This window comes from Bubalus kerabau, chromosome 5, assembly GCF_029407905.1.
Source record: "Bubalus kerabau isolate K-KA32 ecotype Philippines breed swamp buffalo chromosome 5, PCC_UOA_SB_1v2, whole genome shotgun sequence".
In the NCBI taxonomy this organism is placed as follows: Eukaryota; Metazoa; Chordata; class Mammalia; order Artiodactyla; family Bovidae; genus Bubalus; species Bubalus kerabau.
This window is the reverse complement of record NC_073628.1, coordinates 114,119,335-114,233,965: the sequence shown is the minus strand read 5'-3', so window position 1 is coordinate 114,233,965 and position 114,631 is coordinate 114,119,335. Positions and strand designations below refer to the sequence as shown.

Below are 114,631 nucleotides of genomic sequence, written 5' to 3'. Positions count from 1 at the left end.
CAGGAGAGGTTGCAATGAGTTTTTAAAGCCCCTCCAGTTGTTTTTTAATTCTAGAATTTCAAGAGAGAAAGGATTCTTGGAGATCCAATATCCTTGTCCAGTGCCCTTTCCACTTGCACTGGTGAATCCCCAGTGGTATGTCTCCAGCCGCTGTTGTAACAAGTTGCCACACACTTAATGGCTTAAACCAACATGAATTTATTATCTTGCAGTTCTGGAGCTTGCAAGTCTGAAAAGAGTCTTAGGGACTAAACTTAAGGCGTTAGCAGGGTTGGTTCCTTCTGGAGGATCCGGGGGAGACTCTTCCTTTTGCCTCTCTCAGCTCTGGTGGCTGCCCACATTTCTTGACTTGTGGCCACATCACAACAATGTCCACTTCCATCATCACATGGCCTTCTCCTCTTCTCTAGCGGTAATCTCTCTCTTCCTCCCTCTTATGATGGGCCTTTTGATTACACTGGACCCACTTGGATAATCCAGGATAATCTCTCCAGCTCAAGATCTAGGCCAAGGGAACAGCGAGTGTCAAGGTCTTGAGGTACAGCATGCTTGATGTGTAATAACAGCCATGAGGCCAGCATGCTGTGGGTGATGGAAGGGGAGGGAGTGGAAGAAGAGCTCCCTGAAGCGGAGAGGCAGATCTCATAGGATGTAGGGTCAAGGTAAGGACTTTGGTCTTTAAGTGAGAGGGAGACTGCGGTTGGGTTTTGAGCAGAGCAGTGACTGACATGATCTTTACATTTTTCAGGGATCACTCTGGCTTCTGGGAGAGACAGGAGGCTCTTGGAATAATCTAGGCAATAGGTCATGGTGGTTGGATCAGGTGGTGGGAAGTGCTGAAATTTTGGATATATTCTCAAGGTTGAGCTGTTAGAATTTTCTGGGGGATTGGCTGTGGGACTTGAGTGAAATACAGAAGTAAAAGTTGACTCATAGGTTTTTGGTTTTAGCAGCGGAAAAATGGGGAAAACTGCAGGAAGAGAGAGATGTCGGGAGAAGATGGAGAGCGTGGTTTGGACATGTTAGGATCTGAGAATTACAAGTGGAGATGTGCCAAGCCATGCAGCTGGATTTGCTAGTCTAGAGTTCAGGGGAGAGGCAGGAGAAGTCTTCAGGAAATAAATATCAAAACCTACAATGTCTGCTTACTTGTTAAAGGACAAAGGCCAAGCCCTTTAATATGACATTTAAGGTTTTTTATGGGTTGATTTCAGCCTCATCTCTCACTGAGCTCCTATACCCAATGCTTCAGTGATTGATATTTTTCAAAACTCCTTGCCCTTTCCAGCTTCATAGTCTCTGGCTCGTGTTGTTCCTTTGACCTGGAAAAAGCACCCCTCCCTTGCTATCAGAATCCTGTTCATCCTTCAAGTCCTGTGAGTCTCTTCTGCTCGCTTTAGTTGAAATCCATCATGCCCTCCTCTGTGCTCCCAGGTAGACAGATGGTGCATTCTCCCTGATATCTGACTACTTTTGTTTGTCTGTATCTCTACTAGATTGTGAGTTCCTTGAGGGTAGGGAAGGACCATGGTTCATTGGTCCTTATATCTCTAACATGTCTCCAAGATGGAAACAGGCAGGGGTGAGATTCTGAAAATCGGAACCCTCAGTCCGTCAGTTTACCGTTGCTGGTTTTGGGGTAGACATGCCCGGAGGACATGGCCAGACAAGAGTAGACTGTTGATGACCACACGGTGTTTGTTGAAACCCCCCTGGAACCCATAGACCAGGGAGCTGGCTTCACCCCGTGTGAGTCACACTTTCTTCTTGGTCTCCTGAAGAGCGCAAGGACGAGACTAAAAACTGGCTTCATTGGTCCTTTTCTTATACCCAAGCCTCGACCCCTGTGTGAAAGCAGGAGGGCATGGACAACTGAGTCTAACAGGGAGATGGTCCAGGGGATACAGCCTAGAGCAGAGCTGGCCTAAGTTAACCCTTGAGGCACTGGGAGATGGCACGGGGCGTAGGAAGCCAAAGGCTTAGCTTTTCTAACTAACCAAATACAGGAACACAATCTGGAAATTAAATGAGGGGCTAGATAGGAGAGCAGAGAGCAGGGCAGGGATGTTAACAGCCTTTGACTTTTTAAAAACAATTAATATTTTATCTATGGCTATGCTGGGTCTTTGTTGCTATGTTGGCTTTTCTCTAGGTGTGATGCACGGGCTTCTCATTGTGGTGGCTTCTCTTGTGCAACATGGGCTCTAGGGTGCTTGGGCTTCACTAGTTGTGGCTCCTGGGCTCTAGAGCACAGGTTCTGTAGTTGTGGTACACAGGCCTAGTTGTTCCTCACTGTGTGGGATCTTCTCGGATCAGGAATCAAGCCTGTGTCTCCTGAGTTGGTAGGTGGATTCTTTACCGCTGAGCCTCCAGGGAAGCCCTGACTTGTTGATTGCACGGACTGTCCCACCCTGCGTCACGGCCCGGCAGTGCTCACTGTGGCGGATTCTCTTGTTGTGCAACATGGGCTCTAGGGTGCGTGGGCTTCACTGGTTGTCGCTCCCACTCTAGTGCACCTCCTCCTTGGCAGTGAGCTGCAAGGGGAGGAAAGACTGAGGCCCACCTCCAGATGGAGCCCGTCCCCACATCTGGCCCTAATTTTCACCAAGAAGGTGTTGAATAAGGTTTCACTGAACTTGCTGAATTGGATAAATCCTCAGGAATGCACAGGTATCCCTAATGGAAAGCCTTAAGGGTTACTTTGTGTCAGTGATAGCAAGTGACATAAACATCTAAGATTTTCCTGGAATCCTAGTGTAAGACACAGTATAGTGTAGTGGGTGAGAGTGAGGGCTCTGGAACTGTGAGATCGTGGACAAGTTAATCTTCCAGGGCCTCAATTTCCTCATCCATAAGGTGGGAGTAATGATATTTCTCACCTCATAGATTTTTTTTTTTTGCATTGGTTAAACAAGTTAATACTTAGAGCTGGGCGCATAGTGAATGTTGGGTATGTTTTAGCTATTTTATGTGTCAGTTAATTATAAAATGTCAGAGTTGTAGGTTAGAGGATATGTCTAGGTCTGTGTTTTAAGAAGGTTTAAAATTTCTGAGGAAGATTTAGATTTTTATCACATTGTCAGTCTACCTGAATAGTCAGTTCATATCCTGGCGGCAAAAATGACTCTTCTTGTCCAGAGGGACCATCTTATGGGAGCTGGTTATGGGACTGTTATTTAGGCAGCTGCTTTTTGGCATGATCCCAAGTGAAATGTTTGAGCTGGCTCTTCCCTCAGGCTCAGAAGTCACCTGGCTAATGTGAACTTCAATGGTCCTGGGATGCTCAGCTGGAATCTCTGGCTTGTGTTACCCCAAGCAGGTGTTCTGAGACCAAAGGGACAGTAATTGGCAACAATGGTTGTTGGAAGGTTACCAAGGACTGGCTGGGAATATTCTCAGCAGTGCGCGCGTGCGTGTGTGTGTGAATATTCTCGTGTGTGTGTGTGTGTGTGTGTGTGTGTGTGTGTGTGTGTGTGTTCTCTCCAGATAGGTAAGAAGGGTCTTGCTGCATGCATGCTCAGTTGCGTCTGACTCTTTGCGACCTTACAGATTGTAGCCAGTCAGGGTCCTCTATCCATGGAGTTTCCCAGGCAAGAACATTGGAAGGGGTTGCCATTTCCTATTCCAGGGGATCTTCCTGACTCAGGGCTTGGACCTGTGTCTCTTGCATCTCCTACATGGAAAAGTCCAAAAAGGGTCTCACTAGGAATCTTTGAAGCCATATTTTCTTCTGAGCTTTCCTGGCTTTTATTGTTCAGAATTTCACTTCTGTCTTGGTAGTCTGAGGATCTTTTCAATACAGCCTTCTGATCTTTTTCTCCGTCCTATTAATATTGTCCGAATACAATAGTTAGAACTGTGTAAAACTGTGACCTGAGAATCCTAAGAGGCCTTTCTGATGGTGTCATTTTAATGCTGTTACTTTACCTTTTAAAACTGCATTTCACCCCCTTCCTATGAGGATCATCCTTGAGCAGTGAAAACTCTTCATGGTAAGAGGTACCTGGCAATGGCAGAGGGAGCTCTTAGGTAAACAAAGACTTTTGTTTTGCTGTCTGGTTAATTAAACCTCCCCTTTCCTCATATTCCTGTGTCAATAACGCTGGTCACTTTCTGAATTCCAAGAGAAGGATTTACTTTTGAAATAAGAAAAAAAAATCAATGCTTTAAGTCTTTTTTTGGAACCCTATTTATTTAGTTGGATCACTTATAATCTTTTATTTCCTGTGATAGATTTTACACACGAATATTCATTCAACAAATATTAACTAAGAGTCTGTTGGGGGCAAGACCCAGTTCTAGCATTGAAGGGGAATATAAATGTGATACATTTCTATCTCTCTATGCTGCTAAGTCACTTCAGTCGTGTCCAACCCTGTGTGACCCCATAGACGGCAGCCCACCAGGCTCCCCCATCCCTGGGATTCTCCAGGCAAGAACACTGGAGTGGGTTGCCATTTCCTTCTCCAATGCAGGAAAGTGAAAAGTGAAAGTGAAGTCGCTCAGTCGTGTCCGACTCCTAGCGACCCCATGGACTGCAGCCCACCAAGCTCCTCCGTCCATGGGATTTTCCAGGCAAGAGTACTGGAGTGGGGTGCCATTGCCTTCTCCGATCTCTCTATACATATGACATAGATTATTTTCTAATGACAGGACATGACAAATGCCAAAGTGGGGGACTGTGTGAAGAAAAAGTTGAGAAATAGTGGTATAGGACCTCTTTGTTACAGGGAGGGAATAATTCTGATGTCACGGAGATGTGTGAAGATTCATCCTTCTCTTGAGGATATGTACATTCAAAGGGAGTGTTCCACACTTAAGCTCTCCCCAGGGCATTGTTGCTCATGGCCCAAGACCCCTTTGGGATGGACTTCACGGCTGCCTGTGGGGTCCTCTGCTCGCTTCTGAGAGGAGGCAGTTCAGTGTGAGGCAGACCCTGGCTCTGCTCTCTGCTTCTCCAGCTTCTGTGTGCCTTTGGGCGAGTTACTCAACTGCTCTGAACCTCAGTTTGATTGTCTGCCAAACAGAGAGAGTAGCACCTACTTCATGATGTAAAAGTTGAAATGAGTTAATATATGTACCATACATGGTAACTAGAAAGTGGGCAGTTCATGTAAATTACCTCTATTCTTATAGCAAGATTTACATTTCCTTTTCCTTCTCTTTTTAATTTCCTTTTTCTCTTGTAGTAGGGGTGAATGCCCAAATCACTTCAACTATTCTCTCTGGGTTCCAGGCACATCTGAGATTAATATCAGCTAGAACTTGAGCATCATTGCCAAAACATGAGCTCCTTAAGCTGACATGTGGACCACATGAAGGGGCTTTTTTCTCGGTGCTAGGTGATGCTAATTGCCAGCTGATCTGAAGCCAGAGTTGCTTTCCTTTGTTTAATAATTTATATCTTCTCTGAGACACCGAGCTAAAGTTTAAAACTACAGAAAGTAATGATTTATCTAAATGCCAACAAAGCTAAATGCAGTAAAATCACCCAGACTCCCTTTGTGGGTTGCTACTCATGCACCACCCCGAACACCAGGTGGCATTTGAGGGAGTATTCGTGTGGACAGCAAGAGAGTTAAGCTCCTGGGGTGTTAGGTCTCAGCGCAGCCTCGCTCTGTAGGTGTCACCAGCTCAGGCTGGCTAAGACGCCAGTAGGACTCATGGGAATGGGTGTGTTACAGTCCCGAGGCCCACCACATAGGGCTGCACTTTATTTCCATTTATTCTTTCATCAAGCATTCATTGAGTACCTACTATGTGGCAGGTCATCTGCTGGGCATCGTGCAGAGTTACAGAGCTGGAGATTGCCTCTCTCAAGCCGCTCACTCACCGTCTGGTGCAGAAAATGTCCATCAGTGGTCAGTTATCCTGTTCTTCACCCTCCCCACCCATGCTTCCCAAGTAGCAACAGAGCAACAACCTCCTCCAGTATTTTTCCTTCTTTGTGGCATTTTGGGAGGTTGGGACTTGGGGAGGGTGGGGGAATAAGACTGGAATAACAGGAATAACCATTTAAAGCAATTGCAGTGTGCCCAGTATAGTACTTGTTGTTGCTCAGTTGCTCAGTCATATCCAACTCTTTGTGACCCCACAGACTGCAGCACGCCAGGCTTCCCTGTCTTTCACCACTCCCAGAGCTTGCTCAAACTCATGTCAATTGAGTCAGTGATGCCATCCAACCATCTTATCCTCTGTCATCCCCTTCTCCTCCTGCCTTCAGTCTTTCCCAGCATCAGGGTCTTTTCCAATGAGTTGGCTCTTCACGTCAGATGGCAAAAGTATTGGAGCTTTAGCTTCAGCACCAGTGCTTCCAATGAATATTTAGGATTGATTTCCTTTAGGATTGACTGGTTTGATCTCCTTGCTGTCCAAAGGACTCTCAAGAGTCTTATCCAGCACCACGGTTTGAAAGCATCAATTCGTTGGCACGCAGCCTTCTTTATGGTCCAACTCTCACATCTGTACATGACTACTGGAAAAACCATAGCTTTGAACATAGGGACCTTTGTGGGCAAAGTTATGTCTCTACTTTTTAATATGCTGTCTAGGTTCATCATAGCTTTTCTTCCAAGGAGTAAGTAAGTGTCTTTTAGGCATTTTATATCTAATATCTCATTTAACAGATCTATCCAGAAGGAAATGAGATTTATGAACTATAGATGGGAACAGATCTGGAATTGTCACAAGTGTTCCTTCCTGATCACACTGAGAGATCCAGTTTCACTTCACAATCACACAGTTAACAAAGAGCTATCACTGATTGTGGTTTGACTTTGTGGAAAACTCGGTACCCTAAGCTGACTTTGATGGCTCAGGTATCTAAAGAAACCCTCTCCATTATAAGAAGGCTATGAAATCTGTCACTAAGGTGTGGCCAGAAGATATAAACATATCTTTGCACCTTTGTTTTCCTCTAACTAGAAATCTCTTCCCCTACATGCACATGGTTGGCTCCCCCACCTCCTTGGCCCCCTTCTCCAGCAGATCTCCCTTAGCACTGTTGTTACACAGAATGCCCCTGCTCCCTGGCATTCCTTTTTTAAAATGTAATTTTATTATTATTTTTTGGCCATGCTGAGTCTTCGTTGTGGCGCGCATACTTTCTCTAGTTGCAGTGCAGAGGCACTTCTAATTGTGGGCGTGGACTCAGTTGCCCTGTGGCATGTGAGATCTTAGTTTCCTGACCATGGATAGAAAACGTCATCGGAAGGCAGATTCTTAACCACTGGACCACCAGGGAAATTCCCTGCTCCCCGGCATCTTTTCTTTTTAAAAAGTTTAATTGGAGGATAATTGCTTTACCATGTTGTGTTGGTTTCTGCCATACAACAGCACAAATCAGTCATAATTATATATATGCCCCCTCTGTCTTGAGCCTTCCTCCAAACCCTGGTACCACCTCTCTAGGTCATCACAGACACCATACTGGGCTCCCTGTGTTGTAGAGCAGTTTCCCACTTCTTGCTGTTCAACTTTTCTCCATAGCACAGATAGTCATCAAACAGAACACATTTTACTTCTTTTTTCATTTGTCTTCTCTTTCCCCTTATGAAAGGCAAGTTCCACGAGGCCTGACAGTCTCTCCATTTCTGTTTCCCTGCTACAGTCTCAGCACCCAGAATAGCACCTGGCCCAGAGCAAGTGATCAACAAATATTTGTTGAATGAATCAGTGACCTGCTGCTGTTAATATTAGGAAGAAATGACTTCATGTAGCCTAAGTGTAGAGTGAGGCCCTTCCTACAACGACAGGATCAGGAAATGTACCATTCATTCATTGATTCATTCCTTCAGTGGGTATTTACTATGCAATTAAGTTGTGCCTGGCACAGTGCTGGGCTTTGGGGTAACAAATGTAATGAGACATGGTTTCTGCTTCCAGAGAACTCAGTCTATTGAGGGAAATGGACCCATAAATAATATTAATGGTGATAATGATGATGGCTTGCATTTAATGGAGTGTGCTACAGGCCAGATGCTGTTCTCTGTATGACTCTTATGCCCAATTTGCAGATGAGGAAACAGACACAGAGTCCACACATTCTGAAATGTGGATGGCATGTGTGACAACAGCTTGCATTACAACTGGGCACTTCCTTAGAGTGGAGAGGGGTAGGTGGGCAGCTCTGAGAGGCTTATGGGTAAGAATCGCTCTCTTGCCCCCATTGCCTGATTCCTAGAGTTGCTGGACATGTCTCCTTCCCTCACTTCAAACCTCGCTGCTCTGGACCTAGTCTCCCCTGAGCTCTCAGCAAATGCTCTCCTTCTGACCCTCATGACCCCCTGTTCTTTTGCTTCTCAGTCTGTAGGCCTCTCCAGTGCTCTACAGCAGGCAGGATGGCTCAGCCCAGACCTCCCAATTCCTCACTCTGTACTCTCAAATCTGCCCTCAGACACCCGACATCAGGTCCTGTGTCCTCTCGGTGGGGGGGAGACACTGAGACCATTTCCCAGATTCTGCTCGCTCTGTTGGGGGAGGGGGCTCCACGAAGGCCCACCTTCGCCAAAAGGGTCTTTTGGGAGTCTCCGAAAGGAGAGTGCAACACCGTCACCCCTCTCACCTTGTCTGCTCTCCGCTCAGTCCCTTCTGAGCCTTGGGTGACCACCCTTTGCGCATCAAAATTCTAGGAGGTCACTTATCTTTCTCGCCTAATGATGTGTTACAGAAAACAAGCTTCCATTACTTGCAAAAGTGTGACGGGAACATGAATATTAATAACTCCCATGGGTTTCCTGCAAACATCCATCACTGCGGCTTAGAAAGCTTGTTCAGAGTTGCTTGGCATGGGGGTAACTGCTCAGCAGAACAATAATAAAGCATTCATGAACCCAGCTCAGGTGGAGCGCTTCCTGGGGCTTTGAGCTGCCGTGTTCCTGCAGGGCTGAGGTGGGGAAAGAGCTCCCTTGCACCTGGGTTTCGGCAGGAAGATGCTTTGCGTTGGTTAGGGACAGGACTTGGCAGCTGCATGGGGACCCAGTGGCACTGCATCGGGGCTTTCTTTTGATCGAAAGGAAAGTTCTCTTTGGTGACAGCATCTTGGAGAGCGGGTGCATTAGATTTAAGCTAAGTCAGGTGGGAGTGATGGTAGAATCCAGAGCTGGTCCAGCACAGATTATTAGAACTTCCAGGCTCAGTGTCATCTCTCTGAATACATGGAGGCCACAAAAGGCAGGAGAAAAATTAGCAGCAGGGCCAACAGTAGAGAATCTGGAGAGGATCATTCCTTTGGAGAACCCTTGAGCAAGGGCCATCCAGATAACGTTACCCTTGTCCTACCTTCAGGGTTTCCTAATAAAGTCTGCTGATGTAGTTTTCTCTACAAAAGTTGTTTTCTCCAGGGAGTCTTCAGGTATATACTATTTTCTGCTCCCTGGGTCTCTGGATGCCTATTAGGATCTCAGGGTTGACTCAGACTGTGGTAGAGCTCCTAGGTTTCCTATCTCAGGCAGCGCTGTTCTAGTAACGAGTGCTCCCAAGATCTGAAGGGAAGTCCTGGCAGAGCTGGAGAATGGTTTGATTAAAGGGAGATGGGGTTGAGAAACATCACAGCTCTGCTTCTTGGGTTCTGTTGCCCCAGGAACCCCATGTGATCTTTAGGGTTTGAGCTCCTGGTTTGATGGCTGTTCAAGAACACTATCACCTGGGTCCCCTAGTTGAAAATTACTGTTGAAATTTATTTTAATGTATACTGTGTGTGCTGCATTTAAACATTTGTTACTGTTGTTCAGTTGATAAGTCATATCTGACTCTCATGTGATCTCATGGACTACAGCACCCCAGGCTTCCCTGTCCTTCACTATCTCTCAGAGTTTGCCCAAATTCATGTCCACTGAGTCTGTGATGCTATCTAACCATCTCATCCTCTACCACCCCCTTCTCCTTTTGCCTTCAATCTTTCCCAGCATCAGGGTCTTTTCCAATGAGTTGGCTCTTCGTATTAAGTGGCCAAAGTATTGGAGCTTCAGTTTCAGCATCAATCCTTCCAGTGAATACTCAAGGTTGATTTCCTATAATAAACATTTTTTTTTTAATTTGATCCAGCAATCCCACTGCTGGGCATACACACTGAGGAAACCAGAAGGGAAAGAGACACGTGTACCCCAATGTTCATCGCAGCACTGTTTATAATAGCCAGGACATGGAAGCAACCTAGATGTCCATCAGCAGATGAATGGATAAGAAAGCTGTGGTACATATACACAATGGAGTATTACTCAGCCATTAAAAAGAATACATTTGCATCAGTTCTAATGAGGTGGATGAAACTGGAGCCTATTATACAGAGTGAAGTAAGCCAGAAAGAAAAACACCAATACAGTATACTAACGCATATATATGGAATTTAGAAAGATGGTAACAATAACCCTGTGTACGAGACAGCAGAAGAGACACTGATGTATAGAACAGTCTTATGGACTCAGAGAGAGAGGGAGAGGGTGGGAAGATTTGGGAGAATGGCATTGAAACATGTAAAATACCATGTATGATTTCCTTTAGGATTGACTGGTTTGATTTCCTTGCATCCAAGGGACTGTCAAGAGTCTTCTCCAGTACCACAATTTAAAAGCATCAATTCAAAATCTTTCATATTTCTAGCTCACAAAAATAAAACAAAAAATCATTTGGATTTTCTAGGGAAAAATATCTTCTTAGGTAATTTCAATGTGATTACGGTAGCATCTCTTTTGGTGAACTTTAGGTCAATAATGAAATCTACAGTGTTAATGAAAATGCTCATTTTCTTGGGTAGCAGCATGCAAAATCTTTCTGCTGCACAATTAACAGTGGTAGAGAAATTTCTGCCATTTCTTCTAGCTGTCAGATTTTCTTGTAGGTGGAATTCCATTGTCTCGCATCAGAACAGGCCATGGCTTTCTTCCTAATGTGCTTTACTGTAGGAGGTCATTGCCCCACAGAGTTCTGGCATTGGGTGTGTTGAATCATAGTGGCCTCTGCCTGGAGATGTTTATCTGGGAAAAAGCTTGGTATCATGGAAGGAATAAAAAGTTGAGGTCAGAATATCTTCAAAGTGAATGTTCACTCTAAAATTTGCTAGCTATGTGATTCTGCCCTTTCTGAGCTTCAGTTTTCCCATCTGTAAAATGAAAATAAAAATAACAACTGCTCTTTCTACTTTATAAAATTATCCTGAGGATAATATGAAACCCTTTTATGGGTAATAGTTTTGAAGACTGTGTTGCTAAAGGGTTGTTGTTTTTGTTGAATATCGTATAGAAATAGAGTTAAACCTTTTCTAAGAATGCTCCCCAAACACTCTTTGAACTATTGTAAAGTGGTTGCCAGGCATGTGCAATAAAAGTGTACAACATAGGAAGGCTTCTTTTCCAGTCAGAAAGGGAAAAAAATTTGACTTGGTGATTATAGCATGTAATGTTGACTATTTAAGCAACCTCTATTCAACCTCTATTCTTGCATCAGTCCTTTCTTCTTTGTAAAAGAACCCTGATTTTGTTATATGTCTGCCCTTATCATGATTGCATGTTTCAAGGGAGGTTGGCTTTAGCCCAGAAGCAAGATTGGTCTAAGTCAATGGTTCCTAAATCTTGATAGGCATCAGAATCATGCAGAGGGCTTGTTAAAATACCAGTTGCTGAGCACCAGCCCTGATTTAGTAGGTCTGGGTGGTGTCAGAGAATTTGCATCAAGTGATGCCGATACTATTGGTCTGAAGACCAGGCTTTGACAGCCACTGTCTGAGCCAATCCTGGTGATCCCCTCCTCCTTACCAGTTGTTGTTGCTCGGTCACTAAGTCACATCTGACTCTTTGCAACCCCATGGACTTCAGTATGCCAGGCTTCCCTGTTCCTCACCATCTCTCGGAGTTTGCTCAAACTCATGTCCATTGAGTCAGTGATGCCATTCAACCATCTCATCCTCTCTCGTCCCTTCTCCTCCTTGATGTTTAGTGGTTAGGTATAGATACATGGGACAACTCTTCCCAATGAGATGTGATAAGTTTGCAGGGGGCTTATGGGAAAGGGGTTCTCACTTTTCAAACGAGACACAGAGAAGAGATGGCTCCTTTTCCACCTCTGAAAAAAGTCTTTGAATGGAGCACCTGGGACTGCTGCAGATATTCTGGGACTATTAAGGGAGCAACACTTAAAAAGGACAAAGTGAACGCTCTTAGAATGACCAATCTTTTTTGGAACCAGGGGCTGGTTTTGTAGAAGACAATTTTTCCACAGACTGCAGTGGGGGGTAGGGATAGTTTTGGTTTTGCCTGGCCCTCCACCTCCTACTGTGTGGCCCCGTTCCTAAGAGGCCACGGACCAGTGCCATCAGGGACCCTTGATGCAAAGCACCTGGGTCCTTACTGATGTCTTTAGGTTACCCAATTAAATATGGAGTTGCCTACCTTATTTGTTAAGTCATTTTTAGTTGGAGTTCTCTGTTACTTTCAGTCAAAGACAATTGATAAAACAACAATAATGTTAAAATTTCTTTTCTGTCATGAGGACAGTGGGGTAGGTTATGGGACAGGATCCCTGAGCCTTACTGCAGGCAATGTGAGATGCCTGGCATTAGAGAATGCACTCAACCATGAACCATGTGCCTTCATTAAGGTCTAACTATTAGAAGGAGGTTCCAGAAGAACCAGTTTAGGAAGAGCTGGTGGTTCTGAGCAAGTCAGGGTATGAGTAAAGAGTTCCCAACCAACCTGGGAGATGTGAGCATATGAGAACAGGCTGGGCGCACGAGGTGGAGGGAAGGTAAGCTCGATGCCTTAAGGATAGCAAACTTATGAGGATTTTGTGGGCTGGTAGGTGGGAAGGTGAACCCAGGGTTGGAAAGAACAGCTCAGGAAAGGCAGACTAAGAGGATCAGAATTGGAAGGTAGAAAATAAGCAAATGTCAGAGGGACTTGGGAGCTTATATGCTGATTGAGATATTATGTTCCTATGATACATTATTTTTTACTATTTTGACACTGGTAAAGCTATTCTTGGGCTTCCCAGGTTGCGCTAGTGGTAAAGAACCCGCCTGCCAATGCCGGAGATGTAAGAGTTGCAGCTTTGATCCCTGGGTCTGAAAGATCCCCTGGAGAAGGGCATGGCAACCCACTCCAGTATTCATGCCAGGAGAATCCCATGGACAGAGGAGTCTAGCAGGCTACAGTCCATAGGGTTGCAAAGAGTCGGACACAAATAAAGTGACTTAGCATGCACACATGCAAAGCTATTTTCAGTTAAAAAGCAACATGGGTTCCTGAGGTGGACTTTATCCAATGCTTAGTATGCCATCAGGTCCAGCCTGTGATTTCACGATAATTACTAGAACTCTCTTTCCCTCAAACTCTAGGATTGTTGCAACTGGGTTCTTCTAGCACTGGTGGGCCTGATCTGTGACCTTTCGGGGTTTGTCCCATTTCCTTCCTATTACCTACCCGGATGCCTTCAGGGGGCTGCTGCCTAGCAACCCTACCTGCAAACGTTACAGGCTGCGGTTCTGCTCCTGCTCGTCTGTTCTGTGCCAGGCCCAAGGGTCCTTGCCCTCAGCACTGGGGATGCAACAAAGAAAAGAACGAGCCTTGATCTCAGGATGCTCAGTCTAGGGCAGCACCGTCCAGCATAAATAAAATAAAAGCCACAAGTGTAGTTTTAAGTTCTCTAGGGACCACATTAAAAAAGTGAAATGAAATAGTGATATTAATTTTAATAGTCTATTTTATTTATCCCAATGGTTCTCAACCAGGGGAGATTTTGCACCCTAGGGGCATTTGGCAGCGTTTAGCAACGTCATTAGGCAAGTTTTAGCTGTCACAACTTGGAGTGTGCTGGTGGCATTTAATGGGAAGAAGCTAGAGATGCAGCTGAACATCCTACGATACACAGGGACAGCCTCCCATAGCAAAAAGCCATGTAGCCCCAAATGTCTACGCTACCGAGGATGAAAAATCCAGATTTAACTCAATACATCTAGAACATTTCATTTCAACATGTAATCAAATGTAGAAAACTCATTAATTTGATATTTTACATTTTTAAAAATTCTAAGTTTTAAAGTCTGGTGTGTATTTTACACTTACATCTCAATTCAGGACAGCCATGTTCCAACTGCTCGATTGCCACGTGTGACTAGTAGCTACCGGACAGGCATAGGAGGTGTGTAGTCAGAGTCCAGGAAGCTCTGAATGACCTCAGTTTCCTGGGCATAGCATACCTTTGTGAGACGGACTTGATAAGGAATTGGGATAAAAGGATTGCATGGAGTCTCTCCGATCATTAAACTAGGTAAGAATGCAAACACATTCAAAACAATACCTATCCAGCCTCTTGCATTATTTCCCTGCAAAAATGTCATCAGGAGGTTGTAATTTCTTATTCCCTTAAGCAAAGGTCAGCATACGCTGTTGGGAAGATTACGAAGGTGGTAGCTTCAATGCAGCTCTGAGGATTTAGATATTGATCACTGAGGCTTTCATGCAGTCAAACAACCAACCAAGCAACATGTTTTGCCTCTTCCTATAGTTTTTCCTTTTTGAAAAATGAGAAATGAAAGGGTTTGGGGTTAAAAAGAAGGTGTCGTGTAGTGATCAGAGCTTTAGAACCATCCAAACCGACCTTAGTATAACATGCTGTACTTGGTAATCCCCAATTTGAAGGCTTCGCAGTATCTCATTAGTCTGGAGTTGCAGTACAGATAACTCTGTATTGAGTGAGTAATTAAATGTGACACAGAAGCAGGGGAATGGATTAGTGACACATTCAGGGGTTCCTCTGAGGGGGCCTTTCCTGCCTCTGCCTGTGAGGGAAAGTGTAGAGAGGATTAGCAGAACTCCTGCAAGGAGGATCCTGGTGCAAAGGCAGAGTGAGATTTCTCGTGTTATCTGCAGGCCAGGGCAACATGCCAGTCAGTGTGGGGATGGGACCTTTTGGAAGCAAGGCCTCGTCTATGAAGCGACGGGGTCAATTCTGTGGTGCTGCTGGTCTTTTCTGGGCTAATTCTGGGAATTCATCCTCAGCTTTTCTGAGCAAGCTGTTCATTCTGTCTTTAGTAGGACGAGGGCTTGCTGTGTTTACTTGAAGTCAGAGTGAAGAATGCTTCCCATTCTTCTAGGACCCTCCAAATCAGAGCAAACCTAACACAGGCAGGCTTTGTCTAAAATGAATAAAGACAAAAAGAGCACTTTCTCATTTTTTACAGTGTCAACATGATGCTTAATTTCATAGAACTGAAGGTTTGGAGAGAGACTCAGGTAGTTTACTTTTCGGCTTCCAGAAAAGCTGTCATTCAACTTTCTTACACACCTGAAAATCCACCCTAAGTTTTTGAAGTCCACCAGGAAATGAGGTTTAAAAAATCTTTTTGGAAACATTCAGGTTCTCTTCAGCCCTCAATGAACATATATAGGGCACTGGCTCTGAGCAAGAGATTATTTAGGAACCAAGAAATTAAAGGAAAGAGAAGACAGCTTCTCTTTTGAAGGAGCTCATTAGAGAGACCTGAAAAAGCAGGGACAACAAGTGTCAAAGAAATGGCACAGCCGTGAAGGCCTGCAGGGGTTGAGGAGAGGACACTGAGGTGGGCTGAGCGAGGTGAAAGGCCAACCCCATTGGTCTTCTGGGGTTGGACGCAAGAGAAGGGCCTGGTGTGAGGAAATGCCATCTCATGCTGTCCCATCCACTGTCCCCCCTTTAAAGTCCAGTCCCTGCAATGTGACGTCAGCAATGCAAGGCAGCACAGGTGCAAGACGAGTCAGGCTCAGTTCCAACTTCTAGGAACTCACAATGGACTAATGCAGATTTTCAGATCTTCCATAGACACATGACTCTTGCTCACTCATTTAACAAATCTTTGCTGGTCTCCTGTTCTGTGCCTGGTCCTGTTCTTGATGCTGAGGATACCGTGAGATACAAGGATACAGAGGATACAAGACAGATATAAGTCCTGCTTTATAAAGTTCATGGTGTAGAGGGGTGGGAAACAACAAACACATAATTACAAGTGTGATAAGAATTATAAAAAGGGGGTAATACGTGCTATGGGAGTATACATGAGGTATTCATCTGATCTAGGAGAGAAGGCTTCCCTTGGGAAATGTTGTTTAAGTTGTAACAGGAAAGAACAAATCTGACTCCATGTTGGATGTTTCTTTTACTTTAACCTTTGTGTTCTATTGCTGGGCTTTCCGGGTGGCACTTTTGTTAAAGAACACACCTGCCAATGCAAGAGACATAAGAGATGAGGGTTCAATTCCTGGGTCGGGAAGATCACCTGGAGGAGGGCATGGCAACCCACTCCAGTATTCTTGCCTGGAGAATTCCATGGACAGAGGAGCCTGGTGGGCTTCAGTCCATAGGGTTGCAAAGAATCAGACATGACTGAAGTGACTTAGCACACACATACACCTTCTGTTGCTATAAGTTAAGAATGTTGCCTATAGCTTAAAATATACAGGGTAGCCCATTCTCAAGGCTCTGATCTTTAAACGGATAACACTTCCATTCTTACAGAGGTAAAAAGTTGCAGAATGGAGAATGACATTTATCTTGTAGGAAGTTAACAGGGACATCATGAAATGACCTACATGGACAGCTGCAAGAACAAAGGATTCTGACACTAAGAAGTTTACAACAACCAACCACATCCCCTCCCCTTTTAGTATGAAAGAAGCCTGCATTCTAACTTGGGGAAGATGGTTCTTTGGGACGCTAGTCCGCTATCTTTCTGTTTGCTGACTTTCCAAATAAAGTCAGTATTCCTTGCCACAACAGCTTGTCTTTTGATTTATTGACGTGTTGTGGAGTGAGTGGTTTGAGCGTGGACTCTGTAACAAAGCCAACATATAAGTGAAGAACTGAGTAAACAGGTGAAGGAGAGAGGAACAAGTGGAGAAGAATGTGCCTGTCATAAGGAAAAGACTCCCAAATATCCAAAATGGAGAGAGTGTGGTGCTTTTTGAAGAACAGAAAAGCATCCCAGATGGTGGCAGCAAGGATGGAGATGAAGCCCAAGAGTTAGGACCGGCCCATCCTGGGCTGGAACATGACCACATGTGCTCTGGGCACAATGGCCAAAACAAATCAAAGCTAAAACAAACATTCTGTCTTGTCTCCCAAAGACGTGTGCAGGGGAGACTGTGAAGTTACACAATTTCAGAAGACTGGTGAAGACCCTGGGCATCTTGTCTAGGAGGGTCTCTGCCCAGACCCCTGCACTTGCCACCTCCCCTCCTGCCCCACCAGCCTCTGGACTCAGGACTTACGGATGCCCTCCACCTCCAAGCTCCACTCCACTGGTCCCCGGGTTTCTTGTGACTCTGGAGGAATTGCTTTGAGGCTGAGTTCTCAAGTATCTGGCACCCGGTCCACTCAATGAGTGTGTATTTCTGCTGTGTCAGGAGAGGTACCTGGTATTTGATTCTTTATTCTGCTGAGCTAAGCCCCAAACCCTGAGGAGGCTCCAAGCAGCAGTCTCTACATGCCACTGAGTTAGTTCATCATTGTGCGCCTGCCTCAGTTTCCCTGCTTAATACTTCCAGGTACCTGCTGAGGCTGGAGGTTTGCCCACAAACTCTAGTCCCCAGTGTTTACTGAGTATCTGAGACAGTGATGGAGTGCTGGGGATGGTGTGAAAACAAAACAAAACAACACACCAGAAGAACTGGCCCATGATCACATACATTCAAGTGTTGGTAATAATTTAATGTGTTGAATTATCATTAGTATTTTGAAAATGTGAAAATCATCTTTTTTATTACTTCAAAGGAGAAGTGATTCTTATTATAAATGTGACACTTAAGTAATTTCATCGTTTTTAAAAAATTTTGATCTTGTAGGTGCCAACAATTGCTTCTTTCTCTCTTCAGTTGACAGATAGCAGTTTCAATATTCATTACACTTTTATGTTACAAAATCTGCATGAGGTAAAAACTGGCACTGGTTCCAGGGATGGAACTGAGTCCAAAGTTGTTAATCCAGCACTGAAAGCATCTCGCCGTTCAGCTCCAGCCTCCTGCCACCACTCCTATCCATGTTCTCCACCCTTAGGCTCTCTCCTCTATGTTTGTGCTCAAACTGTCCCCTTGGCCTGGAATGTTCTTCCCCTTCATCTTCACATGCCATCATCCTTATCCATGAAGACCTCTTCTCTTCCATTTCCATTAGCTTGCCTGTTTTCTCCCCCAGCTCTGAATTCTTCCTCTACCCCTGGTTCCTCATTTTCCATTTTCTTTATAGTCTTTCTCTTGGACCCCTGCTCAGACTTGTGTTCATATGAATCAGCTGTGTATAGCTAACACCAATTTTTGAGGTCTAGCCTAGAAAGCTAATGACAAAGTATCTTCCTGATTGTATAATACAATTAAAATAGTTTCTTTTTAAATTGAGGAGATATGGAAAGTATGAAGATCACAGGGCTTCCCAGGTGGCGCTAGTGGTAAAGAACCTGCCTGACAATGCAGGAGATGTAAGAGATGAGGGTTTGATCCCTTGGTCAGGAAGAACCCTTGTAGAAGGGTATGGCAACCTATTCCAGTGTTCTTGCCTGGAGAACCCTGTGGACAGAGGAGCCTGGAGGGCTATAGTCCACAGGGTCACAGATAGTCAGACACAACGGAAGCAACTTTGCATGCACACATGAATGAAGATCACAAGAGCTTCCATCAACAATGGAGGGGTAGTCAAGAGTGCAGGTAAATTACTTAGCCTCTCTGAGCCTTAGTTTTCTCCTCTGTGAAATGGAAATGATAAACCCTGTCTCATTGGCTTGCTGTATCAGTTGACTATTATGTGTAAAATGCTCAGGAGAGCTTCTGGCAAGCAATAAGTACTCTGTACTTCCAATCCCAAAGAAAGGCAATGCCAAAGAATGTTCAAACTAGCGCACAATTGCACTCATCTCACATGCTAGTAAAGTAATGCTCAAAATTCTCCAGGCCAGGCTTCAGCAATACGTGAACCATGAACTTCCTGATGTTCAAGCTGGTTTTAGAAAAGGCAGAGGAACCAGAGATGAAATTGCCAACATCCGCTGGATCGTCGAAAAGGCAAGAGAGTTCCAGAAAAACATCCATTTCTGCTTTATTGACTATGCCAAAGCCTTTGACTTTGTGGATCACAATAAACTGGAAAATTCTGAAAGAAATGGGAATACCAGACCACCTGACCTGCCTCTTGAGAAACCTGTATGCAGGTCAGGAAGCAACAGTTAGAACTGGACATGGAACAACAGACTGGTTCCAAATAGGAAAAGGAGTACGTCCAGGCTGTATATTGTCACCCTGCTTATTTAACTTCTATGCAGAGTACATCATGAGAAATGCTGGACTGGAAGAAGTACAAGCTGGAATCAAGATTGCCGGGAGAAATATCAATAACCTCAGATAGATGACACCACCCTTATGGCAGCAAGTGAAGAGGAACTAAAAAGCCTCTTGATGAACGTGAAAGAGGAGAGTGAAAAAGTTGGCTTAAAGCTCAAAATTCAGAAAACAAAGATCATGGCATCTGGTCCCATCACTTCATGGGAAATAGATGGGGAAACACTGGAAACAGTGTCAGACTTTATTTTTGGGCTCCAAAATCACTGCAGATGGTGATTGCAGCCATGAAATTAAAAGATGCTTACTCCTCAGAAGGAAAGTTATGACCAACCTAGATAGCATATTTTTTTAAATTTTATTTTATTTTTAAACTTTACATAATTGTATTAGTTTTGCCAAATATCAAAATGAATCCGCCACAGGTATACATGTGTTCCCCATCCTGAACCCTCCTCCCTCCTCCCTCCCCATTCCATCCCTCTGGGTCGTCCCAGTGCACCAGCCCCAAGCATCCAGTATTGTGCATCGAACCTGGATTGGCAACTCGTTCCATACATGATATTTTACATGTTTGAATGACCAACCTAGATAGCATATTAAAAAGCAGAGATATCACTTTGCCAACAAATGTCCATCTAGTCAAGGCTATGGTTTTTCTAGTGGTCATGTATGGATGTGAGAGTTGGACTGTGAAGAAAGCTGAGCGCTGTAGATGCTTTTGAACTGTGGTGCTGAAGAAGACTCTTGAGAGTCCCTTGGACTGCAAGGAGATCCAACCAGTCCATCCTAAAGGAGATCAGTCCTGGGTGTTCATTGGAAGGACTGATGCTGAAGCTGAAACTGCAGTACTTTGGCCACCTCATGCGAAGAGTTGACTCATTGGAAAAGACTCTGATGCTGGGAGGGATTGGGGGCAGAAGGAGAAGGGGACGACAGAGGATGAGATGGCTGGATGGCATCACTGACTCGATGGACGTGAGTCTGGGTGAACTCCGGGAGTTGGTGATGAACAGGGAGGCCTGGCGTGCTGCAATTCATGTGGCTGCAAAGAGTCGGACATGACTGAGTGAACTGAACTGAATTTGGTAACTATTGTTATTAGAATAACCATGGTAACGTTTTCAGACTCTTATTTATACTGTTATTTCTATTAAAAGTACTTAGCAAATTCTAACCAACAGTCTTGCAGGCAAAATTCAGATCTATTCCGTTTTCAAGCTGTGGGCTGCTTCTCTCAGGGCAGAGAAGTGACCTGCTTTCCATCCCAGAAGCATCCACAGATGTCACCAGGAAGTGGAACAAACGTACTTGACTCTCTTGTCTGGGCCTTCAGATCGTGTGTAGCAGCTGAACAGTCACTTCGGGGTGAAACCAACAGAAGGTGAGGGTTCAGTCACTTGGCTCAGTAACAGGTGCTGTTTATAGCACTCAGGCTCCTTCCTGGAATGGTTTCATGTTTGTGACATGCACCATGTGTTAAGAGTGCACGCATTCCACGTTTGGTCATAACACGCCGACCAATGGTTGGCATAGCCTTTGGTTTAGACAACCAGATGGAACCCCCTGGGTTGAGGGTGAACTCCTCCTTATCTCACCCAACCTTCCTCCTTGTACCACGAAGGCTGTCAGGATGACTGCTCACATCCTGTTAGGGAGAATTACCATAATCACTAACGGGTAGTTAGGGACAATGTTCCAGTTTAAAGACTTTCATGGGCCGTGAAAACTAGCACGTAAATAATAATTTATCAGCCAGTCACATAGAGGATGCCACATGGAATGACATTTCCAGCACTTCAAAATGCACAGAAGCCATATATCATAATGGGACATAAAAGTTACGTGCGAACAGGCTGTAAAACAACAACTGTTTACCTCAGTGAAGGTTTTATTTACATGCCCTCCAGCATGTAAATAAAAGACACTTAAATGTGCTTCATATGGGGCTGAGGATCACAGCTTCCAGCAGAGCCTGGGTTAAGTGGGGATGCTTTGGGTACACACACACATTGCAGCGTGATTTCAGAGGCTCTGGTAAAGGTCTCTCTAGCTCCCTCCAAAACTCACTTTGCCTGCTTGATGCTTAAAAAAAATCTCTTGGAATCAAAGCTTTATAATTACAGAAAATTTAATTTGACAAGTTCAACATTGGATTCAATGTGAAATAACATGGAATACACAAATAGCCAACATTTGTAGCACTCTGTTCTTTATTGAGCACTTCCACATGCAGAACCTTCTTTATGCTCCAACACTCCAGTAGGTTGAATCATTGCCCCCAGTTATGAGCCGGGACCTGTAACTTAGAGAAGTTCAATGATTTGTCCAAGGACACATGCGAGTCCCGTCAGGGCTGGGACTTGAATCTGGTGTTTCTGAAGTTGTTTCCTTAGTGCACTTTCCACAAGAGCAGGCTCTTATATGAAATACCCTACAGAGGAAGTCCTTGACTTAAATTTATATCACCCTGAGAGCCAGTTTTTAAAGGTAGGGATGCAGATGAGAGAGTTGGGTCAGCGGTCTTCCTAGGCCCTGCTCAGCTGGGGCAGGCCTGGAGGTCCCCTCCTCTGTGATGCCCTCTGCCCGCTTGCCCTGCCCCAGCTGATGGGTGAGTGTACACACACTTCCTTTAAGCTCCACCGAGTTGATCCCATTCCACACTTGCATTCCCTGCTGGGATTGGAGCTCTGTTCTGATTCCTAGTCTCCTTGGCCAAAGTCCTAGAAACTTGCTACCTCCTTGCTGGTTCTCTGTCTCTCTGCTCCCACCCTCAGCTGAGGTTTTGTTCCTCTGCACAGACTTGTCAGGACTGGCTGCTGATTGTAGTTTTCTCTGACTATTGTAGGAACTGCCAGTTGTTCATTATTCCTTCGTTCATTGAACACATTTTTATAGAGCACCCAGGACAGACAAGATACAGTTCAGAGTCAATTCTTCTCAGTTCTCAAGGTAACCCCAATGAAGCAGGAGCTTGCCACATACCTTTCGAGACTGTGTGTGTGTATTAAGTTGCCTCAGTCATGTCTGACTCCCTGCGACCCCATGGACTATAGCCCGCCAGGCTCCTCTGTCCACGGGATTCTCCAGGCAAGAATACTAGAGTGGGTTGCCAGGCCCTCCTCCAGATCTTTAGAGATTATGTAAGTGTTATTGTTGACTAGCTCACCAGATGCCTTAAAGCTGGGTCTTTTTCCTCTAAGTCTCTGATCATCTCCTGTCAGCCAGAAGAACTGATGGCTTAGTGGGGGCACTGAAGGGGCAGGAGGTGAGTCTGGATCATGGTTGGGGTCATAACATGGGAAATGGGTTCCAGGAGACCTTTAAGACACCATGGAAATTAAAAAAAAATTTTTATCAGAGTACAGTTGCTTTAACCCACTCCGGTATTCTTGCCTGGGAAATCCCATGGACAGAGGAGCCTGGCAGGCTACAGTCCATGGCGTTGAAAAGAGTCAGACACGACTGAGTGACTGAGCACAGCACACACACATAGCTGCTTGAAAATGTTAGCTTTTGCTGTGCAATGAAGTGAATCAGCTGTATGTATACATATACCTCTCCCTCTTGGGCCTCCCTCCCCTTTTCCCTCCCACCTCCCACCCCTGTAGATCACCACAGAGCAGTGAGCTGGGCTTCCTGTTCTATATAGCAAGACAGCATAGGAATTTCACAGTATCAACAAGGTCTGGCTGGGCCTGGCTCCAGGTGAGTCTGTGAGTGCTCTGCTGAGTGACAGTCGATGAGCCACAGAGGAAGTGGGATAATTTATAGAAAAGGGTGACAAGGAACGACCTTCAGCATCTTTGTTTAATAACATTACCTTCACAAGCTGCAATCCTTTAGTTTCACAGATACCAGTGGCAAGACTTGAATGAATTTTATCTGAATTTCTGCTTTATTTATTTCCCCGCTAGCTTCATTTCTAAAATCACCTTTGCTGAATGACAACTCAATCAATTCAATAATATGCAATTTTACACAGTAGGAACCTATTCCCATACCCCCCTTCATATTTAAAATTGTCGGCTGCTTCCTTGAATAGCCTATGTGTGTTTCAAAGCCAAGTTATTTTCATCTCCAGACCCCCGAGGGGGAATGACACTGTGAGATGGACAGAGTCCTGACTTGAGGTTGAAGATGCTCCCCTCTTCCCTTTCTTTTTTCACATGCATCTCTCGTTCATCACAGCCTGAGCTGCCAGCTCACGTTCAATTTCCCATCAGTTCAGTTGTGTTAAGGAATCATTGGCTTGATGGGCTTCATGCCCATCACTTGATGAGATGCTTGGCTTTTTCTTACTTTGTTTCCCATGCTTTTTGGAATCTTGCCAGAGTAAATGAAGGTAAAATGAACGTGTATATTTTGGCTTTGTTTTCCAGGGCCGGGTAAAGTGATGGACAGGATTATATTACTAGAGGAATTAAGGAGGAGATGGGCTGCACACATTGGTTGATCCACAGAGTCTGTGAGTAATGAACTGGAAAAAAAAAAGCTGCTGATTGAAAATTTGAATCATTAAAAGCTTTGAAATCAACAGCTTCTCTTAGAATTTCAATCTTCTGTGATTTGCTTAGAGTCAGTGCGGCAATGGTCTGAGCCATAGGCCACGTTGTCTATCACAGTGAGCAGGGTTTGCTCAGGGCCTCTGTTGTTTCAGAGATTAAACACTTAAAAAAGCTACAGTAACTCTTCTAGGGCACTGGCGTGGTCATCATGGTATAGTACTCCCTGGACTTTCATTGATTTAGAATTCACATTTTCCATTATTTGTAAATGACCCTCCAGGTTCAAAATATAATTTGTATTCTTATTGAAGCATGAATCAGAATTGAGCTTGCTGGCTGGGGTGCTGGGGTGCAGTGGTGGATTGCATGGCTGGCCTAATGCTTTGCCCTCGCCGCTCAAGGAAAAAACGTTTTTCACTTTTTGTATATACATATCATGGGGGAAATGATGTGATATAGTGGTTCTTTGTGAATTGAGGGGATTCATAGGGATATTGGAAAGAATTACTCATGAGTGTCAGGCTGTACTGTCGGTATGTCTTATTGTAATGAGATCAAGTACAGCAATGCTTTTCTCATCTGTGAATGACTTATCTGGACATTAAGAAATAACTTATTTTGTAATCAGCCTGTAAAGAAACGGGCTGCTGAGAAGACAATATAGATGTTCCCACATTCATCCACACTAAAACGCATGCTCTTAGCTCAAAGATGATTTCCTCAAGCCCTCATTCAGGACTGCCCTCTGCCCTTTTTGATTTAGATTTGTCTTCAGGTGCAAAGAGTTGAACCTAAGATGCTCATGGCATCTGTGTCTTCTTTGTGGCTCACATGGGCTCGTTTATTGCAGTATTTTCCATCTACATACCTATGCATGTTATCTCCTTCATATCTAGTAAACATGCAACATTCATACTCATATGTTTAGAGTATGTTATGAAATGTATGACATTTAGATTTATATAACAGTATTTCAGTGTATTTTTTTTTCTTTTTACTCTTTTATTTACAGCATAATTTTTCAGAATTTATCCATGTTGGTGAATGTGCTTGTGGTTAATTCTCCAGCTGCATTGTGTTCCAGAGTATGTGTCCACTCTGTTCTGCTCACAGGACCAGATATAGATGCCATGGTTGGCTCAATGCTTTGCTGCCACAGTGCTGTGAAGACCATCCTTTTCTATGCCTGTGTATGGTCCTGGGTAAGTGTTCCTGGGTGGTAGCACCAGAATCAGATTATAGGTTATAATAGAGGGGTAACTGAACACTTCATCTCACATGGTGTTCTCCAGATGACTGTTCTACTTTTTTGTTCTATAGGAGTGAACTAGACTTCCTGTATCTCCACATTCTCATCCATATAAATGAGCATATTTCTGGGTATTATTAATACAGAGCATCTCATCATATATTTATTAGTCATTTGGATTTGTCCTTCTGGGAATTGTGTAATCATATCCTCGTCCATTTTACTATTGGGATTCCTGTCTTTCTCATCAATTTGTTGGAATTCCATGTGTGTTTTAGACATTAATTTTTATCAGTTTTAGCTGACGCAATTTTCTTCTGGTATCTTTTGTTGAAGGAAATTACTTTTTATATGACAAGTGTTTTATTTTGGAAGAATTTGAGATTTACAGGAAAGTTGTAAAGATACTGCAGAGTGTTCCCGTATTACCTTCTCCCTAATGTTAGCGTGTTATTTATTTATTTTAAAACTATTTATTTATTTATTTGGCTGCCCCAGGTTTTAGCTGCAGCATTCAAGATCTTATTTGCAGCATACAGGTTCTTTCCGTTGTGGCAGCAGGTCGTATGTAGTTCTCTGACCTGGGATTGAACCCAGGCTCCCTGCATTGGGAGCATGGAGTCTTAGCCACTGGACCACCAGGGGAGTCCCCCGAATGTTAACATAATTTTTGGCATGTTTGTCAAAACCAAGAAATAACACTGGCTTAAGAAGACTAACTAAATCACAGATTTTTTCAGATTCACCATCCTTTTCTTTGATGTCCTTTTGCTGTTCCAGGATCTAATCCAGGATACTGTGTTGCTTTTAGTTGCCATGTCCTGAGGCTCTTTTGATCTGTGCTGGGTTCTCAGTCTTTCCTGGCTTTTCATGACGTTCGATGTTTTGAAGAGTACTGGTCAAGAATTTTGTAGACAGTCTCTCAATTTGGGTTTGACTGCCGTTTTTTTATGATTAGCTTGGGCTTACACATTTTTTTGGAAGAAGACCACAGAAGTAAAGTACATTTCTTATCACATCACATCGAGGGGTACATAATATCAACATGACTTATTACTGGTGACGTAATCTTAAACACTTGGTTAAGGGGATATCAGCCACTTGTCTCTACTGTCAAGTCGAATTTGTTTCCTTTCCATACTCTGTTCTTGGACATGAGTCAGTAGGTTCAGCCCACACTCAAGGGGAGGGGAGTCAAACTTCACCTTCTGGACAAGAAAGTAACTACATATGTTATTTACAATTCTATAAGAAAGAAGAAATCCTTAATTGTAATATAATCAAAAATTGCCAATTTTTCACCATATGGCTTGTGCTTTTGAGATCTTGTTTCCTATCTGAAATACCACAAAGATATTCTTCTATACTTTCTTTACATGCACACACCAATATAATGCTCATTTTTAATATTTAGGTTTTTAATCCATCCAGATTTTACCTTTATGTAAGGTGTGAAATAGGGTCTAAGTTAAAATTTTCTCCTTAGGTTTTTTTTTTTTTAACTCTTTTTCTTAAACTGATTCTTCCCCCACTGATTTATCATGTCAGTTGTCCATATATCCCAATTTCTAACTTGGAACTCTTTGGGCTCTGTTTTGTCCCACTGGTCTATTAGTCTGTTATTGTGCCAGTACATAATAGAGTTATGCTATGGCCTCATAGTATGCCTTCATATCTGGTAGGGCATATGCCTTTGTATCTGGCATTGTGAATTGAATGGTGGCCTCCAAAAAGATATGTCCACATCCAAATCCCTAGAACCTGTGAATGTCACTTTATTTGGGGGGGGAAGTTGTTACATATGTAATTAAATTAAGGTACTTGAGATGAAATGAGCCTGATGACCTGGATAGCTCCTAAACCCATTAGCATGAGACAGAAGAAGGAAAATACAAACACAGAAAGACACAGAAAAGAAGGCTGAGGTGAAGACAAAGACAGAGATTGGAGAGAGACAGCCGCAGCTCAAGGACTGGGAAGCACTGCCTCATCCTGCAGAAGCTAGCAGAGGCCCCGTACTGATTCTACCTTAGAGCTCCCAGAGTAAGTGTGGCTCTGCCAACACCTTTATTTTGGACTTGTGGCCTCCAAAACTGTGAGAGAATGTATTTCTGTTGTTTTAAGCCACCCAGTTTGTGGTACTTTGTTACAGACTCCTCTGTCCATGGGATTTCCCAGGCAGGAATACTGGAGGGGGTTGCCATTCCCTTCTCCCAGACTGAAGCCCTATGCTATGCTATGCTAAGTCACTTCAGTCGTGTCTGACTCTGTGCGACCCCATAGACGGCAGCCCACCAGCCTCCTCCGTCCCTGGGATTCTCCAGGCAAGAACACTGGAGTGGGTTGCCATTCCCTTCCCCCAGACTGAAGCCCTGCTGCTGCTGCTGCTAAGTCGCTTCAGTCGTGTCCGACTCTGCGCAACCCCACAGACGGCAGCCCACCAGGCTCCCCCGTCCCTGGGATTCTCCAGGCAAGAACACTGGAGTGGGTTGCCATTTCCTTCTCCAGTGCATGCAAGTGAAAAGTGAAAGTAAAGTCACTTAGTCATGTCCGACTCTGTGCGACCCCATAGACGGCAGCCCACCAGCCTCCCCCGTCCCTGGGATTCTCCAGGCAAGAACACTGGAGTGGGTTGCCATTCCCTTCTCCCAGACTGAAGCCCTAGGAAACTATAAAATACAGTGATTAACTGCTTCAGTCCCTTGTTTTTCAAAATTCTCTTTTATTCATGGATACTTATTTTTTCATTCTCATTTTGAACAGTTTAATGAGATGTTTAAAATAATCCTACTGAAATTTGGTTCATAATTCCATTAAACTTATAAATTAATTTGGGGGAGATTTTCCATCTTTACGTGATTAAATAATCTTATCTTTTAGTTGTGGCAGCAACTATCTAAATCTATTAGCATTGGGTTTTTTTTTTCCCATTAATATGAACTTATATGACCTAAGGGTTTTAAGATTTTCTCTATGAAATTCTCATATATTCTTTGTTATTTCCAAACAACAACAGTTGTGCTTTTCCCTGGCAATCTTCCTGTCTCATTGCACTGGCCAAACATTGAGGGCTATGTAAAGAAGCTGTGGTAATAGTAAGCATTTTTATCTTATTCTGGTGTGAAAAGGAATGCATTGAAAACATATTGATTACATGTGAGGTTTCCTGTGGGTGTTTTGGTAGACTGACTTTCTTCTTTAGCAACTTAAGGAATTTTTTTCTATTCCTGATCCAAGGGGTTGGGAAAATAGCCCCCACATCTTGATAGGAGCAGATGCAAAGTTATACTACAAAGGTCCTGGACAAAGTGATGAGTGGACAATTGTGACCATTTTTGTGCTTTCACTTCCACAGGGTAAGTTACTAGCTGTATCTTGCATAGAGAATTTCTGGATGAAAGCCAGGTGGGGAGTTAGGGACTTCTTAGTTATGAGAGAAGAATCCATGACTTAGAGGTTGGTGTTGATGAAATGAAGCTTTTAATTTAAAAAAATTGAAACAGGGACAAAAAAGGGGCGGAATACTGAAAAAAACCACCAGTAATGTTTGGTGAAATTTTTCTTTTTTCTTCTTTGGCCATGTGGAATGGGAGATCTTAGTTCCCCAACCAGGGATCAAACCCATGCCCCTGCAGTGGAAGTGTAGCGTCTCAACCACTGGACTGCCAGGGAAGTCCCCAAGATTTTTTTTAAAAAGTGAATTCCCAATAGGTACAACCATCAACTTGATCACAAATTCATCAGCAAATATTTGTTGTCATTATGATAGACCAAGCACTGTCATAGTGACTGGAGGAGAACAAAAAATAAGACAGTTTGCCCTCAAAACACTTTCAGTTTATTAGGATTAGAAAGATACCACAGGCCCTCAAAGAGGGCCAATAATACAAGATAAAATGTAAGAGACTTGAAAAGACAGGCTCAAAGAGATGGCAATAATGCATTCATCTCTTTCAAGAGATTAAAAATTTGAATATATCTTCAATAATACAATAAAAACCAGTGGAGGAGATTCACTTTTCATAACTAGGCCACAAAAGTATTTGAATTCCAAAAGCAAGAGATGTTTATATTAAAATTTCTTCACAAATGACACCCTACTAAGTACATTTCCTAGAGATTTGAAAGAATTAGTGTAACTTTGAAAATAGCTTCCCACAGTCTGACTCTGTGAATTAAATGTAGGAGACATGAACAGGTTTCCATATCTGTATTCGAGTCTCTCCACTTACAAACCACTAATAACAAAACTAACTTGAAGCATGTGTTGACACGAGAATTGGCTAGTAGAAACCACTGTGGAAATCTTAAGTTGCTGTGGAACTAGGTTAATAATGGGCGTTGGCTTGCCTCCAGTTGCTTCTGAAAGGGAAAAGGAGTTCGATGGCAGTTGAATGACCATTTAACCTGCTATTCAGGCAGCTTGGCTGGCAGGATGCCTGGTGATAAACAGAAGAAGAAAATTTACAGAAGACAAAAGTAGGAGCTGAAAAGAGATCAGATACCCTGCTTCTCATCCTGGGCACTGCAGGCTTTCTGAACAGGACAAGTCTTTGTTGTACAGAACTGATGTGTTGAGGGAGTTTGGCATCTCCTCTGGTTGAACATAAGTGAGGGTTCCCCAGTGGCTCAGTGGTAAAGAATCCACCTGCCATTTCAGGAGACATGAGAGACATGGATTCGATCCCTGGGTCAGGAAGATCTCCTGGAAAATGAAACAGCAACTCACTCTAGTATTTTTGCTGGGAAATCCCATGGACAGAGGAGCCTGGTGAGCTACTGTCTATGGGGTTGCAAAAAGTTGTACATGCCTGAGCGACTGAGCACACACACACTCTGAACATCACTGAGACAGAGAGCTAGGAGCCCTTAGGAAACAATGTTGCCAGGGGGTTTAGAGGGAGCAGAGTCTGAAGATGCCAGTTAATGGAGAAACTGAAAGATTTAAAGAGTGGCAGCCATACTGTAGTATTTGAGGGGATTTCAGTCAAGTTAATCCATTTTGCGCAGGGCTTCCACACTATTCTCTTTTTCTTTTGGCCATACCTTATGGCTTGTAGGATTTTAGCACCCCAACCAAAGATTAAACCTGGGGTCACGGCAGTGAAAGACCTAATCAACCACCAGGCCACCAGGGAACTCTCCAGACTATTTTCAAAAATTTGCTTTCATCACATCATGACTCTGTTCTAAAGCCTGAGATGACTCACTATGGCTTACAAATGTAGAACATATTCCCAGGCTTAACATTTGCCTTCTCTCCAAAACTCATCTTCAACACCCATCTTCCATTATCTTAAGTGGACTTTCCCTGTTCTAGTTAACAGAGCCCGACAACAGAATTTTGAAAGGTACAGAATGATCAAGATGGAAAATAAATTAATGTTGGTCTCGTGTTTCCAGTGGGGTTCAATACCAAAGCTTGTCTCTGTTGCTCTGAAGTTGCTATTTGTTAACAATAGCATTCTCCTGTTGCAGGAGTTACCTTTCCCTTTTCAGTTTCCTGATTTAAAATCAGCTCTCCAGTGTTGTTCTGATCACAGTCTTTCTATCTTGACCACAGACATTTGTCCTATACCTAAGTCTTTGCTTCTGTGTATTTCTCCACCCCTTTCATCTGTTCTTCTTTATATGAACTGTCATTTCCAGGAGACTGAACTTCAGTAGTAGATACTTCAATTAGATTCAAGGTCTATTGCTACCCACTTCCCCCCAACAACCAATTATCCATTTGAGGCTTCATGGTCAGAAATTATTTTCTTTGTGACCTAGTTGGTATGATAAAATTTTTATTTAGCATTGTCTTAAAATTATCTGTAATGTTGCACAGAAAACCTGTTGTATAAATCCAAATACTCTTAGGATTTCTAGTGCATAAATCAAACTTGATGTTTCATTTATGATAGAAATTTGGGACCCATTCATCTCTGTGTCCTCTCCCTTTTCTTCCTAAGCAGTCCCATAGTTTGGTGACCTAGCCTCCTAAATAATTCTGAAATTAAACAGAAACTCTCAATTCTACTGACAGGTCTTTAGTTCAAATTCTTACCATCTCTCACTTGGATTATTATAAATAATCACGAAATGTTCTCTGCTTCTAGATACTTCTCCCCTGTCCCACCTACCCTCTCACTTCTGCCTAAATTTGACTTTTACCATGTTACTGCTCTGCTAGAACTTTTCAATGTTTCCCCTTTTATTCCAGGATAATATTCAAAAGACTTCAGTCCTTTCATGGTCTAGTACCTGCCCATCTTCCATCTCCTCTCCTACCCCTCCTCCTCAGCCTGTGTGTGTGTGCTCAGGCACGTCCTACTCTTTGTGACCCCACCGACTATAGCCTGCCAGGTTTCTCTGTCCGTGAAGTTCTCTAGGCAAGAATACTGGAGTGGTTGCCACTTGCTGCTCCAGGGAATCTTCATGACCCAGGGATTGAACCCAGATCTCCTGCGTCTCCTGCATCAGTAGGTGGGTTCTTTACCACCATGCCACCTGGGAAGCCCTCTGTACCCTCCAGTAGTGCCAAATGACCATAGTTACAAAAATTGCACTGTATTTTTTATGCTGATATGCTTTTTTGGGGTATTTTATCAAATCAGTTATTTGGCATGAATCCCCAAAGAGATTCTCCCTGTCTTGGTAAGGTAAGAGAGAAGTAGATTATCATATCCATGTATCTTTTCTTTTGGTGGAGGTAGGAAGGACTGTCATTTTTTATTATTCTCTTTATTATTTCTAACTTTTAATATTAGTTTTATGTGAGTTCTCATACTATTTAAAGAAGTGAAATTACCCCTCTCTTTTCCAGTCTCTCCCTAGAAATTTATAGTTGCTTGTTTTTCTACTAGGTATTATTTCAATTATAGGAATTATACACTAATAACCTTCCTTAGCTTTGGCACTTTTTCTAGCCTGACATTTTCAAAAAGTAATTTTATTGGAGTATAGTTGCTAGTTGCTTTACAGTGTTGTGTTAGTTTTTGCTGTACAGCAAAGAGAGTCGGCTGTAAGTATACATATATTCCCTCTTTTTTGGATTTCCTTCCCATTTAGATCATCACAGTTCCCTGAGCTATGCAGTGAAGTGAAGTGAAATTTGCTGTCGTGTCTGACTTTTTGTGACCCCACTATACAGTCCATGGAACTCTCCAGGCCAGAATACTGGAGTGTGTAGCCTTTCCCTTCTCCAGGGGATCTTCCTGGATTGAACCCAGGTCTCCTGCATTGCAGGCAGATTCTTTACCAGCTGAGCCACAAACGAAACCCAAGAATACTGGAGTAGGTAGCCTATCCCTTCTCCAGGGGATCTTCCCGACCTAGGAATCGAACTGGGGTCTCCTGCATTGCAGGTGGATTCTTTACCAACTGAGCTATGAAGGAAGCCCTGAGCTATGCAGTAGGTTCTCATTAGTTATCTATTTTATAGATAGTATCAGTAATGTATATATGTCAAATCCCAGTCTCCCAATTCATCCTTCACCCTTTCCCCCTCTTGGATCCATACATTTGTTCTCTATGTCTGTGTCTCTATTTCTGTTTTGAAAATAAGATCATCTATACCATTTTTCTCAGAGAAGGCAATGGCACCCCACTCCAGTACTCTTGCCTGGAAAATCCCATGGATGGAGGATCCTGGTGGGCTGCAGTCCATGGGGTTGCTAAGAGTCGGACACAACTGAGCGACTTCACTTTCAATTTTCACTTCCATGCATTGGAGAAGGAAATGGCAACCCACTCCAGTGTTCTTGCCTGGAGAATCCCGGGGATGGGGGAGCCTGGTGGGCTGCTGTCTATGGGGTCGCATAGAGTCGGACATGACTGAGGTAACTTAGCAGCAGCAGCAGCATACCATTTTTCTAGATTCTATATATATGCATTAATATATGATATTTGTTTTTCTCTTTCTGACTTACTTCACTCTGTCTGATGTGGAGTAAGTATGATGAGACCATCTGTATGATTGTCCACGTCTCTGCAACTGACCCAACTTTTTTTTATGCCACTATGCTTTAAAAATGCTATTCTTTTGTTAATGACTACTCACTCGTCAAGATGCCTCTCTGGAGTCACCTTCTCCTGGCAGCATTTCCTGATCTACAGGCTGGGTTGGATGCCTCTTCTGTGTTCTCTACGAGCTCCTCGTGCATTTCTCTGCCTTAGCATATATCACATCGCATTGAAGTGATCTGTCCAGCTGCCTGTCTTCCTGTCTTGACTGTAACCTAAAACCTAGAGTCTGTCTCTGAGTCATCCTTATATCTGCAGCCCCAGTACAATTCGTGGCATAAAACTGACGCTCAGTAAATGTTTTCTGAAAGGTTGAATTCGAATTTGTAAACTTTCTGAGTAAGGCTGAAGAAAAGTGTAAAGTTGAGAAGTACCTGGTAAGTTGAGGTGATACTGACAAGCCAGACATTTCAGGCCAAAAGACATCACTTTTTATGATCTCTCAACAAAGGGTTGGGTCAGATGATTCATCTGACCTCTGACCTTCCCCCTGCTGACCTGAGAGAAGCGAAGGCAGTCTGCTGAGTGAAGCAGATGCAGGATACTCTGAGTGCTGACTTAGTTTCATCAGGAGATGGTGGAGAACAGTGCTTGTTATTGAAGGCTCCAGGGAATCAGTCTTCTCTTGCCTCAGGGTTGGTACTGCTGAAGGCAGTGTGTGTTTGTATGCGTGTGCACCACATGTGGGCACATGGTGGTCATGACAACAAGCAGGATGTTTTGAAGAAGCGCCAGGGTAAACAGGGAGCCATCTTAATCAGCCTGATTGTGAGGCACCTGAGACCTTGATGATGAAAGGCTTTATTAATTCGAACAGCTAATATTTTATCGATTATCTACTGTGTGCCAGGCAATATTCTAAATGTTTTGTGTTCGTTAACTCATTTAATCTTCACAACAACCCCAGGAAGCAGGTCTTCATTTTAGAGACTAGGAAACCAAGGCTCACAGAATTGAAGTGATACACTCAAGATTAGTCAGTTAAGAGATGTTAGGGCCAGGGACAACCCCGGGAGCAGGGCTCAGGAGCCCAGCTCTGGGCTGACTGCCTCGACTCTCTCATCCTGCTGTCGTGTCACGAGCCACAGCCGGTGCTGCCCACTTTTTGGGAGCCCAGGTCTGCAGCTGGTCACTAGGGATGACAAGGGGGCATTGATCTTTGAAGGGATGTGGGGAGTCCCACCTGGTGGGCTTTTGGGCACATGGGCAGCTGAGTTGTAGTCTGAGGGAAAGTCTCAATGGGAGCATATGTAGAGCTGTGATCTGTGGGGGGAAGAGCTGTAACCACTGGCCAGACAACAGGCTCCCACTGCACGCTCTAGTCCTGGTTAGAAGCTGGACTGGAGGCTGGTAGAGTGAACCCACCCTATGAGCACCCTTGCAGTGGAACCTGCTGGGGCTGAAGGTGGCAGTGGAGTAATTCAGCAAAGATCAAGAGGCTAAGTGCCAAGATCTGGGCTGGGAATCTACATACATTGACTCTAATACTCACACTGACCCTGCAAGGTGGATATTCACCCTGTTTACCAATAAGGAAACAGTCTCAGGGAGGTTAAGTAAAGAGCCCAACTTGCAGCATTAGTCTGAGCTGAGGTTTGAATCTGTTTCTGCTTGACTCCAAAGCCCATCTTTTTGACCCATGAGTCCTGCCTGTCCTGTATAGTGCCTGCTTTTTTTTCTTTTACTCTTTTCTTTTCCTCATTCTCTCTTCCTTTCTTCCCCTTCCTCCATCCCTTCATTCCTGAACTTCCTTCTGGATCATTAAAGGAGACCTGTGGCCTGTCTACAGGGTGGGGATATTTCCCCTGGATCTGAGGCAGCACGAGAATTGGGAGAATGGTGACCCACCCCATAAAAATTCACTGCTACATTCGATTTTAATCCCTAGGTGTCTGCAGTCAGATTTCACCTCAGATTCTGTCTTTGTCATTTTTCAACCTTTTCACATGCCTGGCAAGTTGGTGTATGAACAAAAGCTGAGTATGCAGCTCAGGGAGGGCCCAGCATTCCCTGTGGGGCTGGAAAGAGGATTCATGGTGCAGCTGTGGGATACACAGCCAGCTGGGGGCTGTGAGGCTCAATTGTGGAGACCCCCTGTGAGTCAGCAAGAGCATGGAATCCTGAAGGCCAAAGGCACTCGTAGCATATTGCTGAGTTGGACAGTGATGAAATCAATATTTTATGTTCTGGAGTCATGTGCTTGTTGAATGGGGTGGAGGAGAGACTGAGAGATAGAAAGTCCTGCAGGAATGGAGACCGTGTGATATGGGGATGAAATTAGATGATGGAGTGGGGATGGGAAGTCAGGGGCAGATGGAAAAGGCATCAAGATACTACAAAGGAGTAACAGAACGTGCTTGATTGTGGGCAGTGATAGTGCCATGGGATGAGAAGAGTAAAGCATCATAATAGAACTGGGGAAATTAGAAATGGGAGCTCATTTGGGGAGAAAAGGGTTAATTTTAAACAGTTTTTAGCATTTTTTGATTTTTAGGGAGGTATTTTGAAAAGGATTTGGTTGGAAATGCCTCCATTCTTGCAGAGACCATCCTTGTCTTTCAGAAATGTCTTTCAGTAATTTGAGAAATGTGAATCTCTTACCCATCTCTTCAGGACTCCTGAAGACAGAGATAAGCCTTCTGTTTCCAGTGATCATGGGCCGGATGAAGCCAGCTTCAGGATAATAAACCAGGTAATTATATCCATCCTTGCTATGACAATAAGGGTGTCGAGGCAGGCAAAGATTCATCAGAGGCAGCTTTGTTGGCAAGCCCCAGGGAGACTTGAGATAAAGGAACTGATTGTCAGAATCCATCGCTGCAGTGTGACACCAGGGGGTTGTAATGATGGCCGAGGGCCACATTGTGCCTCCAGAGTAAAGAACTGTAGAGATGAAAAGGAGAAAGACACCTACATCCTTGCATGGTACCTTACCAAGTCTGCGTGGATGATCTGGATCAGTAAGTAGAAATGTAGTGCAATAAATATTGAAAGAAACTTCTGTAAACATTCTAGAGGACAATGAAATTAGAAATAATAAGCAGATGGGCTTTTATTCAAGGCAAATCGTGCCAGATGGACTCAGTACCTCCTTCTTTTTTTTTTTTGGATAAAAGTACAAAGTTGGTGGATGAAGGGAAAATGGTACATTTGATGTCTTATGTTTGAAGATAGTTTAAAACATTTGAATCTTCCAAGAAGTCTGATTTGCAGAATTGGCTCAGAATACCTGGAATAGAAGCACATACCTGACAAAAAAAAGCTAGATAAATGCTGCTAATTGGGCAATAGAAAATGCTGGAACTCTGGACTGGTGGGAAAGCCTCAGGAGTGGTCTTTCAAGGGACCATTGAACTTTGGAGCCTGAAGGGACCTTAAAGATTGTCAGTTCCAACCCTCTAAGTATAAGGAAACTCAATCAAAAGGAGACTATGGCTTCACACAACCAAGGCTAGAACAAGGGTGACTTGACAATTAGTTCTGCAGAGTGCCAAGTCTGCTCTCTACCTAGCATCTCTCTTATCTAGGAAAGGAAATCAATATGTTCAAGTACATCCTGAAAGGATTCTAAATACAAAGATGAGATTATTGGACCCCAAGCAAACAAATGTGTATGTGTGTGTTCAGTCACTCAGACATGTCTGACTCTTTGTGATCCCATGGACTGTAGCCCACCAGGCTCCTCTGTCCATGAGATTCTCTAGGCGAGGATACGGAAGTGGGTTGCCATTTCCTCCTCCAGGGGATCTTGCCAAGCCAGGGATCGAACCTGTATCTTCTGTGTCTCCTGCATTGGTAGGTGGATTCTTTACCACTAGTACCACTTGGGTAGCAAAGCCTGAGATACAAATCTGTTTTGTCAAAAGTTTTACTTTCGTTTTAGTTTCAAAGGATTTGTTAAGAAAAGAAACCACTTGTTACACACACAATGAACAATTTCAACATTTAAGAGAGGATTATTTGACTTGATTTCAATATACAGTCTTTAAAAGAAAACAGAAACAGTAGAGAGAGATATTCAGAGAAGGCAATGGCACCCCACTCCAGTACTCTTGCCTGGAAAATCCCATGGACAGAGGAGCCTGGTAGGCTGCAGTTCATGGGGTCACTAAGAGTGGGACACGACTGAGTAACTTCGCTTTCACTTTTCACTTTCATGCATTGGAGAAGGCAATGGCAACCCACTCCAGTGTTCTTGCCTGGAGAATTCCAGGGGCGGGGGAGCCTGGTGGGCTTCTGTCTATGGGGTCACACAGAGTCAGACACGACTGAGGTGACTTAGCAGCAGCAGCTGTAGAGAGAGATATTACATCACCAAATTGGGTTGAAACCTACATCTAGACTTGAACAACACTGGGAAGTCCTGAGAAACAGCAATCTGGAGCCCCAAATGGAAGAGGTCCTGGTTGGTACATCCAGCTTACAGGTGAGACTTCACATTGCAGTTTTGGGGCTCCCGCTTATAACCTTAGGCTGTGAATGTCATCATCCATTTGTATGAAAAAAACGCAGCTCTGGTTTTTCTTTAGCCTTTACAGTGCTGTTTCACCTTGTGAATCATAAGATTTTCCAGACCCTGAAAGACTGACCAGGTCCTTGGGGCTCCAGAAATTCCAGGACCCTCTCCGTTTCTTATCTAAAGTGCTGCTTGGCTTGCTGGTAACAATTGGCGTGCTTGCAGGCTGGCACACAGTCCAGCTAAGGTCAGAAGTTAGTCAAAGGCCTGCTCTCCTACTTCTGAAGCCTCAACAAGACTACCTCCATTAAATTTCCCTAACAGGATCACGTCCCCTGAAGAGGGTGGGGGCCTCCAACAAAGTGGAGATGGTAGTTGAGAAACAACTGGGAGGCTTCACTCCAGGCCACACTCCTGAGATCCCGGCATGGCATTCAAGCCACTTTCAGTGGCACCAAGTCATCATTGCTGTGAAGCAACTATTGCCCAAGTGAGGGAATGACAGAAGTTGAGGAGGTTTGGTGACTTGTCCAACTAAGGTCCAACAGCAAGCTTGGAGCAGAGCTAGGATGAAAGTTCCCGTCTTCTGATTATGGTCAGGTTTTCTCTCACCCACGTTTTGCCTTTAGTAAAATTCTGATAGAAGCCTGGTCCTGCCTGACCCTGTTATTCCTCCAGAAAACTCCCTTCTTCCTCTCTTGGGTCCTTTCTCAACTTGTCTTTCTGCCCTTATACAGTTCCTGGATGCCTAGCGTAGCCTTCCTGACTTCACTGAATTCGCCCCATTCTTCATCAGATTGTATTAGTCTCCTTTCCCATTGCTGCCATGTTCTGAGCTCAGCCTCTGTCACCCTAAAAACGAATTTCCCCCATTGCCTTTACAGGTGATGGTTTCATCTCCCAAGTGTGCTTCCTCGTTTAAAAAACAAAACACACAAGGACATCTAGTGTATTGTTACCTACAGGGAAGGAGCCTGTCTGAGCACCATCGAGTCAATGCCTAAGAAATAGACCCTGCATTTATGAAGAGGACTGTGGGCTGGGAACTTTCCTAGGACCCCTCTCAATAGTTCTTCCTTTCTTATGTAGAGTAACTTATTTCCCCCAAACCCATATCCGAGCACCCTGTCTCTACAAAACAGGGGACCTTGCGATTATAAGGATTAGTCTTTTGGTGGGTGGCAGGTTGAATGGGGAGGGGATGTTAATAAGTAATTTTGCTCCCTTCACACATAATTTTTATTCAGTCAGAGTGTGGAAGAGTTTTTGCAACAGGTAGTGTTTTGTTTGAAAGAAGAGTCATTGTGATTAAAGAAAAAATGTAAGCTTATCTCTATTTCCTCTACTGCTGAAAAATAGCTCCTTGACCTTCACTGGTCCAGACTTTCTGCTCTGGGCAACCCATGGGGCAACACTGTTAAATACAATTCTTGAAATTTTTTTCTAAACCTCTTTCTTTTTTTTTTTTTTTTGATAAAAATATCCTCAATGCATCTGTACTAGGAAGCACTCTACTTACCGTATGCTATGTATTGACTATTTGTTTCTGTTCAATATTCATAGGTTGAAATCCTTACCCTCAAAGTGATGGTATTCAGAGATGGGGCCCTAGTAGGTGATGGGATCTTGAAGGTAGAACCCTCTTCAATGGGATTGCTGCTCTTCTATGGAAGATCCCAGAGTGATTTCCCATCCCTCTGCCATGTGGAGACATAGCCAGAAGGCAATGTCTGTGAACAAGAAACTGGGTTCTTACCAGATACTATTGGCACCTTGGTCTTGAACTTCCTGGCCTTCAGAACTGTGAGAAATAAATTTCTGTTGTTTACAATCCACCCAATCTGTGGTACATTGTTATGGCAGCCTTAACAGACTAAAACCCCATCCGATGACTACAGTATTTTTATTTTATATTTTTTCTTTTACTTACCTTCCATGCAGGGTGCAAAGCCATAAAGAAATGTGCCTTTTCCTCTTCCTCATGGAATGTGAGCTATTGGAAAGAGTGGTGTCTGAGCATCACCAGACTTGTGTTTTTCTCCTGAGTCTTTCACATGGGAGCCTTGGGCATGTGTCTTAACCTCTCTGTGCTGCAGCTGCTCCTGGGTCTGTTGAATTCAGTGCACTATGACCTCCCTGAAGGCAGGAAATATAGCCTATGTTTCCTTATAATGCCTGACACAACAGGAACAAATTTAGTAAACATTTGGGAATCTTACCTCTCAAAGTTGCTGAAACACATCATCACACACATCCATCACTAACAAATAGCCCTCAATACAATGCCAAATACATGCCTTTCATTACTTAATCTAATCACCATGATTCTGCAACACAGTTATTATCACTGTTTTGCAGAGAAGAAAACTGGGATAGAAAGAGATTAAGTGATTTACTTCTTTGCTTAGTTGGTAGCAAAGTCGGAATTTAAACTCAGGTCCACCTGCCTTTGTTCTACTAATCTATAGTCAGGACCTATGCTCCTCATGTAATAACAATACAGTTGCAAAGGACTTTTGACTTTTTAAATGTAACAATCAAGAAGCTTCTTTGCTCTAAGACACAGTAAGAAAAAGCCACAGATTCTGAAAAGGAAGACTGGAGGAGGCGGGAGGCGGGTATATCCCGTCCTTGAATGGTTTTCTCCAGGACAGTCCTTCTGAGGCCCCACCCTCCCCCAGTACTTGACCTGATTGACCCTGGCTGGTGGGCAGTTTCAGGGTTTGCCTCACTTCTGGGTTCAGATGCTCTATTTCTTTCACTCAGCTAGAGACTTTGGTGAAGTTATGGAGCCCTTCTATGTGCCACACGTTGTATGGGCCCTGAGTATACCCTGTGAACACGATGGGGCTTTTCTGTTTCTTTTAGGGACTTACATGCAAGGCAGGCAGCTGGAGAAGTAAACAGGCAGTTTCTTTGAACAGGTGATTATAGAGAGCTGCACAAGTTCATGGGGTCACATAACTCAGCCTCGGGAGCTGGGGAACGCACGCGACAGGAAGTGGCTTCTGTGTGAGGACCACGGGAGGAATGGCAGGCTAGCCTGGGGTAGGACAGAGGGAATAACCTAAACAAATCCCTGGAGGATAGAGAGAGCATTTTACATTTAGAGACTAAAATTTGCATTGTTTTCTTTTGATCCAGAGCCACAGTATTTCAGGAAGAATGCTCCCCCACCCCACACCACGCTCTGGTTTCATTCAGTAACGTCACTGTGCTTGTTTTCCGGCTCTAAGGTCAGACAAACCATCTCCTTCCCCAGTTCCTTCTGGTGGTGTTTACTGGGGTCCAGGCCTCTTAGGACTCCTGGAAGAGGTCATTTTAGTAACTGAAGGGCTCAATGACACACCTGCTTCATATAAAATTCAGCCTCAAAACAAGTAATATTACATCTGAGAGCTGTTAGCGTATTTATCGGGCATATATTTTTCACTCAGTGACAAGTGGGTGCTTAGAAGCAGGTTATGATACTCAGTTTTTACACTGAGTATAAACTGGTTTTTTTTTTTTTGGTGTATAAAATGCATGTAGAACATCCTAAGTGGCTTTTACTCAGTTATCATGTTTCTTCTTAACCTTCCCATGGCTAATAATAAGCAAATCCTATTTTTTCTCTTAAATCTTTCTTTGCAATCCCTCGTTGAAAGTTTGTCTTTTTTCTTTTTTTCTTTTGGTACCTCTTTGATAGGTTTGATTAATGTCTTTAGAAAAAGAAAAGATTAGTTTTTCTTACCCTATAATTAGCATTACTGCAGAGGGAGCCAGAAGCTGGGGCTGGTGAAAGAAAGCCTGGGACCGTGGCTTCATCTCCCGTGAGTGTGACCCCCACCTCCACGGGGAGCCGCAACAATGGGGCAGCCTCACTTGTGTTCAGTCTTCAAGTCTCTCCTCTTACTATTTTTGCAGTTAAAGATAGAAATCCCTCTATTTTCTCATTTGCTAGGAGAGGTCTCTCAAAGCATCCTGCCTATTGTCCCCAAAGCAAATCTACTCACAATGTGAAATATTGCATGTACAACTTTTTCTGGTTTTCTTTTTTTTCTCCCCCCAGGTTTTGCAAAGTAACACTGAAACCAACTTCTGCAGTGGAGTGAATCTGCCCAGGGGATATTTTTTACCCTGAATAACAATAACTCCCCTAAGAGTGGAAGTTGCTTTTTTGCAGAGCTGTATTATTGTTATTTGGGACTGATTGACTGTCAGTCTTTTCTGCCAGAAACAGAAATGCTAATCAAGGCTTCAGCACAATGGGACTGGGGCTCACACGTCTCTACATCTCTCAGATCCACGTGGACAACGGTTTTGCTAAATCTCATTTTTGTAGGTCTTTCTGGAGATGCGGCCTGTAAGAAACTAGCAATCTAGAGAATGTTCTAACTGAGCTCATTGTAGTACATTTTTCACCAAATTACATTAGCATACAAAACTTGGATTATTGATTTCTTCTTTACTTGTGGTTTCTGGGCAGAAGTCCAGTTTATAGAAGCAAAGAGAATATGCACACACGAGTTGAGATTCATCTATTTGTTTATTTGTTCTTTATTTTAGAAACCTGGGGCATGATTCAGAGAGGTGGTGTGACTTTGTACTCTTGATTTTCTCTACCTAGCACCTCCATTAGGCTGCACTCAATCCTTCCATGGCACAGGCTTTATATTTTGAATTCAAACTGGAGAGGGAGGAGTAGGCAGGGAACCATTTGCCAGGGACAACAGAATACCTGCCTTTTGCTAAATACCTACTGGATGTCAGGCAGTGATGACCCTGTACTTACAAGATCTCTTCTGGGGTATATCCTTATTTTACAGATAAGGAAATTCAAGCTTACTGAGGTTAAGCGACGTATTTCAGGTCACCTAGAAGCAAGTGCAAGATTAGTGGCTGTTCACTTTAGAAAACAGTCTGCAGTTCCTCAAAAGGGTAAACATAAGAGTTACTGTGTGTGTGCTCAGTCATGCCCAACTCTTTGCAACCCCTTGGACTGTAGCCTGCAAGGCTCCTCTGTCCATGGAATTTTCCAGGCAAGAATACTGGAGCAGGTTGCCATTTTCCTACTCCAAGGACAGAGTTAACATATGACCCAGCAATTTCATTTTTAAGTGTGTCCCTAAGAGAAGTAACAACATTCAGTTCAGTTCAGTTCAGTCACTCAGTCGTGTCTGACTCTTTGCGACCCCATGAATCTCAGCACGCCAGGCCTCCATGTCCATCACCAACTCCCGGAGTTCACCCAAACTCATGTGCATCGAGTCGGTGATGCCATCCAGCCATCTCATCCTCTGTCGTCCCCTTCTCCTTCTGCCCCCAATCCCTCCCAGCATCAGAGACTTTTCTAATGAGTCAACTCTTCGCATGAGGTGGCCAAAGTACTGGAGTTTCAGCTTTAGCATCATTCCTTCTAAAGAAATCCCAGGGCTGATCTCCTTCAGAATGGACTGGTTGGATCTCCTTGCAGTCCAAGGGATTCTCAAGAGTCTTCTCCAACACCACAGTTCAAAAGCATCAATTCTTCAGCGCTCAGCCTTCTTCACAGTCCAACTCTCACATCCATATATGACCACAGGAAAAACCATAGCTTTAACTAGACAGACCTTTGTTGGCAAAGTAATGTCTCTGCTTTTCAATATGCTATCTAGGTTGGTCATAACCTTCCTTCCAAGGAGTAAGCGTCTTTTAATTTCATGTCTGCAGTCACCATCTGCAGTGATTTTAGAGCCCAGAAAAATAAAGTCTGACACTGTTTCCACTGATTCCCCATCTATTTCCCATGAAGTGATGGGACTGGATGGCATGATCTTCGTTTTCTGAATGTTGAGCTTTAAGCCAACTTTTTCACTCTCCACTTTCACTTTTATCAAGAGGCTTTTTAGTTCCTCTTGACTTTCTGCCATAAGGATGGTGTTCACACAAAAACTTATACACCAATGATCATAGAAGCATTATTCATAACAGCCAAAAAGTAGAAACAACCCAAATATTCTTCAACTAGTGAATGAATAAATAAAATGTGGTCCATTTGTATAATGAAATATTATTTGACCATAAGAAGAAATGAAGTTTTGCTATAGGCTGAGCCTGGATGAATCTTAAAAACCTTTCGTTAAGTAAAAGAAGTCAGTCATGAAGGCATATACATTGCATGACTCTGTTTATACAACATGTCCCGAATGTAGAGAAAATAGATTAGTGATTGCCAGTGGCTGTAGGGAGAGAGCTTGGGGGCAATGGAGAGTGACTTATAATGGTTCCAGAGTTTCAGTTTTGGGTGATGAAAAAAAAATCCCCCGGAATTGATTCTGTTTGCCTCTCAATTGCTTCTAAATTCTAAATTGACTTTAAAATTGATTGTGATGATAGTTGTACAGCTGTGTGAATATACTAAAACCCACTGAATTGTACACTTTAAATGGGTGAATGGATGTGAATAATATCTAAATAAAGTTATAAAAAAATCAGTGGCTACTGCCCACGATGCTTATAGAGAGAGATGATACTACTCAGATTGGGGAGTAATGCGAGATGTTTCTACTGACAGAGACCAAGGTACCAAACAGCAAGCAGCAGCATCTAGCTTTTAAAATATTTACTAAGTACCTGACACTGTGCTCAGCACCTTATATATGATATCTAATTTCATCATCGAGCTAACCCCATGAGCTTTGTGTTACTTTTACTCTCATTTTCTAGGCGGAAATTGAGATTTAGACTCAGTAATTTTCTCAAGGTTGCCTATCTATTAAGTACTATAGCTGCCTCTTCTAAATAAAGACCTTGGAAACAACTGTGTTGATTTGTCCAACTTCCGCATGGTATAGTAATGGCTAAGAGAGGAGAATCTGCAGCTAGATGACCTGGGTGTGACCCAGCCTCTGCCTCCTAGGTCCTGTGTACCTGTGAGCAAGCTGCTTAAAGTCTGAATTCCACTTTTTCCTCTATATAATGGGATAGTAAAAGTATTAATCACATAAACATAAATAAAGGGTGCTGCAGTCGTGTCCGACTCTGTGCGACCCCATAGGCGGCAGCCCACCAGGCTCCCCCGTCCCTGGGATTCTCCAGGCAAGAACACTGGAGTGGGTTGCCATTTCCTTCTCCAATGCATGAAAGTGAAAAGGGAAAGTGAAGTCGCTCAGTCGTGTCTGATTCTCAGTGACCCCATGGACTGCAGCCCACCAGGCTCCTCCGTCCATGGGATTTTCCAGGCAAGAGTACCGGAGTGGGGTGCCATTGAAGGTTGGAGATTAAATGAGATAGTATATGGGAAGCATCTAGGACAGTGCCTGGCACATAGTAAGTGCTCAGTACATGTGAGCTATTATTATATACAGCCACTGGGGGATGGGAAGACAGGGATGCACAAGTCGAAGCTTTTGGCTCAGCTACAGTCTAGTGGGGAAGGTGAGTATAGACAGAATTGAAATCGGGGATGACGGTGGAGAGCAGAAGCGCAGAGGCCGAGTAGTCACGAGGATGTGATGCACGAGGGCCACTCTCGCTTGTGGTCCTAGATCTTTGGTCTTCTAGGCTCTGGTATGAGAGTCTTAACTGCAGCCGGATTTTCCTCCCTTGCCCTCAAGGTTTCAGGCATACGTAAGAATCTGGGGAGTTTCATGGTTTTGCTTTTCCTGACAGCTTGGTAAAAACATAACACTAGAAAGGATAGAGCAGAGAGAGTAGAAAAGGTCTTTTATTTGGGCTTCTTGAATATTTACCATTAGAATCTTAGGCTATTATAACAGAAATTTGATCAGGAGATGAAGAGTCTTGAAAGAAGAATCCGTGAGGTTTGTTCATTCTCGATGTGGGTGTTTCCTCCTATTCCAATTACATGAACCTGAGGGATATGTTGGAGGTTTGCTAGTCATTAAGAAGCATGAACTGAGATTTATAAGTAAATAAGCCTATATATATGTTATATCTAAAAGTTGAAAGAGAGAGGGAGAATGAATTCAAAACAGGAGATTAGGTTTCCAAGTATGAAGGGCAGAAGGGAGAACCAAGTATATGGAGAAACTGTTTGATGCATGTGCTTCTGTTTTAGTTCCCTGCAAGGCATAGTACCTCTTGCCTGGAAAATACCATGGACAGAGGAGCCTGGTAGGCTGCAGTCCACGGGGTCGCTAAGAGTCAGGCATGACTGAGCGACTTCACTTTTACTTTTCACTTTCATGCATTGGAGAAGGAAATGGCAACCCATTCCAGTGTTCTTGCCTGGAGAATCCCAGGGATGGCAGAGCCTGGTGGGCTGCCGTCTATGGGGTCGCACAGAGTTGGACACAACTGAAGTGACTTAGCAGCAAGGCATAGTAGGCCTTCAACAAATATTTGTCCAATCTGAACAAATAGATGGTTTATATTCTAGTTCATACATTAGGGATGACCTCTATGACCTTCAGATTCCAGATTTATGTTTACGCTCTGAGAAGTTATTCAGAAAATCAAGCGATAAGTGAAACCACCTCTCTCGGGCATTCTCTCGGCTCCATTGTCCATCCTTGGAGGGCCTGAAGGCCAATCTGGTAACCCATCCTGGCTGCTCCTTAGAATCACCTGGGGAGCTTTTGAAACATGTGGCTGCTGGGTTGGGCCTCAACCCAGAACAATCAAATCAGACTCCCTGGGGGAGGAGCCTGGACGTTGGCAATTATCTTTTCAAATCCTCCCCAGGTGATTTTCATAGAATTCAGGGGTGAGAAGCGTGGGGCTAAGGCGTCTGTAGATGGGAAATGCAGGGGCTACCTGCCAGAAACCTTGGTGTGTGGTTGACCAGAGGCATAAAACCACAAGTCTATCCTGAAGGAGTGTGGAAGTGTCCATCACCCTTCAGGTTACCAGGGTTATTTTCCAGAGATCTCTCTAAGCTTGGAGTGAAGACATCCCCACCTGGGGCAGAGAGGAAGCTGGAAGCTTGGCTGCAGAGAGGAGGGAAGCTGTGGTAATGAAAAGGCACTGAACTCCCAGGGGCTTCAGTGCTGTAATTTTGAGATTTCCTATAACCTGAGACTAGGTACCAAGGGGAGGGTGTGTGGGAGGGGATGGGCCACCCCAGAGGTGGTCTCCTTGGAGGTGCTGAGCTGGGTCAGCGGAAGGCTCCACACCTCCTGCGAGGGCGGCAGCATTCTCTGGAGACCCGGCTCCACGGCACTCTGGGACTCTCACTGTCGCTCTCTAACAAGCCCATTAAGATGATCAAAGAGTCACTGGAGAGTTCTGGGGGCCTCTGGAGAGTTTGGAGAGTGTGTCTGCGACCACGGGAGCATATACATCTTGCCCTGAACTGAACGGCCGAAGGACGATCCGCTTGTACTTTCAGTAGGACCAGACTCTCAGCCATATAGCTCTGAGTGCTCCCTGCTTAGCAGAAGCATCCTAGAAAAGATAACTGGCTTCTAGAGGCAGCGTGGCTCCTTCAGGGTCTAAGCTTTCCTTCAGCAAAGGATGTTGTTAGGTCCCCTGTGGAGTTTGGGGTATCAGGGAAAATGTAGGTTCCAGGAAGGAAAATTTTTATTGTTCTTGAATCAGGAGAATTAGATTATCAATGTCAACCCTTCTCCAAAATGCATTTGCACTCACATTGCTCTCTGCTGCCTTCTCTAGAATCTCTCTGCAACCCACTTTCACCACACCATATCCCCTTCCTCTCTCCCTTCCTCCTCCCTCCCAAAGATTCCATCTCAACTGTTCCCGCTTGATAGAATTTCCCACAAAGGTGCATTTATTACTGACCAGCTTCTTTATCTTGGATAGTATATCACAAGTAGTCAAGACTATTGCTCTTGAAGGTAGTTTCACAGATTTAAGATGAAGAAACAGTATCCATATAGTTCCAAAGTCAAGGAAGTGTGATAGCCAGACAGTAAAAAGAAAAAAAAATAAGACTGTTGGAGAGTGGAATTTTACTCACTAGAGCCAGCTTGGACTTTAGATATGAAACATTTGATTTATAGTTTCTATTTCACGCTGATAGAAAACTCTGCTTACCCTTATTGGAAGGTCAAATGTGTTGGGTTCTCTAGATAAGGTAGTTGTTAAAATCTATTTCACATTCAAGGAAAGGGGTGCTTGTTATTCACCACATTCCTATTTTAATTATGATTTTCCTGGCACCATTTTTAACAAGAGGAACCAAAGGCCTGCAAGGAGTGATTTCTCCTATCAGTTCGTAAGCCTGCCTTTCCCCCTCCAAGGAACTGCTCCAGCTCCACAGATGAAACGTGATGGAGGATTGAGTGATTACCTGGCGGATCTGAACAGTGTGGAGTCAGCAGTCAATTAGAATAGTTCAATTATGAAAATCCTTTTCTCTCCCATCTTCTTTGCTCTAGAGAATGATCATCTTAACTCCTGTTGCTCCACCCACCCTGACTTGCAGCTCCTTCTCATCCTCCTCTCTACTTGGGTCTTGGCCCCCCACCAGCCTAGCCCTTATCTTCCCTGCCTCCTGGGAGAGGGAGTCCTCATCTTTGTCCTTTCCCAGGTGAGTGGACTCAGAATTGAGCCGCCCTTGAATTCTCATGGCATTTCCCAGGTGTGAGCCCACATCTCTGAGACTGTACGTCAGGCTTCTAGAACTGCCCTTGTCTGAGACTCTGTCTGCACACCCTGTGGGCTCCATGGGCTTTTGCATGGATGCTGGTGCTGCGTGTTCTTGCCGGCTTCCCTCATGAGGGACAGAGGCCTGTTCCTAGCCCGGAGTGAGGAGGGGGCCTGCTCCCAGGCACAGACCTCAGGTCCAGGCACACAGCCCCACAGGCTTTTTGGAAACAGCTGTGTCCCCTGACAACTGGCGCCTCCAGGGACTTCCTCTTCACCATAGTGTCAAGCACTTGCTTGTGTCTTGGCTAGAGGCAGCCAATCCCATATTTGATTGATCCCCGACTGTCGGCCACATCTTCACCACAGCAGCTATCTGGTTATAGGCCTTAAACTGGTCTCTGGCATTTCTTGCTGGCAATATGAGCACCATGTGTGTGTGTGTGTGAGTGTGTGTGTTAGTTGCTCAGTCATTTCCAACTCTTTATGACCCCATGGACTATAGCCTGCCAGGCTCCTCTGTCCATGGGATTTTTCAGGCAAGAATACTAGAGTGGGTAGACATTTCCTCCTCCAGAAAATCCTTCAAAATCAGGGATCCAACCCACGTCTCCTGCATTGCAGGTGGATTCCTTACCATCTGGGCCACCAAGGAAGCCCGTGAACCACCATACTAGATATTTATTCCTTTATTCCCTCACTTAATACATGTTTATTGAGCATCTAGTATGCACCAGGCCCTCTGCTGGATGCTGGGCACTAAGAGTTAAACACTACACACATCTTACCCTTAAGGAATATGTGTTAGTTTGCCAGGGCGGCAGAGTACCACAAACTGGGTGGCTTAACAATACAAACTTGCCCTCCATGGTTCTGGAGGCTGAAACTCTGAGGTCAAGGTGCTGGCAGGGTGGATTCCTTCTGAGGCTGTGAGCAAGCGTCTGTTCTAGGCCCCTTTCCTAGACTCATTGATATCATCTTCTCCCAGTATCTTCACATTGTCTTCCCTCTATGCATGGTTGTGACTGTGTCCAAATTTGCCCTTTGTATAAGGACATCAGTCATGTTGGATTTGGGACCCACTCTGCTCTGGTATGACCTCCTATTAACTAATTACATCTGCAGTGACTCTATTTCCAAATAAAGTCAAATTCTGAGATGTGAGTGGGCGTGGTTGGGACTTCAACATACTGCTTCTGAGGGGCTCAATTTCACCCATAGAGGTAAGCAGGTCATTTTATGGGGGCAGTAATGGTAATAAGAAGTGTGTGTGTGTGTGTGTGTGTGTGTGTGTGTGTGTGTATGTATATATATCAGTTCAGTTCAGTCGCTCAGTTGTATCTGACTCTTTGCAACCCCATAGACTGCAGCATGCCAGGCCTCCCTGTCCATCACCAACTCGCGGAGTTTACTCAAACTCATGGCCATTGAGTCAGTGATGCCATGCAACCATCTCATCCTTGGAGTCCCTTTCTTCTGCCTTCAATCTTTCGCAGCGTCAGGGTCTTTTCAAATGAGTCAGTTCTTTGTATCAGGTGGCCAAAGTATTGGAGTTTCAGCTTCAACATCAGTCCTTCCAGTGAATAATCAAGATCAATTTCCTTTAGGATGGACTGGTTGGATCTCCTTGCAGTCCAAGGGACTCTCTAGAGTCTTCTCCAACACCACAGTTCAAAAGTATCAATACTTTGGTGCTCAGCTTTCTTTACAGTCCAATTCTCACATCCATACATGACTACAGGGAAAACCACAGCCTTGACTAGACGGACCTTTGTTGGTAAAGTAATGTCTCTGCTTTTTAATATGCTCTCTAGGGTGGTCATAACTTTTCTTCCAAGGAGTAAGCATCTTTTAATTTCATGGCTGCAATCACCATCTCCAGTGATTTTGGAGCCCCCCAAAATAAAGTCTGCCACTGTTGCCACTGTTTCCCCATCTATTTGCCATGAAGGGATGGGACTGGATGCCATGATCTTAGTTTTCTGATTGTTGAGCTTTAAGCCAACTTTTTCACTCTCCTCTTTCACTTTCATCAGGAGGCTCTTTAGTTCTTCACTTTCTGCCATAAGTGTGGTGTTCTCTGCATATCTGAGGTTATTGATATTTCTCCCAGCAATCTTGATTCCACCTTGTAATTCATCCAGTCCAGCATTTCTTATGATGTACTCTGCTTATAAGTTAAATAAGCAGAGTGACCATATACAGCCTTGACGTACTCCTTTTCCTATTTGGAACCAGTCCAGTGTTCCATGTCCAGTTCTAACTGTTGCTTCCTGACCTGCATACAGATTTCTCAAAAGGCAGGTCAGGTGGTCTGGTATTCCCATCTCTTTCAGAATTATTCACACTTTGTTGTGATCCACAGAGTCAAAGGCTTTGGCATAGTCAATAAAGCAGAAATAATGTTTTTTTGGAACTCTCTTACTTTTTCAATGATCCAGCAGATGTTGACAATTTGATCTCTGGTTCCTCTGCCTTTTCTAAAACCAGCTTGAACATCTGGAAGTTCACAGTTCATGTATTGTTGAAGCCTGGCTTGGAGAATTTTGAGCATTATTTTACTAGCGTGTGAGATGAGTGCAATTGTGTGGTAGTTTGAGCATTCTTTGGCATTGCCTTTCTTTGGGATTGGAAGGAAAACTGACCTTTTCCAGTCCTGTGGCCACTGCTGAGTTTTCCAAATTTGCTGGCATATTGAGTGCAGCACTTTCACAGCATCATCTTTCAGGATTTGAAAGAGCTCAACTGGAATTCCATCACCTCCACTAGCTTTGTTCATAGTGATGCTTCCTAAGGCCCACTTGACTTCACATTCCAGGATGTCTGGCTCTAGGTGAGTGATCACACCATTGTGATTATCTGGGTCATGAAGATCTTTTTTGTACAGTTCTTCAGTGTATTGTTGCCCCTTCTTCTTAATATCTTCTGCTTCTGTTAGGTCCATACCATTTCTGTCCTTTATTGAGCCCATCTTTGCATGAAATGTTTCCTTGGTATCTCTAAGTTTCTTGAAGAGATCACTCATCTTTCCCATTCTATTGTTTTCCTCTATTTCTTTGCACTGATCACTGAGGAAGGGTTTCTTATTTCTCTTTGCTCTTCTTTGGAACTCTGCATTCAAATGGGTATATCTTTCCTTTTCTTATTTGCCTTTTGCTTCTCTTCTTTTCAGACCTATTTGTAAGGCCTCCCCAGACAGCCATTTTGCTTTTTTGCATTTCTTTTCCATGGGAATGGTCTTGATCCCTGCCTCCTGTACAGTGTCACGAACCTCCATCCATAGTTCATCAGGCACTCTATCAGATCTAGTCCCTTAAATCTATTTCTCATTTCCACTATTTAATTGTAAGGGATTTGATTTAGGTCATACCTGAATGGTCTAGTGGTTTTCCCTACTTCCTCCAATTTCAGTCTGAATTTGGCAATAAGGAGTTCATGGTCTGAGCCACAATCAGCTCCCAGTCTTGTTTTTGCTGACTGTATAGAGCTTCTCCACCTTTGGCTGCAAATAATATAATCAGTCTGATTTCAGTGTTGACCATCTGGTGATGTCCATGTGTAGAGTCTTCTCTTGTGTGGTTGAAGAGGATGTTTGCTATGACCAGTGGAAACATATATATATATATATATATGTTTACAGTGGACCTAGTGAGTGGAGATTAGTTCTCTTCACTTTTCAGAGTAGACACACCCTAATATTTATCATGTGATAACTATGTACCAGGCGTGATTTGTGTCTCCTGAGAATATCCTGCGTGTTGAACACTATCCAGTGATTTATGTGCATTGACATAACCCTGCGAAGAAACTGAGGCCCAGAGAGGTTATGTAAACAGACCAGCTTCATACAGTAAGGGATGAGAAGCAGATCACGTATATTTTATCAGGAGTGAATCACTTAGACTTTTTATCCCCCACCTCCCTGTAGCACCAGGCTCTAATATTACGGATCTCACTATTGTTTTAGATCTTGCCCCTCACAGGGTGAGGCTCACAGAGATTACCCTGTAAGGCAGCTCTCTGAGTCAGGCCTGCAGAAGCCCTATTGCTCCAGGCTTTTCATCCCTGTGAGCAGAACCTCGCCCCTTTGGGTCTTTAAAATAAGCACCCCCCCATCCATCTCGGGTTCTATTGGTTACCTGTGCTATATCTTTCAAATATAGTTCTACTCATTTGCTAACTTGCTTAGTGTTTCTCTTCCTGATAGAGTATACGCCCCATGAGGGTAAAGAACCAGTGTTACTGGTACCTAGCACCCTGCCTGGACCACAGAGGCTTTACAGAAAGACCTATGGGTAAATGGAATCCGCTACAGATAAAGCAGATTTCTTTGGAGCCTTCTCCAAAATGAGATTTTGGTAACGCGCAGGGCATGAAATGACTCTAGGAACTCTGGGAACTCATAATAGATAATTGAGTAAAAATTAGACACTTAGAGCATCCTCGCTGGTCCCTGGCACAGCTGCAGAGGACACAGAAGATGTGACTCTTTGCACCAAAGTCTCATTACAGTGATTACTGATAATTATCATCCTAAGTGGAGCAGAGAACCTTTCTACAGCTCTTGCAGTGTAGCTACAGGTTTCAATTTCACTTAAAGTATTGATTTCCCTCCCAGAACCCCATCCACATTTTTTCTTCTAACAGTGGTCCTCTCCTGCTGCTTTGTAGGAACAGGCTGTATGTTCCAGGCACACTTGACTGGACTGAATTCATGTGGAGGGGAGTAATTTATGGACTAGGCATCCCTGAGGTGGTGGAGTCAGGGCAGGTTGCTGATGTTGGAAGGCCTGTGTTCTTACCCCGGGATACATATAATTCATACTTTATTATGAGATTGGGTGTCCTCATTTGGGTAAAAAGGGTAAAATAATTTCTGTCCTGCCCGCTTCACAGACTGTTAGAGTTCAATTAAGATAATGCACAGAAAGCATTATGACCCAGCATGTGTGTGTGTGTGTGTGTATGCACACACACGCTAAATTGCTTCAGTTGTGTCTGACTCTTTGTGACCCTATGGACCTCAGTCCTCCAGGCTTCTCTGTCCATGGGATTCTCCAGGCAAGAGTACTGGTGTGGGTTGCCATGCCCTCTTCCAGGGGATCTTCTGACCCAGGGATCAAACCTGCATCTCTTATGTCTCCTGCATTGGCAGGTGGGTTCTTTTCTACTATCACCACCTGGGAAGCCCTCATGACCCAGCATAGTGATTAGTGAAGTCGCTCAGTCATGTCTGACTCTTTGCGACCCCATGGACTGTAGCCTACCAAGCTCCTCTGTCCATGGGATTTTCCAGGCAATAGTACTGGAGTGGATTGCCATTTCCTTCTCCAGGGGATCTTCCCGACCCAAGAATTGAACCCGGGTCTCCCACATTGTAGACAGACGCTTTACCGTCTGAGCCACCAGGGAAGTCCTGACCCAGCATATACACATGTAAAGTGTAATTACCTGGCAGCAGCATGGCAGAGTGGAAAGAACAGGAGCATTGGTATCTGACACATGGGCTCAAATTTCACTGCTTATTAGCTGTGACTTAAGTTATTGAAAAATCTGTGTTTCCATTTTGTCATCTGTGGAATGGGAAGAATAATATCAACTTTACATGCATATGAGGGCTAAAGGGAATGATAGTTGAGTGGCTCTTGGCATTTAGTAGGTGCAGTAGTAATAGTCTTCCTATTTGTTTTACTTTCTTACTTAGATAATGCCCTTCTATCAGTATTATATTGCTGTCATAACAAATTGCCACAGAGTTAGTGGCTTAAAACAATACAAATTTGTTATCTCATTGATCTTTAGGTCAGAAGTCTAGTGGACTTGGCTGGTTTCTCAGACTGTCTGACTGAAATGAAGGTGTATTGGCAGGCTCTGGGAGATGATCTGCTTCTAGGCTCATTCAAACTGTTGGCAGGATTGAAGTACCTCTGGTTGTAGGACTGATGTCACCATTTCCTTTTTGGCTGGTGGCTGGGGAGTTGTTCTCAACTTCCAGAGGTTGCCCACATTGCTAGGCTTATGGCTCCCTTCCTCCATCTTCAAGCCAGCCATGGCTGCTGGACTCCTTATATCAGATCTTCTGACCTTCTCTTCTGCCTCTCTTCCCTTTTTAAGAGCCTAAGTGATTATGTTGGGCCCACCAGAAGATCCAGAGCCCTATTTTGGGATCAGTAAACGTAAATAGGTCCATTTTGCCATGTGACCATTTTGTGACAGTTTAACACACAAAAGTTCCAGGGATAAGAACATGGACATCTTTGGTGACCTTTATTCTTCTTACTACAACCCTATGTTGATATCCTATTGCTTCATATGTATTAACACTATCTCCTCAATAAGATCTAATATTCAAGGTACTCGTTCAATGCCTGGCATAGAGTAAGCGCTTGACAAATATTAGCTTCAATTTTTGCTATTGATAAGCAGTTGGCAACAAGTCTTTTAATTTTCCCACCAGTCCTAGTGTATCCACGTGGCTGAGGGAATATCACCTTTACTCTCTATTTTCATTATCTCCAGAAAGTGTTTTTGGTCACAGCCCTTGCCCACTAGGCTGGGTTCAGTGCCAATCCTTTGTGTTAATGAATCATAGGACTTAACTTTGTTTAATTTCCCTTGCATCTCTCCATATAACTCTTCCGTCAGACTCTCAGCTTTTTGAGAACAGAAACTACTGCTTTTACTTGTATCATTTAGTAGAGTTTCTGGTATACAATAGATGCTCAATAAATGCTTATTGAATACATGAATGATGAGAATCTATTACACACTTAAAAATAATTGATCAAATGATTACTGGTTGGAATGCATCACTTGTACAACAAAAATATTGAAACACTCAAGGGGAAACGTATGTACCTGGATGCCGTACTTTCTAAGAGACTTGTCTTTACACAGAGGTTTATTGAAAGATAAATATAGGTTGTGTTTGTGATTCTCTAGGCAGATCTTGTGGAGGAAGGCAGTACTGAAATTGCTGCAGACTTGTGGTAAAAATGGCTTGGCATTCACTGAATGATTTTGCCACTTTTTTTCTCTGAATGCATCAGAGAACAAACAAATACAGAATTGAAATCAAGCCATATCAGCTTGGCTTACTTCTCATTTGCTTACTTACTGGGACTTATTATATCTAACAGCAAAATTGGACCCTAGTGTTATTTCTCTTGGAAATTCTAAGTAGCTCTTCCTTCTGCTTTTTCCCTCCCACATGTCGAATGCTCATTTTCTATCCATTTTGTCAAGTCTCTTAACAATACTGCAAAGAGACAGTGGTCAATAATGATCAAATAAGAGCAATGTTCATAGCATACTATATTTACTGTTGATGTCTGTATGCTTGTTTTCAGTATTTAAATATTTTATCTATTTCAGTTTGTTACATTGATTCCAGATCAGCCAGGAGGCTGGCTCCTCTTGCCTGGGCCTGAATCCGTTCACAGCTATTTTGAGCTTGGCTGGTCCTTTTGCAATAATTGCTCCCACTCAGGGACTTGGGTCTTTTGATATTTATTTTTAGGTTCAATATAGTCACCATTATTTTAAAGGAACAGTTTTATTATCTGAAACAAACAACCACAAATAAAAAATTGGAGCCAAATCACAGGTCTCAGGACTCAGATGAGGAGTAAAGAAAAATTGTGTGGAGCTATAAATGCTTTCTTCACAGTTTTCCTTCTATTGGGCTGAGGCACATTTTCTGCCATCACAGACCAGTGTTTGGACATCAGGTTATGTCTTGATATAGTAAATGTGCTGCCCTCTAGTGGACGGCTGAGAACCCTAGTTTCCTTTGGATTCAGTGCTCCATTTTGGAATCTCAGTTCAGCTCGGGTGTGTGGCTTACTTATGTCACTGAACCATTTTAGGGAAGGTGGTTCTCAAAGGGCACCACTTCTGGTTGATCACTCTTGCACAATTACTTTCAATTCAGCAGATGTTTCTTGAACATTCCCTGTGCACCAGACATCAGTCAAGGTACCTGATAAATACACAGACATCTAATACATGGTTCCTGATTTCAGAAGCTTATGACTTTGTAAAGAAGACAAACTTATACAAGAATAAGTAGAATCGGAAGCTGACTCTGTGAAGTTCTACAAATCCAAGGAATTTTTAAGTGCTATGTATGTAGTGGCACGGCCAAAGAGGCTTAGGACTTAGTACTGGACCAGTGGTTGGCTCAGTGCCTGACTCAATGGTGAGTGTTTCATAGTGTGATATGTATGATTGTGAGAAGGTTCTGTAATTAGAACATGGTCAGTGGTGTCAGGAAGGGCTGCAGCCAGAAACTTACTGGCATCTCCCTCTCCTGTCATACTCTGACCATTTCTAGGACCATGCTGGATGACATCAGCTGCAGCATAGTAGGTGGCAGCATGGTCAGGAGCAACACACTGGCAAACCATCCAGCAAGACAGTGTCCATTAACAGACGTGACAGGCTGATGTGCCACACATAGCAGTGCTATGCGAGCCTATATGTGTGTATGTGATGGCCCAGCCTGCTGATATGAAAAGTGGGCACTAGGGACCCATCCATCGGAGAAGGCGATGGCACCCCACTCCAGTACTCTTGCCTGGAAAATCCCATGGACGGAGGAGCCTGGTAGGCTGCAGTCCATGGGGTTGCGAAGAATCGGACACGACTGAGCGACTTCACTTTCATTTTTCACTTTCATGCATTGGAGAAGGAAATGGCAACCCACTCCAGTGTTCTTGCCTGGAGAATCCCAGTGATGGGGGCGGGGGGGCCTGGTGGGCTGCCATCTATGGGGTCACACAGAGTTGGACACGACTGAAGCAACTCAGCAGCAGCAGCAGCAGCAGCAGCAGCAGGGACCCATTGATACCAGCAACTTAGGGAGGAAAAGGAGGAGGTGGGAGATGTGGGTAGAGTGGTCATGGAGGAGCAGTCATTAGGGTTTGGGCTGTCGCAGGGACTCTGACTTCCATTCTAAGTAAGGGGGAAGCAATGGCAGGGTTTTGAGGAAGGGGTGCTATAACCTGTTAAAGTTAGCGAAGCAGTCAGCCTGAGTGTTGGGTTGAGAATACACATCATCAGGGAAAGACAGAAGCAAGGACACCAGTTAGGAGGCCCTTTGAGTAATTTAGGTGAGAGATGATGGTGGCCTGGATCAGGGTGGTGGATTGGGGTTATGATAAATGGTCAAATTCTGGATACAGTTTGAATGAAGAGCTGATAGAATTTGCTAATGGACTAAATATGGGGTATGGGAGAAGTAGAAGAATCATGAAGGGTACTAAGATTTTTGGCCTGAGTAACTTGAAGAGTGAAGTTGCCATGAGCTGAGCTGGGGAGGCCTGAGGGAGGAGGTTGAGGGAAGATGAAAGTTCAGATGTCTCTTCGATGTCTCTGTGGAAATTGTGAGCACTCAGTCTGGTGTTCAGAGGAGAGGTGTGGGCTGGAGATGCAAATGGAGAAGTTGTCAGCACAGTACATAGTGTTTAAAGCTAGAAAGACTGTGTGAGGTCACCCAGGGTATGACCATTGGTCAAGAAAAGAGAGCCAAGTACCTGAGTCATGAGATTCATTTAGAGTCACACTTGAGTTCTCAACTCTGACAATCCCAGAAGGAAAGGGAAAGGTCGACCTTGTCTTTTCCCAATTTATTTGACCATGGAGCCTGCTTTCCCTCTGTGTGACTGTGGGATTGCTGTTTCATTGAACACATTTTTGAAAAGGCCACATTAGGCTTCTTAGGGCCATAAGGGGAGGAACTTTCTATGATCTACTAAGGAGTTTGGACTTTATCTTGTAGATGGTGGGAGGTCACTGAGGGATTTTAAGAGAGGAAGTAACAGGGTGGTATAGTTTTGTGGCAGTGTGGAAGGTAGTTTGGGGAGGGGAGTCTGAAGGAAGAAGACAAGTGAAGAGGTGATTGCAGTAGCCTAGGTGAAAGATGATGAAGCCCTGAAAAGAGCCTTTGGGAATGGAGAGAAAGATTCAGATGAAATGAATATTTAGGAAGTTTAAAATCTATAAAATTTGAAGAGCAATTAGGAATAGTATGTGATGAAAAAGATTCTATGATAACCCTGAGGGTTCTGGCTTACATAGGATTTTCTATAATTACCTATATCCCTTGGAGAGGTCTATCAATGCAAGCTATAAACCAGCATTTCATGTAACTAACTTTTATTTTTAACAAGGTTCCACTTATATTTTATTTTACAAGGAAAAAAATGGGAATCAATTGACTGCTCAAACAATGCTGCCTTCTTTTTTTTCATTCATAAAGTCATACTGGTTTTACTAATCCAAAAATGCTTAAAAATGATACTTAATAGAGTGAATGTAATTGATCCATTTGAATGTGCTGGGAATTATGGTATTTTCTTTAACATTAAAAGTTATATTTTTGGAATTGGTATGTTTTAATCTTTTGTATACATACTACAGATTTAAGAAGAAAGCAGATTATACTGACTAGAAAAACGTTCCTAGGGCTTTGGTTAAGAACCTTGGATGTATGCCTGGGCCCTGTTTTCCAACACTGATAAAAAGTGGGAGACATTCCAGTATTGCTTATTTTGATTGTTCTATGTTCAGAATGCTGGCTGAGAAATGCTGGCATTCCTCTGCCTACTTCATGGACCCTGGAAAGAAAGGATGCTTCTTTATGGTAGTGGTGGCATGTCCACAGCCTTTTAAATAATCTCTTGCCTGCAATGGTGGCATCTCCTGAATAGCTTAGGCTCCAAAAACTGGATTGAGGAGGACCAAGTCGTTTAGGGTTGTGCAAATGATGAATAATGTCATATCTTGACTACTAATGAAGCGCAGAAGAAAGACCTTCAGATCAACACCTAAGTAATTCTTCAGAAAAAAATGAACATTTTTGGGGGGGATAGTAAATATTTGTTCTGTTTAAAAATATTTTTGGTTTTCTTCTCTCTAGGCACATGTTGGATTGAATCTCCTGATGTGCATTATAAAAGACTGGTCATGTGACTGACTTCAGCCAATGAAATGTAAGTGGAAATGATGCGCATCACCTCTGGATGAGAGTCAGTAAGAGCCAGTGTGTAATTTGCTTTATTTCCTTTCTGTCGTCATGGTGCCCAGTGATGCTTCAGATGACGGAGGCTCTATTGGGTTTTGTTCTTGAGGAAGGCAATGTGGGGATGAATGCCTACATGATTTGTAAGCTTAATTGTTTTAAGTGATTGAGATTTGGGGCCTGTTTGTTATAAAGCTCGTTCTGACTAATACACTTGTAATCCTTCATTTACATATTTAAAAATACTGCTTATATTTTCTGATTACCATATGTTCATTGTAGAGAATTTTGGAAATACAGAACAACACAAAAAAGAAATATTCACTGAAATCACCTACATAGAAATAGTTCCTGTTAATATTTTGAGGTATTTTATTTTTTTTCTCTCATATATTCACGTTAAAAAAATTGAGATCACATTATATACACAATACTGCTTTTTTACTTCATATTATAGCAATAGTCTTTAAAATATAGAAATAATCCTGTATAGTATTAATTGGTGAAGGAGTGTTGTAATCTATTTTTTATATTTATATCATATAACTTAGAACAAAGTTGTATTTTATTTTTGTACTTTTTCTTGCTGTAAATAACATTCTGGTGAAATACTTATATCCATCTTTTCTTGGATTGCTGCTTATTTCCTTAGATTAGATCCTAGAAGGGGAATTATTGGGCCCAGGAGTATGCATATTATTTATAATTTGCTACATATTGCAAAATCTCCCAGGAGAAAGGTTGTACCAATTAACACTCCAGCAGTGAGAGATGGGCCATCTTGCCACCCCTGTTGAGTATTCAAATTCCTTTTAATCTCTGTTAATTTGATAGGTGAAAATGCTATCTTGTTTTATATTTGCATTTCTCTGATTGCAAGTGATGTAGAACATTTATTTCATATGTTTATGAGTCATTTGCATTTTTTCTTTTGGGAATTGTCTAAATGGATTCTCAAGTCCCCCTAATGCGCAAACTGTTAAACAGAAAGCAACACAGGAAACCGGAAGTGCAGTTCTGCTGCCACAGAGCCTCAGCACACATGTTTTGAAGTGCGAGCATTGAACAGGCTTCTCTTATTCCCTCTCATCATGCTTATTTTGATTATTTTCTCTGCAGTCATCTCTCTGCACAGCCCATGTCTCCCTCAAGCCTTGGTCTCCCTCCAAGCATCTTATTGCCCCAGGCTGTAGTCATGCCTGAACCTGAAATTGTGAAGAGGGAAGGACAAATGTGATCAAAGTTAGTTTTGAGTGGAAAAACATTATTGTGGAAAAAATCCCTGAAGCGTCCCCCTTATGAAGGTCCCTCACTACCGACTGGTATGTTCCCAAAGCAAAGAGGTGGTGGGCACATCCTCTTCTAAACGGTCAATGATTAACAGCACAGACTGCCTCTCTGGCTTTAGGCTTGAATCTACTGTCCCTGGTGATAAAGCTTAAATTACTCTTCCTGGAAGCATTCTTATTTATTTCATAGACATTGCATTACCCCTGATTGTCTATTTGGTGCTTTTAAGAAGAGAGAAGAAAGAATCTAAATTTCCCCAAAGTGAGTGTTACTTTTTAGCTACTGTGAGATAAAAGACAGATTGAAATGGAGCCAGAGGGACCTGCCCTTCACCCTCCATCTTCATCGGAGTTGGAAGCTCACATTGGTATGTCAGGCAGCAGCTGGCAGGCTCTTTTATCATCATTAATTGTCCGCTGAGTTGTCACAAGGAGAGACTAGAATTCGAGTTTAATTACATCTGTATCATCTCTGATAAAGTTCAGGAGATTCTGGTGGTGCAAAACAGGCATGGGCCAGTGATGTGCCAAGGATACTCTGCAAAGCAGAAACCATGTGTATTCTTGAGGGGGGAAAAAGGTGAATTAGCTGAATTCTGAGGGAAATCAGGTGTTATCAAGGCTGGACAACTCTCGTGAGATATGGTGATGGAGAAGATGGGGGAGGGAAGCTGCTGACGGCATTGAGCTGGTTAAGGGTGATTTGATTTCTGTGGAGCAGGTGTAGGGGACTTTCCAGGGAACAAAGATTCATCCAAGGAAATTTGCTTGTCTTTATGGACAATAATCTACTGCCAGTGAAGGAGCAAAGACATATGTTGGGTTTTCTTTGAAGAAAATACAATAGCACTCCCACTCCCATTTCTTTTCTTCAGATGGTCTCTGATTTAGTTCTGGAAATATGTGCTGGTTGTAGTGTGGCTTAAGTGAAAAACCGGCTTTGACTAAAAGAAGAACTAAACTACAGTTTAGCAGAAATGGTTCAGAGTAGGTGGCATGGGAGCTGAGTGTATCTGTAGCTCATTGTTTCATAGTCAACAAGGGCTAAGAACCTTCATCACACTGAGGCAATGCCCCTTCTACCTGGCTTAGCCACACAAGGTTGCATTCTGATCTTGTATCAGTCCTTATGACCTTCTGCTTCTGGTGCTTTCATTATTCACTGAACCTTCTGCCTCAGAATAAACTTTGGCCTCTGCTCTGTTTCCCTTCATTGGGGCATGGATCTTGTGCTTCAGATTGTGAACCACTAGGCTTCATCTTAACTCTCACTTTCTGAAAGACAATCTGAAGCTCTTTCAAGAGATAGCTCTTGTAGAATTAAGTGTTTTCAAAGAATCATATTGATTGGCCATCTGGCCCTCTGCTTTTCAAAAGGATAATTTTAGTGTGACTCTCATATCTTAGGAAGAACAATTTATTTTAGTCCTTAGCCCTCTTTCAGCATTAAAAAAGAGTAGATCATATAAATGCAACTTGAAAAATCTAAGAAGAATAATTATATATGGATGTATGTATCTCTGTACACAATAAAAGGGCTTTGCCTACATTCTAGATTTCCAGTAAAGTGTTATGGTCTTTTATGTTAGGTCTCTTATACAAACCACTAAACTAATCTTTGTTCTGATTTTTACAGTCAGGTACAAAACTGGTGGTTCACTTAGTAAAGAATCTGCCTGCAATGCGGAGACCTGGGTTTGATCCCTGGGTTAGGAAAATCTCCTGGAGGAGGGCATGGGAACTCACTCCAGTATTCTTGCCTGGAGAATCCCCATGGACAGAGGCGCCTGACAGGCTACAGTCCATGGGGTTGCAAAGAGTCAGACATGACTGAGTGACTAAGCACAAAACTCACAGGGGTAAGTTTGGAAAAACAGGTACATCAAAATCAGAGTGCTCAGAATTTAAAATATGTTGATGAAGTATAGATACATAAGAAGATTAAAGTTAAATACAAAAAAATATATATGTATACACACACACACACATATGCATGCTCAGTTGTGTGACTCTTTGTGACCCCATGGACTGCAGCCTGCCAGGCTCCTCTGCCCATGAATTATCCTGGCAAGAATACAGAAATGAATATATATATATATGCCAAAATTTTTATGTGATTGTAAGTTTCTTGAAGTCAGAGGTTCTATATTTGTATTTCTATACAACAATATCAGGGTACTAGGGACAGGGTAGATGCTCAGTAAATATGTACTAAATGTATAGAGTATTGACTGAGTATGTTAAGTAGCTGTTAGGAAAAGGCAATGGCACCCCACTCCAGTACTCTTGCCTGGGAAATCCCATGGATGGAGGAGCCTGGTAGGCTACAGTCTATGGGGTCGCGAAGAGTCGGACTCGACTGAACGACTTCACTTTCACTTTTCACTTTCATGCACTGGAGAAGAAAATGGCAATCCACTCCAGTATTGTTGCCTGGAGAATCCCAGGGATGGGAGCCTGGTGGGCTGCCGTCTATGGGGTCGCACAGAGTCGGACACGACTGACATGAGTTAGCAGCAAGTAGCTGTTATGGTTACCATATGCTCTGGTGGGCTAATGTTAATTGAGATGTAGACAGAAGTAGAAGTAGGTGTGGTGTACTGAGATGCTGAGCTATTACTGAGTGCATTCCACTTTACAGAAGTCATCAGGGTGCCCCTGAGGTCACAGAACAGAGGCACCTGCCTCTGGGCTGGGTTTCTACTACAGGGGCAGCTAGCTGTGTGTAATTCACGCAGGCCTCTGATAAAGGAGAAAGATATATAAACCCATATAACCGTGGAGTGAAGTCAGGTAATAATCACTTTCTTTGTCTCCCACTACTTTCTTTTCTTTTTTTTTTTAGTTGAAGTATAGTTGATTTACAAGGTTGTGTTAGTTTCTGGTATACAGCAAAATGATTCAGTTATACATATATATGTGCATATATATACACATATATTCTTTTTCAGATTCTTTTACACTATGATCTATTATAGGATATTGAATATAGTTTCCTGTGCTCTACAGTAGCACCTTACTGATTCTCCGTTTCACATGTAATAGTTTGTATTTGCTAATTCCAATTTATCTCCTCCCCCCTTCCTTTGGTAACCATAAGTTTGTTTTCTATGTCTGTGTTTTTGTAAATACGTTTTTGTTTTTGTAAATTGTTTCTGTTTTTGTAAATAAGTGCATTTGTATCATTCTTTTAGATCCCACATATAAGAGATATCTTAGGATATTTCTCTTTATCTGACTGTCTTTACTTAGTATTATCACATTCAGGTTCACCCATGTTGCTGCAGATGGCATTATTTGACTCTTTTTATGGCTAAGTAATAGTTCACTGTATGTTTGTACCACATCTTTTTAATCCATTTGTCCATCAATGGGCACTTAACCTGCTTACATGTCTGGGTTATTATAAATATGCTGCTATGAACACTGGGGATCATGCATCTTTTCAAATCAGAGTTTTCTCCAGATACATACCCAGGATTGCTGGATCATACAGCAACTCTATTAGTTTTTAAGAAACCCCTTAGAAAGGCAGTTTTCCATTCTTACTGCCTTTCCAAGTCCTTTCTATGGGATTATTTTTTCCTCTGTCCCCAAAGAAATACAGGAAAGCCCTGTCACTCTTCTGTCCAAACTAGAGCAACACAAATAGTTCTCCCATCACTTCAAGTCACACAACATCCTATTAGGATGGTAACAAATGTATCTAGTCCTGCTGCTGCTGCTAAGTCGCTTCAGTCATGTCTGACTCTGTGAGACTCCATAGACGGCAGCCCACCAGGCTCCCCCGTCCCTGGGATTCTCCAGGCAAGAACACTGGAGTGGGTTGCCATTTCCTTCTCCAATGCATGACAGTGAAAAGTGAAAGTGAGGTCGCTCAGTCGTTTCCAACTCTTCGCAACCCCATGGACTGCAGCCTACCAGGCTCCTCCGTCTGTGGGATTTTCCAGGCAAGAGTACTGGGTATCTAGTCCTATGATGTAGCAAAAACTAATTTTGTTTAAAAATAACACTTTCCCCTTTCTCCCAGTTCAAGCTTATTCCAGGCGGAAAACCACAGTCAAGGAAAAGAAATGCTGTCAACTTCTCTCTCTTCTCTCCTCTCTGGTCACTTCTAATCCTCCTTCCACATTCTACTAACTCTGGGTTCTGACTAGGGAGATCATACATCCTAAGAAATTAGGCTAATCTCCTGGGACCTAGTTATTAATATTCCCTTGTATCAGGGTTCTCCAGGGAAATAGAGCCAATAGGATATTATGTATATTATAAATTATAATTGTCTCATGCAATTATGGGGGCTGGCAAGTCTAAAGTTTGTAGAGCAGGCCAGTAGGCTGGAAACACAGGCAGGGTTTCTAGGGTATAGTCTTGAGGCAGAATTCCTTCTTTTCTGGGAAACCTTGGTTTTTACTCTTAAGGATTTAATAGCTGAATGAGCCCCCTAGTAATTGGGGGTACTCTCCTTTACTCAACTGATTGTAAACATTAACCACAAAATACCTGCATGGCAGGATCCAGGCTAGTGTTTGACTAAACAACTGAGCCCTATAACCCAGCCAAGTTGAAACAGAGTGAACGCTTGCACCTTCTCCTTGGCAGAAGCCTCTCTGTATGTAAAATAAATCACATGGCCACTCCAGCCATGGAAAGGAGAGGAGATAAGAATGCAGGAAACCTCTCTCTTAATGGCACCCCAAGATGCAGATATTTAAGCCTGACTCTTGCTCTTGGGGCAGTTTTTTTGGTTCTTTGGAGATGTTCTCTTCCCTCCCTCAACACTACGGGACTCTAAGCTTGGTTCCCCACAAAGCTTGGTTCCCCACAGGGCATAGGCAGCTCAAGTCTGGAATTGAGTCCGGACTTGGCCCCAAGGTAATGGATTCCCTCACTTGCTGTCAGACAAGCAGTAAGCCCACACCTCACCTTTGAGGTGGGAGTCAGGTGTGCGCACAAGAAGCACATATTAGGCTTTCTGAGGAGTCTTTTTGAAATATCTTGTCCTCTGTGTGAGATGAGGCCAGGAGCCACTCATCCCTTAAGGTGTTATTCGCTTAGTTGTGTCTGACTCTTTGTGGCTCCATAGACTGTAGCCTGCCAGGCTCCTCTGTCCATGGAATTCTCCAGGAGAGAATACTGGAGTGAGTAGCCATTCCCTTCTCCAGGGGATCTTCCTGACCCAGGGATAGAACTCTGGTCTCCTGCATTGCAGGCAGATTCTTTACTGTCTGAGCCACCAGGGAAAATGAAAGTGTTAGTCGCTCATTTGTGTCCGACTCTGCAACCCCATAGACTGTAGCCTGTCAGGCTCCTCTGCTCAGGGATTCTCCAGCAAGAATATTGGAGTGGATTGCCATTCCCTTCTCCAGGGAATCTGCCTGACCTGTGGATCGAACCTGGTCTCCTGCATTGCAGGCAAATTCTTTACCATCTGAGCCACCAGAGAAGCCCAAGAATATTGCAGTGGGTTTTCTATCCCTTCTCCAGGGGAACTTCCTAACCCAGGAAATTAACCGGGGTTTCCTGGAGTGCAGGAAGATTCTTTACCCTCTAAGCTACCAGGGAAGCCCTAGGCCACCAGAGAAACCCATCCCTTATTACACAATTTTATATACACATACACACATCTTTATCGAGCCCATCTTTGCATGAAATGTTCCCTTGGTATCTCTAATTTTCTTGAAGATATCTCTAGTCTTTCCCATTCTGTTGTTTTCCTCTATTTCTTTGCACTGATCGCTGAGGAGGGCTTTCTTATCTCTTCTTGCTATTCTTTGGAACTCTGCATTCAGATGCTTATATCTTTCCTTTTCTCCTTTGCTTTTCACTTCTCTTCTTTTCACAGCTATTTGTAAGGCCTCCCCAGACAGCCATTTTGCTTTTTTGCATTTCTTTTCCATGGGGATGGTCTTGATCCCTGTCTCCTGTACAATGTCACGAACATCCGTCCATAGTTCATCAGGCACTCTATTTATTAGATCTAGTCCCTTAAATCTATTTCTCACTTCTACTGTATAATCATAAGGAATTTGATTTAGGTCATACCTGAATGGTCTTTTGGTTTTCCCTACTTTCTTCAATTGAAGTCTGAATTTGGCAATAAGGAGTTCATGATCTGAGCCACAGTCAGCTCCCGGTCTTGTTTTTGCTGACTGTATAGGGCTTCTCCATCTTTGGCTGCAAAGAACATAATCAATCTGATTTCAGTGTTGACCATCTGGTGATGTCCATGTATAGAGTCTTCTCTTGTGTTGTTGGAAGAGGGTGTTTGCCATGACCAGTGCGTTCTCTTGGCAAAACTCTGTTAGCCTTTGCCCTGCTTCATTCTGTAGTCCAAGGCCAAATTTGCCTGTTACCCCAGGTGTTTCTTGACTTCCTACTTTTGCATTCCAGTCCCCTATAATGAAAAGGACATCTTTTTTGGGTGTTAGTTCTAAAAGGTCTTGTAGGTCTTCATAGAATTGTTCAACTTCAGCTTCTTTAGCATTACTGGTTGGGGCATAGACTTGGATCACTGTGATATTGAATGGTTTGCCTTGGAAACGAACAGAGATCATTCTGTCATTTTTGAGATTGTATCCAAGTACTGCATTTCAGACTCTTTTGTTAACTATGATGGCTACTCCATTTCTTCTAAGGGATTCCTGCCCACAGTAGTAGATATAATGGTCATCTGATTTAAATTCACCCATTCCAGTCCATTTTAGTTCGCTGATTCCTAGAATGTCGATGTTCACTCTTGCCATCTCCTGTTTGACTACTTCCAATTTGCCTTGAATCATGAACCTAACAGAAGCAGAAGAGATTAAGAAGAGGTGGCAAGAATACACAGAAGAACTGTACAAAAAAGATCTTCACAACCAAACCAAGATAATCACGATGGTGTGATCACTCACCTAGAGCAGGACATCCTGGAATGTGAAGTCAAGTGGGCCTTAGAAAGCATCACTACAAACAAAGCTAGTGGAGGTGATGGAATTCCAGTTGAGCTATTTCGTATCCTGAAAGATGATGCTGTGAAAGTGCTGCACTCAATATGCCAGCAAATTTGGAAAACTCAGCAGTGGCCACAGGACTGGAAAAGGTCAGTTTTCATTCCAATCCCAAAGAAAGGCAATGCCAAAGAATGCTCAAACTACCACACAATTGCACTCATCTCACATGCTAGTAAAGTAGTGCTCAAAATTCTCCAAGCCAGGCTTCAACAATACATGAACTGTGAACTTCCAGATGTTCAAGCTGGTTTTAGAAAAGGCAGAGGAACCAGAGATCAAATTGCCAACATCCTCTGGATCATGGAAAAAGCAAGAGAGTTCCAGAAAAACATCTATTTCTGCTTTATCGACTATGCCAAAGCCTTTGACTGTGTGGATCACAACAAACTGTGGAAAATTCTGAAAGAGATGGGAATACCAGACCACCTGACCTGCTTCTTGAGAAACCTATATGCAGGTCAGGAAGCAACAGTTAGAACTGGACATGGAACAACAGACCGGTTCCAAATAGGAAAAGGAGTACGTCAAGGCTGTATATGGTTACCCTGCTTATTTAACTTCTATGCAGAGTACATCATGAGAAATGCTGGGCTGGAAGAAGCACAAGCTGGAATCAAGATTGCTGGGAGAAATGGCAATAACCTCAGATATGCAGATGACACTACCCTTATGGCAGAAAGTGAAGAGGAACTAAAAAGTCTCTTGATGAAAGTGAAAGAGGAGTGTGAAAAAGTTGGCTTAAAGCTCAACATTCAGAAAACGAAGATCATGGCATCTGGTTCCACCACTTCATGGGAAATAGATGGGGAAACAGTGGAAACACTGTCAGACTTTATTTTTTTGGGCTCCAAAATCACTGCAGATGGTGACTGCAGCCATGAAATTAAAAGATGCTTACTCCTTGGAAGGAAAGTTATGACCAACTTGATAGCATATTGAAAAGTAGAGACGTTACTTTGCCAACAAAGGTCCGTCTAGTCAAGGCTATGTTTTTTCCTGTGGTCATGTATGGATGTGAGAGTTGGACTGTGAAGAAAGCTAGTGCTGAAGAATTGATGCTTTTGAACTGTGGTGTTGGAGAAGACTCTTGAGAGTCCCTTGGACTACAAGGAGATCCAACCAGTCCATCCTAAAGGAGATCAGTCCTGGGTATTCTCAGGAAGGACTGATGCTAAAGCTGAAACTCCAATACTTTGGCCACCTCATGCGAAGTGTTGACTCATTGGAAAAGACTCTGATGCTGGGAGGGATTGGGGGCAGAAGGAGAAGGGGACGACAGAGGATGAGATGGCTGGATGGCATCACCTACTTGATGGACATGAGTTTGGGTGAACTCTGGGAGTTGGTGATGGACAGGGAGGCCTGGTGTGCTGTGATTCATGGGGTTGCAAAGAGTCGGACACGACTGAGTGACTGAACTGAACTGAACACACATGTTACAATCTTATACCTTTGACATGAATGAAAGGATGGAGGGTTGATTAGTTTTTGTTTATTCCTTTGAAATTCCTCATGATGGCAAAGTGATATCTATGTTTCAAGATTTTAGCCTGAAGTCCCATTTTAATATCCTGTACAGAGGCACACAAAAATACATACTTCTGTACATTTGTCTATAAATATTATTAGTCCACAGAACTTCCAGTAACAAAGAAAAGTGGGCTAGGGAATTGTACCTCACAATGCCCTTCTTTGTTTTCTATGTAATACTTTCTGCATGTTTATTGTGACCTCATTTTGCCAGCAGATAGGTGTGTGTGTGTGTGTGTGTGTGTGTGTGTGTGTGTGTTTGGAGGTGGTGGGGAGAGGAGGGTAGTATACAACTCTCCAGAGAGTAATTAGTCTGGGTTCTCATATTCTTCTGGGTTCAACCCAGGGTCTCACATCAGACAGCTGTATGGATGCTCTGTAAACCAAGAAGTAGGGTGAATGCTCCTGCTGGCATCACCCTTTGCTACAAAGACATTTAAAACAAGGCCCAAGGCAAGTGGGACATCAAATAACACTATTGCTCTTATAATAGCAAAATATTGAATATTTAAAAGGTAAGCAGGCTTGAAATTTGTAATGGAAAGAAAATACCCCTTTAAGTCATTAAGGAGTATGAAGAACCATAGCCTTTAAAAAATAGTTGGAAAAGTTTGAAGAATTCATAAGTCAAAAGAAGCTGGGTTACATTCATGAATAGGCAGAGCTTTGAGTAAAAAATAAGGGCCAATTCAGAGGTCCATTTAAGAAAGTTACCAGAGTATAATTAAAGTAACTGGCTTCATAGCCAATTTGGAATTCTGTCTCTAGGAAAATGGTTACTATGTGATATTCACAGACAAGCCAGAGAAAATGAGCATGCAAATTGGCATTGAAGAAGAACGTAAGCTGAGGTGGTTAAGAGGGCAGGTTCTTGAATGAGAATGAACAGACCTTGATTTGGCTTAAATAACTTATAATCTGAGTGGCATGAGGATACCTGTAGAACGTTCTCTACCTTAATTTTCTCACCTTGTAAATTGGTGCCTATCTCATAGGGTGGTTGTGAGAATGCTCTTGATACATAGTAAGTGCTCATTAAATGCATTGCTATTATACTTAGAATTTTTGTCTCCTAGAAGCACCAGAAGTCTGATATGAAGACGAACATTTCTGATAAAAAAGAAAAGACAAAGCTGAGCTCTACTAGAGAGTAGTTCAGATTTTCTGTTGAATGGATTTGATTATATAGTCACCAAAATAAATAATTCATTCCGTTTCAGATATAAAAGAGACAAAAGTATGCCAAAGAAAGTGTTTAATTCCACAAATAGATGAATGACTTTCCGTTTGCTCTTGTTTCTCAGTGTTTACATTATTGAATCTCTTTTCTCCATAAGAGACAAAAAATTCCCCAGAAGTTGTTTCATCTTCTGAGTATATTGTATTATATTGGTTTATAGATATGCCTATTAGAGACTCAGTTCTTTAGTCATGAAGATATGACTCATAATAATTAGAACAGACTGCACAATATAACCAAGACACCCCAAGTCCTGCTGTTGCATATTAACAGAGGTTTACTTACCCCTTGGACTACAGCCTGCGGCTACAGCTCTCCTGAAGGGTTTCCCTCCAGAATTGAGGTAGTAACCGGGTACCATTTTATCCTGTGGCTCCCATGATTGCTATGGCCTTTTTGATGTCTTCCACTGGATCTTTAGTTTCCCCAACTGATAGACAATGATATGATACGAAGATGATAATGTGAGATGTTCTATGTTCAGCTTGGGGATGGCAAACATTATTTATTCCCATATTCTTTTCACCAGAACCTGGTCACATGGTCCCAAACCTGACTGCAAGGGAAGCTAGGAAATGTAGGTTTTCTATATTCCCATGAGGGGAAAGAGGGACTGGAAAGCATTTTAGTTCATCTCTATGCATGACTTTTGTTGATGTGATGTTAGAGTTTTTGTACTTGTAAACTTTTATAGGATGGGTTGCAAGAGGATTGTTGAGAGATCTTAGCTACTAGATCAAGGCAAAAGCTTCTTGAACTTCAGAACGTGAATGTGTGCATTGATTTACATAGTGGAGAGGACTACTTTGAGTAGGATGGCCCTCTATCCACTGGACAGGTAGAACTCATTTTTGCTTACATAGGTCAAGATGCTGAAGAAGTGGCAGGTACCATATATTTGCTTGATAGCATCAAGGTCCTTTCTGATATATTCCAGAAGATGTTGAGACCTCTTTCCTCTGGCTGATCTAATTTAACTTGATGTTAACTTCATATTACATATCTTCTATGTTTCTTCTCTAGAATTTCCCTTATTATGCTTCAATTTTCACATCTAAGTCTAGATCATCAAAATGCCTTTGCTCTGTTTACACTCATGGATTCATACATCAAACAGTTGCTGAGCATCTCTTATGAAGAGACAAGAATGTGTGCATGCTAAGTCACTTCAGTTATGTCTAACTCTTTGTGGCCCCATAGACTGTAGCCCGCCAAGGTCCTCTGTCCATGGGATTCTCTAGACAAGAATACTGGAGTGGTTTGCCATGGCCTCCTCTAGGGGATCTTCCCAACCCAGTGATGGAATCCGGGTTTTTTATGTCTCCTGCATTGGCAGGCAGGTTCATTTTTGGTTATATCTTCAGGTAGTAAGGTGGCTTTTTTCCAAGGGGTAAAAGCTTTCATGAAACAATATATTCAATCATAGTCATTCATAGAAGGAGAATATAATGTCCTAAAGTAATAATAATACTATATATCTGCAAGCTTCTCATTTGTGTAGTTCACCCCAGAAGAGGATGGGCAAATATGGTAGATTGTTGGTCAACTTTGAGAGAAAGAACTTAAGACTGCTCTCACAAAGTTTTCAAATGGCAGTTGAACTGTATAATGGTTGTTTTATACTATTCTGGGCAAGGCTGGCTTGTCTGTGACCCTTAACATCTCTATTTCTTTGTTTCTTCATCTCAGTCAGTGTAAGCTGGACCAGACAATGACCATAGCTCTCTTCAGCTTTTAGAGTCGATCATTTGTCCTTTCTGTCCTCGAACACTCTTAAGGTTCTCCTTACTTCTTTTTCTTCCATGCCATGGTGGGAGTATAAGAAGAAACAATTTAATTTAATTTTAATGTCATCTGAAGTCAGATGTATTAGGAAGACAAATCTTGCAGGGGAAAAAAATCTTCATCTAAGCTAAATACTATGGTGTTGGCAGTCAGATCAAACACCAACTTAACCCATTAACTGCTCTGTGAGGTTTTCGCTAAAGGTAATAGTTTCATTTCAAGAGGGCATGATACGACCCATGATATTTTCACATTCTCAAGAGTAACAAGCCATGAAAACACAGGATTTATTTGTGTGCATGAGTTCCAAAAATCATCCTTTGATTTTGCATGCTAGGAAAAACATCAGACTGGGGCAATGTTATCAAAGGATCAACCAGGTTATTGTTCAAAACATGGAATTCTGGGCTCCACCCCATAATCATTAAGGTCAAGTATCTGGGGTAGAATCCAGTAATCTGAATTTCTGACAAATTCTCTGGTTTGGGAGCTTAATAAAAGTTTGGCAACCTCTAAACCACTAACCAAGTCACAGAACTGTCCTCATCGGTAGAAGGAGAATACTGATACTTATTCTTTGTCACACAGAATTGTTGCATAGGTTAAAAGGATAGCATGGACCCAAGGATCTTTACTGAATGAAAATTCCCTGCGAATATAACTTTGAGTTGTTACTGTTGGGGCAAAGCCTAGTCAAACTACCATCTTTTGATTTTGCATTTTCTTGAAAATGTCTCAGGTCCCCCTCCTCTCAGGAGCTTAGTTAGGCCAAGAGTATCAGCATGTGATGCATTCCTTCTGGACCCCCTGCTTTAGACAAGTTCATGTCAACTGCTGCAGCTCCAAAGTGCATGTAGAGTTAACTCGAAGCAAGGCTCTATTTGTGCGCTTGCAGATTTTAAAGGGGATAGCGCAGTGTTCTCTTCTGTTTGTCAGGGACAAACAAAGCTATTAGCTCTAGGTCTAGGGAAAGGAAAAAAAAATCACTTTTCATATTGTGCAACCAACCCTAAATCAGGTCAATCTCTCCCTCATTGCTGGCTAATATCCAAGCCACAGTGAAAAGCTGATGTTTTTGTTTAGAATGGATTTTTGCAGTGTTTATAAACCAAGACTCCTTGAAATTTTCATTAGGAGGATCATACAGTTCACCTCTTGTCCTGCCCTTTCTCCTTTCTCCTGGAATAGTTGAGTGATTTTGAAAATTCTCAGTAGTTTAATTGATTAGTAAGGAGAGTTCATTGTGAAAGTCACCTTTTGCAAGGCAGAACTGAGATTGACACACAGTCAAGATTCTGTGATCTTAAAGGATGAAGAACAAGGAACGAGGAGAAAGTAACCTTCCTTACAGTCCCGGATACGTGAGGATGAGAAGGGAGCAGTTATTTAGGAACACAGTGCTGGCACTTTGTGCTAGGCATGGAAGATGCATTATATCATCAAATCCTAACAATTTATAATCCCGTGATGTACATATTATTATTACTATATTTATAGGCAAGGAAATAGAGGTCAAAGTACTTAACTTGCTAATAGGTGGTAGAGCCAGGATTATTTCTGTGTAGCAAACCATCCTAAAGCTTAATGACTTAAAACGATAATCACGTATTGTTGCTTGCAAGCCTGTATCGGCTGACAGGTTCTGTTGATCTGGATCAGGGTCAGCTAATCTTAGTCGAGCTTGTTCATGTATTTGCAGTCAGTCCCCTGGCTGACAGGTGTGTGTGTGTGTGTGTGTGTGTGTGTGTGTGTCTGGCTGACTGGTTTAGGATGGTTTCCCTTGTGTGTCTGGCAGTCAGTTGACTGTTGACTAGACTGATGAAGCTGTGACAGGTTGTATTTTCCAAAGATGACCACAGTATATTTTTATTCCACATACCCTTTTTACAATTTGACATTGCAGTTTTCTCATCTCTGCCCCTTTCCTTTGAATCTGGGCAGGCCTTTGGGACTGCTTGGACCAATAGAAGGTGTCAGAAGTAATGTTCGGCTGATTTCTAGGCTTAGATCTTGAGAAAATGGCAGCTCCCACTTTCTTCCCTTCATGGCTTTGCTCCTGGAAGTTACCTACAATGCTGTGAGGTTGTGGAGCAGTCACTTGGAGGGGCCACGTGTGGATCTCCAGTCCACAGTCCCAGTTGAGGTCCCAAATGACAGTCAGCAGACGTGTGAGTAAGGGAGCCATAGGAGACCCTAGCTCCCGGGTGTCTGGTCCCCTCAGGCCTTTGAGCTGCCCAGCTGATGCCAGAGGGAGAGAGATGAGCTGCCAGGACCAGGCCCTACTCAAAGTGCTGGTTTGTAAGGAAAATAAATGATAGCTGTTTTAAGTCACTGAGTTTGAGACACTTTGTTTTACTGCGATAGATAACTGCAGTGGTTATCAGGTCATGTGTCTTATATGATCCAGCAAGCTAGACCGGGCTTGTCTGCAGAGTGGTAGTGGGGTTCCAAGACAGAATGTAGAAGCATGAAAGGTCTCTTGGGGCCTGGGTTCAACACTGGCACACTCGCACTCCCAGTGCATTCTGTCGTGCAAAGCAGATCACAAGCCAGCCTGGTTCAAAGGAAGGGGAAAGAGACTCTGCTTTTTGGTGGGAGGAGCTGAGAAGTCACATGGAAAAGTGCTCGGATGAAGGCAGATGAAACCTTGTGGCCATTTCAGCAGTGTATTGCATTACACAACCTCCTGAGCCTTGGGGACAATTCAGGTCTGTAAGAAAGCTGAAGTGACCCTGAGAAACACAATGATTGGTTTTCATGTAACAATATATAGAGAATGAGGCCTGACTTCTGGCAAACTTGACCATATAGAATGTCATTTGCAGGAAAGGAAAGTCAAGAAGAGCCATCTTCTTCACCAATGGCACAGGTGTGCCATCTTCCTACAGGCCCAGTGGAGGAGGAAGGGAAGAGAACAATTTTTTTTATTGAAATATAGTTGCTTTACAATGTTGTGCTAATTTCTGTTGTACAGCAAAGTGATTCAGTTATATATATATATATATATATATATATTCAGTTACATATATATATTCAGTTATATATATATATATATATATATATATATATATATATATATATTCTTCTTGAAATAGTCTTTTCCATTATGGTTTATCCCAGGAGATTGGATGTAGTTCCCTGTGCTATAGAGTAGGAACTTGTTGTTTATCCATTCTAAATGTAGTAGTGTGCATCTTCTGAATCCAGGATCCATCCCTCTTCCTCCTCCCCGCTACCCTTGGCAACTACAAGTCTGTTCTCTCTGTGAGTGTTTCTATTTTGTAGATGGGTTCATTTGTAGCATACTGTAGATTCCAGATGTAACTGACATCATATGGTATTTGTTGTGTTAGTCACTCAGTCGTGTCTGACTCTCTGTGACCCCAAGGACTGTAACGCTCCAGGTTCTTCTTTGAAGGACAGTGAAGCATGGTGTGCTGAAGTGACTTAGCAACTCGTTGTTGTTCATGACTTAACAACTTAACGGAAGCAACAACATAATGGTATTTGTCTTTCTCTATCTGAATTACTTCACTTTGTATTATAATCTCTGTCCATCCATGTTGCAGCTGATGGCATTATTCCATTCTTTTTTATGGCTGAGTAGCATTCCATTGTATATATGTACCACATATCCTTTATCCACTCATCTGTTTACTGGAGATAGGTTGTTTCCATATCTTGATTACTGTGAATAGTGCCATCATGAACATAGGAGTGCATGTATCTTTTGGAATTATAGTTTTATCCAGATACATGCCCAGGAGTGGGATTTCTGGATCATATGGTAGTTCTAGTTTTAGTTTTCTGAGGAAATTCCATATTGTTTTCCATAGAGGCTGTGCCAATTTACATATCTACCAACAGTGTAGAAAGAGGAAATGGAACAATTTTATTCCTTTATGCTGCAGAATACATAGGATGTATAGCAAAACTTGATTTATATTCATTTATTGATTTGAGAAACATATATTCACTGTGCCTATTAAGAGATTGAAGTGATGGTTTGGGGACTATTGTCAAGGCCCTTTCTGCATCCAAGTTCATGAACATTTACTTGTGAAGATGGGTTATGCTGGGAAGCCAGGTTTATTCTGGGGGCAAACGGCATATTTTTGTTAGCTCTGGAGTAGGTTTAGTGGCTCCTGGTAGAGATCTGACTTGTGGGAAAGTTCTACCTAGTTGCCAAGTTACTGGGCTAGGGAGCCAAGGCGTGTCCTCTGGCCCAGAAGCCCCAGGCATCTTTTGACTTCTTCTGACCAAATGAATGGGATTCATTTCAGCTCACTGCTACTTAAATCAACTATTAGTTATGGAGCACCTCCTGTGTTCCAGTCATATTGTAGGTGCTGAACACATAGAGATAAAATAAGATCTGGGTCTTGCTTCACAAGTGTTCATGGCCTTGAAATAAGTCAGCGAACCAGTTCTTACCATACAATGTGCTATTTCCTATGACCAGCCAAACAGCTGTAAACAAGAAGCACTGGGGAAGGACAATGAATGGAACCCATGAGTCTGGAAGCCTCTGGGATGAGAAGGGGTTACACAGAAGAAGTGGGTACCAATAGGTTGGTGGAACAGCAGGTGCAAAGTTCTGGAAGCAAGGAAAGTTAGGATAGGACAAAGAGCCCAGAAGGGTGGAGAGAAAAGCAAGAAGTGAACTCACAGAGGAAGGTAGAAGCCAAGGGAAGTGACACAACTGGACTTGGTTTTAGGAATCAGAAATATGGAGAATTTATTCAAGGGAGAAAACAAGACAGGGGAATTTTGAGAGACATTTGTGATAATCCAGGCCAGCAGTGATGAGGGCCCCAACCAGGACAGTAATCATAGCACTGAAGTAAACGGAGGTAGAGTTGATTTTTAAAACATTAGAGTGTAGCTGATTTACGATGTTGGGTTAGTTTTAGGTGTATAGCAAAGTGGTTCAGTTATACATATATATATTAGTTTTCAGATTATTTTCCCTACAGCTTGTTACAAAATATTGAGTATAGTTCCCCGTGCCACACAATAGGTCCTTGTCAGTGATGTAGTTTATGTATAGTAGTGTGTATATGTTAATCCCAACCCCCTAATTTATCCCTGGAGAGGACATTTTAAGGATGTACTATCGTGGGACTTGGATTAGGGGGATGGAGCATCAGGGGAATCCAGGATGATGCTCAGGTTGGAACAGGTGGATGATATGGCCATTGTCTGACACAGGACATAAGAGGGTGAGCAGGCCCAGTCAGGGTGATGCTGAATTTTCCTTAGAATATGCTGTGTTGGAGGTCCAGTGGGCATCTAGCCTGACAAAGTGTATCCTGAAGACTTCATGACTGTTTCCTGGGTTGTTCCAGTTTCTTTCTTCTCCCTCTCCTTGCCCGTCTCCATTTTTAACTCACCTTTGCCCTCCAAAAACAAAACCTCCAAAATAGTGAAAAATACATTTGAGAGAGTCTCTCTGTTCATATGGAGTATTAATCGTATAAGTCTCCACCACTTCCGAGGTCGTGCAATGTACTCCCTTCAAAGACCTGCAGGTGCACAGTGCTTGGCTCCCACACTTCGTAAATGACTGCTTCCACAAAATGCTGTCAAGCATTGGGATGAACCCACTCCAGCCTCAGTGGAATGCACAGCCTGGAAGTGGAGGTGTGGGTTGGTCTGTAAGGCCTTTTGCATCTGCCCCCAAACCTAAATCTATCACACAGTGCAAGAAAGTTACCTCCCATGACTTTATACCACTTTACAGTTTACAAGTTACAACTCTAATTGGGATCTCACAACAATCACCTCAGGTCTGTGGGAAAGATATTGTGCATTCCATTTCACTGATAAAGGAATTGAGGTAAAGAAACGTGGTAGATCTGGAACACAAAGCCAGGCCTTTTCCTTTAAGCTCAATATTCTTTCTGTCCTGGCATCTTGACCCTCTTTGTGCAAGAAAAGCTAAGAAACGAAAGAGCCTGACAGGGTCTGGAATTCGATCCTCTAAGCAAACGTGGTAGGATCTGGCTTAGGGGACGCCAGCTGTCCCTACAAAACTGAGGCTCCTCCATGATATTCCTGGCAGTGTCACTGGTCAGAGGCTGTTGCGTTTGTCTGCTGGGCCCTTTACTGAGTTGTCTGGTTAGAGTCGTCGTCTAGTTTAAACTGTCACTACAGTTCTTTTGGGAGTGCTAATTCATAGAAATATGTATATTTAGTATATATACAAACTTTCTGCTTTTATGCATAGGTATTGTTCTTCCTTGTGACATCATATTTCTTTCCAGCTTAGTAGCTGGCGAAGCTCAGGTGCCACCACTCAACCAAGAGCTAAGGTTCATGTCTAAAACTGTCAAAGTGGTGAGCAGCTTGCCCCTCTTCACTTACAGCCTAGGTCAACAGGGCTAGGGATCTGCCGAAGGAAGAGCAGGGGAAAATATCTCACATGTTTTGTTTACTTGCTTGATAAGTTGGTGTGCCACTTGCCTGGCAGAAGGAATTTGAGAGAGGGTATGTTTTAAAAGGATATGCATAGATATTTGCTGGAAAACTACATTCCCCAGTGATGTGATGGGAAAGGTATTGCCCAATGACCAATCCCTTATATAGTACAAGGAGAGGTAGTGAAAATATGAGTATAAAGGACTTTAATGTAAGATAAAGGATGCTCAAATGTAAAAAAGAAAAATATATAGAAGTAAAAACTCCTAAAAAATCATTCCCAAGGGCATTCTTTGAATAAATGATGAGAGATATTAAAGTCATTTGAAAGATATAGCACCAATTTCCAGCATGAACAAATGGAGATATTCTCATGAGAATAAGTGACATTCTTGTTGTTTTTGCTGGGGAGATATCCTCTTTTGTTTAGGAAATTGACAAGTGAGAGTGGCTTCTTGGGCTGTATTTCCCTGTCCAGTGGCTCTCTCAGAACCTTGGAGGTTGAATATCACTTGGCAGGCAGTGGGATGCTCAGCCAGGAGTGAAAAAACCAACATGCCTGTCTTCCTTTAGCCATGGGCCAGCTTTGTGCTCATCCCAATTTCTTGTCAGTCCACTCTTCCAAGCAGGGATATCATTGGGATCCCTGACAACAGTGTGGAGGAGGGACATGAACTGGAGGCACGGTAGCTTCAGAAGCTTAACAACGTTGCCCAAGAGAACCCTTGGAGAAGGTAAAATTAGAAGCCATCAGCGTTCCTGGTCACTTCTCCCTAAAGCCCTTTTGGGTTGACAAAGACCTGGGCAGTAGCAGGAGACAGGCCTGTAGTTCTTCGCAGCCCCTGCTCTGGTCTTTTGAAATTCCAAATCACACCCTCTCCAAGAGGATGGTTGGAGTTCTTACACTGTCTGCTCTAGTTTAGCTTTGTCATAATCATTTGGGAAATCGTTTATTTGTTGGGAGGCAGTATGGCTTTGGGAAAAGAACCCAAACTGGCTCAAAAGTCCCTAAGTTCAGACCCTGTTGCTGGCTAGTGATACTGAACTAGTCGGTTTAGCTGTCCAGAGTGGTTTCTACATCTCTAAGATAAAAATGAAATGATTGTACATGGAAAATTCCTACATTAATGTGCACCTGCAATCAGAACTCAGACGTAGCTATTACTATATAAGTACTATTATTAGTAAGTATTGTTACTGCTTTCTATCACTGTTGCTGTCAATGGGGCTGGATGAAGGTAGGGTAACCCCTCCATCAAACCCCACCCCAGATTCCACAGTGGAACTTGCTTCCCGACTTTTCCTAATGCTCTCCCCTGCCCCACCCCACCCTCGTGGCACACTCTCACTGCTGGACCTCCCTTGGCAATTCCTTGAAGGTGGTGTTTATACTTGTCCTCTTAATAAAGATGATCCCCCAGCTTCCAAAATGCACAGCAATCTACCTTGCCAGCCTGTCCAAGATGTTCTCAAATATAAGTGCTGCCACTCATTTCCCCTCCTACCCCTTCCCAAGCTCCATGTAAAGCCATAAACAGTGTGGGATAGAGGACTTTTTTAGCCAGATGGTATAATAATGATAATGATAAAAATGTAATAGATACTAATTACAGAATATCTACTATGTAGTTAGGTGTTTTCCTATTTTATTTCATTGAATCCTTATTGCAATCCTTTTGGATGCTAAGAACATGCTTGTTCCATTAAATGTTGACCAAACCTGGAGGTCCAGTCATCTTGCCCTCCTTCTATACCATTCATTCTTAAGGATCCCCAAGGCCCAGAATTTCAGATCGTTTATTCATTTGGAACCAGCTAAGGAACCACAAAAGACAGCAATTAGTCTGATAGTAACAACTGGTTTCCTTTCTCCATCAATCAACACCCCACAGCCTATTGAATTAGCTAGGTGTATCCTATAAGTAATACATCTTATTATGGAGGAATCCCAAAGGTTCAGTACTGGGTCTTGGCCCCCCTGAGCTTCTCTGTGACCTTCAGTGGCTCAGCCAGGCTTTAGGCAGCAGGCGCCGGCAGGGAGGGTCCGTGAAGAGCAGGAGAGGTTCTCCTGGGTGAGGATCTCAAGCCTTACCTGGGCCTGAGCCTGGGAGTGTTGCCTCCTTCCTTAAAGTTTACACAGGATGGCAGCTTCTGACTGGGTTATGCTCATGTAATAGTAATCAGGAGAGAGAGAAAAAAATGAAGATGTGTTCATGTGTGTGTGTGGTTGTGTGTGTGTTGGGGGAGGAATATGGAAAAGGGCATGACCACTCATATCAGTGTTCTTGCCTGGAGAGTCCTGTGGACAGTGAAGCCTGGTGGGCTACAGTCTATGGGGTCACAAAGAATCAGACTCAACTGAGTGACTTTCACTTTTCATGGAGAATTGGGCTGCAGGTAGGTGACCAATCGTCCCAGTTTGCCTATGTCTGAGGAGTTTCCAGGGCACAGGGCTGTCACTGCTAAAACCGATATGGTCCTAGGTTAGCCAGAATGGTTGGCAACCTTAGGTGTAGGAGGGGGTAACAGTTAGTCCTTATTCTGAGGGATAATGCACTGTTGTGGCTGATGGTTGGCCTGACTGGGTGCAAAGTCTAGCTCTACCTGGGCAAAACAGACCTGGTGCCCCAGTCTCCTCATCTGTAAACTGGGGCTGATAATGGTACCTGTGTCATATGTTGTTGTGAAGACTGAAGGACACACTAAATGTCAGGTCCCTGACATATGCAAGTAACTGACAGTCACTGTGATGTTCTCTTAACCTGGCAACACAGCCCAGTTCCATGGGTGCTCCTTCCTGAGTCTAGTTGACCCAAGACCCTATGAGACCCCCTGTTGTCAGCGTTTGGTACAGAATGCAGTCTGATCTGTGCTGCATAGCAACTTCTTGTAGGGTGTTTGTTACTCTTGGAGGGCTTTTTGCCAGACTGAGAGCTCTGTGGGGGGTGGGGGAAACCAGGGCTGTGCCAGGAGTAGAATATTTTCAAAGACAGAGTCTGGTTCTAAGCACAGACTGTGATAAATGTCATAACCCAGGAAGGGGGCACTTGAGGTGTCAGCAGGCAGAGGACCTGTGTCTCCATTAGTTAGTTAGTGTTAGTTGCTGAATTGTGTCTGGCTCTCTGCAACCCCGTTGACTATAGCCCAACAGCTTTCTCTGTCTGTGGAATTCTCCAGGCAAGAATACTGGAGTGGGTAGCCATTCCTTTCTCCAGGGAATCTTCCCAACCCAGGGATTGAACCTGGGTCTCCTGCAGTGCGGGCAGGTTCTTTACCGTCTGAGCCACCACGGAGGTCCATGTCTCCATTAGCCCCCCTCTTTGAAGAAGGGGTGTGGGTGGGGCGAGGGGAAGATAGGAAGGCAGAACGTTAATGAGCTGGCTAGAAACACTGGGGTCAGTCCCGCCGAGACACACCAGACCCTTCTCGTCATCTGATAGTCACGCTCTGAGCACACTCACACATCTAGACACGCACACTTTCTGCTGGTTCAGCAGCCTCCAGAAGGCAAGATGTAGGGCTTGCTTTTCCTGAGTTGCCTGATCCCTCTTCTCGCCTCCGTTAGGTGTGCAGACACTGCAGACCTCCTTCTCCGCATTTCTCCCAGTGCCTCTTTCTGCCTGGGTCCTGTTCCATCCCTGGCTTTTCTTCCCGGTGCTTTGAAGAGTGGGGACCCTGCTTTGTAGGATAACAAATAGAACTGTCAAACACATCAGCGCTGCTGCCTGCAAAGATAAATGGGGCGACACATGGAGCAACCTCTGTGGATCCTGGGGCCCCAGCAGGAGCTGACACTGTGACAGATGGGGGGACGAGTGGTGCTGACACAATCGGGTCACCTGAATGTCGAGGGGTGAGGCGGGTGTCTGCTCCTCCCTTGGCTCCCCTCCCCTCTCTACCTTACACGTGCTGTGTTGCTGAAGATCATAAAGAGATAGTAGGCAGGTCACCGCTCTTCACCAGCCTGGTGCATCTTCCCTGTCAGTGGCACGGGGCAAGGAAGCAGGCTGTCTGCAGAGCATCCTGTCATCTCAGGGGTGACAACTGAGTTATGTGCAAGGAGAGCCGGTCCTGGGCAAAGACCAGGGCAAAGTTTGTCTTTATCCCTCGACTTGGTCCTTTTCCAGATCCACCCTGCTTGGTGACACTTTCTCATCAGTCCTTCCAGCAGGCTATGCTCATCTCTGGTTCTCACCCAGGAACCCCTCTCAGGCCTTGCCAATCAGCCCATGCAATTGATCTTTCCACTCTTTTCATATTGTACCCTGTGTCCTGCTTTATCAGGTATCAGAAGGTTGTCTCACTGATGGCTCTCAAACTGCCCTCCTTTCCAAACAGAATACACATCAGCACATTCCCAGCGAGGGGCTGGGCTGGGCTGGACATTCCCGAATCCCTGAAGGAGGAAGGCCTACAAATTTGGCAAATCTAATACAGTTATGTAAAGTTTAAAAATAAAATAAAATTTAAAAAAAAAAAAAAAAAAAAAAAAAAGAGTTGAAACTCTATTCCAAAGGGATGCAAATGCCTGGCAGCACTAGGGACAGAGCTTCCGAGTGGTAACTCTTTCTTTCCAGCTTTCTCTTTTATTCTGCTTAAAGAGAAGCTTTCCTTTGCTCACAGGCGCTATTCTCAGCTGAGGTCTTCTCTGGGTCTCTGGCTTCAATATCTATTGCTGATGGGCTGCCAGGGCCCCAGGCAGTTCAACTCTAAACATGTAGTGAGGATCCATTCTCTGTTAAACTATGTGCTGACTGCTCTGAGTTGCGGGGCACAGAGGGGTGGCTGTAAAGATAAACAAGCTGGAATTTGTCACATCTGGGGACTCACAAGTTAGTTGAGAGGAGAGACATGTAGGAGCTTTAATACAAGACTACCCATGAAAAAGAGGTAATGGGGCAGAATGAGGACAGGAGGAGGAAGACTAATCTTGACTTGAGAGGAACAAGGACATGCTCAAAGAAGAGGTGGGTTTTGGTAGGGCTTCAGAGGATGAAGAGGATCTGGACAGGCTGAAATGGTGGGGAAAAGACTGTGTATAGAGAGGAATATGAATTCAGACAGATGGGAGATGCAGAGTCTTCTGGGGTCTGGACTTGATCAGATAAGACTGAAGCACATGAAAAGTGTGTGTGAGTGAGAGAGAGAGAGAGGGAAAGAGAGAGAGACAGAGGGGGCAGAGAGGAGAAGGGGAGAGAGTGTTTGGTTGGGAGAAAAGATTGGATACAGCCTTAGGGTCTGTATTTCATTCTGTATTCAGCTTTGGATGGGAAGACAATGCTTCACTTCTTTACTTTCCATTTCGCTTCTCACTGCAAAATTCCCAATGGAATTGGATGCTGCTCTTAGTAATAAGTAAGGAAATAAACATCACACTGATCTCTTGGATTCTCAAAAACAAACAAACAAACAAACAAACAAAAAAACCGGGGGTGATAGGCAGTAGGGAAAGAAAGGACAGAGGGGAGAAGAGAACTGGTATAGAGTGCCTTTGAGTAGAATGAATGAGCTGGTACCAATTACTGAACCTTTTTTAGTTTCCCTGTCTTAAATGGGGATAACATATAACTCCTGGCCAAATATGGGGATAATAATACTTCCCCCATAGGGCTGTTGTGAGGCTAATGGAGAGAATGTATACAAAATGTTTAGTACATTACCTCTCAATACCTGGTGGCTATTATTATGACTATCCCTCTGTCTCCTGACCCATTTTAGCAGGCAACAGCTCTCAGACAGTGTTAATGGGTGGCTGTATAAAAAAAGCACGTGGTTTGTCCACAGGAATGATGTTGCTGAGGGATGCTCAAAGTCCAGATGATGAGGAGACTTAACAAGATCAATACCACTTTTGGAAAAGATTATATGCTATACTAGGCAGCAAATAGACCATTGAAACTGGATTTGGAAGGCATTTATGGAGTCTATTAGAGATGGTTAAACATACCAACACAGAGAAAAATAAATAGTGGATCACACACATGCAGCCTGCGAGTACTCTTTCTCTGTGTGTGCCCTTTTTCTCTCCCTTCCCCTCTCCTTCCCCATTTTCAGGTTTAGGTAAGTAGGACTGATTAAATAACTCTTCTGAGCAAAGCTGAAGGAGGAAACAACGTGGCATCATGGCTGTGCTTATCTAGTCATTTAGAGTGTGTGAAATTTCAGGAGCTGGACAGAAAAGTGATGCTTCTATTTACAGAGGGCAGTGAATGAGTTCTCCCTGGCTGATAAGCTGATGGGTTTTCCAGAAATAACTGAAATCTTTTGGTTAGCTTTTTAAGGTTACTAGTGAGCAATTTAGTGCACTGGAGCAATAATTTCATATTCTCTAGTGGCTTGAAATAATTAGATTATTTTGTGGAATGAATAAATGAGAAGTTAACTCACTGGCATGGATCAGTGTGGTAACATTTATTTCTTGTAAAAGTGAATGCTCTAGAGTCTTGACCCTACAGATGATTGTTTTGACTCCCTCCCCTTTCTCATTTATAATATGTTTTGGGTTATTTTGTGAGGGAGGCTGCCCAATGGAGTGGGAAGAGCATATGGACTTTGGGATCAGCCAATTCCTGATTCCGTGTTCACGAGGTATGTGACCTTGGGCAAATCACTTGACACAACCAGAGCCCTCTTTCCACTAATCAGGAAAGGAGTGGTAATAATACTTACCGTATATGAGAGGCATATGAATTAAGCCCGTTACTGAAAGGAAAGTACCTATTACAGCTTCTAGCCCACGCTGGGAACCCAAACAAACATTAGATTCCTTTTAGTCTTTCTCCCCACCGTATTATCTTAAAATGATTAATGTTTATACCAAGGATAAACATCCAGCACATTAATTAATGGTGATACTAATCATTTGTTAGGTTAGAAAGAACTTCTGCCTTGATAAAATGCTTTAATGAAAATGTTTACTGCCCTGTTCTTTTGGATGAAGGGGATGGGGTTTAGCATTTTGCTTTATGGCCACTAATGACCCATTTCAAGGCAAAACCTCTATCTTCAAACCAGCCAATAATTAATATATAAAGTTTAAGTAGAATCTTGATTAGGGAAGTGCTTTTGTATTCTCCTCTGTTACAGCACTGTACACAGTGGACATTCTGCAGCCCTTAGATCAAGCACAGAAAAGAAAAAAACCAACAATTGATTAGTAGTTGGAGGTTAGAGAGCTGGGAGAGTTTTGGTCAGCTGGTGATAGAAGCAGACCTTGCTTTTCATACCTTTGCTAACTTTTGAATATTTGCAGACTACCCAGCCATGCTGGGTCCAAATGACATAATACAGCAGCATTGGATGGAGGTATGTGCTCTCAGTTTCTGCTAGAACATTACAGCATTAGAATTCTTGATACAATTTATTCCAAGCCTCAAATCTGTGTATCACTTATCTGCTGAATTGAACAAATTGAAAGTGATCGCATTTAGGAACTATTAGTGGGAGGTTGGTTCTTCCTCCTCTTTAATAACATCTTGAGAGCTAACGGGGTTCAGTGCTATTCCTCACATCCATCCTCCCTCCCTCCACACAAATGAGCTCAGTTGGAGGTAGGGTTTATTGACATTTAAATGAGCATATTTGGCTCACTGTAGCATGGATCTAAATGAACACTGCTTTGGTGCATTGAAACTTAATGATTTCCTCTGCATCCAGGTGAGACGGGAATGTTGCGGCATTCAGGTGGGGATGAAGACATATGGAACACAAATCTTCCAGTCAAGAATTAATATCTTGATTATATCATAGGTTATTTTGATATTGGGATGTGGGTACTTTAGGAATGTTCTTCTGAGCCTGGAAAAGTAAAACAATAGGTACAGAGGGGTTGGAAATCAGGAGGAATGCCCAGGTGAGATTATTGATAAGACTAGTTTTTTCTTATGGCTTCATGGTCTCTCTTTAGGGACTAAAGACACAACTAAAGACTAAAGTTGAGCTATTTCAAATCCTAAAAGATGATGCTGTGAAAGTGCTGCACTCAGTATGCCAGCAAATTTGGAAAACTCAGCAGTGGCCACAGGACTGGAAAAGGTCAGTTTTCATTCCAATCCCAAAGAAAGGAAATGCCAAAGAATGCCCAAACTACTGCACAATTGCACTCATCTCACACGCTAGTAAAGTACTGCTCAAAATTCTCCAAGCCAGGCTTCAGCAATACGTGAACCATGAACTTCCTGATGTTCAAGCTGGTTTTAGAAAAGGCAGAGGAACCAGAGATCAAATTGCCAACATCTGCTGGATCATGAAAAAAGCAAGAGAGTTCCAGAAAAAATCTGTTTCTGCTTTATTGACTATGCCGAAGCCTTTAACTGTGTGGATCATAAGAAACTGTGGAAAATTCTGAAAGAGATGGGAATACCAGACCACCTGACCTGCCTCTTGAGAAATCTGTATGCAGGTCAGGAAGCAACAGTTAGAACTGGACATGGAACAACAGACTGGTTCCAAGTAGGAAAAGGAGTACGTCAAGGCTGTATATTGTCACCCTGCTTATTTAACTTCTATGCAGAGTACATCATGAGAAACGCTGGGCTGGAAGAAACACAAGCTGGAATCAAGATTGGCAGGAGAAATATCAATAACCTCAGATATGCAGATGATACCACCCTAATGGCAGAAAGTGAAGAGGAACTCAAAAGTCTGTTGATGAAAGTGAAAGAGGAGAGTGAAAAAGTTGGCTTAAAGCTCAGCATTCAGAAAATGAAGATTATGGCATCTGGTCCCATCACTTCATGGGAAATAGATGGGGAAACAGTGGAAACAGTGTCAGACTTTATTTTTTTGGGCTCCAAAATCACTGGAGATGGTGACTGCAGCCATGAAATTAAAAGACGCTTACTCATTGGAAGGAAAGTTATGACCAACCTAGACAGCGTATTCAAAAGTAGAGACATTACTTTGCCAACAAAGGTTCCTCTAGTCAAGGCTATGGTTTTTCCAGTGGTCATGGCACAGCAGCTGCTCTTCCAACTACACCCCTCCTCCTGCTCCCCCACCCACAGCCCTTGACCCTGGCCAGCCTCGCCCGACACAGGCCACAGATGGGCTCCTGAGACCCTCCCCCACCCCCATATATGGCAAAAGGCTGCTGTGTGCAGCTCATTCTGCTGGGGGTGGAGAGTGAGAGGGTGTATGCTAGACCTTGGACTGGCAAATACAGGCCTGGGGTGGGCGGTCAATGTGCCTCAGTTTCCTCCCTAATGACAATGGAATTTTTATAATATCTGAAAAGAGGGGACTTCCTTGGTGGCTCAGACAGTAAAAAATCTACCTGCAATGCAGGAAATGTGGGTTTGATCCCTGGGTCAGGAAGATCCCCTGGAGGAGGAAATGGCAACCCTCTCTAGTACTCTTTCCTGGAGAATTCCTTGGACAGAGGAGCCTGGTGGGCTATACAGTCCATGGGGTCGCAAGAGTCAGATGCGACTGAGCGACTGACACACAAACACACACATGTATGGATGTGAGAGTTGGACTGTGAAGAAAGCTGAGCACTGAAGAATTGATGCTTTTGAACTGTGGTGTTGGAGAAGACTCTTGAGAGTCCCTTGGACTGCAAGGAGATCCAACCAGTCCATTCTAAAGGAGATCAGTCCTGGGTGTTCATTGGAGGACTGATGCTAAAGCTGAAACTCCAGTACTTGGCCACCTCATGCGAAGAGTTGACTCATTGGAAAAGTTCCTGATGCTGGGAGGGATTAGGGGCAGGAGGAGAAGGGGACGACAGAGGATGAGATGGTTGGATGGCATCACTGACTCGATGGACGTGAGTCTGAGTGAACTCCGGGAGTTGGTGATGGACAGGGAGGCCCGGTGTGCTGCGATCATGGGGTTGCAAAGAGTTGGACATGACTGAGCGACTGAGCTAAACTGAACTGAAAGACACAACCCATTTGGTATTTGGTGATGGAGCTTAGAATCTCTGAGGGAAAATCATGGAAACCAAAGTTCATTCCCTGTAAATACTGGTCAGTCATGAAAGACTGTCTTCCTCAACTCCACATGCCATCCAGCCATTCTCCCATTTCTCTGATATTCTCTAATACAAATTGCTCCAAAGAGTTGTCTAAATACATTGTTTCCGTATCTTCACCTCCCAATCTCCTGTCAACCTACACAGCTCAAGCTTCTGACTTTACCAGTTGATTCAGTCCCTAAGTTGTGTCTGATTCTTTTGACCCATAGCCTCCCAGGGTCCCCTGTTGATGGGATTTTCCAGGCAAGAATACTGGAGTAGGTTGCCATTTTCTTCTCCAGTTGGTGGAATGCAATTTTGCCAGGATCACCAATGACCTGCCTGTTCCGACATCCACTTTCTTTTCTCATCTTGATGACCTCAAAATATATTGGGGGAAATCCTGATTATTTTCTCCTTCTTGAAACAGTCTCTTTTCTTGGTTTCTGTAGAAATTCTTTTATCTTGAGTCTTCTCTGACCTCACTGATCCTGCTTCCCTGGTCTCCGTGGCTGTCTCTTTCTCTTCCACCCAAACACAAAATGTTCCTGAGAGCTTGGACTTGAATCTTCTTTGCATCTCCAAAAGTTTCCTCCTGGGTGGTCTGCTCTGGTTTCACATGTTTAAATGCAATGTTTACAATGATGTCTCTGATATTTGTATTTTCTCTCTCAGCCTCTCTTCTGAGTTCTAAACTTATAAATCCAACTGTCTCCTTGACATTGTCACTTGCATACATTCTCAACTGAGTAAGTCCAGAAAGGTACCCTGGGTACCTATTTTCCAAGTCCTGAATATTATATCTACCACCAAGTCCTGTCAATCCACATCCTACAAATACTTTGCTGTGTCCATTGCTATGCTTAGTCATGGCCTACATCATCTTTCACCTGGACTAGTACAACTGCCTCCTGATTGGTTTTTCTTTCAATCTCATTCTTTCAGTTCATTCTACCCATAGCAGCAGCTTCCCTGCTCAGCACTTACTTACCTGTCGAGTGTACCATGCCATACTTGTTCTGGCCCTTTCCTCTCTAGTCTTTTCTTACTATACATTCCTCCTTATTCACCATGCTGTAGTCATGATGCTCTTCTTTCTGTCCCTTGAGCATACTGTACTCCTTTACACATCAAGGGTTTTTCACATTCTGCCCCCTTTGCCTGGAATGGTAATTTACATCTCCAGCTTAATGGCATTTATTATAGGCCAGGCCAGTTCTAAGTGCTTTTCATGGATTAATACATTAAATTCTCATATCACCCACACAAGATAGGAACTGTTATTCTTCTGTTTAACTGATGAGGAAATTGATTTGCATTTACTCATCTGAATGTTCTTTTCTCCTTTTCATGTGGCATCTCCCACTTGTTTTTTAGATCTTATCTTAAATAACACTCTGAGGATGCTTTCTTTGTCTTCCCTATCTAAAACACTACTTTCAATCTCAGTTCCTTGTTTAGACTTTTATAGCATTAACTATAACTTGCAGGTTTTTTTGTTTGTTTGTTTTTGTTTGTTTATTGGTTTACTTGTGCTTTTGTCTTCATGGACTGAGATTAGGTCTTTCTCACTCACTGCTATATCTTGTGGCTCAGAATGGCAGCAGACTCTTGAATATTTGTTGATTGAATGAATGAGGGAATGAATGACCACCTAACTTGGAACTTAGTCGATGAGGTAGGGAGAGGGAAGGAAAAGGGGTGGGAGGATATGTTGTGTGGCAGCACCAAATGAGTCAGAGACCATGATGTCCTTGTCTACATAACTTTATCTGTTCCATCCTAGTCTTCCTGAAACAACAACAAAACAAAATAAACAAACAGAATGAGTGAGAAAGAGCTTAAAGAGGAGAAGGATTACTTATGTATATTTCTCTGATCAGTCTAAGCACTAAAGTAATGAAGACCTACAGGGTATACATTTAGTGGGAGGGAGGAATAGACAAAAGCCTAGAACCAGTAATCCGAGTTTGAAGGAGTGACTATAACAGTCTGTCTGGGTAGAGGATTTGAATGGGAGTGCAGTGAAAGATAATTTCAGGAAATCAGGTTGGATCCCTGAGCACTGGCTTAGGGAGTGTGGATGTGAATCACTGAAGGTAGAAAGCCACTGAAAATCTTTGTACCAGTAGTTTTGGAATTACCAAGACTCAGGAGTTTGGAATTACCAAGACTCAATATATTATAGACATTAAATTTGTGGCCTTGCTGGTATGTAAGCTATAAGAAGTGAGCAGGTTATAAGAATGTATTTCCTCTGTGTTACTCATTGTCCCATCTATGAGGACCCACAGTTTCAGTTCCAGTAAAGCTATGTTAGATGACGTTAGCATATAAGTGAGCTTGTAGCTTATCGTAAAAATCTGTACATCAAATTTAAATGATTTAAATAATTATGCAGCTTTTATTTTTATTTTTTGTCTTGCATTTCTAAATAGTATCACTCCCTGGCTTCACTTACTATCAGATGTTTATTATATTAATGTTGTTATCTTCATTTTTATTATTCTGTATTTTGCATATTTTTGTAATTTTCCATTAATACTTTTTGGTGTAAGAGGGTTAACATATACACAAGGGACAGTTTTCATAAGTTTAAAAATGTTTTGGGGGTGAATTATTCTTGCTTCATTAGCATAAAAGTGACTGTATTTATTTAGCATGGAATTGGTACAGGGGTAATTGATTGTATCTTTTCCTCTAAACTAACTTCCTTTACCCTTGTGAATCACGTGGTACTCAAAAGAACCAAACAGGATTCATGGAGAGGAAACACTGCCTTAACAATGTAAGGCATAACAATAACCCTGCCTTAACTTTCATGAGACTTGATGCAGACAGTACTAAAAATTCTTGGGGAGTAGCCATCCAATCTTAAAAAAAAATAATTAAGTGGTCATAGAGGAGGCTAGATTCTCAATCTGGCTTTCTACATTCTGCATGGGTACCTGTTCAGAGATTTGACAGGCCCAGGTATTAGCATTTCCAATTTCCCTCTTTTTTTTTTTTTTTCCATTTAAAGGGAATGTTAGATTATATTCAGATCTCTAAGTGTGGTCCAAGGATCCTTGTGAGGTCCATAAGATCTACCAGTGGGTCCATGAAATCAAAACAATGTTAAAAATAATATTAAGACATTATTTAATTTTTCCACTTCCAGGTTCTCATGTGCACAGTAGAGCTTTCCAGAGGTTATGAGATATGACATCACAAGAGATTAAATTGGAGCAGATATGAGATTCTAGTTACTTTCTTTAAGCCAACATCTTTCTTAAAGATATTAGAAAAACTGCAAAATAGTGTGATTATTTTCATAAAAATTCTTTTTACTGGAAAAATATAATTAAAAATAAAAATGTTATTTATGTTAACATGTGTTAGATAATAATATTTAAATGAATCAATAAATCACTGTTTTAAACATTTCTTATTTAAAATTTTGAATATGGTAAATATTGTGAGCATTAACAATTCTTCTGGAAAATGTAAAAGAGATGTATTAAACAAAAGCCTTTTAGGGTCCTCAATAATTTTTAATAATGTGAAGGGATCCAGAATCTCCAAAGTTTGGTAATTTCCACATTGAAATGACTAGTGTTACTAGTAGTAACTTTTTCTTTGTCAACAGGAGGGACACTGAAGAATTAAAGAAATAGAACACCCAGTAATACTAGCGAGGAGATCAGAGTGGGGCCAGGCTCACATAGGCTAGGTCTCTTGGAGGGGGGAGACCAAGAGCTGCCTAAAACCTCTCTATATCCCCTGTGTCTAGCATTATATCTAGCACAGGACAGTGGCTGCATACAATCTGGATATTGAACAAGCTAATGAGTAAGTGATAAAACACAGCTCATTCTCCTGATAAGGGCATTTGACATGGTGTACAAGGTCTAATTAGGGCTAGGCCTGCCATCCACAATTGAGATGAGCTTTTATTCAATTTTCAATTCATCCATGTATTCAATAGTTACTTATTGAGCACCTATTATGTGCCAATTGCTATGTCTAAGTCACATTACATCTTCAATTTTCTCATCTCTGTAAGGGAAACTCAAATAATCTGTGAAAACCCTTCTAGCAATGTCTTCCTCTGGATAATACAAGAGCTCTCTCTTTGTCTCCCTTGGATAAGCTAACATAGGGAAGAAGATAACTTTCCTCAGGCAAAAAAGCATCGTCTGTTTAAGTGCTGCTGCAGAAACTTTAGAGGCAGATGGTTGACTGCCTTGGCATTTTACAGATAGAAATGGTCAAGTTTGAAAATGGAAAAAATTTAAACTAGAAATCAGTTAGCTCAATCTTATTTTCTAGAATTTATTCAGTATTAAACTCCAACTGAATAATTTCAATTTAGGGAATTTGGAAACCCTACCAGCGTCTCTCCCTTTGCAGAAAGATGATGATCAGAAGTCTTTTGTGAGAATCTGAGAAATTTTCTGCAGCCAATGCAAGCCAGAAAACTGTGTCATTGTGCTAAAATGGGTCATGAATTTTGAGAGAATGAATGATCCCTTTCCTTTAGTCACTTGTCCATGACTTCCATTCTGGTTCACAAAGTCTTAAGTGCTCAAGTTCCATGGGCCTGTTTCTTGATTACTTGTATGAAGAAGTTCCCACATGTATTTGTCAGTTTTCATTAGATTATGTTGCAGTAACAAGCAACCTGTATATACCAGTGGCTTACAACGAAGGTATATTTCTTGATTGCATTTCATACTGGCTGTGAGTCAGAATTACACTGCTCCCGCACCAAATAGCTTCTTCCTTTAAGATTCTAAGTTGAAGAAACAGCCAGCATTTGGAATAGCTGTTACAATGCAAAATGAAAAAGAGATGTGGGCAAAGCATCCAATGGTTCTTATGTAGAATGTGGCATTCAGTTCACATTCAGTTGGCCAAAGCAAGTCCCAGGCAGGCTGCCGTCACGGTCACAGGGGGCAGGGGAGATGCTCCTCTCAAAGGGGGTTTCTGAAATCGCCTGGCAGCAGGCAGGGATGTATATTTCTATTACAAAAGGGAGAGTAAACAGTTGAGAAACAATACTATCTAGCACACCATTCTTTGCAAGATATTATATAAACAAATTGCTTTCTCCATTCATTTCATTTTACTTTATGACAGTTAAGAAGGAAAGAGAATCTTCCTGGAGTTCATGAACTTAAGAGATATGCTTATGGGACTGTTAGAGCATAGTTTGGGGGACTTTCTTGGCATCAGAGATGAGTCTTGCTTTTTCTGCCATGGACTTAGAAAAATAGAGGAAAACAAAAGAACCAAAATAAACATGTTCTCACTGAGAGCATCTCAGTGGTGCTGACAAGGGGCCTCCTTGTCTCTGGCATTCTATAATAGAGACAGTGAAGAAGAGATCTGGCTACTACACATTTTCTCCTTCATCTCTGTTTCTACCTGTGGAAACCCCACCTGTCTAACCTCTGACCTGAGAGTATGAGCAGGGGCAATGCCCTGTCACTGAACTCTATCAATGAAAACTCAAGAAAAATGCCTGGAAATGCAGTATGTACTCTTTATCTCCCTTCCCCCCTCAAATTCTCTAATGTCTCCTCTTCTATTTTAATTTACACTATTAACACTTTCCACCTGGACTCTTATAATAACCTTCTCTTTGGTTTCACTGCCTTCGCATTCATACTATGGTCATCTAGTCTCCCCTTGGGTGATTGCTCTAAAGTATACATGAAACCATGTTACCACCCTGTAAAATTATTCACCAGGGCCTACTTCTTTGAGCCACAATTTCATTACCTGAAAAATGGGAAAATAATATCTATTTTGTAGGGATGAGGGTGAGGGTAAAAGGAGATAATACATGCAAAGTGCCTAACACAGACTCTCAATAAATGGCAGCTAATGATGATGATTATGATAAATATCATAACAATCAAAATTTGGCTCCCCATCCCCACCCTGCCATCCCTACCTGCACTGTCTGCTCTCATTTTGTCAAATGATGCCTAGTTCCCTAATCGGCCACCCTGCTCTTCAGCTTCATGCCACTGCCCTGGAATTCCACATCTGGAATGCTTTTCCTCACTCAGTTCACTCAGGTCCCCGCTGCTTAGACTGAAGATGCAGAAGTACCTCACTGGCTGTGTTACTCCCGTCCCTCCAGGAGAATGAACTGTTCCCTGCACGGCCACCCTTGAATCCCTGTATTGTCCTCTTCTATATACCTGTTTGTCTTTTCTGCTAGAGTGTGAGTCCTCTGAGGACAAAGACTCTGTCTTAGTTACCTCTACAAATGGGCCCCGTTGCCTGGCATGTTCTAGGTTCTCAAAGAAACGACAGACTGCAGGAAGGCTTTGAATCAAAGATAGATTATGATCAAGCAAAGGCCATGCTCAAATTCTAAGCTTGGAGTGGGAAACCGGAGAGCGGGTCTATATCCTGTACTGTGCGGGGGCTCAGCCCAGCCTTGGATAAAAGTGGCTTTGGGATATATTCCTTTAGGAAGATAAATTTATCATGAAAAACAAAAAAATCAAACCCTGAGTTAAAAAGACCTCCAGATGGGCTTTCTCTTGATATAGTAAGTAGGTCCTTTATAGATCCGCTCCTTAGCATCCTAAATCTTGAGATGTCATGCTGCTCCTGGGGTTAGCCAGTTGCTTTAGGCTGAGTAGGCGTGCAAAGATAAGATTAAAACAAGTAATTCTGTTTGCCTGCTGCACACACCATTGTTTAGCTAGAAAAATTAAATTCTTATTCAAGCCTCCCAGCATGTTTAATAAATGCTTCAGGTGCATAGAACCGTGTGTGAGGCAGGAAGGAATAAGGCCGTTCTCTGGGAGTGACACATTTATTAACCTCACTGAGTACCGCAAGCCTGGCACCTGGGATGCTGGTCAGGCCATAGGCAAACCTGGCAAACCTGGATGAGTAAGACCAGCCCCCCTCCCCGTGGCACTCCTGTTCTTCTGTGATACAGCGTAGCTCGGAGGACAGAGCTCCTGTTTCAGCATCGGGCAGATCTGGGTTCAAACGCCAGCTCTGCTGCCTTGAAGCTCCTTACCTTGGTTCTGCTACTTGTTACTCTTCTCATCCCAGGCTTCTCAGTTCAGTTACTCTGTTCTGTCCGAACCACCAGGGAGGTCACAAGCTTGTTATTTTTTATTATGGTAAAACATATATAACATGAAATTTGCTGATTTTTCCATTTTTAAGCTTGCCAGCTCAGTGGCATTAAGTACATTCACAATGCATCTACTTTATTTTTATTTATTTTTTTTTATTGTCATCTATTTTTTATTTTATTTATTTATTTTTTTTCCTGGGTGTTTTATTTATTTATTTATTTTTTTAAATTTTATTTTATTTTTAAACTTTACATAATTGTATTAGTTTTGCCAAATATCAAAATGAATCCGCCACAGGTATACATGTGTTCCCCATCCTGAACCCTCCTCCCTCCCCATACCATCCCTCTGGGTCGTCCCAGTGCACCAGCCCCAAGCATCCAGTATTGTGCATCTACTTTAATCTGACATATGAGGAGGTATTTTTACCCCCTTCTTTCCACAGATGAGAAAACTGAGGCTCTGAGAAGTTAAATGATGATGACTCTTTTAAGATTCCTGGAGTTAAACATGAGAAGCTATTATGATTTTCCTTTCAGGACACAGGCCAGAAAACCCTATTTAGACCATTAAGGAGGGAAAGCAGAGAATGGAAATTCTAGATTAGTTCATTCTTTTTCTCTTTTTTTAAAATTTAGAGAACACTTTATTACTTTCTGTAATCAAACCCACATAGATAAGACCTTACATATTTAATACAGTGCATTACCCCTGTACAAACAGAAAAAATTGGTTTAACGTTTCTAGACCAATATGCTGTTAATTTCTGTACAATGCCAACCCAACATGGTATAACTGGGATTGTTTGTTGTTGTTCAGTTGCTAAATCAAGTTTGACTCTGCGACCCCATGGACTGTAGCATGCCAGGCTTCCCTGTCCTTCACTATCTCCTGGAGTTTGCTCAAAGTCATGTCCACTGAGTTGGTGATACTGTCTAACCCTCTCATTGTCTGCTGCCCCCTTCTCCTTTTGCCTTCAATCTTTCCCAGCATCAGGGTCTTTTGCAATGAGTTGGTTCTTTGCATCAGGTGGCCAAAGTAATATTTTTTCCAAAGTTGACAGCACAACTAACGTTTCCAAAAATTCAAATTATATATATATTTATATTTATATAAAAGGACCAATAGCAGTGTGTTATGCATCAATAGCAGCGATAGCTTTTCCAGGTTCAACAGTCATCTGAGCAGACTTATAGAGACACCCAGCACATGCCATTTACGAAAGAAAAGTAAAAAGGAGAACATCAGAATATAGCAAAGTTCCATTCCTGTTGTGCTACCTGGCACCATTTTTTTAAAATTGGCTTCTCAATCGTCATCTAGAAAGAAAACATTCTAGAATTACGTCATTAAAAACAGACCTCATAAAGCACGGTCACTACTATGTATCATGAAACAGGTACGAGGCATTTTGAGTTCACAGAGGTATGATACAATTTTGTTAAGAGTCCTTAGGCTTCCTGATGCATTAGCAGAGATGCCTGCCTCACCCCATGGAGGGAGTGGAAACAGACAGCACCCCGAGACCCCTGCCTCCGATGTCCTGCGGAGGTGGGTGTCCAGGCCCCAGCTTTGGTGCCGACCTCTCAGGCTGACCCACTCCAACCACAGCTCCAGGAAGGGGAAGGGAAGGAAATGAGTTAAGTCTGTCTTCAGACGCGTTGGTATTGATTCTGTCAGTTTCTTGCTGCTTGCTGACAGGAGATAGATGGCTCATAACACAGCTGGGCACAGCACATTAGATCTCCGTCTCGGGGCTCCTAAATCATTTCGAAATTTTAAATTCTCTAATCAATATTTTATGGCAAGCACGAGACAGGGATTGGGCCCACTTCTCTCCAGGGTGTGTGCTCGCACACGGGGTCCTGGTGGAAGTGAGTGGGCTAGAGGGGTCCTCCCTGCCTGGGGAGAACTTCTGGCTGGATTCTCCTGAGGGCAGTCATTTCCTACCGGCCAGGACCAAGGGGCCATCACAAGTTACATGATCCCAGTGACCACCTTTAAAGGGGAAGAAGTCTGAGGACAAGAGATGATGAGGTTGGTCCTTAGTCGCCTGACTTGTAACAAAACTGAGACTAGAAGTCAGGTCTTCTGACTTCCAGCCCAAAGCTCTTTCTGTGAAAGCATGCCTAGCAGAGTGTGTGGTACATAGTAGATACTCAACAAGTGTTTGTTCAGCATTAAGCAAATGTTAAAACTCATAAACAGCCAAAGTTTGAGCCAAATGAGTTTTTGTGCTTATTAAGCACTAAGTGTCAGCCTCTGTTCTCAGTTCTACACCTGTAAAATACCAGTCTGTACTCACTATCCCATGAAGCAGGGACTATCATTTTCCCCATTTCATATACAGCAGAACTGAGGCTCTGAGAGGTGAGTGGCTTGGCCAAGGCCATACAACTGGTGAGCAAGGAACCTGCATTGAAAGCCAGGCATTCAGGCTTGAGACCTTGTGTCTTAGCCTCTGTGCTGTGTTGGTGCCCCATATAGACTGGGTTTGCTTTCATCAGTTGTGTTTAGACCCTTATGCAATGTTCATCTGTGTTTCATCCCTTGAGAGAGACAGAAAAAAAGAAAGAAAAGGACTTTGGTTTTGTAACCAGACTATAGCTTCATCTGCTAAAGAATCCACCTGCAATGCCAGAGACCCCAGTTTGATTCCTGAGTTGGGAAGATCCCATGCAGACGGGATAGGCTACCCACTCTAATATTCTTGGGCTTCCCTCGTGGCTCAGGCAGTAAAGAATCTGCCTGCAATGTGGGAGACCTGGGTTCAATCCCTGGGCTGGAAAGATCCCCTGGAGGAGGGCATGGCAACACTTTCCAGTATTCTGACCTGGAGAGTCCCTGTGGGCAGAGACACCTGGGGGGCTACAGTTCATGGGGTCCTAAAGAGTTGGGCACCACTGAGTGACTCAGCACATCAAAATGGCACAAGAAGTAAGCAATCAGCTGTCTAATCCTAGACTTTCAGAGCTGATGAAAGTGAGGGCCGACTTGACAGTGTTTAGCAGCTTGATGCGAGGACAGGGCCCTGGTTTCCTGAGACTTGTAACAGAAAGCAGGCATTTGATGAAGAAATTTTGGTGATTCTGGCAATCAGCAGGCCTGTTAAGTGCTGCAATAGAGACGGGGGAAAAAATACCTCACCAGTTCCACTGGCTCACAAAGCCTTTCCCCCTGGATCTGGTCCCTCCCTGACTTTTTCGCCATCTCTTCCCCTTGCTGCTCACCCAAACTCACAGTGCTACAGGTTCCTGCTTAGGCCCTGCCTTGCTACCAGATGTTCCCTTGGCCTGAAGGCTTGTCCACATAGTTGCCCCATGGCTGGCTCCTTCCTGAATGGAAAACACCAGCTGTTCAGAGAAGCCTTCCCTGCTCCCCCAATCAAAACTGCCTATTAGACCAGAAGCTCATTGAGAGCAGGAACCTTCCTGCTGATGTCTAGGACAGCACCTGGTGCATGATAGGTGAGGAATAAATATCAGCACAGTGCAAGAAGGGTAAGTTCTTTGAAGAGGGCCCCTCAGATGGTCAGACAGAGCACACAGAAACTAGGAGAGTAGGGTAGGAAGGGAAGGGAAATTATAAAAAATTTCATGCCTGTGAGTGACCAGCCCCTGGGTCAAGGATCTCACACCCCCCTTCCCTGGGAAGCTCATGCTAGTTTCGTATTCTTTAAAAAAAATTTTTTTATTTGTTTATTTATGGCTGTGCTGGATCTTTGTTGCTGCTAGTGAGCTTTCTCTAGCTGTGAATGAGCAGAGTTTACTCTCTAGCTGTGATGCATGGGCCTCTCATTCCGATGGCTTCTCTTGTTGTGGAGCACGGGCTCTTGGGCACACGGGCTTCTCATTTCGGTGGCTTCTCTCGTTGTGGAGCATGGGCTCTTGGGCACATGGGCTTCTCATTCCGGTGGCTTCTCTCGTTGTGGAGCACGGGCTCTAGGGCACGCGGGCTTCAGTAGTTGTGGTACACAGGCTTAGCTGTCTCACAGCAGGTGGAATCTTCCCGGACCAGGAATGGAAACCATGCCCCCTGTGTTGGCGGGCGGATTCTTAACCACTGGACCATCAGGGAAGTGCCCATGCTGCTTTCTGATGGCTGCAGAGTTCTTCCTTATTTGGGTGTGAAACCTGACTCCACTGCTTCTACCCATTCACTGGTTTTTGTTATTTTATTTTTAATTGGAGGATACTTACCCTACAATATTGTGACTATTTCTGCCATATGTCAACATGAATTGGTCATAGGTATAAATACGTCCTTTCCATTAAACCACTCTCCCACCTCACTCCCCATCCCACTCCTCTAGGTCATCATAGAGCACCAGGTTTGGGAGGAGGTGTGGAGAAAAGGGAAACCTTTTGAACTGTTGGTAGGAATGAAAACTGATGCAGTCATTATGGAGAGTCTTTAAAAAACTAAGAATAAAACGAACCTATGATCCAGCAATCCTACTACTGGGCATATACCCTCAGGAAACCATAATTGAAAAAGCCATTGCTCCCAATGATCATTGCATTCACTGGTTTTGATCCAAATCCTGGGGCTGCCTGAAAGCCAGGCTCCATCTGCAAAAAGCTCCTGAGACCCCAAGAACCCCACCGCACTGGGAATACTGTACCAGCCAGGAACCAGAAGGAATCGTGTCAGGTCTGAGCTGCAGGGATTTGATGATACACCACGTACAGTTGAGCTGTCAGAGTCAGCTTGCTCTTCCAAGGGAACAAGCAGGGAATTCTGGGTCAATATCCTCTGAGAGCCATAGGAGGTTCTGCCGAGAGCCAGGAGGGAAAGCCAAGGACTTGGCTGTGTTTCTTTTAAAGAGTCCTGTTGCAAATGCTGGGGAATCATCATGCTCTCATCCATTTCCACATTGTCTGATGCATTGCAGAGCCCTTTCAGGCGTATTCTTGAATGTTCTCATCAATCTTAAACAAGATATCTGAGACAGGGATCACTACCTCTGGAGAAGGCAGGACTCGCTGAAGATACTCTGCCTGTGACTTCAGGACTATCTGTGATTACACACAGAGTTGTGCTTTTCAAAACCAAGCATGTGTAAAAGTCACTTGGAAAGTTTGCTAAAACACAGATCCCATGGGCCTGAGGTGGGTCTAACAAGCACTCAGATGATGCTGATGCTGGCGGCATTGGTCCAGATGGTCCCACCCTGACCGGGTGGCTGCATGTGACTGTCACATCACTGCCTCTCTCTGAACTCTGGTAAATAGCAGATAACTGCAGAAAGCACGCCACATATGGTATCTCATCTGATCTCAGAGTGACCCATGAGATAACTATGGTTATCATTCACATTCTGCAGATGAGACTGAAGGTTCAAAGAGGTCAAGTAACTTGTCCGAAGTCCCTCATTCTGTAAGTGGCTGAGTCTGAGTTTTGCTGGACTTTAGAGCAATGGATTTAACCACAAATGGCATTGTTTGTCATGATTAGGGAGCATGGAGACTGCTTCCTGGAAGTCAGAGGGATTTGGGGTTAACTAGGTCTCCTGTCCTCACTGGAAGAAGGGCCTTGCTTCCCACTGAGCACTGAGATGAAAGCTGAGATTTTTTGACTTGAGGGAAGAGCCTGACTTCCTTCCAGGAGTCAAAACTATCCCAAGAGCTAGGTGCTCTCTACGCCACTGTAGTTCCTAAGGCATCAAATCCAACCCAGAGGATTACTTTATTTTTTATTTTTATTTTTCAATTTTATTTTTAAACCTGAAACACTGTATTAGTTTTGCCAAACATCAAAACGAATCTACCACTTTAAACTTCTGTTAAGATCCAAGTGCCATTGTCTAGGGTGGAGCCACCCTGGGCAAGAGAGCCAAACAGATGTGTTGTGGGAATCTCCAAACCTGTGTGTTCCTCCTTTCATGCTGCTCCCTGCTCTCCCCAGTAGCATTTGGGAACTTTCCTGCAGTTTGGTCTTTTAAACTCAACAAGAGTTGTCAAACTCTCAAAATGGAAAGGTTAGCAAATTTACAAATAACTCCTCCCATAGGTCTTTGCATTTTAAAGAGTCTTGAGAGAGAAAAGCAATGATTTACCAGCTGAATTCATTTCTACATGTTTCACTTCTGACATCACAAGGGGTAGGTAGGACAGATGATTTGGGACCTGGGTCTTCCTCTCTTTCCTCCCTGTACTTCATGGCACCAAGCACATCTGCTGTGCTGTAATTATTGTGAGGCTGCCTGTTTCATGATTGCCATCTCACTGGATGATAAACTTCACAAGGAAGAGAGACTTCTCCTGCTCTGCTCTCACTATTGCTCAAAACCAAGACCTGTGGTGGGTTTGAAGCTTAGTCACAGCTCAGATGTGCTCAATGTCATGCTGTTTTTCTATAACTGTCATTAGCCATCATTTTTTGCTGTTGTGGAAAGGCATATTCTTGAGAATTAAAGGTAAGCTTAGTCAAAAACTCAGGTATTTTAGAATTCAAGAAGTTGTCTTTTATCAAGTGTTCTTCTCTCGTCTTCTGCCTGGAATGGTGCTTAATGCAGGAACCATGGAATCATGGAAGCAAGAAGTGGGAAGATTCCTGTCTGGCTTGTTTTCTGGCTTCTGGTCCTGGCTGGCCTCTGAGCTGGAGTAGTTGGTATGTTTGGTTTGGGGGTGTTATTCTCACTGCATTGGTTGTCTCAGCATCTGTGGCTGATGTAATGTGTGGTTTGTCTGCCTGGTTCAGTCCGAGTGACTACCCACCCAATTTGTGTCTTGACTCAGTTCTTGCTAGCCACAGTGATCTTATGAAATTGCCAGGGTTAAAATTTGTGTGCATGTGTGTGTTTGTGTGTGCATACACCTGCCTGAGTGTGTGCTGCAGGATGATACATCTCCTCTGATGGGGGCTCCTCGTTCCCACTTGGGGTGATGGAAGCAACAGCCTGGAGGGGTGCCTTGGAAGGGACAGACAGGGTCTGTAAGGCAAGTGTGGCGAAAAAGAGGGAGCTGGGCATTCAGGCAGAGAAAAGATTCATTATAGGAAGCAAGAAAGTGATTGGCTTTAGAGAAAAACCAGAGCTCCCCCTTTACAGCTGACTCTTATTATATCCTATCAATGGGAAATTGTGTCCTGAAGGGAGGGGGCCTTAGTTTATCTTTAGCCTGCAGCTGAGGTCTTGGAGTCACGTGGTCGGAGGGTTCTCATGGTCGGGTGGTCACATAGTCTTGAGAAACTGGCACCAGCAGGGAAGAATAGGATATCACCTTAAGGAAAAAACAGGATGCCCACCAGGGCAATGTGGCCACTGTGACTTCATCCCTTGTTTGGCAGGTCACCACAATGAGCCATTTTTAAACTATATGCTATGAGCCCCTTGTGGACTCTAACGGGTCCTCTCAGGACACTCACTTACATGTAATTTAATTTCCTTGATGTCTTTCTCTGTGATTTTCCTTGAGTTTCTTCTCATCTAGAAGGGGCAAACTGTTCCCACTTCATCTCTCCCATCCTGCCTACTCTATGGAGTCCAGAAAGACTTTTTTCATTTTCTCAAGTGCCTGGTTCTTGCACTGAAAACCCTGGGCTTTCAAGATTGCTGTCTTTTCTGTGAATTAAAAGAAATTAAATTAGGATGTCAAAGCCACCTTCTTCTTGGAAAACTTAATTTCTTGTTTTCTCTTCTACTCTACCCCCAAGCCATGGATAACTCTGACTCTGAGTTTAGAGGGCTGGTGGGCAACACAAGCTACCAAATTACCAGGAATGAAAAATGCATAGAAAAATGCTTCAAAATATTTTTCTGTTTTATGGAAGGCACCAGTGTTTATGGAGTAGACATTTGTAGTGTCGACCCAGAGTAAATTCTGAACTAACATTAAGGCTCATTTTGAGGTCCTTTGAGCCTTGGAATATTGAGTATATGAAGGTTGATTGGAGACTTTAAGATACCACACACTAGGGACAGCCCAGAATAATGTGGTGATGATTATGACAATAACATTTTATTTTACAAGTATTTTCCCTACAGACTATTTTATAATTCATTCTTTATTTTATTAAGCAATATATTGTGTGAGGCATAGTGCTAGGACATGTTCCTATGTGAGGAGACAAAATTTATTAAATCGGCAGTGTTTATGAATTTCCCTCTTTCTCCAGCCCATCAAAAATAATCTTGTTATTTAGTCCAATTTTCTCCTGCCACCTTTTTTTTCCCCCAAAAGAGAAAGGATTCTTATTTGTCGAGAAAGAGCTTAAGTTAATGTAGATCACAAAGTGCTGAGAGGGAGGGCAAGAAGATGTGGAGGAACGTCTTTCTCTCCCTTCCCCCGCCTCCTCCTCCCTCCCTTCCTCCTCCCTTCTTTCTTTTCCCTTTTCCTTCCATTCCTGGTCCCTTCACTCTCCTCCCCTTCCTCTGTTCCACTTCCCTTCCTCTTCCGTACATCCTCTCCCCTCCTGGGCATTCTCATTGAGGTTCTGGGTTTCTTTCCTATGGGACTAGCCAGAGGTGATGACTCCCAAAGTCTGGATTCAGGCTAGGGAGAGCCAAGAGCCTACACTTGGATTCCCAGCCTGAACCTGATGCTCAGTTAGCTCCATCTGAATTCTGAGACAGGCTGGAACCTGGGACCTGGGACACTTTGCTGCAGTGCTTGCACCTGGACAAACATCTCCTTGAGCAACAAAATACAAAGAAATTATAGGGGACTAAAAATAACCGAAAGATGATGCTGTGAAAGTGCTGCACTCAATATGCCAGCAAATTTGGAAAACTCAGCAGTGGCCACAGGACTGGAAAAGGTCAGTTTTCATTCCAATCCCAAAGAAAGGCAATGCCAAAGAATGCTCAAACTACTGCACAATTGCACTCATCTCACATGCTAGTAAAGTAATGCTCAAAATTCTCCAAGCCAGGCTTCAGCAATACGTGAACCGTGAACTTCCTGATGTTCAAGCTGGTTTTAGAAAAGGCAGAGGAACCAGAGATCAAATTGCCAACCTCTGCTGGATCATGGAAAAAGCAAGAGAGTTCCAGAAAAACATCTATTTCTGTTTTATTGACTATGCCAAAGCCTTTGACTGTGTGGATCACAATAAACTGTGGAAAATTCTGAAAGAGATAGGAATACCAGACCACCTGATTTGCCTCTTGAGAAATCTGTATGCAGGTCAGGAAGCAACAGTTAGAACTGGACATGGAACAACAGACTGGTTCCAAATAGGAAAGGAGTACGTCAAGGCTGTATATTGTCACCCTGCTTATTTAACTTCTATGCAGAGTACATCATGAGAAACGCTGGGCTGGAAGAAGCACAAGCTGGAATCAAGATTGCCAGGAGAAATATCAATAACCTCAGATATGCAGATGACATGACCCTTATGGCAGCAAGTGAAGAGGAACTAAAAAGCCTCTTGATGAAAGTGAAAGTGGAGAGTGAAAAAGTTGGCTTAAAGCTCAATATTCAGAAAATGAAGATCATGGCATCTGGTCTCATCACTTCATGGGAAATAGATGGGGAAACAGTGTCAGACTTTATTTTTCAGGGCTTCAAAATCACTGCAGATGGTGACTGCAGCCATGAAATGAAAAGACGCTTACTCCTTGGAAGGAAAGTTATGACCAACCTAGATAGCATATTCAAAAGCAGAGAGATTACTTTGCCAACAAAGGTCCGTCTAGTCAAGGCTATGGTTTTTCCTGTGGTCATGTATGGATGTGAGAGTTGGACTGTGAAGAAGGCTGAATGCCGAAGAATTGATGCTTTTGAACTGTGGTGTTGGAGAAGACTCTTGAGAGTCCCTTGGACTGCAAGGAGATCCAACCAGTCCATTGTGAAGGTGATCAGCCCTGGGATTTCTTTGGAAGGCATGATGCTAAAGCTGAAACTCCAGTACTTTGGCCACCTCATGCGAAGAGCTGACTCATTGGAAAAGACTCTGATGCTGGGAGGGATTGGGGGCAGGAGGAGAAGGGGATGACAGAGGATGAGATGGCTGGATGGCATCACTGACTCGATGGACGTGAGTCTGAGTGAACTCTGGGAGTTGGTGATCAACAGTGAGGCCTGGAGTGCTGTGATTCATGGGGTTAACAAAGAGTCGGACATGACTGAGCGACTGAACTGAACTGAACTGAAAAATAACTGTGAGCACATGTAGCCAGGACAAATTTGGGACAATAAGATACAAAAGGTCCAAAAAACCCCAATCGCCATTTCTGAAGAGCCAAGAGCAAAATCAGGGTACTGTGCATGTCTCCTTGTACTCAAACCCGCTAAGCCAGCCCTTGGCCCAACCCCTGGACCCACCCCCTGTGCTCACCCCACATAGGGAACCAGCTCACCCCTCACCACCCCTGGGGAGTGAGCCAGGGAACCTGTTACTTGTTCTTCTGCCTCCTGCAGCTGCAGGAGCCTCCATAAAGCCTTGCCTGAATTTCTTGTCTGGCCTCTTATCAATTTCTATTGATTGGGGAAAACCAAGAACCCCAGTGGGTATCAGTTCTACTGTGGTGGGACTGAACAGTGGCCCAGTAATAGTGGTTCCTCCCATCCTAGTGTGCCATTATTTCTCGCATGCCCAGCTTCCTCGGGAATTTCCTGGGTAAAGAGGGATTGTCAGGTTGGAATTTAGGGAATTGTGTGTCACGCCCTGGGGATCACAGGTGGTGAAGACAAGGGATCCAACCCTCCAGGAGGTCCCCGTGCAGCGGTGGAGAGGGCCAAATGCACGGGAAAGGACAGCATGGTAGGGTCACTGGTATTCTAGGCGTGTGTGCTGGGTACCGCTGGAGCACATGGAGGTCATCTCATCCCGCCTGACCGGGGGAGGCTGCCTGGACAAGGGATGTCTAAGCTAAGAAGCTGAGAGCTCTGACAGAGGCAGGGGAGCAAGCAGCTGTGCTGATTTGTGGAGTAATCAGATGAGGACGCTGAATCTAGGCAAGCTGAATAGAATAGACAATGGGATTCCAAGCAGAGACGGAGGAAAAGTAGGACTGAGGATCAGGAAGGGAAATCAAGAATACAAAGCACCTGATGAGAAGAGCCGACTCATTGGAACAGGCCCTGATGCTGGGAAAGACTGAAGGCAAAAAGAGAAGGGGCAGCAGAGAATGAGATGGTTAGATAGTGTCACCAACTCAACAGACATGAACTTGAGCAAATGTTGGGAGATAGCGGAAGACAGACGAGCCTGGCATGCTGCAGACCATGGGGTTGCAAACAGTCAGACATGACTTAGTGACTGAGCAACAACCTCTCCTCGAGGGTGAGAACTGGAGCTGGAATGGGGGTGAGGCCAGGGTTGGGGAGGAGAGAGAAGCACGGAGAATCAAAGGCTAAGCCTGGGAATGCCCAGGTTTCAGGGCTGAAAAGGCAGAGGGGCTAGAGAATTATTTAGAGAGCCAGCTGGGAAATCCTAGCAACCTGATCAAAGCACCACCAAACCCTGGGTCCTCTCACAGTCCAGCTTAAGAGTGTGCAGCCCTCACCCCTTTGTGTTGCTGGCCTTACAGGTGATGTTCACCACAGCTACCATCTCTCAAGGGAGTACCAAAGAAGCAGGCACTATGCTAGACTAATATATATATTATCATCCGAAGTTCTTAGAATTCAGTGCAGTAAACATCAATTTTCCCATTTTACAGACGAGGAAAGAGGTTCAGAGAGGTTAAGTGACTTTCTCAGGGCCCCTGTGCCACACAAGCTGGATCAGAACTGGGATCCAAACTTCTAAACTCCATGGTAAACACTGTTGTTGTTCAGTTGCTAATTTGACTGCATGGACTGCAGCCCGCCAGGCTCCTCTGTGCTCTACTACCCCCTGGAGTTTGCTCAAATTCATGTCTGTAGCATTGGTGATACTATCTAACCATCTCATTCTCTGTCGCCCCCTTTTCCTTTTGCCTTCAATCTCTCCCAGCACCAGCGTCTATACCAATGAGTCGGCTCCTCACTGTTTTTATCGTTCAAAAGGGCTATTGGAAGTGGAGCCTTTCCTGGGACCTGGCAGCAATGCCAGAGTCTCAGGCACCATCCCAGAATTGCTGATTCAGAATCTGCATTTTAATGAGTGAATTAGCCACACATTAAGTTGGTAAGCTCTGCTACAAGCTACCTCCACACATCTCCTACCTTCTGACCTTGTGTCAGGGGTCCACGCTGCCCCTGATTCTTTGCTTCCTGTCCTCTCCTACAGTCCTGTTCTGGGAAGATGTGGGTTGGGTGCTGTTTGCTTGGTGGCCCTGCTCTGCTCGTGCTAATTAGAGTTTGGCGCTGCACTTCGGTTTCTCAAAGGGATGGTTTCTTATGGGAGTGTCGGCATGAAGGAGAGTCAGCTTTTCCATGGTGACGGTCTGTCCCCAGAGATCTGGCACTGGGCCTCGAATGTACTGCTCCCCAACTGTGCTCATCAGATCACTGTGATCCTGTTATTCTCTCTGAGCACACATGGAACCACTGAAGGTTGAAACTCTCCCCACCTGGCTCTCCAGTCTGCCCATCCCTCCCCTTGGGTGGATGTTCCCTATAGTCTACTTACAGGAGAGGAGGAAACTCAGTAGCGTTTGGCTGCTGTGCGCAGTTGCTGATTGACATGAAGTGTTAGTGTTAGTAACTCAGTCGTGTCTGACACTTTGTATCCCCATGGACTGTAGCGCACCAGGCTCCTGTGTCTGTGGGGTTCTCCAGGCAAGAATACTGGAGTGGGTAACCATGCCCTCTTATAGGGGATCTTCCCAACCCAGGAGGGATGGAACCTGGGTCTCCTGCATTGCAGGCAGATTCTTTACCACCTGAGCCACAAAGGAAGCCCTGAAGCATCATGAAAATTATTACTTTCTGTTTAGCACATTCTGTATGCCAGGCATTGCGCTGGGTTTTATGATTTCCATTGTACAGATGATGAAAAGAATTCTTAGAAATGTGAAGTGATGTACTGAAAGTCACATGGCTAGTAAGTGGCAGAGATGAGGTACAGTCCCACAATTACTTGATTTTGAAGTTCATGCTTGTTCCACATTACCTCTAGAAAGGTTTATGGTTCCTAATTTCTATTAATCAGAGTGACAGATTATCGTAACTTTGAATCTTTGCAGACTTCTAGTGCAGTGGCTTTTAAATATTAGTGCACATCAGAATCAGCAGGTGGGCTGGTTAAAACACTGGTTTAGTAGTTACGATGTGAGGCTAGAGCATTTGCACTTCTCACGAGTTTCCAGGTGATGCTGCTGCTGCTGCTCCAGGCCATGCTTTGAGAACAACTGCCCCTCTGGACTCAAAGGGGTAGAGAAGAACAGAAAACAAAGCACTCATTGTTCCCATTCCCTCAGCCTGCTGGGCAGTGCTGCTGAAATGCCTGTGCCTTGCTTTTTGCTTCCTGGACATTATTTCACAGGAGAGCAGAGGTCTGGCTACTTGCATCTGTTTCAGTTCAGTATCTCCTCTTGTCTGGGTAGTATGTAGGCTGGTCCACTGCCCTAAACTCAGGAGGGTCACTTTCTAACAAGCTGAGGATTTAAAAAGCATACAGTAACACAAACAAAGGCCTAGAAACTGAAAGCATGTTGATTTATGAGCACTGCTCAGGAACTAATAATCCAGTTCAGAGAATGAAAAAACCTTGGCTCATCCACCCAACTAGAGGGCTTCTCTGAAATTCATGAGATTTGTAAAAAATGGGATTCATCATTTGCCTTTCCCTAGAGTTCTTGCCTTATTGTGTATAGCCAAGCTTCCAAACAGAGTTGACTTTGAATTTCCATCATGGACTATCAAGCATGTTTGGGAGAACACTGGGGATCTATCTACATGCTAACCCTATAGGCACTCTGGCAGTGAGAGGCATGGTGTACAGAGCATTGGGGCTGAGAGCAAGAGGCCGTGGAGTGAGATAGAGCTGGTTGAGAATGCTGGCTCTGCTATTTAACAGCTGAGTGTCCATGAGAATATTACTTAACCTGTCTGGATCTCATTGTCTCCAGAATCAAGGCTGATATAAAAAATATTTAGCCAACAGATATGGCATGAGCATCAGCCAGTCAGAATGGATGGAGGCCAAATCTGAAGCAACGCCAACTGTAAACAAGCCAGAACCAGGGTGGACGACTGGCTTGCATTTTCAAATATGATGTGGGTTCCATCTGTGGTTTATCTCTGGGCAGGAAGGAGGGTGTGTGTATGTGTGTGCGTGCATGCGGGTGTGTCCCGCACACTCAGAGAACAACAGGAAGCCTTCCTGGGAGTGAGACCACCTGGTTGCTTCAGGGTCATGAGATATCTCTTTTGGAGGCCTTGGACCATAGTCAATTTGGCCTGTCCCTTTTCCACAATCTGGCTGGTAGCCAGTGGGTGGGAAGCCAAGAATGAGAAAAGGTTCTGTGGGTTGACTCTTATTCTGCTATCTTTGGAAAGAGGCAAGGCCAGATTCCTATTATTGCTCAAGATATGGAAAAGTACAAAAGACTGCATAAAGGCCTCTCCCTCCAGACATGGTCGGGGGGACCTGAATAGTCCTTGCCCTGGTATACAACCACTGGTTGACCTGGTTTACCTGGGGAACAGGACAATGTACCTCATGGGCTTGAATTGAGAAGCAAACAAGACAATAGGTGTGAAACACCAGGCACCCAGCAGGAGCTCAGCTAACAGAAGCTCTGTGTTGATCTTCTAGGCTGTGTGCCTCGTGCGGGAGCTCTGAGGCCCAGGGGAGCTCTGTCCACTGCCTGAGAGCCAGGGAGCCAGGTAAATTTCCTGTGATGTTGTATGACCTTGCTTACTGATACCTGAGTGGGTCTTTATAGGAAACTTGTACTGAGTACTAAGACAGATGAGCTATTTGTTATGCAGGGAAAGTAAGTAAAAGAAAAGTACTGCTGAGTTCTAACAAGCAGCGGGGAGAAGGCCTTCCTATCTGGGGCCTCGTGAAAGTTTCAAGGTTGATAGCAGTAGTGAAACCCCAGTGTGAATAGCTTGGCAGCTGCAGAGGTGACGGTATGGCTAGCAATGAGGTGGATGACTGGGTCAATGTCTGTGAGGACGAGGGAAGGTGGCCACGGGGCAGATGCACACCCCCATGTCATCCTCAAGGTCAGCTGTGGCCCCTGGCGCCTCTTGCAGGGGCATATGGTAGCCGTGAGTGAGTGAGTGGGGGGAGGAGCGTCTCTGCTCCAGTTCTAGTGGAAACCAGGCTGCTGCAGCCCCCGGAAGACCTGGGATGAGGCAGTGGACCTGCCGCAGGGCAGCTGGCCATGCAGACTCAGAGCCTTCCCTTGTCCATGAGCTCTTCTAGACTGCTGTTGTCCAGGAAACAACGACCGACTATGTCTACATCTTTGGATGTTACACCTTGTGTCTCTTTCCTCTGTTCTCTCAGCCACTATAGTCCTCATCTTACTCTTGTTAGTTTTAAAGTGGGCCACCCCCTCCTCCCTGAAACTCTTTTGTCTTATCTATTTATTTATGGCTGTGTTGGGTCTTGCAGTGGGCAAGCTCTTCATTCAGGCGTGCAGGCTCTCATTGTGGCACGCGGGCTCCAGACCCCCTGGATTCAGTAGTTATGGTGCACCAGCTTATTTGCCCTGCAGCCTGTGGGATCTTTCCAGACCAGGGATTGAAATTGCATCCCCTGCATTGGAAGGCAGATTCTTAACCCCGTACCACCAGGGAAACCCCCCTCTTTTGTCTCTTGAGTAATGTGATTTCCTCTCTCAGTCGACCTCGTACTTCTAATACCCCTCCTTGGAAGACTCTTTCCTCCTCGTGCATCTTTGTTTCAGGGCTTTCTCTCTCTCTCTCCAGGTAGCTGCATCTGCATTCAAGAACTCAGTGGTCCCTATGCATGAGCCTGAAATCTCCCTCTCCAGTCAGGAGCTTGTTCTTTAGTATTTGGATATATTTAGTATTTGGACGCCCTCTGGGTGTTTCCTCTTTGGTTGCTGTCTGGATTATTGCACTGACTTCCCAATTTAGGAGCTGCTTCAGGTTTCCTCTCCTCTAGTCCACACTCTTCCTGCTGCCCAATTTTTTCCCCCTAAATTACCCCCTAGAACTTATCCCTGGGGCAGCTTCAATGATTCACCAATACCCACAAGAAAACTACCCAGTATGAGTGGTGATAGTGGTAAAGAACCCATCTGCCTGTGCAGGAAATGTAAGAGACATAGGTTTGATCCTTGGGTTGGGAAGACCCCCCTGGAGAAGGAAGTGGCAACCCACCCCAGTATTCTTGCCTGGAGAATCTCATGGACTGAGGAGCCTGGCAGGCCAAAGGCCAGAGGGTTGCAAAGAATTGGATATGATTGAGTGACTTAGCACAACTTGAAATAAAGTGTCCCAATCTATGTTGCTCTTAAGTGGTCTAAAAGAACCTTGATGTTTGGGGTCTGCTCCCTTGCCAGCCTCCTTCCTCTTTTCTCTCCCTCCCAGTTTGCAGACGCTGATCTTCTTGACCTTGTGTCAGTTTCTCAAATGCAGTGCGTCTCCTACCCCTCCGTGCCTGTAGACATGCCGCTATCTTTTTCTGAATTGTTCTTCCTGTTCATCTGCTGGTGACATTTGTCTTTTCAGACTTTTCCATGGAGGCATCTCCTCTGTGAAGTGCTTCCTGACACCCGGGCCTGGCTTCCCCTGCACAGTCACGCAGGGCCCCAGGCTCAGAAGGGCCCTGCATTTCACGGAATACTCTGCTGTCACCATCTGAAAGTTGTAAAGAGTTTAAAAATAAAGGACTGTGCATTTTTATTTCACTCTGAGGCCCATAAATTATGGATCTGGTCCTGTTGCCATTCCCACAACAACACCCACATGGCACGGTTGTGACTCTTACTAGGTTGTGTCGCTGAGATCCGCCCGCCTCACCCGCTGGCTGGTGGGGTCCTTGAGACCATGTCCCATTCATCTCTAATCCTTAGCCCCCAGGGCAGACAGTAACACAGAGTAGGGACTCAGTGAATGCTTGCGGATGGAGTTAATTCAGGGCTGTGAGTTTTTTCTCCTTAGTCTGGGAGAATCCCCTTTCCCTTTCCTTCTTTCTTCTTCTTCTTTTTTTTTTTTTTTTAAATTTATTTAATTGGAGGACAATTCCTTTACTGCCTTTCCCTTTTAAAAACATTCCCCATGTGAAAAGCAGTTACCAGAAACAGTGAGCTCCAGTTTTAATTATTATTTTTTTAGCTTGGCTTTATGATCTAGCCTAACTCTATTTACTTCTAGGGGCATCAGTTGACTTATCTGTGAAGTGAAGGGCGTGACCAAACTTCAACACTCGGGGGGCTTTTGGGCTGTAACTCTCCGAGCCCCTCTATCTCTCTCTCTCTGTTTTGGGCCTCTCCTTCAGAACACTTAAGAATCCTCATCCTTTATACTCCTTTTAGAATAAAAAAAAAAAAAAACAAAAAGACAAAACTCGCCTTCTCTCTCACATTACCTCTTTTGTTTTTCATCAGGAAAGGCAAGGCCAGACTCTTCACTCAGCAAAAGTGGTCTTTGTTGACATTTGGAGGGGAAAAAAATGAAGAAAAAAATCAAAGATCCTTCAGAATCTTGGTGTTTGAATATTTAAAGGCTCTGAATGCTAGAAATGTTGACAGGTCTGTGTCAGCTTTCGTTCTGATCCCTAGGCCATTGTTCACTCTCCAGAAACAAAAGTAGCTCACTTCAAGGGTCCATGTGCAGAACAGATTTGCTGGTCAACTCTTCTGCCTGCCTGGCCTTCCCCTGCCCCCATGGCTGCCTGACTGCTTCTATGCCAGAGTTCTCAGAATGCTCCTCTCCAGCATGCTCTGGGGACTCCAGGATGGGGCTGAGGGAGAAGGTGGGGGGAAATTGAGTTGGGTAGAGGACCAAGGCAGAGAACCAACCAGAGTTGGTTCTCAGGGACCCCTCTCTCATTTCTACCATTTTTACTGCTTTTCTATTTGAGGGCTCTGGGTAAGAGGAGACTGGAGAAAAAGGGTTGCAAAGCTAAAAACAAAACAAAACAAAACAAAATGCACGAAAGCCTCTGTCTATGGACCTGGTATCAAGTCTCAGTCTGGGAGCAGGGCTGTGGCTGGCTAGACTGACTCTGTGGCATGATTCTTGTCAATAGGAAAGACTATAAATTTTTTATGCTTCCTGTTCTTACTCTCAGCCCAATTATAATGGGGAAGTAGGGTTCCTGGACTGGTTTCCTCACCAGCTATCCCTGGCCACAGGCTGGGTATTGGCTGGGGCTCCAGCTTCTTGGCAAAGGCTGGGACAGGGTAGTTGATAACATTGCCATAGATGTTAAATGGCCAAGGAACCTGCCTCTTCACCTGAGGGCCTGGATCCTTGCTGAGAGACCATGCCCGGAGGGACTGGCAAGGATAGGTGAAGGAACTTGCTGGCTGTGGACACACCTGTCCTCTAATCCCCAGACCCTAAATAAGAGGGTCTTCTGGTAAGCCCAGCCATGGAACGCCATGGAACAGAGGGTGACACAGGATGTGGAGCTGAGGTGATGTGGAAGTCTGGAGCCCACCACACCTGGGATTGGGTCCCAGTTCTGCCACCTAACTCGCTCTGAAGGAACTCCATGTGCCTGTTGCTATGTTAGATCCCGTAGGGGAAAAAGGAATTTGCATTCTAATTGGGGAGAAAAAAAATCCAACTTTTTGGCTGATAGGAAAGTTTTCTTAGCCTCTTCACCTCCACCTCCCAAACAAGCCAGAGAGAAACCCAGGAATTGAAGAGGAGAAACTGGGCACAGTATCTTTCACTGTGCAGAAGATTGGGAGAGGACAAAGGCTGTTGGCAGAGAAATTAGTTCAAAATTACATTATCAGGAAAACCATGTCTCTGTAGTAGCCCTCTTGATGGATGTTGGCAGGCAATGAACCCTTACAGTTTGAGATGTGTCTGGTATGTTTAGATACATATTTGGGGAAAGAGCAAATGGCAAACTGGAATGGCAGACCCTGAAACCTTCCTCCCCCACATGGCCAAGAGGCCACCCCCCCACCATGCCCAGCAGCAGGAACTGGGGGCAGAGGGGACCCATCTTTGACTCATGACAGTGAGCAGAGCCAGAGCAACTTACGAGCTACCCACGTGGACTTGGGTCTATGTGATGCGTGGGGAGGGGTGGTTCTGAGTGGTTTAGAGGGGAGAGTAAGGAAGAAGGGGAACTTTAGAAAGGAGTTAAAAGAGACAAGGACTGAAGGAAAAGGCAGCTTAGGGAAAGAGGGCTTGGTCCCATGGAAGAGTGGTCCCCAACTTTTTGGCACAAGGGACATGGAAGACAATTTTTCATGGACAGCAGGTAGGGGATG

At 43.6% G+C, this 114,631-nt stretch overlaps 3 long non-coding RNA genes across 4 annotated transcripts; all 3 read left to right on the top strand.

Moving 5' to 3' along the window:
• The first annotated feature begins 33,554 nt into the window (after positions 1-33,554).
• Positions 33,555-42,025, top strand: LOC129654044 (uncharacterized). 2 transcript variants are annotated; one of them, XR_008715356.1, is made up of 3 exons: positions 33,555-33,688; positions 35,667-35,745; positions 41,561-42,025. It is a non-coding gene; the product is annotated as an uncharacterized LOC129654044 (long non-coding RNA). The 2 variants fall into 2 exon arrangements; XR_008715355.1 differs by lacking the exon at positions 33,555-33,688 and adding an exon at positions 34,648-35,215.
• Positions 42,026-46,177: 4,152 nt separating this feature from the next.
• Positions 46,178-91,760, top strand: LOC129653260 (uncharacterized). Its single transcript, XR_008715021.1, has 3 exons — positions 46,178-46,444; positions 58,964-59,036; positions 91,443-91,760. It is a non-coding gene; the product is annotated as an uncharacterized LOC129653260 (long non-coding RNA).
• Positions 91,761-101,684: 9,924 nt separating this feature from the next.
• Positions 101,685-112,084, top strand: LOC129653263 (uncharacterized). Its single transcript, XR_008715027.1, has 4 exons — positions 101,685-101,797; positions 101,897-101,991; positions 110,011-110,081; positions 111,906-112,084. It is a non-coding gene; the product is annotated as an uncharacterized LOC129653263 (long non-coding RNA).
• Positions 112,085-114,631: the final 2,547 nt, after the last annotated feature.